We start from the raw sequence: 144,179 nt of genomic DNA, 5'->3' as shown, positions 1-144,179 counted from the left end.
TTAAAATGTTTTCTACAAAGATATTTTGGGAAATGGTTAAAATTTCAATGATTATATTCATAGACATACATGAGAAAGGTTCTCAAAGAGTAATATTTGTATATGAGCTTGTCCCAAGTACCAAGGCAGAGGATACCCTCCTGACCTCAAACCATCTCAGATTCATACCTTTTGTTATTAAAACTGGCTATAATTTTGGTTTAAAATGAAGAATTACAACAATCACTTAGTAATTTAATCTCAAAGGCTCTTTTTAAGGTATTATGCTCCAGTTAGTTGGCAAGCAACCTGGGATTATATGTAAGTGGCAGTTTGCTATGTAGAAGAGAGAAAGGCCTAGGAAAGTCTCCACTGAAAAATCTCTGTGATCATGGCATGATCAAAACACCATTATATTCTGTTAAACAAAATGGTGGAGAATTTCACTAGGACTAAAAGTTATAGAAAGGAAAAATACAAAAAAAATGGTAAAAACTAAATAGAATGGCCTAACCTATTGGGCACAATTGAAGAGAAAATTGCTAAATTTAAAGATAGATTGCTACAAAATGTCCATACTGAGGCATGGAAAGAAAAAATAATTAGAAAACTGAGAAAGACATACAAGAAATATATGGAAAATTATATAAATATTAATGTATGAGCAATTGGAATCCCAGAAGGAGAAAAAGAGGAGGAAAAACAATCTTTAAAGAGGTAATAGTCAATAATTTTCAAAAGCTGATGAAAGTTATGAAGACACATATTTAGGAAGCCCTATTACCCCTAAACTGGATAAATAAAAAGATTAAAAACAGCTTATTACAAAGTAAAGTTGCGAGCAAGTAGAAAATCTTAAAGGTAATTTGAGGTAAAGACATCCTTAAAGAAATTGCAATAATGGGGTATCTGGATGGCTCAGTCGGTAGTGTCCAACTGTTGATAATGGCTCTGATAGTGATCTCTTGGTCTGTGAGATGGAGCCACCTCCTCAGGCGCTGTGCTGAGCATGGAACCTGCTTGGGATTTCCTCCCTCCGTCTCTCTCTGCCCTTCCCCACCATCTCTCTCTCAAAATAAACTTCAAAAAAGTAAAATAAAGAACCTGCAGTAAGACTTATTGCTGATACCTCAACCCAACAACAGAAACTAGAAAACTACAGAACAACAAATGTAGATTGCTGAAAGCAGCTGTTGGAGTGATTGCTGTGGTACACTGTCCAGATGGATGACCTTATCCAAGTTTATCCTACCTTACCAGGAACAGCCCATATCCAGTAACTGGTTGGTAGGGGTAAGCAAATACTAATTTCACTTGCTTCAATTAGGGATGGCTATAATCACCATTTCAGGGCCAGAGCCCCTGTTGGATTTACTGAGGTAATTCTAACCACTGTAATGCCGGTTAACTTCTTCCTCTGCCAGTCTTTTTATTTGTTCCTTCTCAAGTGTTCTTTCTGAGAACACTTCCTAGCAAAAGTCTTATAAGCAAATTACTTTCAGGAGAATACAACCTTCCCTTTCAGGGGAGGCAACTCCCAAACTAGAATTCAGAAGTGAAGGTGATATAAAGATATTTATTCTTTTTTTTCCCCCTCTGCCAGTTTGTCATAGCATTATCTCGGTACAAAAAACAAATGGAGGGGGGCACCCATGTGGTTCAGTCGGTTAAGTGTCTGACTCTTGATTTCAGCTCAGGTCATGATATCATGGTTTGTGGGATCGAGCCCGTATCAGGCTCTGCACTGATAGTGCGGAGCCTGCTTTCTCTCTTTCCCTCACTCTCTGCCCTTTCTCTGTGCTCTCTCTCTCTCTCTCTCTCAAAATAAATAAACTTTAAAAAAAAAAGGATTTTTCTTGAGAGAAGGAAAATTATTTCCAACAACAAAACAAAAATGTACGGCATGATAAAGAGTACTGGAATATGTATTTAGGTAAATCTAAATGGGTCTTAAGTTTATATAATATATACCTATATATAGTAAAAATGACAACTGCATACAAAAAGGGGTAAATAGAGTTAAAGTGTTCTAATATGTTAGATTAGAATATGTATTTCTATGAGTTGTTAAAAATACTAATGTGTATTTAACTGCAACAATTCAAATATGCTTATTGTAAATTCTTGGGTATATACTAAAATAATAATAAAATTATGTACAACCGATGAAGGTAAATGTAATAATAAAAAGCATTTGATTATTTAAAAAGAAGACAAAGTAGAACATAATTAACAGAAAACAGGTAAATAGGAAACATTATAATGTGGTCATTATAAACCCAAATATCGGTAATTAATTTAAATGTAAATGAGCTAACTATTCCAATTGTGAGACAAAGATTTTTCAGACTAGATTGAAACACATTTTTTTCTTTAAATCTCTAAGGGGCGCCTGGGTGGCACAGTCGGTTGGGCGTCCGACTTCAGCCAGGTCACGATCTCGCGGTCCGTGAGTTCGAGCCCCGCGTCGGGCTCTGGGCTGATCGCTCAGAGCCTGGAGCCTATTTCCGATTCTGTGTCTCCCTCTCTCTCTGCCCCTCCCCCGTTCATGCTCTGTCTCTCTCTGTCCCAAAAATAAATAAACGTTGAAAAAAAAAAATATTGCTTATAAAAGAAACATCTGAAATGTAGGGCCAAAGAACTGTGGAAAATTAGAAGTTGTAGTTTTGGAAATAGTTATGTTATACAAACTCAAAACCAAAAGCAAGCTGGTGTGAATACACATATCAGAAAAGGTGAATTTTAATGCAAGAAATAAAGAAGGATATAGTTAATGATAAATGGGTGATCATCTGGAATTATTTAACAAGAATGTGTTTGTCTAATAATATATCTTCAAAATATAAAAAGAAACTGACATAACTAAAAAGAAATTAGACTTCATGTATAGTCACTCAAGATACGAGTACATAGTCTCTTGTACTCAGAAGATCTGGATTTAACAATCTGGCAGACATGTAGGCATGAATAAATTAAAAGCTTGACAGGTGATTCTATATTTGTCCCTTCCTTTTTTCATACCTACCATAGAATTACCACCGTGAAAGAATCACTGGAATAAAAAATCTTATTAGTTATTAAAGTGATAACAAAATTCCTTAGTCTCTTATCTCTTACCTTTACAAAGAATTGATAAAGTAAGGTTCCGCCTCATCTTCCTCATACCTCATCTTTTCTATCAATAGATAGCAGCAGATAATAGATAGCAGCAGATAATAGCACTGGAAGGCAATCAGAGGCTAACTTCTGGACAACTTGGAAACTGAAGTAGGACTGAATACGGGAATATAATTCTGTTATTGCTTTTCGTTTTTATGATTTACTGAGGTGAGTCAATGCCATATATTGAGTTATTAAATGTGGGATAACAGAATTTCCTTGTAGAAAAGTAACAGTGGTGAAATTGAGAACAAGAAGTGTTTTCTAATGCTATCAATCTTACAGATTTGTAATCATTAAAAACTGTGGAGTTTTTTTGTTTGTTTGTTTTGTTTTTTTTTTTTTTAGGTTCAAAGAACCTCACCAGGGGACACCATTCTTTTCTTTGTTTCTGATAATAACTGTACTTAAACCTCAAATTTGATGTTAGATTGTCTATAATTCCATCTTTGTTATATCATATAATGTACTTATTTTTTATAGCCATGGGGATAATATAGCTTAATATTATTTTAGTTATCAAAGTTAAAGTTTCAAACTAACTTGACTTCTTATGTTAATGAAATATGCTGTGTAAGTATCTCTGACCCCACCCTGACAAGGAAATTTGCTTTGTTTCCCTACAAACCAATTATATGATCATAGATATTTATATATTCATGGATATTTAAAAAATGGTACCTTCTGTAAATAAGTTAATCTATATGCTGATAGCTACATGGTCTTACTTTTAAATAAATTCGCTTGCATGTATTCTTTTAATTTAAAATCAATTATTTGACTCAAAAGAAAGTTATACTAGAAGTGAGGTACTGGCAGTGGACATAGAAGTTGCATGAGAAAAGTAAGGCAATATGGTAGTAGAAATTGTGAACACTTTTGTAAACTATAAAAGCTTATGATTCATTTTTGCTTCTCTAATTTTCAAATATATATCCATAATATTTTCTGTAGGTGACTGATAATTGCCTAAAGTGACAAGTTTATATTTCTGAGAAATTTCCCAGGAACTGAAGGCAATAGAATTATGTCTATATGCATTTTCATTGTAATAAGAACAAAATATATGATAGAAAGGCTATAGGAAATTGGACTTTATAGGTATTCTGAGGAAGACCTAATCTTCAGTAGTACGGTGGACAGAAGACACTACAAATGATTTTTGTCCGATGCTTAGCAAAACCAATTATTTTTCTGGATGCCAAGGATTAACAATAATTTATCTTATAAACTCCTTTACCCACACACATTGCCACAATTTAGCATCCATGTGTGGACAAAGCATGGGCTATGTGAATGGAGACATTATCCAAGCATAACATGCAGTATAATTGTGGATTTAGCTTTTCTATTGAATTGCTTTAAGCAATGTTAAAAAAAGATATTATTCTCTAACAAAGGAGTAATTTGCATTAGCAATATGTTTGGTTTTTGGTGTTTCTATGATTTTTACAGGTTTATTTCATTTAATAGAGATTCATGCAATTATGAAAATGTTATTTTTCAAGTACTTATCAGTACCAGACAGTATGGCTAGTTTCAGCCTAGGGCAATTATCAGCTAATTTGGCATCTATCTAGTAGATTGGTTCCCAAATCACAAGGCTTTTCAGACTAAATAGCATTTATTTTGTGAGTTGTTCACAAGTGCTCATCTGCATGTATGAAATTTCTCCTCTGATTCTGGTTTCTGAATGTGCATGTTAAGCAAAATTGTAGGATTGAATCTATTTAATATGTTTCAGATCCTGACTAACTTATTGTCTCCTGAAGTTATTTTTAAAGTTTTTAACTCCCTCAGTTAGGACTTAATTATTTTAGTAACGATTCATATCAGTGACTTACTACACTGTGCCTCAGTTGGGAAGCCTGCACTATGAACGGAAATATGGAGAGATTCTGCAAGAAATTATACTTTATTTACACATAAACTTCTATGTTAGAAAATGAAAAACAAAAACAAAAACAGGGGGCGCCTGGGTGGCGCAGTCGGTTAAGCGTCCGACTTCAGCCAGGTCACGATCTCGCGGTCCGTGAGTTCGAGCCCCGCGTCAGGCTCTGGGCTGATGGCTCAGAGCCTGGAGCCTGTTTCCGATTCTGTGTCTCCCTCTCTCTCTGCCCCTCCCCCGTTCATGCTCTGTCTCTCTCTGTCCCAAAAATAAATAAACGTTGAAAAAAAAAAAATTAAAAAAAAAAAAAAAAACAAAAACAGAACAACAAAATATACAGTTGATTTTCACAGGTGGAGAACATAACATAGTTTTGCTGTCATACTTAATATGATATACCAAGTCTTATAGGGCAGAATAATCTAAAAACAGAAACACCACATATACATTTTTTGTATACTATTCATCTCAAATTGTAAGGTTAACAACTGAATTCTCCTTTTAGCTTTTATGTAATTTTTTTGTCCTTTAGCATACCATGACAAAGCACATTAATAATTTATGATAATCTGAACAAAATATAATGCTTATCGCCTTTAATTATAATATAGCAATTTGTTATGTGTATGCATTTCTATAGGTCTCAATATTTAAAGACAAATAAAAGTTGAGGTGTTTGTATTGGTTTTCTACTTTTTGGTTTATTTAATATAAATTGTATAATCTGTAAGAGTGCTTTCTTTCTATCAGTTTTACTCAAAGCATGAAACACCTACTTAATCAATGTTGCCAACACCTTCATATATTGTTCATTTGTGTAATATACACAAATACAGTTTTAACAAAATACAGTTTTCATATTTTTATTTTGTGAAAGGTCAGAGTGACTAATGTATTTTTAATCATAATGCACTAAAGCAACACAAACATTCTCTCACTTTATCAGTAATCATGAGAATAATGAATTTGAATTAGGTTCATTCTTTTATTCAGATTTTTAATTGATTTAAGGTAATTCATTCATTAACTTCTGCTTACTGACCCCTGTGGTCAAATGTGAGCATTTTTATTTTATTTTATTTTTTTAGAGAGAGACAGGCAGAGCACATGCCCGTGTGAAAAGCGGGGGAGGGCAGAGGGAAAGGAGGAGAGAGAATCTTTGTTTTTCAGTGTGTGTGTGTGTGTGTGTGTGTGTGTGTTTGTAAATATGTCCTTATCAGCTTATTGCCTCAAGTCTCTCAACCCATCCTTGTTTGCCCAGCTTGTAATACTAGAACTGAATTTTTTCCAGATACATTTTATTTATTTATTTATTTATTTATTTATTTATTTATTTATTTAAAAATTTTAATCCAAGTTGGTTAACATATAGTGTAATAATGATTTCAGGAATAGAATTTAGTGATTCATCACTTACATATTAAAACCAGTACTCATCCCAAGAAATGCCCTCCTTAATGCCCTCTGCCCATTTAGTCCATCCCCCCACCCAACACTCCTCCTGCAATCTTCTAATCTATCAGTTGTGTTTTAATTTTGCTGATTGTTTCCTTTGCGGTGCAAAAGCTTTTTATCTTAATGAGGCCCCAATAGTTCATTTTTGCTTGTATATCCCTTGCCTCTCAAGACAATTTAGTAAGAAGTTGCTGCATCTGAGGTTGAAGAGGTTGTTGCCTGTTTTCTTCTCTAGGATTTTGATGACTTCTGATCTTAGATTTACATCTTTCATCTATTTTGAGTTTATTTTTGTGTATGGTGTAAGAAAGTTCTTCTGCATGTTGCTGTCCAGTTTTCCCAACACCATTTGCTGAAGGGATGGTCTTTTTCCATTGGATATTCTTTCCAGGTTGTCAAAGATTAGTTGGCTATAGGTTCATGGGTCCATTTCTAGGTTCTCTATTCTGTTCCATTGATCTTTGTGATCAGTTTGTCGCATCTATATGTCTGTTTTCATGCCAGTACCATACTGTCTTGATGGTTACAGCTTGAAGTCCAGAATTGTGATGCCTCCAGCTTTGGTGTTCTTTTTCAGGATTGTCTTGGTTCTTTGGGGTTCCATACAAATTTTAGGATTGTTTGTTCCAGTTCTGTGAAGAATGCTGGTGTTATTTTGATAGGGATTGCAATGAATATGTAGATTGCTTTGGGTAGTATCAACATTTTAACAACATTTGTTCTTCCAATCCAGGAGCATGACATGTTTTTCCATTTTTTTGTGTCTTCTTCAATTTCTTTCATAAGCTTTCTATAGTTTTCAGTGTATAGATTTTTCACCTCTTTGATTTATTCCTGGTATTTTACGGGTTTTTGGTACAATTATAAATGGGATTGATTCCTTAATTTCTCTTTCTGCTGCTTCATTATTGATGTATAGGAATGCAACCGATTTCTGTACACTGGTTTTATATCCTGAGACTTTGCTGAATTCATGGATCAATCTTACAGGTTTTTTGGTGGCGTCTTTTGGGTTTTCCACATAGAGTATCATGTCATCTGTGAAGAGTGAAAGTTTGACTTCTTCCTTGCCTATTTGGATGCCTTTTATTTCTTTGTGTTGTCTGATTGCTGAGGCTGGAACTTCCTACACTGTTGAATAACAGTGGTGAAAGTGGACATCCTTGTCATGTTCCTGACCTTAGGGCAAAAACTCTCAGTTTTTCCCCATTGAGGATGATGTTACCTGGGTCTTTCATATATGGCTTTTATGATCTTGAGGTATGATCCTTCTATACCTACTTTCTTGAGGGTTTTTTTCAAGAAAGTATACTGTATTTTGTCAAATGCTTTCCATGCATGTATTGAGAGGATTATGTGGTTCTTTTCCTTTCTTTATTAATGTGATGTATCACATTGGTTGGTTTGCAGATATTGAACCAACCCTGCCTCCAGGTATATAATCCCACTTGGTCGTGGTAAATATTTTTTTTAAGGAATTGTTGGATCTGGTTGGCTAGTATCTTGTTGAGAATTTATGCCGATGCATTTGCAGATGACATGATACTCTATGTGGAAAACCCAAAAGATGCCACCACAAAACCTGTTAGAATTGATCCATGAATTCAATTCTTTTGAGAATTCCCTGAGACTGTCTGTAATTGGGAAATTGGTCTGTAGCTCTTCTTTTTAGTGGGGTCTTTTTTCTGGTTTTGGAATCAAGGTGATGCTGGCCTCATAGAATTGGTTTGGAATTTTCCTTCCATTTCTAGCTTTTGGAACATTTTCAGAAGAATAGGTGTTAACTCTTCTTTAAATGCTCCAAAATTCCCTGGAAAGCTACTGGCCCTGGACTCTTGCTTGTTGGGAGATTTTTGATTACTGATTCAATTTCTTCACTGGTTATGGGTATGTTCAAATTTTCTATTTTTTCCTGTTTCAGTTTTGGTACTGTATATGTTTCTAGGAATTTGTCCATTTCTTCCAGATTGTCTATTTGATTAGCATATAATTGCTCATAATATAATCTTATTATTGTTTGTATTATGCTGTGTTGGTTGTAATCTCTCCCCTTTTATTCGTGATTTTATTTATTTGGGTCTTTTCCTTGTTCTTTTTGATCAATCTGGCTAGGGGCTTATCAATTTTCTTAATTCTTTCAAAGAACCAGCTCCTGGTTTCATTGATCTGTTCTACTGTTTTTATTTCGATACCATTGATTTCTTCTCTAATCTTTATTATTTCCCTTATTCTGCTGGTTTGGGGCTTTATTTGCTGTTCTTTTTCCAGCTCTTTTAGGTATTAGGTTAGGTTGCATATTTGAGAACTTCCTTCCCTTTTTAGGAATGCCTAGATTGCTATATACTTTCCTTTTATAACCGCCTTTGCTGCATCCCAGAGGTTTGGGTCTGTTGTGTTTTCATTTTAATTGGCTCCCATGTGTTTTTTAATTTCCTCTTTAATTTCTTGGTTAACCCATTCTCTAGTAGGATGTTCTTAAATCTCAAAGTATTCATGGTTTTTCCAAATGGCTACTTCAGCTTTCTTTTAACAACCATTAGCATGGTAGATGGTCCTCCATCCCCTTACTTTCAGTGTGCAGATGTCTTTAAGTCTAAAATGGGTCTCTTGTAAGCAGCATATAGATGGCTCTTGTTATGCATTCTGATACCCTATGTCTTTTGACTGGAGCATTCAGTTCGTTGACATTTAGAGTGAGTACTGACAGTTATGAATTTGGTGCCATTGTGTTGCCTGTAGAGTGGTGTTTCTGGTTATATTCTCTGGTCATTTCTAGTCTGTTGCTTTTGGTCTTTTTTGTTTTGTTTCATCTTTTCTCCACTCAGAGGGTCCCCCTTAAAATTTCTTGCAGCAGTGGTTTAGTGGTCATGAACACCTTTAGTTTTTATTTGTATGGGAAACTATCTCTACTTATATTTTGAATGACAGCCTTACTGGATAAAGAGTTCTTGTCTGCATATTTTTCCAATTCAGCACATTGAATATATCCTGCCTCTCCTTTCTAGCCTGCCAACTTTCTATAAATAAGACTGCTGTGAACCTGATCTGTCTTCCCTTATAGGTTAAGGACATCCCCCGTCCCTTGCTGATTTCATAATTCTTTCCTTCTCTGTGTATTTTGTGAATTTGATTATGATATGCCTTGTTGATGGTTGGTTTTTGTTGAATCTAATGGGAGTTCTCTGTGCTTCTTGGATTTTGATGTCTGTATCCTTTCCCAGATTAGGAACGTTTTCCACTATAATTTGCACACAGAAAACTTCTGCCCCTTTTTTTCTCTCTTCATCTTCTGTGACTCCTATGATTCAGATATTCCTTTTTAATAGGTCACTGAGTTCTCTAAGTCTTATATCATGCACTTTTGCTTTTTTTCCCTCTTTTTATTTCCTGCTGATTATTCTGCATAATTTTGTCTTCTATATCACTGATTTGCTGCTCTGCTTTGTCCATCCTTGCCATCATGGCATCCATTTGAGATTGCATCTGCATATAGCATTTTATATTTTGTCCTGACTATATTTTATTTCTTTTATCTCTGCAGAAAGGACTTCTATGCTTTTTTCAACCCCAACTAATATTTATATTATCGTGGTTCTAAATTCTAGTTCAAACATCTTGCTTATATCTCACTGATTATTGATTAATTCTCTGGCTGTCATTTCTTCCTGTTACTTCTTTTGGGGTGAATTCTTTCATTTTGTCACTTTGGAGAAAGAAAAAAATGAATAAAATTAAAAATTGAAATTAAATAATTAAAAACAAAACAAAAAAAGGTGTGTTGTGTTGCTTCTTGAAAGAAGCTTGATAGAACAGAGAAAAAAGGGAAAGAAAAGAAAGACAAGGAAAAAAGGTAAGAAAAAAATTAAAAATTAAAAAATCTATAGAATAAAATAAAATAAAGAAAATGAAATGGAATAAATGATTTTGAAAATAAAAAATAAAGTAAAAAATAATTTAAAATTTTTAAAAATTAAAAAAATAAGTGAAAATATATTTTTCTCTTTCTGTATTCTTTAAAAAGAATCAAAAGGAAATAAAAAGCAACAAAAACAATTGAAAAAAAAAAAACAGAAGCACAACAACAGCAACAACAACAACAACAAACAAAATAAATGCACCAGCATACAGAATGAAACCCAAATGAAGTTACATCCAGTTTCCCCTAGAACTCAAACTATGAATTCCTCTATAATCCATACACTAAGCAGGTGGAGTGACTTGTGTTGGTCTTCTAGGGGATGTGCTTGGAGGGTGCAATTGGGCACGGCTTGGTGTACTGGCTCCATTTTCCATTGAGTGGAGGTGATTAACTCACTGGGTGGATCAGTGTGTGCATATGCTTGTGCAAGAGAGGTGGAAATGGCTTTCACCCACCTCCCTAGTCCCTGGCATAGGAAATTTGCATTCTCACCGACCTGCGATCAAGCACCTCTCCTTTATCTCAGGCCTCCATCCATTCCCCACCTTCCATCCTGTCCATGTCTAAGTTGTTCACCTGCCAGTTGGCACCTCCTTTCAGGGTTTTATCTTAGATGGGGTTATGTTTCAAAACTCCACACTTTAGAGAGCACTGTGGTTTAGACCCGCACCAACTCTCTGGGAGAGGGTCTGGTTGAGAAATGGCTGGTGCCAGCTTGCCCCAGAAAATGTTCACATGATTGTGCAGTGGCAGAGGTTCAGATTATGCAAAACCATAACACACATCCAGCACCAGGTTTCCCTGTACTCTTGTGTCTTTGTCCCAATACCAGCAAATGTGGCTGCTCTCCAGAGTCTGCTGGGACCCTTGCCTGTTGGGAGGTCATATGGCTTCTACCAAATGCTCTCCAAGCAGGGGAACTGCTGGAAGAGAGAGAATGTAAAACAGGCTCCATGTCCTGTGTGGAGCCAACGCACGGCTCATCTCATGACTGTGAGGTCATGACCTGAGCTGATATCAAGAGTCCTCGGCTTAACCCCTTAACTAATTGGGTCACCCAGGCACCCTAAAAGTGAGTATTTTTAGAGTATAAACAAATGAATAGAGAAACTTAGTCTGGAATAGTGGAGCTTAATAGAACTAATTTAACTGCCTTGGAGTTTAACCATTTGCTCTGGCATTATTAGCTCAAGGCTCCAAATATACTAATCCATATAACTAATAATTCTGTGAAAAGTTTATTTTGAATTTTGGCACACAATGAGAGTACAAACATGTCCTTGCTGAATCCAGCCAAACTGATAATCTGCTGGTACACACAAGTAGTCATTCTGGTGGTTGAGTTGTTTATAGTTAGCATCATTTCAGATTGGTGGGTTCCTATGCCATAGTGATTGTAGATCCACTATTCACGCAGTCTAGCATTCTGATTAAAAAGTTTTTCCCTGGGTGCCTTGGTGACTCAGTCAGTTAAGCAGATGACTCGATTTCAGCTTAGGTCTGGATCTCAGGGTCATGAGTTCAAGCTCTGCATTGGGCTCCACCCTGGGTGTGAAGCCTACTTGAAAAAAGGACAGAGAGAAAGAGAGAGAGAGAGAGAAAGAAAAAAGTTTCTTCCAAAATAGTATTTCAATTGACATGTGTTTCAAGGTTATTACTCCTGGGTTTTGTGCTATCTTGAAGAATATGGTGCATACTATACAATGTTTGAGTGTTTGATCATTTTTATATCCGTTGATTTACCACACTTTTAGTGAGAAGCTATTACACTGGACACTAGACACTTAAAGACTAGTGGAAGAGCGAGGCATGATAATATATGTGATAATAAGATATACACAGTGTTCTTTTAGCATATTATGGGGTTGTGGGGTTTTTTTGTACTAATGTAACTACAAACTTTGAGTGAACTATTGCATCTTCAAGGTTACATAACTCCTTTGCAGTTAAAGATTTCCATAAGTTTGCTGCCTATTTCGTGTAGTATCTCTTCCTTTTATTTGTATTATATTTATTATTCATTTTTTTAAATTTTTTTTAATGTTTATTTCTGAGACAGAGAGAGACAGAGCATGAGTGCGGGAGGGGCAGAGAGAGGGGGACAAAGAATCCGAAGCAGGCCCCAGGCTCCGATCCGTCAGCACAGAGCCCGACGCGGGGCTCGAATTCACAGACTGTGAGATCATGACCTTAGCCGAAGCTGGATGCTCAACCGACTGAGCCACCCAGGCGCCCCTATTATTCATTATTTTAAACAGGTTCACAGTTCAACATTTAAATAAATTATTTATCTATTCAGTAATTCTTTTCTAGGTATAATGACAATAACAATCTAGTTTATATCAATGCATTATTGTTAACTGCTTGTTTTGAAGTTGATTTGCTTTATTCCCTTATATTTATGGATTGTCTCAAGATCTCTTTATAGCTTATTATTATTCATCTGGTAGTGCACTGACCCCAAAACCTGAGGATCATCAGCAACTTAAAAATATCATCTCTGCAGTTCTTTTTCAGTGTCATGAGTATAGAGTTTTGTGTGTGAATGTGCATGTTTGTATTCAATTGTATAATCTTCCCTGGAGGGGTGGGAAACATCAATTTATGTTGAGGTAGTTTCTTTTGTTTCTTAAGTGAAAGAAGATCCTGGGGCGCCTGGGTGGCGCAGTCGGTTAAGCGTCCGACTTCAGCCAGGTCACGATCTCGCGGTCCGTGAGTTCGAGCCCCGCGTCGGGCTCTGGGCTGATGGCTCAGAGCCTGGAGCCTGTTTCCGATTCTGTGTCTCCCTCTCTCTCTGCCCCTCCCCCGTTCATGCTCTGTCTCTCTCTGTCCCAAAAATAAATAAACGTTGAAAAAAAAAAAAAAAAAGAAAGAAAGAAGATCCTTTGCTTTATTATTATTATTATTATTATTATTATTACTATAATTATTATTCTCTAGCCTGTCTTCTGTTAATAATAATCCCCTCTCCATTCCCTACTTCACCCACCTCAACCTGGTGATTTGTTACTAAACTAGTTAACCTTGCTGTAGAAGACTTTTCCATTTATCTAGCCCTCTTGAGTCTAGTGGATTAGTTATTCAGTCCTATTTCCCTTTCCAGAAGCTAAGTTTCCTTTCACAGATGTGCAGATCAGTACAGTACTGCAACATATAGGTGGCTTGTATAAAACAATCTCTTTACATCATTTAATATACACAAATTCAGTGGACAGCTAACACACAAAGGCCTAATATGTATAAGAAGTTATGGAGGCTGCTGCTGAATCACAAAAAGGGGTACCAACAAATTGTTAGTGCATTTTAGAAGATTAAAAAGTCATAATTTATCCTACTAGGAACATATTAAAAAAATTAAACTAGAAAGCACTATTAATGATGGATTTTGAAGGTTGACTATTTGGATGCAGAGTGCCTCAAATACCAGATAAAAGAGAATACCACAAACAAAGACTGAAGCAGACATGCAGAGTAGGGCTCTCAGGTATGAGGAAAGTTCGTTTTGGTTGTAGTGTAGAGTAGAACTGAATTTTCCATTGAAAACCAGCTAGAAGGTTAGTTTGGGGCATATTGTAGAAAACCTTTTATGCAAGGCTGGCAAGATTTTAATTTTTATCTGGTCAATTGGAAGCCAATTCAAATTTTGAATCACATTAATAAAACATTGTACAATGATATGTATTTTTGTAAGTTTATATTAAAACATGATTTCATGAAATTAGATAAAATATCAAGTATTTAATACATAATTACGCGTATGAAGTCAAATCTAAATAAACATGAAGCAGTATTCTAAGACAAAACAAATATCAGAGACAATGGGTATGTATGTGCATGGCCAGGAATTAATAGTAAAAGAAAAAAATGTATTGTCATAAAATATTATTAAAAAAACAGGAAACCAGCAACTGTTTGACCATTTTAAACATTGTGGTGAGGAACCACAGAGCACAGGGGAGAAATAGACAATTCTAAATATGTAAGAGATAAAAAGATAGAAAGATAGATGTCGGAGATTTCATGAAATGGATTTTGAAGTGTTAAACAATAGTGACTATAGTTAGGTTTTTGAAGGTATAACAGGAGACTGAATTTCATTTCTTATTTTGACTTGCTCATTGGGTGAATTCAACTAGTTCTGACTTAGAATGAAGACTGCAAGTTGAAAACCTTCCAAGCTGTCTGTGGCTTCCTGGCTCTGGATTCACTTGGAAATAATGTGTACTATTTCATTGTGAGAGAAAATGAAAGGAGATAGAAAGATGGTACCAAGATAATAAGAGCTTCTTCATTATTCACTGAAGTTTGTAGTAATTATGCTTGAAGAGACTTGCTTTTATACTACGAACTCACCTTTCTTGGCAAAGCCCTGTTCTTTTCTTGGATCTAAGGCACTTGAGGCTAACAGAGATGAATGTGTTCCCATTTTGAAACTTCACTGATGTGCATTCTGCTTAGAAATTTTATAGTCTGACAAATCTCACTTCTTACAATCTGATTTACTTTACCATATATCATTTTATTTTATCTCCATTTGACAGAAGTTTTTTTTTTTTACGTATTCATTCTTTAATTGGCATATGGCCCAAATAAGTTTTATGAAAAAATAATAGACAGGATCTTGAGAGTTTTTAATTAGGTCAAGTCAATTTTCTCTTCTTCTTAAGCCAAGGGCGTCATTATTAGAAAGTGCCTAATGTGATACAGGATTTCAAAAGCAGCACAATCGATGGCTTTTCCATTGTCAGGGAATAATAGGGCTGAAGCTTAATTACATTTCAAAAATGAACAGCAAAAAAAAGTCTCAAGGTACAGTAGCCTTTTATCTCAGGTTTTCTGAGGTCAAAATTTATAAAAGTAGAGATAAAAATCAGTCGATTTTCTCTGAATGTTTAGTGTATACTGTAGACTCATCAGTCCTTTGCAGTGAAGGGCTATCATGTTGTGATAGCTCAATGCTGGGAAGTCATTATGACTTCAAATAGGTAGATGTTATTTGATTTTAAATAACATTTTTTGTCCCTTTATACTCATAGAAAGCTTAATTCACCTAAAATGGTTTTGCCATAGTCATTTCAGCATTGCACTTTGTTACATTTCTTTTACTGAAGAAAATTTGAAACAATGTACTATAAAATCTCCTATGTACACTAAACTGGATTCAACCACCACTTAAAAAAAAAGTTACACTTGGCCAAAATTCAGTCCATTTAAGACAATTTCCTAAATTAATGTAATTGAAAGCTATAGTGATAAGCTGCTATCTTTTAATATTTGTAGTATTACTATTAGTAAAATCCTATATAGAAATCCTCTAATCACTTAAATGTACTTTCATCAAAATACCTCATGTGCTGTATTAGAGATTTTAAAGGCAATGTAGTTACTCCTACTACATAGATAAGGAAATTGAGGCTAACAATGTTAAATTCCTTGCCCAAGTTAATACAACAGGATTAGTAAACCTGTATCTTTGTGTGTGTGTGTGTGTGTGTGTGTGTGTGTGTGTAATAGACATGAGAGAAAGTCTGCTTTAAAACTTGGACTCCATCCTGTGATATTTGCCTGTGAACATTGTAATCCAAATAGAAATCAACAGCACTTTGGGGGAAATGAGAAAACAAATCGAGAATCTGTCTCTGATATGAAGGGAGAGTCCTGGTTAGAATTTTCCATGAAGAACAAAGACAAGCCTATCTCCTAAGTAGCACTGGAGCTGGAGCTGATTCTTCCAAACAATGGTAGCATTTTTCAAAGGATACAGATAAACCAGGGGTTTTAATTTCTGCTTTATTGCAAAGATTTAATTTTAACTCCTTTATAAAAACAAAACAAAACAAAACAAAACAAAACGGCACTTGAATAAGCATCAAACTTGCCTCACTTTGCCACCCCAACCTACTTCTCCCGTTGCTTCCTTCTGACCCTTGTCAATTTCTCTAGCTTCTCTAGATACACAGGCAGCAGACAGCCTCCTCATTGCTAGAATCAAAAGTACCATCTCAAAGGTGGATTATACTTTGCCAAAGGAAAGCTGTTAACAATTAAAATAGTTTTCCTGGGGCACTTGGGTGGCTAGGTGATTAAGCCTCAGAGTCTTGATTTTGGCTCAAGTGATAATCTCAGGATTCATGAGATCAAGCCCCCTGTTGATATCTGTACTGGTGGTTTAGAGCCTACTTGGAATTCTGTCTCTCCCTCACTCCTCTCTCTCTGTGCCTCCCCCCATTCACGTGCACTCTCCCTATCAAAAACATTTAAAAGGTTTTTTTTCTAAAGATTTAGATAAAATACATGAAAGAAACCATAAATGTTCATAATATTGGTAAATGTTAGTGATTCAAGTTCAGAAAAATAGGTATATATACACATTAGGCATACAAATACAAGAATCTAAAATAAGATTAAATATTTAAAATTGCTTATTTATTTTTTATTTTTACTTTTTTTAAGTTTATTTATTTATTTTGAGAAAGAGAGAGAGAGCACAAGCAGGGGAGGGGCTGAGGCAGGGAGAGAGAGAATCCAGAGCAGGCTCTGCACTGTCAACACAGAGCCCAATGTGGGGCTTGAACTCATGGACCATGAGATCATGACCTGAGCTGAAACCAAGGGTTGGATGCTTAACTGACTAAGCCACCTGGGTGCTCCTATTTTTTTAAACATGTCTTTAAAAAATTGTCCTACATGTATAATTATTTGAAAATCAGGTACAAAAAATTCAGAGAAATAAACAAAAATATCTCCATAAAAATTGTCATCTTTATCATATGTTTATGAAAAAGACTTGTTGAATGAACCAAGAATCATAAGATGCAACAATTGAAAATTGGAGTCTCATGTGACCCTTTAAAATGTTAAATTCTCAGGGTTTCCTTCATCTTAAATGATAACATGCGTGAGCCTCTTGATTGTTTTGTCACTCTATCTAAGATAACATAAATTTCTATGGTCACTTTAAGAGGTAAAATTGTCCCAATTCAAGAAAAATGCCTGGCATGATGTAATAATCAAAATTTGAAACTAATTCCATGTTAAATTATCTTGTTTTTCCCTGATGAGGCTAAATATTTGCCAAAATCTCTCTGGCAGAATCTTCTTGATCAGAATCACTTTGCTTTTAAATGATCCCAGGCCAAAAGTCCTTCTATGATTTCAATGTCTTGTCCCACAAGTCATACAGTCTTGTCACATTAGCATTGAGGTATGCAGCCATCTTCTAAATGAACCTCTCTTTTTATGCTGCCCTGATGTTTTTAGCCAGTGTATCCTGTCTTAGTTTCCTTAAATGTGTTCACACGTCAGAATACTGTGTCCACTAACTGCAGCAGACATATAGAAGTTTCCATAAAACCCCACTAAGATAACTTCCTTCTACCCTCCAGAAAAATTCACAAGACTTTCCAAACAATTTTTCCTCAAAACCCAAAAGCTTTCCAGTCTCTCAAAAATCCTATCCTTATATTCTCTCCCTGTTAATGAGTTCTTCAGTAGGCTTATGACCACTTTGCATGACGTCTGTCATTGTGGACTATGTTGCTACCCACTTTGTAATGTAGTAGCATGTATTGTCCCCATGACTCAACTGAAATTGGGGTGGAAGAATTCCAAGTTCAGTTGTTGTGTGCATGTATACAGCTAGAATTATAGGAAAACTTTATTTTAAATAGAGTGCAGCATCTATTGACATTTAAATAAAACATATTAAAGTGCCTCATTTAAATGTTGAAAAGGAAAGGAAATCTTATAGATTGACCTTGTATATTTCCTATATTTTCAAGAAATCCTTTATTTTAATTCTTATTTTTGTGGATTGGAACATTCCAGAACTTCTTATTCCCTCTTCTTAGGCGTTGGCTCTTGCTATGTTTCCTGAACAAAACAGCCTTGGCAAAGGCTCATGCCATTCCCACAGTTGTAAAGTTGTGGACACTGATTCTACCATAGACCTAAGAGCCCCATGCCTCAGTGCCTGAGACCACAGCCTGTTCCCTGGCTAGACTGGCCACAAAGATTCTGGCCTAACCATATCCTGCCTGGTAGTCAGGTGGTACAACCTGAAAATGATTCAGAGTTAAGATTCATGTAATTCATTTTGATAATGAGACACAGGAACAAGGAGGAAGAAGCAACCAATAAATTTATTTTCTTTTCCCTCTTCTCCACTCACAGACTACTTCAAGATGCAGGAGATTTGTACAGTCTCTCCGGAGGTGGCCTATAGAGCCAAACAACCAAGTTGTGAAACTGGCCAGTTCAAGTATACAGTCCCTTGTCATTGCTGTCGCTCTTTCCTTGCCTCACTTCCCCATTGTTCTCATGCTTGTTTCTCTGAAATCATACCTCCCCATTGATTGTTAGCACACACACATTTTTTTGAGGCTCTGTTTTCTAGGGAGTTGGTATAATTGGTGACAGGAATGGCACTAGTAACTGGAACTTTGGGGCTAGGTTTTGGTGTTGGGTTGTTTTCCATTCTGAAAGTAATAGAAACCATATTGCTGTCGGTAAAGGGATGATAACAATCCCTGATATTTGGTGACATCATGATGGCATAGGTGTCAAAAACACGTAATGGGAGATCAGTGGCTGCTACGAGTGACTGACCAGTTTGATGCAATATTAGTGTAATTTGTGTCTGATAGCAGTAAAAGTCTGGAAAAGACTGACAGGTGAATGACAACAGATTGTTAACTTAAAGGCAGATAGTGAAAGCCAGAGGGCTTTTATGACAGCATTAAAGGAGACTCTCATCTTCCTGTAGTCTTAGACTATACACTTGGTGCACTGCTAGACCCTAACAGAGACTAAGCAACTGAACGTGAGGCACCAAGTGGCTTTGGGCAAGAGAACCCACTGATGATCTGATTGATATCAAATTAACTGAGTCACATGTTTTGCAGTAGTAGAAGAAGAAAACTCTGTTGAAAAATAAAAATGGTAAATGAGAGTCAGGTTCAAGTCTTTCCAGATGGCATAAAAAAATGAGATGGGTCAGTGTTATGGATTCCCCTGTCCCCTACTTCTCTTGCTCCCTGAACACACAGTGACCCCTAGGACATTCTTAATGCTCAGCCTCAGGGGAGGAAAGGGATTAGGGCTGGTTTACAAATGAATAGAAGTGATAATATCAGTATTAGTCAGAGAGACTGTGGCTACATCACAGCTCCACTCATGGATTGCTGTGAAGGGCAACATTGAGAGAAAATTGTTCAGGGTGCAGAGCTGTGAGTGGTACACTTGATTGGCCATTTATGAAAGAGAGATAGGTGGTCCAAGGTAGAAATAAGGACTGACTCCTCAGCTGTGATAAATGATTGGGAAACTGGTGAAGAGACTGGGAAAAAAAACCCATAAAGTCAGAAAATGTCCTTTGGTATATATATGTATTTGGACAGACTTGTAATAGGAAATACGTGTATAGATATTTTTGTCTAACTTCAATGACCACCAGGTAACATTTACTTGAGGAGGACTTTACAACTAGATGGACAGGATGGCCTGTCCTATGGATGTCAAGCATCCTTCCCGACTCAAAGAAAAGAGCATGCATTGACACCAATATAGGCCTCTCTTACCAAGCTGGAGATACTGCTTCCACTGCTAAATATCTAAATTTCTAGCATCAGAAGCTGATTTTATGTACTTGATGTTTTCTCAACAAAGACAGCTAATCCTCTTGGGGCAGGACAGTTACTTTGAACCCCTTCCACTCTCAGGGGAGCAGCAATGCATCCTTATTGAAGTCAGTATTATACTCCAAATTTGGCCTTTCCTTCTCTGACTTTGAAACCTTGAGCATAACCACTGTTCAAGGACTTATGGAATGACAGACATATCCATGTTTTATCGCTTGAGATCAAAGGACTTGTTCATGGCAAAAGAGAGATAACAATTGACTTATGATTTTGGAATTTGTTGATTTTACCATATTATTCCCAAACCCAGAAACTGCTTGTCTGAAAAAGTGGTGAAAAGCCTGTTGGTGGTAAAGCTAAGGTATCAATCTCTGGCAATACCTTTTGCATTTGGGGGTATAGTCTTACAAGCTATGACATATGATCTTGATCAATAAAAATGCAAAATGATGCATCCTTAAGAGCAAGAGTACACTAGTTTAAGAATCAAGAAGTAAAAGTAGGAATGTTCCTTTTTTTAATCACTCCCTTCATTTGATGCTTCTGCTCCTTGAAAAGTAGGCTCTGCTGGGTTAGAAGTTGTGGCTCACAGGTGAGGAAGTGTGCTTCTTCCAAGAGACACAGTAAGAATTGCACTATTTGGAAACTTTCACCACTAACTAACCACTTATGAATTTTTCATCCTATTGAATTGTCACACAATGACAAGAGTACAAATACTGCCTAGGAAAATCAACCTTGAGGGATTTCTGGGTGGCTTCAGTGGGTTAAGCATCCAACTCCTTATCTTGGCTCAGGTGATGGTCTCATGGTTTGTGAGTTCGAGCCCCTCCTTAGGCTCTGCACTGGCAGTACAGAGCCTGCTTGGGGTTCTCTCTCTCCCTCTGTCTGCCCTTCCCCCCCTTCTCTTTCTCTCTCCCTGTCCTTCTCTCTCTCACAATAAATAAATACACTTAAAAGAAAAGGAAAATCAAACTTGATTAGCTTAAAAACCTGGTTGTCACTGAAAAAGCCATCAGTAAGGAGCAAAGACCCAATGGATTCACTTGGAAATATGGTCAATGATAGATGTAAATGGGATATCACAAAATCTGAGGATGAACCAAGATGAAGAAATTAAGGTTTAGAATATTTGAGGGAGAAATTCTGGAACATTTTACAGGTAAACAATCCAGAATATCTAAATTTCTGATCAAGTATGATGAAAACCTAGAATGGGAGATGGAGATGGAAAATAAAAAAATAACAATTTCCAGAACCATCTGAAACATTAGAACAATAACTTGGTTTGCTAACATTCCTATCCAATCTAATTTTCAGAGATTGCAACAATTCCTCACTTTGAAAGTATGGGGATGTGTCTCGATTCTCAGAAGTGAGAAGGTTTTGATCTCATATGAGATATGGATGTGGTAAAATGATGTAAGAGGCCAGTGAACCATACATTGCCCAAATTTTGTAGCATTCCCGATCTCCCTGGGTTCTCCCACTACCCCCGCCTCCAACCTGACTGCCTGCCTTGCTTCCTGGCCAGAGTAGAGCTTACACGTTTCAGAACTAGTTAAATGATATTAAAGTACTGGTCTATATTGCTGACATTACTTCTATCACAGACTAAAAAATCACATGTCTGTAACCTACTGACTGGAGAAACCCATGACCAGGCCCTGGTTGGACTGTACCTACAGAGAATGTTGCTTTATCAGAGGCTCTTGGTGGAGCCAAAAGACATGACCTGATAGATCAAGACAGTCAACTTTCCATTGGGTGGATGTTGACCACTAAACCATAAGAGATGGGAAGAACTAATGGATTAGTAGCTTGCCATCTCAGGCCTACAGGTACTGTAGCTTCATACAGTCTTTCTAAGAGATGCCCTATAAGACAGATCAACCAGCTTTAGTTTTCTGCAAAGCTATGTCTCAAATATTTAATACATTCCCTTGAATTTGATTGTCCTCCCTGAGTCACTCATTTCCTCTCATGCTTCCTATCCTGCCCTCAATAAAACGTTACCCCATCTACTTTTGTCTCAGCCCCTAAGGAGCTGTTTCCTAGGGAACATGAGCTAAAATAAGACATCATGATTCCTTAGCAGGCACCTCTAAGAAATAAAGATATTCTGTATACCCACAATACCATTATCACAGCAAAGGAAATTAATATGTCTTTAAGTGCATATCTCCTAGAATATCTTTCCTAGCTATTCATTTTTAATATCTGTGTACAACTAATATTCACACACTAAATTTATTTATTACGCCTATTTTAGTTTCTCTTTTTTTTTTTTTTAACGTTTATTTATTTTTGAGACAGAGAGAGACAGAGCATGAACAGGGGAGGGGCAGAGAGAGAAGGAGACACAGAATCGGAAACAGGCTCCAGGCTCTGAGCCATCAGCCCAGAGCCCGACGCGGGGCTCGAACTCACGGACGGCGAGATCGTGACCTGAGCTGAAGTCGGACGCTTAACCGACTGCGCCACCCAGGTGCCCCTATTTTAGTTTCTCTTAATCTAAAATGCCCCTTCCCTTTTTATGGCATTTATTTTTGAAGTATTCCGGCTAGTATTTTTGAATGCTTCTTCATGGTGACATTTCTTTTGTGCCTCTCTTCTTGTGAATAAGGCAAGCTGAGTATACAATGGGCTTCAAAAATACCAAAATATGCAGACCTTCATTCTGCAATAACACCACCCACACTATCTTAGGTCATTTTCCACAAACCACTCAGTAAATTTGTTTAGAGAGGAACTCTTTCATTTTTGCTTCTTGTTATTAGGGTCACTTTTAGATATTTGACAGTTCTTTATCAGGTCATTATTTCTCCGATATCCTGTCACATTTGTCACTCCTGCCTTTTATAAAGATCTTCAAATTTGGAGAATTTCCTAGCCTTTGGGAAAAATTTGCTGTCTTTTTCACAGTACTAAATTCAGGCTATGTTCTAGAGAGTAGCTTTTTAAATTGTGCTCTATTTATTGGTTAACATACTTTTTTCCTGTTTTTCATATTGCAGAATTTAACTGAAAACTTTTTTGTGTTGATGGAGAAATTTCTATTTTTTCTATTGTTGTGGGTTAATACTTTAGTTGTAATTAATTTACCGCTGTCTAATGAGCTTTCAAAAAGGAAAGGTTAAAAATATCATTTATAAAAATGTGACCTGAAAGTTGTACTTATCACATCTGCTTGCATCATTTGGCACAAACTTAATCAATGGCCTTACATAGCTACAATGGAGCCTGAGAAGGGCATTCTCCAGCTGGATAACACTGTGCAAGAAAAGCCAGATTGTTCTATTGTAAGAAGGAAAAATGAATCATGGAATGATTAGCACTTTTAGTAACACAGTTTCTCCTACATTTCCGAGAACTTTAGAGCATGATTAAGGATCTGAAAGGGGGTTACATTTGTTTACCATCTTGGTTTGTGCATTCCAATTTGCCCTCTTTATTATATTCTTTCTAATTATCTAAATCATACCATCTTTTGTTCCTGACTTCACATTGAATATTTTGAAGTTTTCTTTAATGTCACTGCTATAAACAGAATGTGTGTGTTCCTCAAAAATTCATACACTAAATCCTAATGTCCAATGTTATAATATTAGGATGCGGGGCCTTTGGGATGTGATTAGGTCATGAAGGTGCAACCCTCATGAATGGAATTAGTGCTCTTATAAAACAGACTCCAGTGAGCTCTCTTGTCCCTTCCACCATGTAAGGACATGGTGGGAAGATGTTTGTCTATGAACCAGATACCCTTATCAGACACCAGTTGGCTGCCATGTTGATATTAGGCTTCCAGCTTCCAGAACTGTGACAAATAAGTTTCTGTTGTATACAAGACACCCAGTAGTTGTTATTCTGTTATAGAAGCCCTACTGGACTAAGACTGTCAGTAACTAGATTTTCAGAAATAGAAACTCTGTAATTTGGTTTAATATATTTCTTAATCCTCTAATTTGTTCCTCTGGGATTTTATTATTTTTTTCTTAATCCAACCTCATCCTTTTATCTCATTTTTTTTTAATTTTATCATCTTACTTTGACTTTTGGCTTTAGTGAACTTATTTCTTATTGTTTCTCTTCAGTGTTTCATCTGTGGAAATTTACTTTTTTCTTTTTTTTCCTCCATCATTGTGTACAGTAAAACCTTGGTTTGAGAGCATAATTCATTCAGGAAACATGATTGTAATCCAAAGCACTTGCATATCAAAGCGAATTTCCCCATAAGTAATAATGGAAACTCAGATTCACAGCCTAAATATTTCCACAACCTAAAAATTCCACAACCTAAAAATATTCATATAAAAAGTTATAATACTATAACACAAAATAATAAGGAAAATACAAAATATAAAGAAAAGTAAACAAATTAACCTGCACTTACCTTTGAAAACCTTCGTGGCTGGTATGAGGGAGACGAGAGAGGAAGGTTATTGTGTAGGATGACTTTCACTATCACTAACAGAATCACTGCTATCTATTTGCTCAATGGAATCTTCTGCCTTGGGGATCATTGTATATGTTCGCATGGATGTTGACTACAGTACAGTATTAATAAACTCTTGTCATATACTGTATTTAATATACTGGCAATAAAGTAGTAGAGGGAAGGATCTCTACCTGCAGGCAGCCTGACCTAGAATGAAGCAAAGCATTCCTAAGCTTACTTTTATATGGAAAAGCAAAGGACTGTCTGTAGGTGCTGTGAAGTATACTAGTGCCAGTGGTGGACACCTTCCAGCATTCTTAAAAATCACTGATTTCTGCCAAACACCACGGCCTGATACCAAGCATCTGAGCATGGGAGATAATCACCCACAAGCCCACAGTGAGAGAGAGGGGGAGAGAGAGAGAAGAACCCTTGGCTCAGTTGTGATCATATGATGTTTGGCATCACATACTACCTGTATTGCAAGATATTGCTCATTTATCAACTTAAAATTTATTAGAAATGTTTGCTTGTTTTGCAGAACACTTGGCAGGACAAGTTTCTCCCAATCCAAGGCTTTACCATATTTTCTTTTGCACTTGGTCTGTCTTCTAATTTTTAAAACAGAAATTACTTAATTTAAAAATTTTATTTTCCCTTTAAAAATATTAACTCTCATATTTCCATTATGCTACATATTTTCTTTTCAATATTTTCAAAATTAATATGGTAAGCTTTGTTCAGGTATTCAAATTAGTCTGATGTAATATGTATATATCCCATGTGATACACTTCTCAGTATAATTGACAACTCCTTACTCTCTGAATAACAGTTTAGGTACTGGGTGCTGTGTTATGTATATTCTTCCACTGTGAAGAAGCAAGACTAAAAAGAGGGAAAAAGATTGGCAGGTGTTGTGTGCAGCTCTTTCTTGCAGAACTGAATAATGCTGTAGTGGGCTGAATTATTCCCTTTCAAAACGTTCATGTTGAAGTCTGAACCCCGTTGCTCAGAATGAGCAAGATGTGGAGGTAGGGTCTTTAAAGAGGGAATTAGGTAAAAATGAAGTCACGGGGGTGTGTGCCCTAACCCAAAATGACTGTTGTCCTTATAAGAAGAGAAGATTATGACACAGGCATGCAGAGAGGAAAGACTATGTGAAGACAGGAAAGATGGCCATCTACAGGCCAAGGAGTGAGGTCTTGGAAGAAACCAACCCTGAGACACCTGGATTTCAGACTTCTAGCCTACAGAACTGTAAGAAAATTTTCCATTGTTGAAGCCACCAGTCTGCGGCACTTTGTTTTGCCAGGCCCAGCAAACAAATACAAATGGTTTCTGCATTTTCCTCTGAGGTTGTATATGTGAAATATCCTGTGCATTGTTCAGTCAGCCACACTGGGTGTATTATCTTCCTGTAAATGTGTATATTCTTGTGCTTTAGAAATCGATTCGATTCACTATGGACAAATTAGAAGTGATTTTTTTCTTGCCTCTGATAAAAGGCTCATATCTTGTCATAGGAACATCTGATACAAACAATTTTTTTAATCTTTCTTGGCCTGCCAAATCTTCCATTCTGCATGCTTATCATTAAATTCCACAGTATTTGTTTTAATTTTCAGAATTTTGTGAATTACATTCTGTCTGATGTAGCTCTTTCCAGAATTAAATGTGTAGCCAAGCTGGAATTCTCTATTCTCTCTCACATACATACTCTCTCTCTCTTTTTCTTCTTAAATTTCAAATTTAAACCACATTTCATTATTCATTGATTGCTGCCTTTAAATCTCTCTTCAAGTTGCTATAACAAAATACTATACACTAGATAGCTCATAAACAACAAAAGTTTATTTCTCACAGCCTGGAGGCTGGGAAGTCTAAAATTGAGGAGCCAACGCAGTCATGTTTTGGTGAGCATTCTCTTCCTTGTTCATAGCTGGCACCTTCTTGCTTTTGTACTCACATGGAGGAAGGGTCTAAGGAGCTCTGTGGAACTTCATTTTTTTTAATTTTTATTTTTTAGAGAGCGAGAGAGGGAGCAAGCACATGAATGGGGCAGTGGTGGAAGGAGAGGGAGAGGGAGGGAGCAAGAGAGAAAATATCTTTTTTGTTAATTTCATATTTTATGTTTTTAAATTTATATCCAAATTAGCATATAGTGAAACAATGATTTCAGGAGTAGATTCCTTAATGCCCCTTACCCATTTAGCCCATCCCCTTTCCCACAACCCCTCCAGCAACCGTCAGTTTGTTCTCCATATTTATGAGTCTCTTCTGTTTTGTCCCCCTCCCTGTTTTTATATTATTTTTGTTTCCCTTCCCTTATGTTCATCTGTTTTGTCTCTTAAAGTCCTCATATGAGTGAAGTCATATGATTTTTGTCTTTCTCTGACTGAATAATTTCACTTAGTTTAATACCCTCCAGTTCCACTCACGTAGTTGCAAATGGCAAGATTTAATTCTTTTTCATTGCCGAGTAATACTCCATTGTATATGTACACCACTTCTTCTTTATCCATTCATCCATCGATGGACATTTGGGCTTTTTCCATACTTTGGCTATTGTTGATAGTACTGCTATAAACATGGAGATTCATGTGTCCCTTCGAAACAGCACACCTGTATCACATGGATAAATGCCTAGTAGTGCAATTGCTGGGTCATAGGGTAGTTCTATTTTTAGTTTTTTTGGGGAACCTCCATACTGTTTTCCAGGGTGGCTACACCAGCTTGCATTCCCACCAACAATGCAAAAGAGATCCTCTTTCTCCACATCCTCGCCAACATCTGTTGTTGCCTACATTGTTAATGTTAGCCATTCTGACAGGTGTAAGGTGGTATGTCATTGTGGTTTTGATTTGTATTCCCTGACGATGAGTGATATTGAGCATTTTTTCATTTATCGATTGGCCATCTGGATGTCTTCCTTGGAGAAGTGTCTATTCATGTGTTTTTCCATTTCTTCACTGGGTTATTTGTTTTTTGGGTATTGAGTTTGATAAGTTCTTTATAGATTTTAGATACTAACCCTTTATCTGATATGTCATTTGCAAATATCTTCTCCCATTCTGTCAGTTGCCTTTTAGTTTTGCTGATTGTTTCCTTCGCTGTGCAGAGCTTTTTATTTTGATGAGGTCCCAGTAGTTCATTTTTGCTTTTGTTTCCCTTGCTTCTGGAGATGTGTTGAGTAAGAAGTTGCTGCAGGCAAGATCAAAGAGGTTTTTGCCTGCTTTCTCCTCGAGGATTTTGATAGCTTTCTGTCTTACATTGTGGTTGTTCATCCATTTTGAGTTTATTTCTGTGTATGGTGTAAGAAAGTGGTCCAGGTTCATTCTTCTGCATGTCGCTGTCCACTTTTCCCAGCACCACTTGCTGAAGAGACTTCTTTATTCTATTGGATATTCTTTCCTGCTTTGTCAAAGATTAGTTGGCCATACATTTGTGGGTCCATTTCTGGGTTCTGTATTCTGTTCCATTGATCTGAGTGTCTGTTCTTGTGCCAGCCCCATACTGTCTTGATGATTATAGCTTTGTAGTATAGCTTGAAGTCTGGGATTGTGATGCCTCCTGCTTTGGTTTTCTTTTTCAAGATTGCTTTTTCTATTCAGGATATTTTCTGTTTCCATACAAATTTTAGGATTGTTTGTTCTAGCTCTGTGAAGAATTCTGATGTTGTTTTGATAGGTATTGAATTGAATATGTAGATTACTTTGGGTAGTATTGATATTTTAACATTATTTTTTCTTTCTATACAGGAGCATGGAATCTTTTTCCTTTTTTTGTGTCTTCTTCAATTTCTTTCATAAGCTTTCTATAGTTTTCAGTGTATAGATTTTTCAACTCTTTGGTTATGTTTATTCCTAGGTATTTTATGGTTTTGGTGCAATTGGAAATGGGATCGATTCCTTGATTTCTTTTTCTGCTGCTTCATTCTTGGTGTATAGAAATGCAACCAATTTCTGTGCATTGATTTTATATTCTGCAATTTGCTGAATTCATGGATCAGTTCTTGTAGTTTTTTGGTGGAATCTTTTGGGTGTTCCTTATAGAGTATCATGTCATCAGCAAACAGTAAAGTTTGACCTCCTCCTGGCCAAAATGGATGCCTTTTATTTCTTTGTGTTGTCTGATATTGGAGGCTAAGATTTCCATTACTATGTTGAATAACATTGGCAGTGTGGACATGCCTGTCTTGTTCCTGACCTTAGGGAGAAATTTATCAGTCTTTCCCCATTGACAAGGATATTAGCAGTGGATCTTTCATATATGGCTTTTATGATCTCAAGGTATGATCCTTCTATCCTACTTTTTTGAGGGTTCTTATCAAGAAAGGATGCTGTATTTTGTCAAATGCTTTCTCTGCATCTGTTGAGAGGATCATGTGGTTCTTGTCCTTTCTTTTATTGATGTGATGAAACACATTGATTATTTTGCAGTTATTGAACCAACCCTTAAGCCCAGTATAAATCCCACTTGGTCGTGGTGAATAATGTTTTTAATGTACTGTTGGAGCCAGTTGCCTAATATCTTGCTGAGGATTTTTGCATTCATGTTCATCAGGGTTATTGGTCTATAGTTCTCCTTTTTAGTGGGGTATAACTGAGCTGCAATCATGGATGAATGCAGTGGCAGCAAGGATGGATGAAGCAGAACAGAGAATCAGGGATATAGAAGACAAACTTATAGAGAATAATGAAGCAGAAAAAAAGAGGGAGATTAAGGTAAAAGAACATGATGTAAGAATTAGAGAAATCAATAACTCATTAAAAAGGAAGAACATCAGAATCCAAGGGGTCCCAGAAGAGGAAAAGAGTGAAATAGGGGTAGAAAGGTTATGTGAGTAAATCATAGCAGGAAACTTTCCTAACCCGGGGACAGACACAGACATCAAAATCCAGGAAGCACAGAGGACCTCCCATTAGATTCAACAAAAACCGACCAACAAGGCATATCCTAGTCAAATTCACAAAATACTCAGGCAAGGAGAGAATCATGAAAGCAGCAATGAAAAAAAAGTCTCTAATCTACCAGGGAAGACAGATCAGGTTTGCAGCAGACCTATCCACAGAAACTTGGCAGGCCAGAAAGGAGTGGCAGGATATATTACATGTGCTGAATCAGAAAAATATGCAGCCAAGAATTCTTTATCCAGCAAGGCTGTCATTCAAAATAGAAGGAGAGATAAAAAGTTTTCCAGACAAACAAAACATAAAGGAGTTTCTGACCACTAAACCATCCCTGCAAGAAATTTTAAGGGGGACTCTCTGAGGAGAGAAAAGATGAAAATATATATACATAAATAAATAAATAAATACCAAAAACAAAAAAGACTAGAAAGGACCAGAGGACACCACCAGAAATTCCAACTGTACAAGCATCATAATGGCAATGAATTAATATCTTTTAGTACTCAATATAAACGTCAATGGACTCAATGCTCCATCAAAAGACATAGAGTAACAGAATGGATAAGAAAACAAGATCCATCTATATGCTGTTTACAAGAGACCTACTTTAGACCTAAAGACACCTTCAGAATGAAAATAAATGGATGGGGAACCATCTATCATGCTAATGGTCAACAAAAGAAAGCCATAGTAGCCATACTTATGTCAGACAATCTAGAATTTAAAATAAAGACTGTATCAAGAGATGCAGAGGAGCATTATATCATAATCAAGGGGTCTGTCCACCAAGAAGACTTAACAATTGTAAACATTTATGTGCCAAATGTGGGAAAACCCAAATATATAAATCAATTAATCACAAAGAAACTCATCAATAGTAATACCACAATAGTAGGAGACTTCAGCACCCTACTCAGAGCAGTGGACAGATCATCTAATCAAAAACTCAACAAGGAAGCAATGACTTTGAATGACACACTGGACCAGATGGACTTAACAGATACATTCAGAACATTTCATCCTAAAGCAGCAGAATATACATTCTTCTCCAGTGCACATGGAACATTCTCCAGAATAGACCATATACTGGGACACGAATCAGCTCTAAGTACAAAAAGATCGAGATGACACCATGCATATTTTCAGACCACAACTCTATGAAACTCAAAATCAACCACAAGGAAAAATTTGGAAGTAACAAATATTTGGAGACTGAAGAACATCCTACTAAAGAATGAATGGGCTGACCAAGCAGTTAAAGAGGAAATTAAAAAGTATATGGAAATCAATGAAAATGATAACATCACAACCCAAAACCTCTGGGATGCAGCAAAGGCGGTCCTAAGAGGAAACTATATAGCAATCCAGGCCTTTCTAAAGAAGGAAGAAAGACCTCAGATACACAACCCAACCTTATGCCTTAAGGAGCTGGAAAAAGAACAGCAAATAAAACCCTAAACCAGCAGAAGACAGGAAATAGTAAAGATTAGAAAAGAAATTAATGCTATCAAAACCAAAAAAAAAAAAAAACAACAACAAAAAGAAAAAAAACAGTAGAACAGATCAATGAAACCAGAAGCTGGTTCTTTGAAAGAATTAACAAAATTGATAAACCACTAGCCAGTTTGATCAAGAAGAAAAAGGAAAGGACCCAAAAAGAGAGAGAATATCTTAAGCAGGCTGCATGCTCAATGTGGAGTTGGATGTGGGGCTCAATCCCATGACCCTGGGATCATGACCTGAGCCAAAATCAAGAGTCAGGCACTCAACCTACTGAGTTACCCACATACCCCTGGAACTTCTTTTATGGGGACTAAAACCAACCCATGAGGTCTCCACCCTAATGGCCTAAGGCTTACCAAAAGCTCCACCTCCTGATATCATCATTAAGGATTATTAGGATTTCAACACATGAATTTGGAGTGGGGGGGGGGGGGGCACAGACATTCAGACCACAGTACTTATTATGCTTATATTTCAGATGGTAGAAGCAAGGATCATATTGTGGAATTCAACCAGAAATAAGTTACACATCACATTTAAAATATAACTTTATTGCATCAAAATATTTACATAAAATTATTAGTTATATTTGTTGCAGTTAATATCAAGTATTAGTTGACTTTAATCTTGCCCTCCAAGAAATTTGATGTGAATGGGATATGATGGAGTAGCTACTGTCTCTTGAGTGAACTGATACTTATTTTTTTCTTTCTTTCCAGAAAATAGACTGGTTCAAATTCATTTAGTAACTTTAGAATTATGATTAAACTTAAACTAGTGGATTTAATAAATATTTTTCTATTGTCACTACTGATGACAGTGTTTCTCCCTGGTGGAAGTCATTTTTTACAGTAAGGGCTGACCCAGTATCCTTTTTTCTGTATCACTTTCCACCTCCATAGCTTATTCAAAGTTACAGGCACTACTCTTAGTTTCAGGCCAAAGCAGCTCCACCAAAATAGAGTATAGCCTGTTAAATTACTCTTTCTCAGTCATTGCTTCTGCAGGCTTCCTGCTTTCCAAGTGTTTGCAATTTCACTGAAATGACTAGAAAACCCAGCCATGTGATCAGCATGGAATCTTTATAAAAGGAGCTTCAAACACCTCTCACATGGTCATCTTAACTATTAACAGGCAATGTCCTCACTACATATCTTGCCACAGGTGGTACTCAGATGTTGGTAAAACATCCTCTGAAAGAGAGTTCTGGAGTTGTGATGAAAGCAGGAAGTTTTGACCCTGTTTGTGTGACCAGGTAATTTTCTTTTTATTATTACTTAGAGGTAGAGTATTTGGAAGTATTTCAGTCAATAGAGTAAGTCTAGAATACTTGGGAGAAATTGTTCACACTTTTTCACAGATTATGTAGGAAATAAATGCATGCACTCATACTTTACTCAGTTCACATGATTTTATACTGGTACTCAAAGCATAGAAACAGCTGTCATCAAAATTAATGACCACATTTTGTTGGTAACTTTGAACGTTGCAAAATTTGAAATGGGAATATTGGTAGAAACAATGATCATGATTCTTGGCAGTAATTCTAATTGCTGAAATTTAAAATGGACAAGTATCTGAACAGTGAGAGATCTTCATTGTAAAATTTATAATAAAATTTTTCCTTATTAAGTAAATACAGTAATAGTAATATGAAAAGAAAAATGGAAAAAGGGAAATGTTTTTACTATGTTGTTTACTATAGACACTATGTTTATAAGTGTCTATAAATTAAAAAATTAACTTAATTGACAAAATGTTTTGTAAATAAACTAGAAATTTTGGTTAAAATACTTTTACCATTAATGGGAAGCAAAATGGCCTTAAAGTCAAACTGGAAAGATCAAAATATCCACTGCATTGAAGTAAAATATAAAAGTATCTTTTATCTTCAGCTTTGTATTTGTAAGTACAATTAGAAGTTAGTGAATAATTATCTGAATGAGGGTGCATGTGAATTGGCTTTTTTATGGTCAAAGAGAGAAACTGAAACTCCTGATTCTTCTACCTGATTTGCTTTTAATTAATTAGTTGTGTAGTTTGTGGCAAATCACATTGCTATCTTGGTCACAGGTTACTAATCTTTAAAATGAATTTTTTTACCGTCTTTCAGTAAGCTTTATTTCAATTCTGTCATGAATTTCATTTACTGTTCTCTTTGGTTTACTTGTCCCCTGTCTTTAGCTGTATCATTCATGTATTCTGTACAATTAAAGGAACTTAGATAATACCTTTCCATGAGGAAGGATACTGCCTCGGGTAATGTAAAGAACTGGAGGATTTAAATCTCAGAGATGGAGGGGGGAAGAAAGTAGAAATAACTGAGCTTTGGGGATGCTCTTAGGACGTAAGTGCCTTTTAGTAGGGGTCATCCTAGGTAAAATTTTTATTCTATTGTAAAATAAAAAGCCTTTAAATTTTAGTTCCTTTTATTTATTTATTTTTGAGAGAGGGAGAGAGAGACAGAGTGTTAGTGGGGGAGGAGCAGAGAGGGGGAGACACAGAATCTGAGGCAAGCTCCAGGCTCTGAGCTGACTCAAACCCATGAACTGTGAGATCATGACCTGAGTGGAAGTTGGATGCTTAACTAACTGAGCTACACAGGCACCCCAATAAAAAGCCTTTTAAAATACCATCTTTGTGTTCCTGGTGAAAAACTAATACCTATTCATTATAAGTCATTAAGTGAGGAAAAACTGAATACATATACTTTTATGTCTACTGAAAAAATAAGGCAGTTACCATTTTTAGTCCTTTCTATGTGCCAAGAAATATATTGAATGTTTTCATATAAATAATACAACTAAGGAAAGAACATTTTCCTTCTTTTGGCCATTTTTTTTCAAATTGATGACTTAGAAAATATTCAAAGAAAATTTTAAAATTGTAATTGTTGTAAAATACACCATAACATAAAATTTACCATCTTAATTATGTTAACTCTACAGTTCAGCAGTGCAAAGTATATTCACATTGTTGTGCAACCAATCTCCAGAACTCTTTTCCTCTTGTAAAACTAAAGCTTTATAACCATTAAACAACACTCTTCCCATTTCCCCCTAGCTACTGGAAATCAAAATTCATCTTTCTGTTTCTATACATTTGACTGCTCTAGGTAGCTACATCTAGGTATCAAGGATACCTAGACTGAGATATCAAGGGGAATCATACAGTATTTTTTTGTGGGGCAATGGGCTTATTTTCATTTAGCATAATGTCTTCAAGGTTCATCCCTGTTGTAACATGTGTCAGAAAACCTATGGAAAATTTGTTTTCTTTTCTAATCTGATTAACATTCAATTGTATGTATTTACCACATTTTGTTTATCCATTAATTCATAAATGGATACTTCAGTAGCTTCTACATTTTGGTGATTGTAAATAATACTGCTATGAGTATGGGTGCACAAATACCTCTTCAAGACCTGCTTTCAATTCTTTTGGGTGTCTGTCCAGAAATGGAATTCTGGGACCATATGGTAATTCTCTTTTAAGTTTTGGAGGGAAGCACCATACTGTTTTCCATAATAGCTGCACCATTTTTACATTCCCACCAACAGTGCATGGAGTTCTAATTTTCCCACATCCTTATCAACCCTTGTGATTTTCTGGGTTTTGTTGTTTGTTTCTGATGTTTAGCATAGTAAGTATCTTAATGGGATAAGGTAGCATCTCATTGTGGTTTTGATTTGCATTTTCCTAATGATTTCAGCATTTCCTAATGATGCTGAACAGCTTTTTGTGTGCTTGTTAGCCATTTTTATCTTCTTTGCAGAAAGGTCTATTCAAGTCTTTTACCCATGTTCAGTCAGGTTTTTTGCTTTTGTTCTTGAATTGTAGGGGTTCTTTATATATTCTTTATAGTAACCTTATCTGATTTTTGATTTGCAAATATTTTCTCCCATTCCATAGATAGCTTTTTCACTCTGTTGACTGTGTCCTTTGATGGAGAGAAATTTTCAGTTTTAATATAGCTTAATTTTATCTATTTTTACTAAGCTAAGTCACTTAGTTTGTTACTTATTTGAGTTGTGCTAGGAGCACTAGACTTAGTGTGTAGGATGCTTGGTAGCACTTTAAGAGCAAAGGCTGATTCCATGAGAGGTTTTGTGTTATAAATATAACAGCTAATTTAAACAAGATATATCTAACACAGAAACTCAAAGAAAGCTGGGGCCATTCTTAGATACAAATCATGAGTTTGCTGAATAAATTATTGAATAGCAGAAGGGTAAGACTATAAATAGGCAAAGATTACTTTGCCTGTTTATCTGGTTCACTCCTATGATATTTACTTGTCACTTAATAGCTTGTAAGCTGGATTTGATTTTCCCAGCTGTGCACCAGGGCAACAGGAAATCAGATCATTCAAATTTTCTTTTTTAGAGTAAATCTAAGTTTACACATTTACTCATTGAATCATTTGACTACTAAGAAATTTTGCTAACTTTGATTAATAAAAATTTAGTTGCTAAAAAATGATACACTAAATGCTAAATGATATAGTATCTTTTAAAATATCTTATTCGCTACATATTTAAATAAATTATAATTGCTTAAAGAACACCGATACCTTGTCTTTGTCAGAGTGGCTAGTCAACAGAGAGATCCTTGGGTTAAATGAAGACTAATATTCACATAAATGAAGTATAATGGGCAACAATTTTTCATCCTGCTAATTCCTTCCATAGCAATTTCAGATACTGAAATGTGACAATTTGGCTTTACAATGTTCAAGTTTTCTTTTAATATCTGTGACAATCACTAGTCTGACTTGTAATGACATCCTACAGACCTTTTAGTATGAGCTGTAAATCATTTTGTGAAGCTCATTTACTCAAATGACCTCCTTTATATAAGACTTTGATTTTGTTCTCTTCTAACTATAATAAAATGAAATTTTATACTAAATAATATTTTACTAGTCCAACAGCATTTTAATTCTTTTATAAATCCACCTAGGTAAAATGTGACAATGTTGGAGATTCAAAGCAAAATATCAACAAACTATTGTGATTTGCAGTTGAGGAGGGAGAAAATGATTGAAATGACAAGAGAACCATTAGTTAGATCTAGTGTTTTTTTCCCATTAGGCTAGTACTAACACTAAGTAAACTGCTGATGAAGTGTTATTGTTTAGAATATAATTAATAAAGAATAGTCCTGTTCTCTATATCAATAAATCATGTTAACTGGCATAGCTTTGGGAGATGGAAAACAAACAACTCTTAAAAACAAACATAGTTTTAATGAGCTGTGTTGAATAAGGGCAATCAAATTTTCTGTCACATCTAATCCAGCTCTACCTGTGTGTAAGGGATCTGAGCATAATTGATGAAAACTTGTAGTAAATCTTAAAACACAATTTCTTACAAATATGGAGATCTTTTTCCACTTACATATGCTTTATGTATATTACCAAATAGCTGAAAAATATTAAATGTGTTGGTCTGGGCCCTCTGAGGCCCTAAGATGAGAATTAATGTTCAAGAAATTAATTAGGACAAATTCTTCTGAGAGAAAATGGAAGAAGCCAGCTGAGGCTGAGAGAGTTGTCAGATGCCAAGTGTGACCTAAGGTGGAAGGAAGAGAAGGATAGGAAGATTATGTGGAACCATTGGAGACCCTAGTGCAAAGCTGAGAAATACTCAGCAAGACTGTCAAAGAGAACTCAAGCCAAAACTGCACATCAGAGGATTCCTATGTCCTTCAGAAATGGGCCTGAATTAGTATTCTTGCCACCCTCAGTCACTGTTTTGGAGCAGTCCACAGGAAGCATAATCTTGATAGAAATAAAGCAATGGATTTCTGAGTGCAGCAGCTGGGTCCTTGAGTTAATTATGTTTCCTGCAGCAGGAGATCTGAGAGGTATCTTCATAGTAAACATTTAAAAATGGGGTATTGAGGGCCTCCTGTGGGTGGCTCAGTTGGTTAAGCATCCTGATTTTGGCTCAGGTCATGACCCTAGGGTCATGGGATTGAGCCCCTCATTGAGCTTCACATTGAGCATGGAGCCTGCTTAGGATTTTGTCTCTCTCTCCCTCTGCGCCTCTCCACCACTTGCATATACTCCCTCTCTTTCTAAAATAAAATTAAATTAAAAAAAATTTTTAAATTAAAAATAGGGTATTGATTATATATGATCAATATCCATATGATAGACCAATTAGTAATATAAAAACTGGGTGAGTTGACATGTATTATGGATAAAAAAAAACAAACAGTGTTTTTATTGGTGAGAGGAACAGATTTGGGAACAAGTTTGGAATGTTACTTCCTTTGAATAAAAGGAACACTCCCTCAAAAATATCTGTGCTTACACTTGTATATACATGAATGGTATCTGCAGGAACAAATATAAAGTCAAGTACATTAGTATTTCTAGGAGAATGGGGGTGAAAATTGGGACATTTACATACTTGTGAGAATGCATGTTATTAGTCTAATCTGACTCCTTGCTGTCTTTAAAGAAGGCATAGTGCTCTTAGGATTTACAACAACTAAATATAATTGACTTTAGTCTTGTGATATTTCTTAGATTTATTACTTATATAATGCTATATCATCATTTCTTGTTGCTTTCTTTTGTTAGTGTGAACAAATGTCATTTTAGGACCTTAATCCTAAACTTTCCTATGGTCACTTATTTTATTTATGCATTTAGTTAATGATTTGTCTTCCTTTCTTCAGGACTCATGAGAAAAAAATGTATAAAAATGAGAAATATTTTATCTCAACTAAGTTGCTCTGGTCTACCTCTGTCTTTTATGTCTCTTAAATATAAGACATTTGGGTACTTAAAATCCTGGACAATTTTCTCTTCCACTATTAGCAAATGAAACGTTTGAAACTCTTTTCTTTTGCTTTTCCTTCATATATACATTTTCTTATGTTTTCTAATATAAATAAGTACTTTGCTTCCAACACATTATTAGAATTTTCCTTACATTATTACTTTCCTATTTCAAAAATCTTTATGAACTACTTAATATTATACATCCCCATACTATCTCATTATTTAACAGTATATTACATTTTATTGTATTATCAATTGTAAGACCCACCATTACTTTAAGTACTCATCATAAAATTACAACAAAATACTCCCATTCACTAGGTTTGTTTTAATTTTGTAAACACTGATAAAACATTTTATAACTATTTATATAAAGATATTTATCATCTATCACTTTATATATATATATATACACACATATATATCAGTTTTTGTAAATGTAGTTTAAGGTATCACTATAAATTCTTCATTTTCTAAGTCAATTGCTGTGAATACTTTTTTAAATGTGTATTTATTTTTGAGAGAAGGAGAGCAAGTGAGTGGGGAGGGGCAGCAGAGAGAGAGGGGGACAAAGAATCTGAAGCAGGCTCTGTGTTGACAGCAACAAATCCGAGGTGAGGTGGGGCTCAAACTCACAAACCGTGACATCATGACCTGAGCTGGAGTTGAATACTCAACTGACTGAGCCACCTAGCCACCCCTTCTGTGAATACTTTTACCACAGAGTCATGTACTGTTTAAGTTTTCCACACGCTGTCATCATCCCATGTGGAACTAAGAGTTCTATTGATGCAGATATCTCAGAGAGGGGCCCATTGTACTTTGTTGGATGGCACTTGACCGTCAGAGCAAAAGTCTGTTTCGCTTCAGCCCCTTCATATTTTTCTAGTTGGAAATTTGGAAAGGATTCAGTCAATCTCTCTGATTATACTTCAGCTGAGGGTGTTCAGAAGCCTTCATGTATTGTTATTGCACCCTTCTCCCAGAGAGTCCATGAATCTCATTGGGCCAGATATGACCCAGGGTCCACCTTATTCTGATTCTAAACACAGAAATGCCAGACGTGGGATCACAGACTCTCATGTAATGGAAGAAAAGAATACTGCATCAGCTTTCTTCTTCAGGTTTCCAGTAGAGTCTGAGTTTTCACTTATGTGTTAGACCCAGAAGCTGATTGGCTCTGAAAAGGTAACTCAGACTTTGGAAGTGAAAATGAACCAAATGTAATAAAGTTGTCATCCTCCTGGAATCCTTTTTTTTTTTTTTTGGTATATTTACATATTTATATTTTATATTTTATTCAGTTTATACATTTTTAGTTTACTTATATACCTTCTTTTTGTTGGTTAATTCTTTATTTCCTTCTCTAGCTTTTATTCTTCTCGTAAGCAAGATTATTTTCATATTTTTATGAAATATAATAGATCATAATAAAATCCTTTTCATTTATTCAACTTCAGTATGCCTTATAAATACTATAGAGATTCCACTGACATTTACTGTCATCAGTGAGCTACTTTGTATCCTGATTTTGATGAACCCATCATTTTACTGAAGAGAGCGAGCAGAACTCTGAGTGGAACTCACCCAAACTCCACCACTTTGATTGTTGTCTATGCTCTTGACAACACAAATTTAAAAATCCTTTAGAATAAATCTTTTAAAATGATACTTCACACTTCTATGTGTCTTTACCACCTACAAATCACAATAACGAAACACATGCTACTTTCCATCTCTTCTTTCATTCTTTCCCCAATCAAAAAACTTCAAACATTCATCCATGCTTGTCTAGCACACAATTGATATCCAGTTTAGAAAAACACTTTTATTTTTGCAAGTAATAGAAGTTCTCTCGGCCTATTTGGCAAGGTAACAATTGAGTCTGTTTTCTAAACTATACCTGCTACATGACTAACTTCTTTGAAATAAACCTCTTAGTTTCAACTCACTGATATTTTCCTTGCAGTGTATACATTTCTATGTAATTTCCTTCTCTCATTTCCAACTGTGCTATTGTGCTCCTAGTTACCAATGTCAGAGTAACTTGAAAGACTGGTTGATTGATTGATTGATTTATAAATTCTTGACATTGGTTGTCAGGACATTTTTTCCTTTTGATTTCCTGTTTTCTTTATTTATCAAGAAGATATTTTTTAATCATTTCATACAGAGATTTTCATACTTTCTCCTTTATTACTTTGGAACTTTAAACTATAAACACATTGTTATTTCAAACTTATTAACTCTAAATTTCTATGAAGAAAATCCCCTCTGCTTTTCTTTTTACCATGTGCTTTATAATCTCCTCATTTCTGTCTGTTTCATTATAATTTAAGTAAATTCAACCTCTGCCAAGTAAAAATATCTATTATATCCCCATCATAAAGTAAGATCTTGGAATGAGAAGTTCAATAAGTTATTTTTTATGCCCCTAGAGTAATCCCATCTATTAAAAGAGGAGATACATAAAACATTATAAAACTATATGATGTTCTTTAACTGGTACACTTACCAAATTTAGGGAGAACACCAAAGAAGATACAATAAATCTTTCAGGAGTGGATGGGGGAAACATCATAGGGAAGGAATTAAGAATACTGCAAACTTTGATATAGGCTGACAAAACAAAACAAAGGAACTATCTTCAAGTGTACAGCTGTTTTAGAGGCCTAATGACCCTTAAAGCCTTTAACTAAAAGGGAAGAGAAGGGAAAATGATAATAATAAAAAAGTCCAGAATGCCCATTCATGGGATACTTGCATTTCCTAGTCTCAGAGGAAACATTAGAGTGATAAAAACATAATAAACATACTAAGTGCTTTCCTTTGAAGAAGTAGGACACTATTTACTTTGCCCATTTATGTTATCATTTTTCAAAATGTTTTCTAAAAATTTTTGCAAAATTGTTATCAGAACTAATTTATGGACTCAAGGAGGAAACTGTTATCAATACTTGGTCTTATCTTTACCTCAATAGGTATTGTTTAAGTTGATATATTTATTTACTAAATACTGTTCCAAATAAAATATAGATATTTAAATAATTCATATCTAGAACAAAAAGATTTCTCTACTTAAAATAAGCCAAAATATTTTGAAAATTCTGAAGAAATTTTCCGAAGTGCAGTTTTAAAAAATGGGTAAGATTATCTGGTTTAAAATCATGTCAGACTGGCAGGATCTTGCACACATTTTGAAAGATTTTCTGTTTCTGGGCCGCCTGGGTGGCTCAGTCGGCTGAGCGTCCGACTTCGGCTCAGGTCATGATCTTATAGTTGACGAGTTCAAGCCCCGCGTCGGGCTCTGTGCTGACAGCTCAGAGCCTGGAGCCTGCTTCTGATTCTGTGTCTCCCTCTCTCTCTGCCTCTCCCCAGCTCATGCTCTGTCTCTCTCTGTCTCAAAAATAAAGATAAACATTTAAAAAAAAATACAATAAAATAAAAAGATTTGCTGTTTGCTAATATTATATACCCCATAATCTAGCATCTCTTTTTATTATTTTACAGCTCCTTTGCCATCACAATAGAAAGAGAATTTGATTAAAGAATTATTGATTGAGGCGCCTGGATGGCTCTAACTCAGGTAAGCATCTGACTCGTGAATTCAGCTTAGAGTATGACTCCAGGGTCATGGGATCAAGCCCCTGATTTATTCTCTCTCTCTCTCTCTCTCTCTTTCTGTCTCCCCCTCTGCTCCTCTTCTCCACTCATATCTCTCTCTCTCTCTAAAATAAAAAAATAAATATAAAAAAAGAATTATTGATACATGTGGAATCTTCCCAAAATCTATGGTATTTAAATTCTAGTAGATAGAAGAATCAGTAGGAGAGATTTTATGTTAATTTCTTAAATTTATCTCTGTGTACTCTTTGACTTGTACCCATTTGAATATCCTTCTAATGTTATCCTAGAAATATGTTTTTATTTATAATAATAAATAACAATTTTGTGTGCTTTAAATTATAGAAACACACTAGAGGTGAGTCTTTGCATTTCATTGACATTGATTGCCCTATACAGGTAAAACATCAGTCTGTTAGTAGCTTACTACCTTAAGTTGTTTGGTTGAGGTAACAACATATTCTAAATTACACTCTTTCCAAAAACATGCATTTTACTAATGATTCAGATTACTTCAAACCACACAAATTTAATTTTCTTTTATAATCCTAAGAAAATTAATATATTTACTGAAGATAAAGTATCCTGTACATATATACCGTTTCTTGAGTAGCTAGCAAAGATAGTGCTATTGTGTCTGTAATTTGAACAATTTGGCTCCTATATCTGCTGTAACTCTCTTCTAGGTATATGGTGATGTCAGGGTGTAAAAAAGTGAGTGCATCTTAATATCTCTTCATTTCTATATCCTCAACAAGCTACCTGCCACCCACACTCATGTCTGCCTTTGATCAGAAGAGGCTTTACCTTTCCCTCTTCTGGTTCCTGCCTTGACTATCATTTCCTACACATGAAGCATGCATGAAAACCTAAAAAAGAAGCTCTTTATATAAAGTGTTTGATAATTTTATCTACACCATATGGGAGAAGAAAAGTTGAAAGAAAGGCACACTGACCTATTTATATACAGACTCACACAAAACCGCACACTCACACATCCAACAGACTTTATTTTTCCCAATTTAGCTAATTTAGTTCTTCAGTGTCTTGTGAAAGTTTGAGACCTTTCTGGCCAAATTACCAAGGGTTCCCATATGTTCTGTATATAAGATTGGTTCACACCAAGACCAGTCCATCTGGCCCTGAATTACATGTCTTTATACTCTAAAGGGGAATCTAAAATTTTCCCTATTTTGGATTATATCCTTATCTTCTTCAATTAATTTGATATCCAATAATATTAGTGCTAATCACTCCTTTCCCTTTCCTAACCACATACTCCCTAGGATGAATGGGCAGAGGGTAGAGATGAGTAATGTCAGGGGTTAGTCCTTCCCCAAGAGATTTAGGCATCTGTTTCTTCTTAAAATACCAGTATGCTCTTTACTCTTTAGTAATGTAATGTAACAATAATGAATTAAATAATTTTGCAACATATTATGGTTTTATTTTTTAATTCTACTCTTTCCCATATGGAAAAATGAAAATTATAAGGAAATGACCAGGTTTCTGACTGTTTTGTGTTGGTTATTGTTTTTGCTTTCTGTTTCAACAGTAACCTCAATAACTACACTTAAATATGTTGCCTGATATTACAGTTCAGTTTTTCTTCTTGTCTGCACTTGATGTTTGCAAGCTCTAAGAACTGCTTTTATTAGTGTCTTACACTCTTTCTTTTTGGGCCTCATTATAAACTGGAATGTGACTGTTCACATTAAGGACCTTTGCTTAATTCTACCACAGCAGTGTTTTTGTTTGTTTTTAAGCTGTATCTCAACTTATTAATACATACTTTGATTAAGTAAAATTAACAGCATGATCAGTTGGTTTGCAATTCTCATACTGTCTTTATTCAATTTATTAAAACTAATACAAAAGAAAGCAAAACAAAAACATTTCACCAATTTGCCTAACCCCTACTGCCGGCCTCTGGTAACCACTAGTCCACCAGTCTGTTCTCTATGTTTATGAGCCTGGGATTTTTTTGCTTTTATTTTTGTTTTAGATTCCACATTTAAGACAGATCATATCTATCTTTCTGTGACTTATATCTCTTAGCATAATTCACTCAGGGTCCACCCAAATTGTCACAAATGACAAGTTTTCAGCTTTATTATGACCAAATAATATTCCAGCATGTGTGTGTGTGTGTGTGTGTGTATCTCCCGTTTCCTTTATTCATTCACCAGTCAGCAGACACTTATGTGGTTTCCATATCTTGGCTATTACAAATAATACTGAAATTAACATGGAGTGCACATATCTTTTCAAATTAGTGTTTTTGTTTGCATCTGATAAATACTCAGTAGTGGAATTGCTGTATTGTATGGTAGTTCCATTTTTAAAGTTTTAAGAATATTCCACTGTTTTCCATAGTGGCTGCACTAATTTACACTCCCACTAAAATGTAAAAGGATTATCTTTTCTCCACATCCTTGTTAGCATGTCTTTGTCTTTTTGATAATAGTTATTCTAATAGGTGTGAGGTGATACTTCACTGTGGTTTTGATTCTAATAGGTGTGAGGTGATACCTCACTGTGGTTTTGATTTGTATTTCCCTGACACACAATTATTTTTGAGAGAGACGGAGAGAGACAGAGCATGAGCAGGAGGGGGGCAGAGAGAGAGGGAGCACAGAATTCAAAGCAGGCCCCAGGCTCTGAGCTGTCAGCACAGAGCCCATCGTGGGGCTCAAACCCATGAGCTGTGAGATCATGACCTGAACTGAAGTTGGACACTTAACCAACTGAGCCATTCAGGTGCCCCTCATCTGCCCATTTTTAAAATCATATTGTTTGTTTTGTTTACCATTGAGTTGTATGAGTTCTTTGTATATATTTGATATATATTAGCCCCCAAGATAAATGATTTGAAATTATTTTCTCCCATTCAGTAAGCTGCCTTTTCCTTTTGTTGATGGTTTCCTTTGCTGTACAGAAGCTTTTTATTTTTATTTATTTTAATTTTTAAAGTATGTTTATTTATTTTGAGATAAAGCACACAAGTGAGGGGAAGGGCATAGAGAAGGAGAGACAATCCCAAGTAGGCTCCATGCCATCACCATCAGCATAGAGCCCGATGTGAGGCTTGACCCCATGAACTGTGAGATCATGACCTGAGCTAAGACCAAAAGTCATTTGCTTAACCAATTAAACCACCCAAATGCCCCCAGAAGCTTTTTAGATTGATATAGTACCATGTGGTTATTTTTGCTTTTGTTTCTTTTGCTTCTGGTGTCAGATTAAAAAAATCATTACCAAGACCAACATCAAGGAGATTACCACCTGTGTTTTCTTCTGGATGTTTTATGGCTAAGGTCTTAGGTTCAAATATTTAATACATTTGAGTTAATTTTTACTTGTGATGTAAGATAGTGGAACAGTGTTTGTTTGTTTGTTTGTTTTTTTGTTTATTGCATGTGGCACTCCAGTTTTCCCAATGCTATTTATTTAAAACACTGTCTTTTCCCCCATTGTATATTTTTCATGCCTTTGTCATAAATTAATTCATCATATATGTGTGGATTTACTGCTGGACTGTCTATTCTATTCCTTTGATCTATGTGTCTGTTTTTATGCCAATACCATACTGTTTTCACTACTACAGTTTTAGAATATAGTTTGAAATTAGGGATTTTGATGCCACCAGTTTTGCTCTTTCTCAAGATTGCTTTGACCATTGTGAGTCTTTGTATTTTGTGGATTCATACAAATTTTAAAATTGTTCTATTTCTGTGAAAAATATCATTGAAATTTTGATAGGGATTGCATTGAATCTTTATATTGGTTTGGATAGTATGGACATTTTCACCATACTAATTTTTCCAGTCCATGAGCATGGAGTATATTTTTATTTATTTCTGTCTTCAATGTCTCTTACTAATTTTTTTCTTTAGTTTTCAATATACAGATCTTTCATCTCCTTGGTTAAATTTATTGTTAGGTATTTTATTTTCATAGATGCAATTATAAATGGGGTTGTTTCCTTAATTTATTTTTCTGATATTTTCTTATTACTGTAAAAATGCAACAGATTTTTATGTACTGATTTTGTGTCTTTCAACTTTACTGAAATTGTTTGTTGGTGCTAGAGGTGTTTTTTGATGGAATCTTTACAGGTTTCTATATAATGTTATATTATCTGAAAATAAGGAAAGTTTTAGTTCTTCCCATTTGGACAACTTGTAATTCATTTTCTTGCAAGTTTCTCTGGCTAGACTTCCAGTACCATGTTGAATAAAAGTGGTATGAATGGATATTATTATCCTGTTCCTGATCTTAGAGGAAAAGCTTTACACTTTTCACCATTGAGTGTGATACCAGCTGTAGGCTTGTCATATATGGCCATTGTTATGTTAAGTTTCCACTACACCTTCTTTGTTGAGAGTTTAGATAATAAATGGATGTTGAATTTTTCTCAAATTCTTTTTCTGCATCTGTTCAAATGACCATATGATCTTTCCCCTTCATTTTGTTAATGTGGTGTGTCACATTAATTTGCAGCTACTGCATCGCTGGAATAAATACACTTGATCATGGTGTATGATGTTTGTAAAGTATTGTTGAATTTGGTTTGCTAATGCAGGACTTGTAAAATGTGCTTGAAAGAGTTTCTCTGTATTCTCTTTTTTGGAATGATTGATATTAATTCTTGGAATGTTTGGTAGAATTCACCAGGGAAGCCATCAGATCCTGGACTTTTATTTGGATGGAAAAAAATCTTTTTTAATCTTTATTTATTTTTGAGAAAGAGAGAAAGAGAGAAAAAAAAAGACAGAGAGAGAATGTGAGTGGGTTAGGGGCAGAGAGAGAGGGAGGCACAGAATCTGAAACAGGCTCCAAGCTCCACTCTGTCAGCACAGAGCCCAACACAGGGCTCAAATTCATGAGCTGTGACATCATGACACAAGCCTAAGTCAGTCACTCAATGGAATGAGCCACCTAGGTGCCCCTGAATGGAAAATTTTTGATTACTGATTTAATCTTCTTGATAGTAATCAATCTATTCAGATTTTATCATAATTTAGTCTTGATAGATTGTATATTTCTAGGAAGTTATCCATTTCTTCTAGTTGTCTAATTTATTAGCATATAAGTGTTCATAGTAATATCTTACAATCCTTTTTATTTCTGTGGTATCATTTGTAACATTTCCTCTTCCATTTTTTTTGTTTATTAATTTTTGAGAGAGAGAGTCAGAGTGTGAGGGGAGGGGCAGAGAGAGTGGGAAACACAGAATTCAAAGCAGGCTTCAGGCTCTGAGCTGTCAGCACAGAGCTCAACATGGGTCTCGAGCTCACAAACTGTGAGATCATAACCTGAGCTGAAGTCGGAGGCTTAACCAACTAAGTTAAGTGCCCCTGGTGCCCCACTCCTCTTCCATTTGTGATTCCATTTAGTTTTTTGTCCACAGTCTTTATTTTGGTGAAACTAGGTAAAGATTTGTCCATTTTGTTTGTCTTTTCAAAGAACCAGCTATTAGTTTATTGGTCTTTTCTCTCGTCTTTTTAATTTCTACTTCATTTATTTCTGCTTTAATATTTACTTACTTATTTATTTATTTATTTACTTATTTATTTTTAATTTTTACTAACTTTGGGCTTTGTTTGCTCTTCTTCTTCTAGTTCCTTGAGGTATAAAGTTAGGTTGTTTACTTGAGATTTCTCTTCTTTTGATATAGGCATTTATCATGATAAACTTTTCTCTTAGAACTGCTTTTGCTGTATCCCATAAATTTTGGTATGTTACATTTCTGTTTTGCTTGTCTCAAGGTATTTTTTTGTTTCTCTTTTGATTTCTATTTTGACCCATTGGTTATTCAGTATCATGTTATTTAATCTCCACATATTTTTTAATTATCCAGTTTTCCTTTTAAAATTAATTTCTAGTTTCATTGTGCTTATACAAGATGCTTGATATAATTTCAGTCCTCTTAAATTTATAGAACTTGCTTTATAGCCTGATATATGTTGGAAATGTTTCATGTTTCATGTAGCCTTGAGAAGAATGTGTATTATGTGCTTTTGGAATAATATTCTATATATATTTGTTAAGCCCATATGTTGTAACATGTAAGCCCATATGTTGTAACATGTAATTTAAGGCTGATGTTTTCTTACTGAATTTCTGTCTGGATGATCTTATCCATTGATATGATTAGGTATTATAATCCCCTACTATTGTATTGCCATCCCTTTCTTTAATAGGTCTGTTAATATTAGTTTTATTTATTTAGGTGCTTATACATTTGGTAAATAAATGTATATAAATCTTATGTCCTCTTGTTGGATTGACCTTTTATTACTATATAATGCCCTTGTTAGTCTCTTATTGCAGTTTTCCTTTAAAGCTTGTTTTGTCTGATATAGGTATAAGCTACTCCAGTTTTCATTTGGTTTCTGTTTGTATGAAACATTTTTTTTCCATCCCTTCACTTTTAGCCTGTGTATATTCTTGCATCTAAAGAGTGTGTTTTAAAGGCAGCATATAAATAAGTCTCATTTTTTTATCCATTCAACTACTCTATGTCTTTTCATCAGAGAACTTAGCCCATATACGTTTAAAGTGATTATCGATAGGTATGTGCTTATTGCCATTTTGCTAAATGTTTGCTAGCCATTTTTGTAATTCATCTATGTTCCTTTCTTCTTCTCTTCTTCTCTTATTCTTGTCCTTGGTGGTTTGATGACTTCCTTTAGTGTTAAGTTTATATTCCTTTCTTTTTATCTTTTGTATATTTACTATAGGTTTTGGTTTGTGGTTACCATGAGGCTCACATATAACAACTTACAACAGTCTATTTTAAGTTGATACCAGCTGTATAAGTAATAAAGCCACTACCTTTACTATATATTTGCTTTTCTCATGAGATTTATGCTTTTATACATGTTCTTGTTACTAATTAGCACCCTTTCATTCCAGCTTAAAGAAGTCCCTTTAATATTTCTTCTAAGGGCAGTTTCTTTAGCAGTGATGAACTCCTTTAGAATTTGTTTATCTAGAGAATTTTCTACATCTCCTTCTATCCCGAATGCTAAGAGTGCCAAGTAGAGATTCATGGTTGGAAATTTTTTTCTTTCAGCCCTGCCTATACTGTGCCACTCCCTTTAGGCTACAAAATTTGTGCTGACAAACTTTACATAGCAAGTTGGTTTTTATCTTGCTGCTTTTAATTTTTTCTCCTTGTCTTTAACTATTAACATTTTAATAATAATGTGTCTTGATGATGTCTGTCTCTTTGGACTCATCTTCCTTTGAACTTTCTTTAACTTATGGATCTAGATATCTGTTTCCTTCCCCAAGTTATGGAATCTTCAGCCATTATTTCTTCAAATAAGATTTATGTCCCTTTCTCTCTGTCTTCTTCTGGGAGTCCTATAATGTGAATGTTAGTCTGTTTGATGTCCTAAAAGCCCCTTAAGCTATCTTTATTATTTTTTCTTTTTACTGTCCTGATTGGATGAATTCTATTGTCTTGTCTTTCAGCTGACTGATCCTTTTTTTCTACTTTATTGAATCTGCTTTTGAACCCTTCTAGTGTTTTTTTTTTCCAGTTCAGTTATTGCATTCTATTCAGTACATTCTTGTATTTTACATTTCTTATTGAAGTCCTCAATGTGCACATCCATTCTTCTCCCTTCTTTAAAAATTTTTTATAGTTTATTTATTTTTTGAGAGACAGAGACAGAGTGTGAGTGGGGGGGAGGGGCAGAGAGAGAAAGGGAGACACAGAATCAGAAGCAGGCTCCAGGTTCTGAGCTGTCAGCACAGAGCCCGACACGGGGCTCGAACCCACAAGCTGTGAGATCATGATCTGAGCCGAAGCCAGACACTTAACTGACTGAGCCACCCAGGCACCCCTCTTCTCCCTACTTTACTGAGAGTCTCTATAACAATTACTTAGAACTCTTTATCAGGTATCTGTATCTTTATCTCTGTTTCATTAAGGTTCTTTTCTTGAGGTTTTATCTTATTCTTTCATTTTGAACATATTCCTCTGGTTTTATATTTTGCTTTACTCTCTGTGCTTGGTTTCTATTCTGAAGATAAATCAGCCACCACTCCCAGTCTCGAAGGAAATGAACCTTTTCATTCAGCCCTGCCCCAGCTCTTGGTTGTCTCTCAAACCTCTGTGCTTGTTCAGCAGCCTATTATATTTTCAGTGGCTTCAAGTATTTGAGGATGTGCCAAGATTTGTTAGTATTCCAGAGGAAAGGATCTCAGCATCTCAATTTGGGCTGACTGGAAGCCAGATATTCAGGCAACAATTTTTAAAAGTATGCTAATATGTACAGTCCTGTCTGACCACCTACATAAACCCTATTGGCCACCAGAACCAGGTGATCTGGAGATGTTCCCTTGTTGGTAATTACAAAAATCATGGCTCCAGACAAGTGTATAAGCTCCTTTCTCAGAGATAATGGCAAACTGGAACAAGGCAGAGCAAATGAGCCAAGATGATGTCTATTGCCTATGTTTTTTGAGAGCAGTTCCATTCGACTAAATATGTGCCAACCCTGAAACCTCCCCATCAGCTCAATCTCTAGGGCAATAAAGTGACCTTCTTCACAGAAAGACTAAGGGGCTGTGCCTCAGTCTGCTGTCTGTGTAGCACCCAGGAGGTAATATCCTACCAAGAACTGTCCCTCCTTTTCTTCTAGTCCTGTAGGACCCAGAAACACAAGCCCCTCTGACAACCAGAGCCAAGAAATCAAGGGGCACCCTCTGGGTATCAGCTGCAAAAACCAGGTACCAGACACATGTAGTGCTTCCCTCAAGGAGCATGACAGAAGATAAGCACAAAGCTAGCACTCACTCTCTGAGGTCTCTAGAAACGATTCCAGTCATTCCCTAGATGTGTGTTTAATGAGAAGTCTGCTCCTCGGGCCATAGCTATGATGGCCTAGCTAATAGGCTTCCTTCACAGAGAAACTGAGTTCTTGGAACTATTGTCCCTCAGAGCACCTTGAGGATGCTAGCTCTGTAACTTTCTTTTTGCATTTGCCAGTTATTCTTCATGTTTTAGAAAGGCTGCTATAAAATAGTCTTCATAAATACCATTAATGTCTTTTGTATAACTCAATCCATTTTGCATATGAAATTCTTCCCATGGTCTGAGAGTACTTTTATGCTTTCTATGATCAGTTTTGAAGGCCTTAAAATCCCTTTTGTCAGATTTCTTAAAGATTGTCCTTTGTTGTATGTTTGTTTGTTTGTTTGTTTAGCAAAATTGACCTATGCTTTCTTTTTCTGTAAATATATTAAGCTCTCGAGATGACTTCACTTTTATCCTATTGATAACTGTTAGCAAATCTGTATTTTAGAGAAACTTTATACATTTCTCTGCTTCTCTTTATTTCATGGAGAGAAAATTCCCAAATAATAAAAATATTTGATTTTATCAACTGTTAGTTTTCATCAATATTTTTCTTAGTAATTTCTTTCAACACGATTAGTATAATATACACATATTTTTAAAATCCCATATTAACTTAAAAAAAGGATAAATCCTATACATTTTTCTTATAAATGTGTATATTAATTTGTAACATAAAAGTAGGACATTCCTGAGTAGTCTTCTTAAGATAATTAACACCACTGCTTCTATTTAATACAAGAAAATGATACACATAACAGGTAAGATTTTGTAACCTACAAAGAAGTAAAACACTCTTTTCTCTTATTTTAAAATCATTTTATTTTTATTCATTTTATTTGAGAGAGAGAGAATGAACAGGGGAAGGAGGCAGAAGTGGGGAAAGAGAGAGAATCTTAAGCAGGCTCCACTCTCTCAGCATGCAGCTGGACGTGGGGCTTGAGCCCAAGACCCTGGGATCATGACCTGAGTGGAAATCAAGAGTTGGATGCTCAACCAACTGTGTCACCCAGGCGCCCCTAAAATCATCTTAAGAGTAGAAAACCATCAAACATTGCAATAATAATTTGGGGTAAATCAGATACATTTACATTATTATGTAGAATTCACGGGGGATGTGATATGGTTTTGAGTAAAATGTTATAGGATTCTTTTTTCTGCATGATGCCAATTAAATGCATTTGAAAATCATCAAAAAAAAAGGCTTTGTAAAACAGATTTGTACAAAAGAATGAAATACACTGAAAATATATACACCAGAAAATTATTTTATTTCTAAAGAATGAGATAGGATGATTACAGGACACGTCAACTTTATTTATAAAGTTATAGTTAATGGATATTCAGTTATTAATTATATAGTTTTTTGAAATTATATACTTGTTAAAAACTGAAATACACTAATAAATTTCTAGCATTTGATATGCTGTTATTATATTCTTTTCTTTGCATTTTTTAAATATCAAAAATAAATAAAAATAGCATAAATATAATATTTAAAAATGCATAATCCTTTTTGATGTACATAATCAATTAAAGTATTAATCTATGTGTAAACAAAAACAAAATTAAAGCTTATATTCATATTAAAATTTGAAGATCCATTGAAATGAACTTTAAAAGAAAATATGTAGGTATATAAAGTTTAAATTTGAAAGTATAAATAATACAAATTGACATGAATTATCTTCTACATTGAATAACATAAGCCTATGCTGCATGTAAGAGAACAGTTGATAGGAAAGTATGAGATGAGGTTTTCTTTTTTTAAGGAAGCCATATCCTTAAAATACATTTTTAGAAACCAATGAACTCAAAAGAAATAAAAAGAATCAAACAAAAAGGCAAATTACTGCAAATGAAACAACATCTTAGTGTATTCCTATGCAGTGTATGGGAGGAATGTTTATGCATATGTGTGTTTTATAATTCTGAAATTTAATCCTACTTTTTTTAAAATATGAAATTTATTGTCAAATTGGTTTCCATACAACACCCAGTGCTCATCCCAACAGGTGCCCTCCTCAAGGCCCACTTTCCCCTTCCTCCCACCCCCCCATCAACCTTCAGTTTATTCTCAGTCTTTAAGAGTCTCTTATGGTTTGCCTCCCTCCCTCTCTAACTTTTTTTTTCCTTCCCCTCCCCCATGGTCTTCTGTTAAGTTTCTCAGGATCAACATAAGAGTGAAAACATAGGGTATCTGTCTTTCTCTGTATGACTTATTTCACTTAGCATAACACTCTCCTCTTCCATCCACATTGCTACAAAAGGCCATATTTCATTCTTTCTCATTGCCAAATTGTATTCCATCGTATATATAAACCACAACTTCTTTATCCATTCATCAGTTGATGGATATTTAGGCTCTTTCCATAATTTGGCTATTGTTGAAGGTGCTGCTATAAACATTGGGATACAAGTGCCTCTATGCATCAGCTCTCCTGTATCCCTTGGGTAAATTCCTAGCAGTGCTACTGCTGGGTCATAGGGTAGGTCTATTTTTAATTTTTTGAGGAATCTCCACACTGTTTTCCAGAGCAGCTGCACCAGTTTGCATTCCCACCAACAGTGCAAGAGGGTTCCCATTTCTCCACATCGTCTCCAGCATCTATAGTCTCCTGATTTGTTCCTTTTAGCCACTCTGACTGGCGTGAGGTGGTATCTTGGTGTGGTTTTGATTTGTATTTACTTGATGAGGAGTGACGTTGAGCATCTTTTCATGTGCCTGTTGGCCATCTGGATGTCTTCTTTAGAGAAGTGTCTATTCATGTTTTCTCCCCATTTCTTCACTGGGTTATTTATTTTTCCGGTGTGGAGTTTGGTGAGCTCTTTATAGATTTGGGATACTAGCCCTTTGTCCGATATGTCATTTGCAAATATCTTTTCCCATTCCGTTGGTTGCCTTTTAGTTTTGTTGATTGTTCCCTTTGCAGTGCAGAAGCTTTTTATCTTCATGAAGTCCCAGTAGTTCATTTTTGCTTTTAATTCCCTTGCCTTTGGGGATGTGTCAACTACGAAATTGCTGCAGCTGAGGTCAGAGAGGTTTTTCCCTGCTTTCTCCTCTAGGGTTTTGATGGTTTCCTGTCTCACATTCAGGTCCTTTATCCATTTTGAGTTTATTTTTGTGAATGGTGTGAGCAAGTGGTCTAGTTTCAATCTTCTGCATGTTGCTGTCCAGTTCTCCCAGCACCATTTGTTAAAGAGACTGTCTTTTTTCCATTGGATATTATTTTCTGCTTTGTCAAAGATTAGTTGGCCATACTTTTGTGGGTCCAATTCTGGAGTCTTTATTCTATTCCATTGGTCTATGTGTCTGTTTTTCTGCCAATACAAAGATAAGAACCGTATGATCCTGTCAATCCTACTCTTACAAATTATCAATTTCCTTTTTTCATGTTGCTGCAAAATATTACTTAACTTTTATTAAAATACATGAAATTGTGAATAGCTATTTGGAAACTTATTTTTGTAGACAATTCTCCCTTTATATTTACTGGTATAATTGGGTTCTGTTTCCAGCATTGCATTTGTATATGGAAAATGCTGAATTACTGCTGCCATATTATATTGAAGTCCACAAATATATGTCTTCCTTTTGTAGAACCAGACAATAACAATGTTAGAGAAAAAAATCAGTGAAATTATCAACTTATTTATAGGTAGAAGACCATTAGTGGCTTTCAACAGATGGTATTTCAACTTCATATTTTTACCATGCCTCTGTCAAAAGGCTTTTAAGGAAGGTCTCACAATGAATAGTAAAAAGCCAAACAGTCCCAAGAGAAAAAGTGCTCTTGCATTATATGTTTCTAATTCATCAGTGAAACTAAATCTGAAAATTTCATTTATTTTTTCAAATTTCTTAGAAAACTGAATAAAGGAAATAAATAATGCAGCATCTAGAATTTTTCATAATTGTAAATATCATGACACAGGGACAAACCTGAAGACTACTGAAATAAAATTATCAAAATGTACACAAAAAAACTTTTCTTAAAGGATTAAATGGATATTCCACATCTTTGCCATTTTTCATGATGAGGCTAATGGCAGAGTCTTCTAAGATATAATTTGCTTTAATTTTATACAAATCTTTTTTTTTTTAATTTTTTTTTCAGCATTTATTTATTTTTTTTGGGACAGAGAGAGACAGAGCATGAACGGGGGAGGGGCAGAGAGAGAGGGAGACACAGAATCGGAAACAGGCTCCAGGCTCTGAGCCATCAGCCCAGAGTCTGACGCGGGGCTCGAACTCACAGACCGCGAGATCGTGACCTGGCTGAAGTCGGACGCTCAACCGACTGCGCCACCCAGGCGCCCCTATACAAATCTTTATAAAATTGGAAATAAATGAAATCTTTTATTTTGACAATAAAATACTTTTCTGCTAATTAAAGAAGCTAATGATTCAGCTTTGCAAATGCCTAACTTGTCAAAATGAGGAATGATTTGTTTTCAGAGTCATAAGCAATGCTAACGTTACCTTAGTGCATCTATAAGGTAAATAAATATACACTAAAAACATTCAGGAAACATTTAAAGTGCCCTACAGATATTAAAGCTATAAAGAAAACATAATATGTAAAGTACATAAATGTGTTTACCTTGATTTTCTTTCTAAACTCAATCTTAGCTTCTGCACAGGAAATTCTCCCCTTTAATATAACCTCAAGTAGGATTTAAGTTCTGTTCTTATGTCCTACCTGAGGAAGGATGCCACTCTAGGGAGTTCACAAGACTGGTTAGCATTTACCATACGTCCTGTTACTTTGAAATATTTTTTTCTGTCTGGTTTCAGTTTAAAGAAAGAATTTGGATAAACTATATAATTATGGTTTATTACCATTTACTTCTATAATCGAAAAATATGCATAACATGAGCAGAGTGTTTTAAACATATGTTTTATTATATTCAAATATAATCTCCAAGCTTCCCCATTTTACACATGGGAAAACAGACAGATTTCAGTGATTTGTCTAAGGTTGTGCAATAAATTGACAATGGTGTGCAAGTCAAAAATTATCCCTATGGTTGTGTAAAATGAGATACATTAGTAATGGAAGCAAAGGACACAGAAACAACTAAACGAGTATTTAACAGTGATAGTTGGGAGCTTGGAGGTTCTTATAAAGAAGAGGAATTTGAAACTTGTTTTAAATGTATTTAATGTGTAGTGTGAATGGCATCCCAGTAATAGAAACATTCCAGGAACTAATTAAAAAATAAGCATAGAGTTTTAGACCCTGACTAAAGAAAAATTGTGACTGGCATGGACTTTCCTGTCAAAAAGGAGGTATAGAGAAAACACTCTGAAGGATTAAAATGAACACAATATTGCAAAAATGTCTCAGAAAACATAGTCTAAAAGTCTTCTTTGGAACTTAATTTATCCTATTTGAAGATTTTTTTTCAATATATGAAGTTTATTGTCAAATTGGTTTCCATACAACACCCAGTGCTCATCCTAAAAGGTGCCCTCCTCAATACCCATCACCCACCCTCCCCTCCCTCCCAGCCCCCTCAACCCTCAGTTTGTTCTCAGTTTTTAAGAGTCTCTTATGCTTTGGCTCTCTTCCACTCTAACCTCTTTTTTTTTCCTTCCCCTCCCCCATGGGTTTCTGTTAAGTTTCTCAGGATCCACATAGGAGTGAAACCATATGTTATCTGTCTTTCTCTGTATGGCTTACTTCACTTAGCATCACACTCTCCAGTTCCATCCACGTTGCTACAAAGGGCCATATTTCATTCTTTCTCATTGCCACGTACTACTTCATTGTGTATATAAACCACATTTTTTTTCCCATTCATCAGTTGATGGATATTTAGGCTCTTTCCATAATTTGGCTATTATTGAGAGTGCTGCTAAAACATTGGGGTACAAATGCCCCTATGAATCAGTACTCCTGTATCCCTTGGGTAAATTCCTAGCAGTGCTATTGCTGGGTCATAGGGTAGGTCTATTTTTAATTTTTTGAGGAACCTCCACACTGTTTTCCAGAGCGGCTGCACCAATTTGCATTCCCACGAACAGTGCAAGAGGCTACCCGTTCCTCCACATTCTCTCCAGTATCTATAGTCCCCTGATTTGTTCCTTTTAGCCACTCTGACTGGTGTGAGGTGGTATCTGAGTGTGGTTTTGATTTGTATTTCCCTGATGAGGAGCGACGTTGAGCATCTTTTCATGTGCCTGTTGGCCATCTGTATGGCTTCTTAGGAGAAGTGTCCATTCATGTTTTCTGCCCATTTCTTCACTGGGTTATTTATTTTTCCGGTGTGGAGTTTGGTGAGCTCTTTATAGATTTGGGATACTAGCCCTTTGTCCGATATGTCATTTGCAAATATCTTTTCCCATTCCGTTGGTTGCCTTTTAGTTTTGTTGGTTGTTTCCTTTGCTGTGCAGAAGCTTTTTATCTTCATGAGGTCCCAATAGTTCATTTTTGCTTTTAATTCCCTTGCCTTTGGGGATATGTCAAGTAAGAAATTGCTACGGCTGAGGTCGGAGAGGTCTTTTCCTGCTTTCTCCTCTAGGGATTGATGGTTTCCTGTCTCACATTCAGGTCCTTTATCCATTTTGAGTTTGTTTTTGTGAATGGTGTGAGCAAGTGGTCTAGTTTCAATCTTCTGCATGTTGCTGTCCAGTTCTCCCAGCACCATTGGTTAAAGAGACTGTCTTTTTTCCATTGGATGTTCTTTCCTGTTTTGTCAAAGATGAGTTGGCCATATGTTTGTGGGTCTAGTTCTGGGGTTTCTATTCTATTCAATTGGTCTATGTGTCTGTTTTTGTGCCAATACCATGCTGTCTTGATGATGACAGCTTTGTAGTAGAGGCTAAAGTCTGGGATTGTGATGCCTCCTGCTTTGATGTTCTTCTTCACAATTACTTTGGCTATTCGGAGCCTTTTGTGGTTCCATATGAATTTTAGTGTTGCTTGTTCTAGTTTCAAGAAGAATGCTGGTGCAATTTTGATTGGGATTGCACTGAATGTATAGATAGCTTTAGGTAGTATTGACATTTTGACAATATTTATTCTTCCAATCGATGAGCGTAGAATGTTTTTCCATTCCTTTATATCTTCTTCAATTTCCTTCCCAAGCTTTCTATAGTTTTCAGCATACAGATCTTTTACATCTTTCATTAGATTTATTCCAAGGTATTTTATGCTTCTTGGTGCAGTTGTGAATGGGATCAGTTTACTTGTCTTTCTGTTGCTTCATTATTAGTGTATAAGAATGCAACTGATTTCTGTACATTAATTTTTTATCCTGTGACTTTGCTAAATTTATGTATCAGTTCTAGCAGACTTCTGGTGGAGTCTATCGGATTTTCCATGTATAATATCATGTCATCTGCAAAAATTGAAAGCTTACCTTCATCTTTGCCAATTTGGATGCCTTTGATTTCCTTTTGTTGTCTGATTGCTGATGCTAGCACTTCCAACACTATGTTAAACAACAGCAGTAAGAGTGGACTTCCCTGTCGTGTTCCTGATCTCAGGGAAAAAGCTCTCAGTTTTTCCCCATTGAGGATGATGTTAGCTGTGGGCTTTTCATAAATGGCTTTTATAATGTTTAAGTATGGTCCTTCTATCCCGACTTTCTCGAGGGCTTTTATTAAGAAACGTTGCTGAATTTTGTCAAAGGCCTTTTCTGCATCGATTGACAGGATCATATGGTTCTTATCTTTTCTTTTATTAATGTGATGTATCACGTTGATTGATTTGTGAATGTTGAACCAGCCCTGCATCCCAGGAATGAATCCCACTTGATCATGGTGAATAATTCTTTTTATATGCTGTTGAATTGAATTTGCTAGTATCTTACTGAGAATTTGTGCATCCATATTCATCAGCGATATTGGCCTGTAGTTCTCTTTTTTTACTGGGTCTCTGTCTGGTGTAGGAATCAAAGTAATACTGGCTTCATGGAATGAGTCTGGAAGTTTTCCTTCCCTTTCTATTTCTTGGAATAGCTTGAGAAGGATAGGTATTATCTCTGCCTTAAGTGTCTGGTAGAATTCCCCTGGGAAGCCATCTGATCCTGGACTCCTAGTTGTTGGTAGATTTTTGATAACTGATTCAATTTCTTTGCTGGTTATGGGTCTGTTCAAGTTTTCTATTTCTTCCTGTTTGAGTTTTGGAAGAGTGTGGGTGTTTAGGAATTTGTCCATTTATTTCCAGGTTGTCCAATTTGTTGGCATATAATTTTTCATAGTATTCCCTGATAATTGTATCTCTGAGGGATTGGTTGTAGTAATTCCATTTTCATTCATGATTTTATCTATTTGGGTCCTCTCCCTTTTCTTTTTGAGAAGTCTGGCTAGAGGTTTATCAATTTTGTTTATTTTTTCAAAAAACCAACTCTTGGTTTCGTTGATCTCTCTACAGTTTTTTTAGATTCTATATTGTTTATTTCTGCTCTGATCTTTATTATTTCTCTTCTTCTGCTGGGTGTAGGCTGTCTTTGCTGTTCTGCTTGTATTTTCTTTAGGTGTGCTGTTAGATTTTGTATTTGGGATTTTTCTTGTTTCTTGAGATAGGCCTGGATTGCAATGTATTTTCCTCTCAGGACTGCATTCGCTGCATCCCAAAGAATTTGGATTGTTGTATTTTCATTTTCGTTTATTTCCATATCTTTTTTAATTTCTTCTCAAATTGCCTTGTTGACCCATTCATTCTTTAGTAGGGTGTTCTTTAACGTCCATGCTTTTGGAGGTTTTCCAGACTTTTTCCTGTGGTTGATTTCAAGCTTCATAGCATTGTGGTCTGAAAGTATGCATGGTATAATTTCAATTCTGGTAAACTTATGGAGGGCTGTTTTGTGACCCAGTATGTGATCTATCTTGGAGAATGTTCCATGTGCACTCGAGAAGACAGTTTATTCTGTTGCTTTGGGATGCAGAGTTCTAAATATATCTGTCAAGTCCATCTGATCCAATGTCTCATTCAGGGCCCTTGTTTCTTTATTAACCATGTGTCTAGATGATCTATCCATTTCTATAAGTGGAGTGTCAAAGTCCCCTGCAATTACCACATTCTTATCAATAAGGTTGCTTATGTTTGTGAGTAATTGTTTTATATATTTGGGGACTCCTCTTTCGGCGCATAGACATTTATAATTGTTAGCTCTTCCTGATGGATAGACCCTGTGATTATTATATAATGCTCTTCTTCATCTCTTGTTACAGCCTTTAATTTAAAGTCTAACTTGTCTGATATAAGTATAGTTACTCCAGCTTTCTTTTGACTTCCAGTGGCATGATAAATAGTTCTCCATCCCCTCACTCTCAATCTGAAGGTGTCCTCAGGTCTAAAATGAGTCTCTTGTAGACAGCAAATAGATGGGTCTTGTTTTTTTATCCATTGTGATACCCTATGTCTTTTGGTTGGCGCGTTTAGTCCATTTACATTCAGTGTTATTATAGAAAGATATGGGTTTAGAGTCATTGTGATGTCTGTAGGTGTCATGCTTGTAGTGATGTCTCTGGTACTTTGTCTCACAGGATCCCTCTTGTAGGGCTGGTTTAGTGGTGACGAATTCCTTCAGTTTTTGTTTGTTTGGGAAGACCTTTATCTCTCCTTCTATTCTAAATGACAGACTTGCTGGATAAAGGATTCTGGCTGCATATTTTTTTTTCTGTTCCTCACAGTGAAGATCTCCTGCCATTCCTTTCTGGCCTGTCAAGTTTCAGTAGAGAGATCGGTCATGAGTCTCATAGTTCTCCCTTTATATGTTAGAGCACGTTTATCCCTAGCTGCTTTCAGAATTTTCTCTTTATTCTTGTATTTTGCCAGTTTCACTATGATATGTCGTGCAGATCGATTCAAGTTACGTCTGAAGGGAGTTCTCTGTGCCTCTTGGATTTCAATGCCTTTTTCCTTCCCCAGATCCGGGAAGTTCTCAGCTATGATTTCTTCAAGTACACCTTCAGCGTCTTTCCCTCTCTCTTCCTCCTCTGGAATAGCAATTATCCATAGATTATTTCTCTTTAGTGCATCACTTAGTTCTCTAATTTTCCCCTCATACTCCTGGATTTTTTTATCTCTCTTTTTCTCAGCTTCTTCTTTTTCCATAATTTTATCTTCTAGTTCACTTATTCTCTCCTCTGTCTCTTCAATCCAAGCTGTTGCCATCTCCATTTTATTTTGCATCTCATTAATAGCATTTTTTAGCTCCTCCTGGCTGTTCCTTAGTCCCTTGTTCTCTGTAGCAATAGATTCTCTGCTGTCCTTTATACTGTTTTCAAGCCCAACGATTAATTTTATGACTATTATTCTAAATTCACTCTCTGTTATATTGTTTAAATGATTTTTTTTAATGTTTTATTCATTTTTGAGACAGAGAGAGACAGAGCATGAACGGGGGAGGGGCAGAGAGAGAGGGAGACACAGAATCGGAAACAGGCTCCAGACTCTGAGCCATCACCCCAGAGCCCGACGCGGGGCTCGAACTCACGGACCGCGAGATCGTGACCTGGCTGAAGTCGGACGCTTAACCGACTGCGCCACCCAGGCGCCCCTGTTTAAATGATTTTTGATCAGTTCATCAGCTGTTGTTATTTCCTGGATGTTTTTCTGAGGGGAATTCTTCCATTTCGTCATTTTGGATAGTCCCTGGAGTGGTGCAGGACTGCGTGGCACTTCCCCTGTGCTGTCTTGAATAACTTGTGTTGGTGGACAGGGCCGCAGGCAGACCTGATGTCTGCCCCCAGCCCACTGCTGGGGCCACAGTCAGACTGATGTGTGCCTTCTCTTTCCCTGTTCTAGGGGCGGGATTCACTGTGGGGTGGCGTGGCCATCTGGGCTACTTTCACACTACCAGGCTTGTGGTGCTGGGATCTGGTGTATTACCTGAGGTGTATCGGCAAGGTGTATGCGGCGGGAGGGGCAGGCTCAGCTTGCTTTTCCTTTGGAGGTCTGCTTCGGGAGGGGCCCTGCGACACAGGAGGGAGTCAGACCCGTTGGAGGGATGGAATCCGCAGAAGCACAGCTTTGTGTGTTTTCGTGGTGCAAGCAAGTTCCCTGGCAGGAACTGGTTCCCTTTGGGATTTTGGCTGGGGGATGGGCAAGGGACATGGCGCTGGTGAGCACCTTTGTTCCCCGCCAAGCTGAGCTCTGTCTTACGGGGCTCAATAATTCTCCCTCCCGTTGTCCTCAAGCCCTCTGGTTCTCCGAGCAGAGCTGTTAGCTTATAACCTTCCAGATGTCAAGTCCCGCTTGCTGTCGGAAAACACTCCCTCAGGCCCCTCCGTTTTTGCAAGCCAGACTTGGGGGCTCTGCTTGGCTGGCGGGCCGCCCCTCCACCCGGCTCCCTCCCGCAAGTCCGTGGAGGGCGCACAGCCTCTCTGCCCTTTCTACCCTCTTCCATGGGTCTCTCGTCTGTGCTTGGCTCCAGAGACTCCATTCTGCTAGTTTTCTAGCTGTTTTCTGGGTTATTTAGGCAGGTGTAGGTGGAATCTAAGTGATCAGCAGGACACGCAGTGAGCCCAGTGTCCTCCGACGCCACCATCTTCCCGAAGATTATTTTTTAGAGCATTAGCTCATGAATAAGATTTTTGTGTCTAACCCAATAGTCAATTCTGAAACTGGAAACTTCTCAGAATACTTAATGATATATATTTTTTCTATAATGTATTTTATTTCATAGTAAAATATTTATGTGAAATAATACAGAGCTCTTATATTAGTAATTATCAGGAGGTAAATAAAAATTGACAGAAAAGTGATTCATAGTTTGGAACACACATTTTTGTCCAAAGAAAACCAAAAGTTTATTTGTGAATCTTTAATATTTAAATATATGGCTGCTATGCCATTGAAAAAAATGCAACCACTTTGCTTAATGAGTCAACCATTCAGCTTTCCCAATTACCATTAGAAGGAGAAAAATATATCCTGGCATACCAAATCTTAAGTCCTTAAATATCTTTCTATACTTTCTTAAGAAGTATTCAGCAATAACTGTTTTTCCATAGAATGGCCATACTTCATTTGCAAGAATGAAAGACTAAAAGGGAATTTTATTCCAACGTAGGTAAATGAATATGTGACACATTCGAAGTACATGCATTAGCATGTGGGCTTTATTAATTCCTAAGACAATTTGTTCCTTCTTAAATTATACATTTTTAGGGAATTATGAATTTTGTCATGCTGAAATACTGTTTCCTGAGACTAATACATATTACATTCTAGGTGGATTATGTGCATATTTTGAAAATATTATTTCCAAAATTAACTTTTGTGGACTAATATTCTACCCCAAAATGTACGCTCTGTTTTTGCTCATAATGTGGCAAAATTCTAATTGCCAAAACCAATGGTTAATCTGGTAAAAGCACAAACTGTTTAGAGATTAAGTCTTTTTAATGTTGTATTAGCAATGAAAAATAACATGGAAAACAAAAACGAATGAAGAAATAAGTAAATTGCTCTAATGATGCAAATAACTTCTCTGGGGAACTTATTTTTAGTGTTTTATTGTTTGTTTTTCTGTTGTTTAATTCTAAGGATACCTATTGGTAAATGCTTAAGTCTTCCATAGCACCTTTTTACTACTTTGACCCATTCATTATATTTTTTTGCAGAAAATTTCCTTTTGCTATTAAATTTAAGCTCTCTGTATAGTTTCATATTGGAATGCAAAACACATGCCGTTAGTAGTTTGTGTAAGAGTTTTATGATTGGGTAATGGATATGCTGACAATAAATATATATGATCATAGAGAGTCTTACAGAGCTGAACCTTCAAATATGGGATATTTTGTCTCTAGAATTGGACAACTCTTTTGTGGCTTGACTCCTTCTTGGATTCCCTGAGGTCTCAGTTTGAATACTGTCTTCTTAATTAAGGACTTTCTCAACTCTTGAGAATAAATCCAGTTCACCTGTTCTGTTACTATTTTACTCTGCTGTTATTTTCCTTCTTAGAACTTACAACATATATACTAACTGCATGCTGAATAGCTCCTTTAGTACCATTCACAAGATTGTTTTATCATTGGACACCCAATGCCTACTACAATTCTCAATATATATTTTAATGAAAAAAATTGATACATGAGCTTAAATTCTTCCTGACATTTATAGAAATATAATACTGTGTTTGAAAGGGATTTGTGCCAAAATCTATCTAACCACTTATGTGATAGTTGACTCTGCTCTAATACATCTCTAACAAGTACGCAGTCACCTAATCTCTGTTTGAACATTGCCTGTGATTGGACATGTATTGACCCTGGCTGCAGCCCAGTCCATTATTACACAGATTTCATAGTGCAGTCTTCCCTATTTCAAGCTTAATCTGTCTCCATTTAATGTCCACACATTTGCCTCAACTTTGTGGTTTTAGCTATAAAGGAAAAAGCATTCTGTGTTCCACATGAAAACTTTCAAATATTTGAAGACTTCTATCATATTTTCCCTGAGTATTATCATATCTAGGCATAAAATTTGCACTCTTCAACCATTTCTTTTCAGAATTTGGTCCATGATCTTCCATATCCAGAACACTTTTTAAAAATGAGTTCTACTTTGACCGAATTCCTATTTATGCTGTGGCCTCTTAAGATGACAATCACGTGTTGACTTAATAGTTGTAGAGTGTAGTGAGAAAAAAAGTGTTGTAGACACTAGCGATGTGCCAGACATATCCCGTCAGCGCACTTAATTTAGTGGACTGTGGTTGAAATTTAATTTAGAGCTCTGGTTGAAAATCTCTGGCATCCTTTTCAATATCCCACACTAAATTAACGTAGCAAAGTCTCTCTGCTCTGCTTTCTCAAAGGCTCAAGGCCACCGACCTGCATGCTAGTGCAACCCAGAAGTTCCGAGGAGACAACCAAAGGGGAGTGTGAGTTGATGGATAAATGGCCCATTCTCCTCTTTCTCTGGTGGAAGAATTATAAAGGTCCTCTAGTTCTCCATTATTATAACAAGTTCATTTTCAGAATTTGGTTGGTGGGTTTCCTATATCTTGTTCTCAATTTCCCTATTTTCTTACCCCTGGCTTCTTGGATGACCTGACAAATAAACAAGGGTGTTCAAATCTTTAATTCATTGTCTGCTTTCAAAAGTATCTGTACTAAGAGCTATGAAATTCTGAATAATTATACTTGTGCCATTACAGCTTGATATATTCTGATATTTTTTATGAAAGTAGAAAAATATTGAAATACCATTGACTTACTCTATCTAAAAATATTTATTTTACATGTGCTCTATTAAGTTCTCATCCACTAAGCTTTTTCTCTAAATTTACTTGTTTTTTTGCTTGCTTGCAAGAACTGAATATTTACATTTCTCTATTTCAAATATATTTTTGTTGGTTGAAGCCAGTGCCAATAACATGTCAAGATGTTTTTAGGCATCCTTCTGCTGGCAAATATATGATATATCGTTCTGCACTTGTGTGCACCTCAAGTGCTCTAAGCATTGCGACTGTGGATTTTACCAAGTGATTAAAGAAGACATTAAGTAAATAATGAAGAGCAGAAAATTGTTTTCATCCCTCAGTTATGAAGTTTTAAATTTAATCCACTCACCATGCTTCCAATGTCTTTCTGGAATAATTTTTGACATCTGTTTATTTTCTTTTCTGTCAAAAGTCAAATAAAAAGTAGGGTGCCTGGGTGGCTCAGTTGGATTAAGCTTTGGATTCTTGTTTTCAGTTCAGATAACAATCTTACAGTTTGTGAGATCAAGCCCCACATCTCTGTCTGACAGGGTGGAGCCTGCTTGGGATTCTCACTCTCTCTCTCTCTCCCTCTCTCCCTCTCTCTCTGTCCCCATGCCCCCTCATATGCATGCTCTCACTCAAAATAAACATTTAAAAAAATAAAAAGTATTAACATTATTACCTGATCTTTTATTTAAAATCAATATCATGATATAAAATTGGAAATTTTGTTATAGATCTTCGTTATATTTAAACTTACTTAAATTTTGCTGTAATTATTTCATTTATTCCTTATCAAACCATATGATACTTCATATTAGGATGAAAATGATTCTTTGATGGTCTAACCTAGTTAAGTATATATCCAAACCTATATACTAATCTACAGTAGAATGAAAATTGTTTCAAATCTTTCAAACCCCAAAACAATACTTTTATAATATACTTTTATCAGCATTATAATTATGCTCAGAATTATATTTTTATATTCAATGAATTTATTTTTTAGCATTCTATATTTGATTTTTCACTCTGATGATTTAGGGAAACTATGGATTACCTATTAAAACATACGGTTTAAAGGGGAAGGTATCACCAGGTAATAGCTTCCAACTTGGGGATTGTATAATCAAGATCCTCTCTGTAAAAAAATATATATATAATTTTTCAGCCACATACACAGAAAAAAATGACTTTGGGAAACAAATTTTAAAAGGAACTATTGTTTAAAAATACAATCCTTCCACTATTTGCTTAGGTCTAATTAAAAGGTCATTTATTCTATTCCATATTGTACCGATATAACAAGGGAAAAGAATGAATATATCTGCTAACCTCTTTTCTCAAATTATTCCTATCGCTGAGAGTTACACTAGGGACCCTTTAGTCCTCCAGCCTAATAGCATTATTTTAATGATATGTTATACATATAGTACAATTTTACCTTGAAATGTTTTAGAATTCTTAGGTAGCCCCTGGGATTTATTTAAAAATAGATTATCAGGGTTAGCATTTTAAAAATATTACAGTGTATGTACGTAAGTGTGTGTGTGTGTGTTTGGCTTTTGGTTTACAGTTTATTATTGTTGCTGTTGTTGCTGTTACTTGTTGGACTTCTGTTTCAAAACAGTTTGAAAAGAAAAAGTAGCTTTCCTCAGTTCTTTATTACTATGTAATGATATATATAAACCATTGTGTGAGCTCAGTTTTTACCTTCTCCTTTATATATTCTATCCTAGAGATACTTGATATATTATCTAATAGGTACTAGGTCAATTACCTAATATATTATCTAATAAGTAATTATCTAGTAGATCAAATCAACATCTCTCTTCAATTATAGACATAGAAAGAGACTACTTTCTTAAAATCCTAAACGGTGGGATTTCTCCTCAACTACAGACTTTTCTGTTGATTTCCAACTCAAGCCCAGAGAAGCTCCTACTGCCAGTTGGTGCATCCCATTACCACTCTTGTAAACAAACTATTTAGGCTTTGCTTCCTAATTTTTTTTTAGAAAGAAACAGAGAGTGTGAGTGGGGGAGGGGCAGAAGAAGAGAAGGAGAGAGAGAATCCCAAGCAGGCCCAGCACTTTCAGCACAGAGCCCCATGCAGGGCATGATCCCATGAAGCATGAAATCATGACCTGAGCGGAAATCAAGAGTGGGATGCTTAACCCACTGAACCACCCAGGTGCCCCTCCATTCCCATACTTTTGAAAGCCTCTCTTCATACCTTAAGTTTTTGTGTTTCCACTTGTTTTTAAGAGTTTTGTGGAAGACAGGGTTTGTATGTTTCTCATTCCCCTTGTTGTTTTCTATTGATTTCTGCAAGGGAATTATGTTCTGCTGCTGCTATGTTCAAACTGGCAGGCATGCTCTAGTGACTTATGCATGTAGTAGATAATCTTATATTTAATTTTAGTGGTGTTTGAAAATAAATAATGGAATCTGCATTATCCTAATGATGTAAATCTATGTAAGAAACTTCAAGTGAAACGTATCATATCAATCTTCTAATTTCAGTCTCCATATTTTCTAAAATTCTTTGATTTTTAAATCTAGTTTATTATTTTTCTATTTAAAAAAGATTTAATGTTTATTTATTTTTGAGAGACAGAGAGAGAGTGTGAGCCGGGGAAGGGAAGAGAGAGAGGGAGACACAAAATCTGAAGCAAGCTGCAGGCTCCACCCTGTCAGCACAGAGCTCAATGTTGGGCTCAAACTCATCAACTGTGAGATCATGACCTGAGCAGAAGTCAGACTCTCAACCAACTGAGCCACCCAGGTGCCGCTAGTTTACTATTTTTTTTTAATGATTTATCTACTATCATAAAAGTTTATGTTGACATTTCCCTTATGTTCTGCAGCCATACTGACAACAGCATCAGTTAGGTTCTATAGAATCTTTTGTTCCATGTCACTGAAGTTAAAAAGCCACTGCATAGTAAAGCCAACATTGATATTTCTTTTTTCATAATATGTGAAAAGCCCTTTTTTTGAATATTGAAGATTTTGTTTATTTTGGGGGAGTTTTCACTATTATTTAATCAATGAATGTCATTGATAATCAGAAAAAAAGGAGAAACCTAATAGCAGTAATAAAAACAACTAATCAATATTAAAATCCATAATCTGACAGCTCACAAACAAAAATCTTTAAAGTTTAAATTTTGTAAAGTGAAAAAAGGGTTTTAAGATAATCAAAGGGATAAATTACCCATTAATTTCCAAAATAAACTGAACTTTCTCATATCTGAATTACCATTTTGACAAAATCGTCTCTGCCTTCTCTCACGTTCAGCATTGCCTTACTTCTGCCTAACATGGTTTTTGCTAACAAAATTGGCATTGTGAACTTTTCCAGAGTCCTCTACCTATAAATATGCTGTTCTTATTCTAATTTTGTTGTTGTTGTTGTTGTTGCACTCTGTGTCAAATAATAAGACGTTGTTCTTTTCTACTCTTGGTTTTTGTTTGTTTTTAAGTGCTGTTGCATTATTCTTTAAAACCTAGCTTATACATCTCTTAAGACTTCACTGATACCTACCTTTATGCTATGCTTTTGTTATTTTCTTCCTCTCTTTGTGAAATCATCATACTGCAATATGATTTATTTTACTTGTGTATGATCTTAAAATGATGGCATGTTACATTTTTGCATTCACAGATCTGAGAACAGTTTAGAAAATAGAAGTCAATCAGTAAACATTTGGAAAATTGATCATGGGATGAAAATTCCACTAACTGCTTACTAATATGCTGTCTAAAACTGGCTTATCATCTATGATAAGCTATCTGTTGAGTATTCTTTAAGATGTTTCCAAAATAATTAATGTGCGTCCTCTTCCGATTTTTGGGACACACAACTATATAAATCAAACATTTATAGTTTATTTTGATCTCATCATTATTTCTCAATAACTGGAAATTTGAATATGATATATATTCTCCCCTCCCCAAATTTTGGCTGAAATAATGAAAACAGAATCTCCTTATGGTACTTTATACATAATAATATATTATACAAATATATTAAAAGTAAATTATAAGTCAAAGGGATTTAGTTGAGTACTTGAAGCACTGCCATACATGTATTTTATTTCACTTAATTCTGTCTTATCCTCATTTAATTTCTGTTATATTAAAATATTTAATCATAAAACCAACACATGATAATTCTAAAAGTATGAGACAGCTATGAAGTAGAAATGGAAATTAAATACCACAATAAATAACACTGTCCATGAGCAGTTACTCTTTGTGATTGGTGGACTTTCTACCAACTTTTCCTTGTTATATAAACAACAATTTAATATTTATAAAAGTAGGATCATATGATACTTAAAATGTTATAATGATTTTCCCTGTAATGTTACATAGGATGTATTTTTCATGCATTGTGGACTGAATGTTTAGGTACCCCCCCCCCAAAAAAAATTCATCTACTGAAGCTATAACCCCCAGTGTGGCTCTACTTAGAGAAGAAATCTCTAAGTAATTTTGGTTAAATGAGATCATAAGGATGGGACTCTGATCCCATAGGAATAGTATCCTTAACAGAAGACATACCAGAGAGGTTTCTCTCTCTCTCTCTCTCTTTCTCTCTCTCTCCCTCACTCTGTATGTATACATATATAGAGAGATATCTATCTATCTATCTATCTATCTATCTATCTATCTATCTAATCTATATCTGTATCTATATACAAATGAACAAAGAAGAGGTCATGTGAGCACAAAACAGTATTGTGAGTACCTCTACAATCCAAGAGAGGAGGCCTCAGCCAACCTGTCTTTCTAGCACCAGGATTTTGTATTTCTCAGACTTCAGAACTGTGAGAAATAAATTTCTGTTGTGGAAGCCACCCAGCCTCTCGTATTTTGTTATGGCAGCCTGAAGCAGACTAAGAATCAGTTTATACAATATACTGTGAAACCCAAGTTAGTTTTATGCTATTTCATTTAATAGTGTATTATATTTTAAATTATTATTACCTAGTACTAGATTTGTAGAATATTTTTGAATTTTCGGCATTTGAAAATTTTTACAGTTATGCCCTATATATAGCTGTTTCACCTCATCTTAAGATAGATTCCTAGAGAGGTAAATACTTGGTCAAAAAATATAAACATCTTAAAGAATTTGATACATACTGTGTTGGATGAAGATTCAAATCAAATATGGTTTCAAATATGACTTAATATTTTACTAGTTTAATACTCTGAGAACACCACTGGCTGCTGTTGTAAACACTGTACAAAACAGTCTTCTCCAAAACAGCTTTACATTTTGAGTTGGCCCAGGCATGCATACAGCCATACTGTGGTTTGGGGTTGTGGTTTTTCGCATTTAAACAGTGGTTGAGAATTTCTTCACTGTTCACTTTGGCTTTTAGCAATTTGCCAATTATTGTTTTCATCAAATACTTTCAGTGTAAAGATATCAAAAAAGAACCAAGAAAATGGTCAAGGAAATAATGCCCAAGATTTTATCCAACTCTGTTAAATAATTATCTGTGCCTCAGTCTTTCTCTTGGTTTTCTCAATATCCTTTGAACACATTAAAATTGTTTAGATGTCTGAAAGAGGCATTTTTAGGTCAGTCATTTGCTTCTCTTGGAACCAAAATGTATTTGAATTAAATAACTTTATATGTGGTTATAGTTATGTGTAAATTATATATGTAATATATATATTCGTGTATATGTTTATATGTAACTTATATATGTGACACATAAATGTAATGTATATATAAATCGTTACAGCTAACTATAATTATATATTTAGTTTCTAATTATATTTTTATTATATTGTTCTCAGCCCAGACTTATTGTATTAAGACACATAAAATATAAAACTTTGGTTAGTGACGTCTTGAGGGATATTTATTACTCAAGTTATTCTAAAAACTAACTTGTTTAGACTTAGTTACATATCTAAAACCCTAAAATTCATATTTAAAATACATATAAGTATGCTTTACAAGTTTTAGATTAATTGCTATTGTGTACTAGTCATTTTCTAGATCTAACTGGTGCTAAAGAAAGGTATGCAGGTCAGTGATATTAGAATAATTAACTTTCTCCACAGCAGGTAGTCCCTTCTGTATGATGAGAATGTCATATTATTATCGGTTTTCCTGCTTACACAGAGGAAGAAGCTTTTTAAATAATATATATCACAGAAAAAAATTCTCATGTTTGATAGTCTGGCATAAAAAAATCAAGGTTTAAGATATTTTCTTAAATCTTTAAGTAAAATTGAGACCTGGAAAAAGCACTATATTTTCCCTATGCCTTCATTGTGCCTAAAATCTTAATGATTCTTATCAGGGCAATGGGGATGGGGTGCTGTGGTTATGTATCTGAGTTGGAGAAGCAGACCTGGATATAACACTGTCTCCTAGTTCACACTTGATTGAATATTTCCATTGTTATAATTTCTCACTAAATTGCAGCAACCATTGACATTGTTAGCTGGGCACTCTGCAATGTTTATAAATTACAACATTATTATGAATTAATTTTTTGTGGAAGTTTAATTTTATGTCACAAAAAATTTGGTTTAAATGAGACTTTTAACATGAAGTTATTTAAGTTTTATTTTATATTTTATTTAAAGAAAGAGTAAAGTACTTTAAAAATTTTGTGGTTTTGAATTTATATTTAGAGTTTGGGGAGCTTACACACCCTGAAGCTAGGAAGGTTGGTACTACAGACCCAGAACATTTATCCAGCACATATACATTGAAGGATGAGGGCATGTGTGGGATACATTTCATTCATTACCTCAGATCACACCTCTTGCCTGCTTTCTGAGACTGCCATCACAACAACTTACATGTGTTTCCATTGTGGTCATGAAGCCAGGTTACTACTGCTGGCTCTGCTACTGACACGGAGGTTACCTATGATGACAGTTCCTAGCCATTACCTCACTTGTAAGCTTATATTGATAGTGCCTTGTTTCAGTTCTGTGTTCAGGGCACTCCTCTTCTAATCTAAGGCTTCCTGTTTGCCATTATTTTCCTAAAACATATGAGATCTGCTCAGACCCCAAGTATGTACCACCAGGAAAGTGGAAGGATTTGAAGTTCTTGAGGCAAACTATGGCCAATGGAAAAGAAATTCTATCAATAAATAATTTTCCCTCTTGTTACTTCCTCTATGATTTTAGTATATTCCATAATAACTTCATAAACTCTCCATAAAAGTTTCCACTGACACCTTAAGAGTCAGCCTGCCATGATGCTCTAGCCAGCTTGGTAAAATATACTTCCTTATACTTGTTCTTCCTCCCTCCCCACTCACTTTTCTTTTCCTATACTCTGCTTCCCTGGAAATTTACTTCCTAATAAACTGTTCTGACATAAGCATTTCCTCAGGCACTGCTTTTTACTTTCTAAGAAACTTAAGCTAAGATAGGGAGATGAGAGGCAGAATGAAAAAAAAATGTAGGTACGATTTCTGATCAAACATATTAAAGGACAAGTTGTAGACCCTAGAAGCTTTTATGTATAGAAAATATATGAGATATTGGTGAGCTTTATACAGATAAAACAATTCTGCCAATTTTAAGAATGTGTTTCTTATTTGTAGGTGTTGAGGGAAGGGAGAGTAAGTAATAGACTTTGCTACCAAAGCTACCAGATGTACCCTTTCCTATGAAATGTTACATGGATAGGTATTGAAAATTTACGTTAATAGGTTTGTAAAATTTTCCAGTCATTCACCTCCAATTATGAATTAATTCATTCACTTAACAAATATTTAATGAGTACCTGAGGTGGGCCTCATATGTACTGTATGTGTTCTAGCATGTATTCTAACTGTAACAAGAGAAGTAACTCTGTTTTCATTCAGTAAGTATCATAACAAAAGAATAAAACAAAACACGGAATCTGTAGATGGTGATAACTGACAAGAATAAAAATAAAGCAGGATAAGGGTGTTGAGAAGAAAAGAGAAAAGGTAGGCAGGGCCTTCGTAGTGAGATAATATTTGAGCAAAGAGACCTCAGGATGTCTCTGAGAGAATCTGACTGTTGGTAGCCTAATAGGTCTGTCATTAGTGAAGACAATGATATAGGTGGATAAAGAAGTTATATAATTATAATAAGTTATAATAAAAATGAGGGGAAACTAGATAGAGGAGAGACTCTTCTCTACCTCTGACTATAATACTAATGTAGTTATTTGTAGTTAATATTATTCTTGATAACCTTGAATAAAGACAGAAAATGAAAATTTATTGAGTGCTTATAAAACATGCCAGGCCCTCTTCTAAGCATTTGACATGCTTGGTCATTTAATCTGCACTGGAGCACTGTGTGTGGTAGGTGCTATTTTATCACCATTGTGCAAGTGAGAAAAATGAGGTTTTGAAACCTTAAGAAACTATTCTAAAACCATAGAGATAGCTGTTACAAAACAGAGCCAGAATTCCTGTTATGAAATAATTAAGTCACAGGGGCAAAAAATACAGCATAGTGACTAGAGTCAATGCTATTGTAATAATGTATGGTGACAGATGGTAACTACACTTATCCTGGTAAGCCTTGCATAATATATAGAATTGTCAATTCACTATGTTGTACATCTGAAACTAATATAACACTGTATAACAGCTATCCTTCAAAAGAAAAAATTCTGAGCAGACACTCCCTGGGCACAGAGCCCAAAACCTAACCACTGTCTTATGTTGTGTGTGTGTGTGTGTGTGTGTGTGTGTACATATATATATATATATATATATATATATATATACACACATACACGTACATGTACATACATATATATGTATATATGCATATATATACACACACACAACATATATATATATATATATATATATATATATATATATATATATATGTATTTGGGAAACCTCTGGTTGAAGTCCTGTTGTGATTTCAAAGGCAAAGAAAATAAGTAGTGAGAAAGAAATAATTGTCTCAATTTTCTTCTCGGGCTTTTTTCTCAAGGCATAGGTAGAAGAGAAAACAAAATAAGTTCATATGTTATAGATTCAATAATACCAACGTTGACTGATCACCTGAATCAAAACCGGTGAGTTTTAAAAGTGTTGTGTTGGCTGCTTCAGATACTATGTCTCCCTCTCTCTTTGATCCTCCCTCTCTTTCTCTCTCTCTCTCTCTCTCTCTCTCTCTCTCTCTCTCAAAAATATGAATAAACATTAATTTTTTTTTAAAAAAAGGGGACACCTGGGTGGCTCAGTTGGTTAAGCATTCAACTTCGGCTAAAGTCATGATCTTGCAGTTTATGAATTCCAGCCCCTTGTTGGGCTCTGTGCTGACAGCTCAGAGCCTGGAGCTTGCTTCAGATTCTGGGTCTCCTTCTCTCTCTGCCCCTCCCCCACTCAAGGTCTGTCTTTCTGTGTCTCTCTCTCTCAAAGAATGGGTAAACATTAAAAAAATGTTAAATGTTGTGTTGGGTATTTAAATTTTAATTAGTGTATATAGTCCCTTTGCATTTCTGTTTTTGCATTAGCAGTCATCTTAAGGTGAGAGATATCTGGAAATGTTTTTCAGCCATCATTAAATAAAGCAAAATTTCATGAAGCAAACATTATCCAAGAAGTTTGATTAATATTCATGTTTATTTTGTTTAATTACAGAATACAAATTTCACAGTTTAGAATAATAATAGTTTGACAGCTAATTGTTCTAAATAAAAAATTTACATGGTTTTTAAAACCTTAATTCTCAAAAACAAAAATTTTTATATTTCAAAACCTGCCAGAATTATATCTTGGTGAATGTTAAGGACAACCTGTTTTTAGGTTTACATGAAATTTTGTGAAGTGAGCACATTCTTAAATTTTCTGAAAACATAATTGATTTGAATACTTAAAAGAGAACACTTATTTTGCCGATTGTTAAACTGAATTGAGGCAGATATGCCTTGATTAACCTTCATGTGGCAGTTTCTTTTAGTTAGCAGGTCAACTACTTTTCTCATTAATGACATTTTAATTCAAATGAAATTTGAATTGAAAGCACTATTGAACATATATTTTGCATTAGGGAGAGAAAAAAAGAGTCCCTCTCTGATATTCTCTTAATAATATTTTCTCTAGGCAAAGGGAGAATTTTTTTAGTTACTATTCTCTCTCTCACTCTCTTCCTCCCTCACCTCCCACAATCCTGCTTCCCAGAGTTGCGTGAGATTTCTTTAAATGAAATTGCAAAAATTGTATCTTATGATTAGGTAAGACAATGCTGATTTTTTTAAAAATTTGTTAAGTCTATAGGGTATAGAGAAAGGCAATAAGAACGAACTGGCAGTATTTCAGTGTTTCTGTTTTGTTTTGTTTTGTTTTTTTTTTCCTAAAGACTTAAATATGTTACTCCCCAGAAATTTGAAGGAAGTTTATTTATTTGTTCTAAAAGTGAAGACTTTATCTAAATTGAAAGTCTTGGGGCGCCTGGGTGGCGCAGTCGGTTAAGCCTCCGACTTCAGCCAGGTCACGATCTCACGGTCCGTGAGTTCGAGCCCCACGTCAGGCTCTGGGCTGATGGCTCAGAGCCTGGAGCCTGTTTCCGATTCTGTGTCTCCCTCTCTCTCTACCCCTCCCCCGTTCATGCTCTGTCTCTCTCTGTCCCAAAAATAAATAAACGTTGAAAAAAAAAAAAAAGAAAGTCTTAATTCAAGTGAGCCTACAAATTATTGTAACTGAAAATCTTTAAAAATCTCTCTATCCATCTGGTAAAGTAATATCCCCGTTATTCAAGGGGCAGATTCTCAGCAACTAAAATATTTTCAAATCTAATTTTTGTTCTATTTTAGGACAATAGCCAGAAATACACAAAAACTCCTAGTGAAGCAAATTTATCTTCAGGTTTCCTTAGGAACCCTATGTAAAATGGGGCAGCCATTTTACAGACATTTGACATTCTTCATCCATTGGTAAATAAGTCCACGTCACTAAAGTGAACTTGGTGAAATGAAACACTGCCGTTTATAATCCTAAACTGTAGTCAACCATAGAAATTTAAATTATGTGTAGAATACTAAATATTAATGTTTAGAAATGTTTACCAAAAAGTCATTTAAAATACAAATGTCCATGGTCTTGAAAAATCAGTATTTTTTTCAGATGATGTTAGAAAGGTAAATACGTGTACATATTAGAGGCTATATTCTAGATGGAATACTTACTAATGTTTGTGAGTTCATGTAATTTATATGGAATTTAGTGATATGAGTTGAGTTTTCAATGTTCCATGAGTTACATGAAGAACAACTCTAGTTGTTAGTTTTTAACCAAAGCCTTCTTAAACTTGGTGAACATGCATTAATTTTTAGAATTCCCCCTTAGATATTAGGATATTTTATTTGGCTGACTAGAATATTGTATCTCAATTCAACCTGATAATATACCTGGCCTTATAATACTTTGTTTAATTAAAATATTACTCTGGGACTGTTATGGTTTTACCATAAATGAAATTATGGACATGTAGTAATATGCAGGATTGTGTGTTTTAAAGTTTAGTCATTTGTGATGTAGAGACAAACAAGTTGTCAGTAAGTTTCGTGTGTATTTTCCTTTCCCAGAATCATGTGTGATTTATAATTCATAAAAATTGTTTTAAGGGGGAATAAGAATGCCTACGATGTGATCTCCATGTCTCTCTGGGATAGTTATAGGAGTACTGTACATTTTATTTACTAGGGCTGTATAGTAAGAAGGTACTTAGAAATCTCATCTCTCCTTGAAGCTGAAGGAATAATGTATGTGCATAAAACGATATTTACTACAGTGCTAGGAGGTATATAAATATTACTGCTAGGGTAGCTGATTAGGTTGTCTCAGTGCACTTTCTCTGCTTCTAGGTATTTGTGTTTGTTGCTATTTTTTACTTGCTTTATTTTGGCTTTTGATTCCATCTACTTCACAGGCTTTCCAAAATATGACCACTGTGCACTCAAGGTTAACTCAGTGATATGAAAGAGTTAAGCTGTTTGCTTCCATGTTTAAATTACTTCCAGAAAATAACTTCAGCTTTGGAGAGACTAAACCCAAATTTGGAGATACCAGAACCCAGGGTTGAGTTTTGAAGTCTTAAAAAGTAATGGGCAATTGGATATGACCTTGATAAAAATGAACAAAGAAGATTTCCCATTTCCAGTTCCCTTCACAGTGTCCTATTACTCTAGTTTGAAATGATAACTATTATAGAACTCATTCACCATGAATGGAAGAATTATCCCCTATTAAAATGTAAATGCCCCGGAAAAGACAGTACAAGAATCAATCAATCATTTATACCTTAATGAGAAGTAGTCACTCAAACTCTCCCAACATTATACTTATCTGAAATTGAACATTGATAGGGTGGAGATGAGACATAAGCACTTTGGGAACCAAAAGTAGGGAGGAAATAAAATAAAAGGAAAAGGAGAGAGTGCCCAAAATAACAGCACTATTTACACTGTTATAAAAAGGTTGACTCACAGGTGACAAACAATTATTGGCAGTAGTGTGTTTAGCTCAAGAAAAGACTGCTATTGTAAAGCCTTCATGTGGCACACTGCCCATAAGGGGAAAAAAATAGTCTCTTTGCTCTCTTCCTTACCTGAAGACTACCATTCATGCTGAAGTGTGCTGACATATCACCCCACTATGGATAGGGATTTGTATCTATTCAGTCAGTTTGAGTGTACTTGATTTAAGACTACAAATATAAACACATGTGTCCTGTATTTATCAGAGATGCACGGGAAACAATTTATAAAAATGGTCTTCACTTTTTAAAATTGTCCTGTGTATGATTTAAATAAAAAATATTTTTTAGATCATGTAAAATGTCTGTGATTAACAACTATTTAGTTTAAATATATATTTTTTTGAAAAAAATGTCTATTTAGCAAGGCTACATAACTTCCAATTCTTTTGTACTGATACTCTCGGTGCAAATTGAATACAGTAGTATGTTTTGCACAGCAATTAAATAGTTCATTAATCTATCATTGCCATCTTCATGACCAGCTGTGTGTGTGTGTGTGTGTGTGTGTGTGTGTGTGTGTGTGTGTATTCGTTTAGAATTAAACATGAGAGAGTCACACATGAGCAAGAAAGTGGTTGGCTTCAAGGACAATTCTTGAAGGCCCTTTAAGAATAATTCTCTCTTGGGGCGCCTGGGTGGCGCAGTCGGTTAAGCATCCAACTTCAGCCAGGTCACGATCTCGCGGTCCGTGAGTTCGAGCCCCGCGTCGGGCTCTGGCCTGATGGCTCAGAGCCTGGAGCCTGTTTCCGATTCTGTGTCTCCCTCTCTGCCCCTCCCCCGTTCATGCTCTGTCTCTCTCTGTCCCAAAAATAAATAAACGTTGAAAAAAATTTAATAAAAAAAAAAGAATAATTCTCTCTCCTCTTTCATGATAATTTGTTGAAAGGCAGACAAAGATGTCTATATTTTGTTTATTTAGCAGATATATCATGCATATAATATATGATATATTGTATCATACAATATATTATACACTGTATGTATTATGTTATTATATGTGAACTTATATATATTATACAAAGATGTCTATATTTTGTTTATTAAGCAGATATATCATGCATATAATATATGATATATTGTATCATACAATATATTATACACTGTATGTATTATGTTATTATATGTGAACTTATATATATTATACAAGAACACTTATATTATTGAATTGACACTAGCCATAACAAATTATAATAAAATGAGTATGTGTTATATTAGAATAGTTTAATCAGTTGAGAAATCTCTTTTAGGTCTGAGGGTCTAACATGAATTTGATGTTATAAAAATAAAGTTCATAATAAAATTCATCTAATAATTTAATTAAAGAGAATTCAGTTTGTTTGCTTTTACCCAAAAATACTTTAAAAAATTTATAACTAGTATGACACACTGTACCATGATGTATAATATTTGGCTTGTGTACCTGAACAATCAGGAATAAGATCTTATCTCTGTTATTAAGGTATTTTTTAAATTAAATTAAATTTAATTTTATATAATTTAAATTCATTTAATTTTAATTTTTTTAATTTAATTTTTTAATATGAAATAAATTGGTTTCCATACAACACCCAGTTCTCATCCCAAAAGGTGCCCTCCTCAATATGTATCACCCAACCTCCCCTCACTCCCACCCCCCATCAACCCTCAGTTTGTTGTCAGTTTTTAAGAGTCTCTTATGCTTTGGCTCTCTCCCACTCGAACCTTTTTTTTTTTTTTCTTTTTTCCTCCCCCTCCCCCATGGGTTCCTGTTACGTTTCTCAGGATCCACATAAGAGTGAAACCATATGGTATCTGTCTTTCTCTGTATGGCTTATTTCACTCAGCATCACACTCTCCAGTTCCATCCACGTTGCTACAAAGGGCCATATTTCATTCTTTCTCATTGCCACGTAGTACTCCATTGTGTATATAAACCACAATTTCTTTATCCATTCATCAGCTGATGGACATTTAGGCTCTTTCCATAATTTGGCTATTGTTGAGAGTGCTGCTATAAACATTGGGGTACAAGTGCCCCTCTGCATCAGTACTCCTGTATTCCTTGGGTAAATTCCTAGCAGTGCTATTGCTGGGTCGTAGGGTAGGTCTATTTTTAATTTTTTGAGGAACCTCCACACTGTTTTCCAGAGCGGCTGCACCAGTTTGCATTCCCACCAACAGTGCAAGAGGGTTCCCGTTTCTCCACGTCCTTGCCAGCATCTATAGTCTCCTGATTTGTTCCTTTTAGCCACTCTGACTGGCATGAGGTGACATCTGAGTGTGGTTTTGTATTCAATTTCCCTGATGAGGAACAGCATTGAGCATCTTTTCATGTGCCTGTTGGCCATCGTGATGTCTTCTTTAGAGAAATGTCTATTCATGTTTTCTGCCCATTTCTTCACTGGGTTATTTGTTTTCCGGGTGTGGAGTTTGGTGAGCTCTTTATAGATTTTGGATACTAGCCTTTTGTCCAATATGTCATTTGCAAATATCTTTTCCCATTCCGTTGGTTGCCTTCTAGTTTTGTTGACTGTTCCCTTTGCAGTGCAGTAGCTTTTTATCTTCATGAAGTCCCAATAGTTCATTTTTGCTTTTAATTCCCTTGCCTTTGGGGATGTGTCAAGTAAGAAATTGCTGCGGCTGAGGTCAGAAAGCTTTTTTCCTGCTTTCTGCTCTAGGGTTTTGATGGTTTCCTGTCTCACATTCAGGCCCTTTATCCATTTTGAGTTTGTTTTTGTGAAAGTGTGAGAAAAGTGGTCTAGTTTCATCCTTCTGCATGTTGCTGTCCAGTTCTCCCAGCACCATTGGTTAAAGAGACTTTTTTCCATTGGATATTCTTTCCTGCTTTGTCAAAGATGAGTTGGCCATACGTTTGTGGGTCTAGTTCTGGGGTTTCTATTCTATTCCATTGGTCTATGTGTCTGTTTTTGTGCCAATACCATGCTGTCCTGATGATTACAGCTTTGTAGTAGAGGCTAAAGTCTGGGTTGTGATGCCTCCTGCTTTGGTCTTCTTCAAAATTACTTTGGCTATTCGGGGCCTTTTGTGGTTCCATACAAATTATAGGGTTGCTTGTTCTAGTTTCAAGAAGAATGCTGGTGCAATTTTGATTGGGATTGCATTGAATATGTAGATAGCTTTGGGTATTATTGACATTTTCACAGTATTTATTCTTCCAATCCATGAGCATGGAGTGTTTTTCCATTTCTTTATATCTTCTTCAATATCCTTCATAAGCTTTCTAAAGTTTTCAGCATACAGATCTTTTACATCTTTGGTTAGATTTATCCCTAGGTATTTTATGCTTCCTTGTGCAATTGTGAATGGGATCAGTTTCTTTATTTGTCTTTCTGTTGCTTCATTTTAGTGTATACGAATGCAACTGATTTCTGTACATTGATTTTGTATCCTGCGACTTTGCTGAATTCATGTATCAGTTCTAGCAGACTTCTGGTGGAGTCTATTGGGTTTTCCATGTATAATATCATGTCATCTGCAAAAAGTGAAAGCTTACCTTCATCTTTGCCAATTTTGATGCCTTTGATTTCCTTTTGTTGTCTGATTGCTGATGCTAGCACTTCCAACTCTATGTTAAACAACAGCGGTGAGAGTGGGCATCCCTGTCGTGTTCCTGATCTCAGGGAAAAAGCTCTCAGTTTTTCCCCATTGAGGATGATATTAACTGTGGGCTTTTCATAAATGGCTTTTATGATGTTTAAGTATGTTCATTCTATCCCGACTTTCTTGAGGGCTTTTATTAAGAAAGCATGCTGAATTTTGTCAAATGCTTTTTCTGCATCAATTGACAGGATCATATGGTTCTTATCTTTTCTTTTATTAATGTGATGTCTCATATTGATTGATTTGCGAATGTGGAACCAGCCCTGTAGCCCAGGAATGAATCCCACTTGATCATGGTGAATAATTATTTTTATATGCTGTTGAATTCGATTTGCTAGTATCTTATTGAGAATTTTTGCATCCATATTCATCAGGGATATTGGCCTGTCGTTCTGTTTTTTTTACTGGGTCTCTGTCTGGTTTAGGAATCAAAGTAATGCTGACTTTATAGAATGAGTCTGGAAGTTTTCCTTCCCTTTCTATTTTTTGGAATAGCTTAAGAAGGATAGGTATTATCTCTGCTTTAAATGTCTGGTAGAATTCCCCAGGGAAACCATCTGGTCCTGGACTCTTATTTGTTGGGAGATTTTTGATTACTGATTCAATTTCTTCACTGGTTGTGGATCTGTTCAAGCTTTCTATTTCTTCCTGTTTGAGTTTTGGAGTGTGTGGGTGTTTAGGAATTTGTCCATTTCTTTCAGTTTGTCCAGTTTGTTGCCATATAATTTTTCATAGTATTCCCTGATAATTGCTTGTATCTTTGAGGGATTGGTTGTAATAATTCCATTTTCATTCCTGATTTTATCTATTTGGGTCATCTCCTTTTTCTTTTTGTGAAGCCTGGCTAGAGGTTTATCAATTTTGTTTATTAAAAAAAAAAAACTCTGGGTTTCCTTGATCTGTTCTACAGTTGTTTTAGAATCTATATTGTTTATTTCTGATCTGATCTTTATTATTTCTCTTCTTCTGCTGGGTTTGGGGTGTCTTTGCTGTTCTGCTTCTATTTCCTTTAGGTGTGCTGTTAGATTTTGTATTTGGGATTTTTCTTGTTTCTTGAGATAGGCCTGGATTGCAATGTATTTTACTCTCAGGACTGCCTTCGCTGCATCCCAAAGAGTTTGAATTGTCATATTTTCATTTTCGTTTGTTTCCATATATTTTTTAATTTCTTCTCGAATTTCCTGGTTGACCCATTCATTCTTTAGTAGGGTGTTCTTTAACCTCCATGCTTTTGGAGGTTTTCCAGACTTTTTCCTGTGGTTGTTTTCAAGCTTCATAGCATTGTGGTCTGAAAGTATGCATGGTATGATCTCAATTCTTGTATACTTATGAAGGGCTGTTTTGTGACCCAGTATGTGATCTATCTTGGAGAATGTTCCATGTGCAGTTGAGAAGAAAGTATATTCTGTTGCTTTGGGATGCAGAGTTCTAAATATATCTGTCAAGTCCATCTGATCCAATGTCTCATTCAGGGCTGTTGTTTCTTTATTGATCCTGTGTCTAGATGATCTATCCATTGTTGTAAGTGGAGTGTCAAAATCCCCTGCAATTACCACATTTTATCAATAAGGTTGCTTATGTTTGTAATTGTTTTATATATTTGGGGGCTCCCGTATTTAGTTCATAGACATTTACAATTGTTAGTTCTTCCTGATGGATGGACCCTGTAATTATTATATAATGCCCTTCTTCATCTCTTGTTACAGCCATTAAATTAAAGTCTAGTTTGTCTAAGTATGGCTACTCCAGCTTTCTTTTGACTTCCAGTAGCATGATAGATAGTTCTCCATCCCCTTACTCTCAATCTGAAGGTGTCCTCAGGTCTAAAATGAGTCTCCTGTGGACAGCAAATAGATGGGTCTTGTTTTTTTATCCATTATTATACTCTGTGTCTTTTGATTGGAGCATTTAGTCCATTTACATTCAGTGTTATTATTGAAAAATATGGGTTTAGAATCATTGTGACGTCTATAGGTTTCATGCTTATAGTGATGTCTCTGGTACTTTGTCTCAAAGGATCCCCCTTAGGATCTCTTGTAGGGCCGGTTTAGTGGTGATGAATTGCTTCAGTTTTTGTTTGTTTGGGAAGACCTTTATCTCTCCCTGTATTCTGAATTACAGACTTGCTGGATAAAGGATTCTCGGCTGCATATTTTTTCTGTTCATCACATTGAAGATTTCCTGCCAATCCTTTCTGGCCTGCCAAGTTTCAGTAGATAGGTCTGCTAACACCCTTATGCATCTATCTTTGTATGTTAAGACCTGTTTATCCCTAGCTGCTTTCATAATTCTTTCTTTATCCTTGTATTTTGCCAGTTTCACTATGATATGGTGTGCAGAAAATCAATTCAAGTTACGTCTGAAGGGAGTTCTCTGTGCCTCTTGGATTTCAATGCCTGTTTCCTTCCCCAGATCAGGGAAGTTATCAACTACGATTTGTTCAAGTACACCTTCAGCCCCTTTTTCTCTCTCTCTTCCTCCTCTGGAATCCCTATTATACGGATATTATTGTGTTTCATCACATCACTTAGTTCTCTAAATCTCCCCTCATACTCCTGGACTTTTTTATCTCTCTTTTTCTCAGCTTCCTCTTTTTCCATAATTTTATCTTCTAATTCACCTATTCTCTCCTCTGCCTCTTCAACCCGAGCTGTGGTTGCCTCCATTTTATTTTGCACCTCATTTATCGCATTTTTTAGCTCCTCCTGACTGTTTCTTAGTCCCTTGATCTCTGTAGCAATAGATTCTCTGCTGTCCTCTATACTTTTTTCAAGCCCAGAGATTAATTTTATGACTATTAATTTAAATTCATTTTCTGTTATATTGTTAAATCGTTTTTGATCAATATGTTAGCTGTTGCTATTTCCTGGAGTTTCTTTTGAGGAGAAATCTTCCGTTTCATCATTTTGGGTAGTCTCTGAGGTGACTCCAAACTGCAGGCACTTCCTCTGTGCTGTCTAGAGTAACTTGTGTTGGTGGGTGGGGCCACAGTCAGACCTGATGTCTGCCCCAAGCCCACTGCTGGGGCCACAGTCAGACTGATGTATACCTTCTCTTCCCCTCCTCCAGGGGCAGGACTCACTGTGGAGTGTTGTGGCCCCTGTCTGGGCTACTTGCACACTGCCAGGCTTGTGGTGCTGCTTCTATGGGATCTGGCGTATTAGCTGGTGTGGATCCGCAAGGTGCACAGGGGCAGGAGGGGCAGGCTCAGCTAGCTATGCCTTGGGTGGTCCACTGCAGGAAGGGCCCTGTGGCTCTGGGAGGGAGGCAGACCCCTCAGAGGGATGGATCCACAGAAGCACAGCATTGGGTGCTTGCGTGGTGCAAGCAAGTTCCCTGATGGGAACTGGTTTCCTTTGGGATTTTGACTGGGGGATGGGTGAGGGAGATGGCGCTTCCCAGTGCCTTTGTTCCCCGCCAAGCTTAGTTCTGTCCTCTGGGGCTCAACAACTCTCCCTCCCATTTTCCTCTAGCCCTCCCGCTCTCTGAGCATAGCTGTTGACTTACAATATTCCAGATGTTAAGTCCTGCAGGCTGTCAGAACACACTCTATCTGGGCCCTCTGCTTTTGCAAGCCAGACTCAGGGGCTCTGCCTTGCTGGGCAGGCTGTCTCTCCACCGCCCTGGCTCCCTCCCGCCAGTCCGTGTAGCTCGCACCACCTCTCTGCCCTTCCTACCATCTTCTGTGGACCTCTAATTTATGCTTGGCTTGGAGAGTCCATTCTGCTAGTCTTCTGGCGTTTTTCTGGGTTATTTAGGCCGATGTGGGTGGAATCTAAGTGATCAGCAGGACGCGGTGAGCCCAGTGTCCTCCTATGCCACCATCTTCCCCGCTCCACCTATTAAGGTATTTTCAAATACATTTTTTGATTAGATATACTCATTTAGCTCTACTAAGCAACATTCTTAAAGATATTTTTATGTTATGATTTTCTGACTAGCTGTTTGTTTACATTTTACATTACATTTACATTACATTACATTACTTACATTTTGTTTTTGACTTTTTTTCAAAAAAATTTTTTTAACGTTTATTTATTTTTGAGACAGAGAGAGACAGAGCGTGAACAGGGGAGGGGCAGAGGGAGAGGGTGACACAGAATCTGAAACAGGCTCCAGGCTCTGAGCTGTCAGCACAGAGCCTGACGCGGGGCTTGAACTCACAGACCGTGAGATCATGACCTGAGCCAAAGTCGGACGCTTAACCGACTGAGCCACCCAGGCGCCCCTTGTTATTGACTTTTTAATTTATTTTTATTTAGCTCTTTCTTGGGTAAAATTATAAGAAAAAAATATAAAATAAAAAAAGTATAATAAGACTTGTGGGTAAGTTAATTATATTTATCTCTTGGTGAAAAGTCTCTTATTATCTTCATGTTATATTTTCAATAAGCAAGACACTTAAAAAAATTATTGGTTAGTTCTGTAATGTCAGATGCAATTTAAACTGAGAACATAGAAAAAGTAATATGCTAATTGTAAGTTCATATTTTCCATTTCTATTTTAATATGCCATCTGTTGTTTTACTTGTTTACTCAAGAACACATAAACAATATCATGCATTTATACTTATTAAAGATGATATTTTATTTAGTTGGATATCTGAAGGATTTCACTCTAAGAAGTTCTTACTGATATAGTTTGGAGCTTTAATCTTCAGTAAAAATTGTCATTTTTTTCATTACTAAAAAGAAAAATCAAAAGAAAACCTAAAGACAAATCACAACTGTCTAAATTTTATAGTATTTTTCTCTTTTCAACAGTCAGCATCAAAATTGTGAAGTAAATTGCTTTTGCATACTTCTGTACCAGATGTCAGCCATCTTGCTTATCACTGAACAAGCCACATTTGAACTAAACAGCTCAGTATCGCATTGAGGGATGTGGTTGCTGATTGAACACAGGTGTAATGGTTGATATACTGTCACACAGTCTGACGTTAACCTAAGATCTCTGTTGAAATAGTTATTACTGATGGCACGAAATGTAATTGCTAATTTTCTGCCTGAGTGGTTACATATTTTCTCTAAATCTTAAGAGTTATTCATCCTTTTCCCACTGCCCATTCCTCAGAGTTTAAGGCAGATGTGTCAGTGGTCCATGGACCAGTAATTGAACCTGTCACTTGCAATCTACTGATTTCATTCTTCAGAAATGTGACTACTGGTTTATTCACTCTCCTGCTTATTTTTCTCTAGGTATCAAATGTCTTACTTGAACCTAAGCTAACCAATATTCATTGTTTACCTTTAAGAGCCTCTTTGGTCACTGAGCAAAGGAATTGTGGGTGACTCAAATCTGATTACTTTTTAGTATTTCTGGTTTTAGATTCTTGGCTTTCAAATGAATTGATTCTTTATAAGCCTAATTATAATAAATCAATCAACTGTACTGTGAGCATAAAAAGTGTAGAGGTATAGTGGAGAAAGGAGTGGGAGACTGGGATAGATTAGCTAATCCTATGTGAATGAATAGCTTCTTAGAATGACTTAGCATAACTCAAGCTGCTGTGTGCTAGAATTTTCCAGAACTTTACTGAGTGCTAATGCTTAGTGCCTGATGATCAGCCAGTGATTAGTGGTTTTAACAATAAATATTCTGTCATAAATTCAGTTCCAATAAATTTTCTACTTTCATTTTGGTTTCTACTAAAACAATTCAGTTACATCATGGTCCATAGTAAAAGAAAAAGAGAGACAGTATATGTTGAATTTGTGCTTAGAGAATTTTCCATAAAGATTATTTGATGCCACAACTAAAGGAGAAATGGCATATTTTAAGTTATATTCCATTTTAGCTTTTCAAAGTTGCATATTTATAAGATTTCTAAGTCAAAAACCATAATTAATTTGTGTGACTTAAGTTTTCTTTATATGTGACTTCTGAGGCATTTTAACCTGGCCTCCAAATATCCATTTTCAGGTTATAGAAACAAAGCATGTACAATGAATGGGTAAACTTTGAAAAAGGATGGGCATTATGGAATTGAGTCTGAGGAATGGAATTTGGTTAAAATGGAAATTAACAAGTAGAAGTCATGAAGAGCTGAAAAAGATAAGTCACAGAGCAAGCAGGGATGAAATATAGTTTGGGGGAAATGTTGTCTTGACCCAGTTTTTTGACCCTGGCTAGAGGCTAGTCAGTTCCCATTCTTGAGTAAGTAAGTCCTTACCCCAGCCCCTTTCCTTATCAGACACATACTCCAGGACCACTGTGTTAACCATAATTGCCCTTAAGACCAAGTATCAGACAAAGAGGTAAAGTGCCTTCTTAAACCCCAGACATTTAAACTAGCCATTCCACAGGAAACCTCCCCAAACCCATTAATCCCACCTGATTTGCCCCCAACAGCTCTAGCTTCCTTTTACTCTGTCCTCAAGTACAACCCTCTGTGTGATCCTGCCTGGCACCATCTCTGTTTTGGAGTTTTACCTTTCATCTATCTGAATGTCATTGTGTTGTGCCCTGTCATCAAAAGAATCTTTAAATCTTATAAACTAAGGGATGTCTAGGAATAATATGAGAGATAATAGATATTAAAGGTCAAGATGTCAAGAATCCATCAGTTAGAAAAAGAGCAAAGGAACATAGTTTCCAAAGTTTGATTTCAAGTGGAAGGTTACGGTCTTACTTAGGTAGGCCATGCCGCAAGATGTTATTTCTATGCCTAGTAAAGTACCTTGTGATTTTCATTGCCAAACATTTTTCTATCTCAATTTAGAAACTGCCAACATAATCTACTCATTTGCTGAAGGCCAAATATAGGTATTGTTTCTTTTTCTTTTTTTTTTAAATTTTTTTTTCAACGTTTATTTATTTTTGGGACAGAGAGAGACAGAGCATGAACGGGGGAGGGGCAGAGAGAGAGGGAGACACAGAATCGGAAACAGGCTCCAGGCTCTGAGCCATCAGCCCAGAGCCTGACGCGGGGCTCGAACTCACGGACCGTGAGATCGTGACCTGGCTGAAGTCGGACGCTTAACCGACTGCGCCACCCAGGCGCCCCTGTATTGTTTCTTTTTCTTAAGCGCATACTTAATATACAATAAAGTCAGCATGTACAAAGTGTATAATTTGACTAGTTTTCACATTTGAATATATCTTCAAAAGCATCATCACAAACAAGATCATAAACACATATATCACTCAAAAGACTCCTCACTGCCCTTCATAATCTCTCTTTCTCATCCCTTCCAACCATCTCTCCCAGCTCTCATCCCTGTCTCAAGGCAACTGATCTGCATCTGTCACTACAAACTGCTTTGCATTTTCTAGAATTTTATGTAAATGGAATCATACAGTATAAGCTCCTTTATGTCAGACTTCTCTCACACATTATTATTTCATAATTCACCCACATTGCACACATCAATGATTTGTATATTGCTTTAATGAGTCTTATCACACTATGTGAACATAGCACAATTTGTTTATCCATTCATCTGCTGGTGAATATTTGAGTTATTTAACGTTTTGGATTATTACAAAAAAAAAGCTGCTGTGAACACCTGTGTATCCATCTTTGTATGAACATAAATTTTCATTTTTTCATTTTCTTGGGTAAATAGCTGAGAGTGAGAAAGTTAGATCATATGGAAGCTGCATGTTTTTCAATGTTTATTTATTTTTGAGAGACAGAGAGACAGAACATGGCGGGGAGCGGAGGAAGGGGCAGAGAAAAAGGGAGACACAGAATCTGAAGCAGGCTCCAGGCTCTGAGCTGTCAGCACAGAGCCCGACGTGGGGCTCAAACTCATGAGTCGTGAGACCTTGACCTGAGATGAAGTCAGACGCTTACCCGACTGAGCTGCCCAGGCACCCCTGAAAGCACCCCTGAATTTTTTTTTGTATTTTTAAGAAGCTATCAAACTGTTTTCCAGAATGGCTCTAATATTTTGCATTCCTACCATGAGTCTTATGAAAGGTCCTGTTCCTCCACATCCTTGCAAGCACTTGATATGGTCAGGCTTTGTAATATAAGCCAATTTTATAGGTAATTGGTGGTATCTCATCATAGTTTTATTCTGCATTTTTCTAATGGCTACTGATGTTTAAATTTTTCATGTCCAGATTTGTCATCCATACATATTCTTTGAAGTTATTAAATTATTTAACAACTGAATTAAATTATGCCCAATTTTGGTTGTTGAGTTGTTTGTTTTGTTATTATTGAATTTTGATTGTGTTGTATTTCAATATAAGTTCCTTATCAAGTATATCATTTTCAAGTAGTTTGTCCTTTCATTCTCTCAATAATGTCTACTGAAGAGCAGCAATTTTAAATATTAATAAAGTCTATGGCAATGTTCTTGATTCCCCTAATATTTCTACTTACAAGTTTATCTCAAAAATATTTACTTTTTACATTGGATAACTACTATCCCTCTCCTAGAAGCTCTCATCTCTTTTCTTTACAATCACAATAATCTCTTAAATCTATGCTTTCAAGTTCTACCCACCACCCTATCCACAGTACTTTATCCGGCACCTTTAAAAATATAATACAGATATTGACACTTTAGCTGATTAAAACTTTTCTGTAGTTTCCCACTGGGTTTGTTAAAGCAACAAGTCTTTTACATTGTCTGTAATGAATGTCCTTCATGGTCTGGCCCCTGTGTGATTCTCATATCTCACATTATATACCACATTCTCTCCTGATCATTATATTTCATCAATAACATTTTCCTTTCTATTCATCTTAGAAGTCATTTTCTACATTAGGGCCTTTGCCCATGCATTTTTTCTCTGCCTGGGTTGTTTGTTTGACTAGTTGACTTGTCTGCTATCCGTGACTATAGAATGGAACCTTCCAGGTGGCTTATGTTTAAATCCTATGCCTTGTTATTCCTCCCTTCCTAATTTCAGGACTAGGATAAACATACCTAAACAGTTGCTGAATAAATATATAAATGAGTAAATACATTTTAATTCTATACATTCATTAATCCTGACTTGAATTTAATATAATTTAATTTTCTTTTTATTATCAGTAATCACCTAGGATGAGGTTATCATTACCACCAATAATGGGTACTTATGGAATAGATGAGACAGTGAGAATTATCACAGTTTAAACTAGCAAAGATTGATGTAGAATATAGATGTCTAGACACATAAAGACTAGCGATAATGCAACTAAAATATGAATCAGATTCTGATCCAAATTCTGTCTTCACTCTAGGCTATTTAGAGATTTCCTAAGACTTAACACTGATTTAAGCAAAAGGTGAGTAGCCTAGTCAGTGTTCCTAGAGCAAACAGAAACACAAAAGCATCAAAAGAAAACTCTAAAATGGTTGTTGAAGGAATGCCCTAACATGTAGTTTATGCCTGAATGCTGTAATGTGGTTAGATACATGCGCAGCAGCTTGTAGCCTTGTGTCTAAATTTTCTGATAGGTATTTGTCAATTCTTACCCTTGATTATCGAGTTGAAAATTTCTACGATAAGCTATGGAAAAACCAAGTTTTAAGATCTGAAAGAGTCCTTTATACCCTTTTACTATGCTTTGTTCATTCTTTAGTTTTAATGAGATATGCCACTAGCTGAAGACAAAGAAACACCCTGTTTCTATGTAATAGAGGTTCTCAATATATTGTTTTCCTGCTAAATCATTTTTTTCAGAATGTTAATTAAGCTACAGGGTAAATTTTCCTCTTAAAGTGTATTTTTGCTAACTTTGCAACACACACTCTTATATTCATTAGTGTGATTATCCAGCATCCTCAGGGGTCCAGGTGATGCTATTCTAGGACAAAGCATGGAGCTGATTAGGCATCAAGAGATCCTTTTCTTCCCCCTACTCTCCTAAAATATCTCAATGATAGTAATGATCTGCTTACATTATTTTGGAATCCTGCTTTGAATTTACTACTCTGACTAAAGTAACAGTAAATATTCTAATGATATTAAAATTGTCTTATTAAAATGATAGGAGTTGCTAGGATATTTAGAGGCTCCTTCTATTCTACAAGGTACCTTGTTTCTTATGATCAACCTGAATATTTCTTGTTGTAGCAAGAATCCGTATTTTATATGGATTTCAAAGCTTATATGAAAGGAAAAAGACAAGTATCAGTAATTGCTTATTTTATTTTGTCATTGTAAATTATTATTTTCCTGTTCACAGTGATGATGGGAAATGAACAACTATCCTTGGATATCACTTTCTATCCTATACTTTGAGTCCAAATATTAATAGGTCTTAAATGTACATGTGTGCATGCATAAAAGCATACATTTCTCAATGTTAATTCAAAATTCATCCTTAATCGTAGTTGCTTCAACCAATATTGTGGTCTTTTTCATTGTAATTTAACAAACACACTATCAGATATTACAAAATGCTTGGGTGCTTTTCTTGAATTATCATTATATTAGTTTTAATTTATATGATAATTTTTGTATGTTCAAAACTTATACAATAATATATGCTGTTTACAACAATTCCAAACAGTGCAATGTGTATGAAGAAAAATATTCTTCCCTCCTTCATTAATTTTTCCAGCCATAGTGTTTAAATAATGCTATAAAGAATATGAGTTTTCATTCTTTTCCTAATGTTGTATAAATGTACAACCAGTTAATTTAGCTTTCTATCTTCCTCTCTTTTAATTTTTCATAAAAATAGAGATTACTTGCTACTTATCTTTCAATACTTCATCTTGGATAATTTTTCAGCCAGTACATATAAATCTCACTTTTCTTTATTTCACATAGTTTAGGAATCATGATTTAGTGAATCATTTCTTCACTTGTGGACTTTCAGGATGTTGTTAGTATTTTAATTTTGCAAATAATGCTGCAATAAACTGACTTGTGAAAGAAATTACCTAGTTAAAATGTTACAAAAATGTATTATGTTCTTCTGAATTACACTTTTGCTATTGTCCTGAGACAGGTTTTCTGAAGTCTAATGTAAAAACAAAAGCAACTCTAGCACTGATTAGTCTTTCAAAATAAATCATAATTACACATAACTAAACTACTAAACTAACTTCATCAGGAATACACACCACTTTTTAGACAGTCATCTTTTTTTGCATGGCTTTTGTTGAGAGAAAATGAAAGCCAGGGAAAAAAGTTTTTAAGACACAGATATTAGAAATATAAAATATCCCATCAATTAGTTGGCAGTTCTCTTCTATAATAGAAATAAATCCTGCGGAAGTAAGTTGGTTTTATCCACGACAACTTTAAATATCTCTGAAATTGGGGCACCTGGGTGGCGCAGTCGGTTAAGCGTCAGACTTCAGCCAGGTCACGATCTCGCGGTCCGTGAGTTCGAGCCCCGCGTCAGGCTCTGGGCTGATGGCTCAGAGCCTGGAGCCTGTTTCCGATTCTGTGTCTCCCTCTCTCTCTGCCCCTCCCCCGTTCATGCTCTGTCTCTCTCTGTCCTAAAAATAAATAAACGTTGAAAAAATAAATAAATAAATAAATATCTCTGAAAAATTAAATTCCTGTAGAAAATTGTTTTATAGTTGAATTGTTCATTTTATTATTTCTCATGTATCAGTCATCAGAGCTTATTTTAGATTAGTTTTGATTTAAGACTTTAGTTAATTTAATAATAATTCTATACAGAAACAATGTTTATTAACTAGGTAGTAGAGATGGTAAGTTCTCATTTTACCAGATGAGGGAAATTGAGGCTGTACAGGATGAAATGAGTGTGCACGTATCAAGATTAGTTAGTCATAGAGCTCTACCTTTAAAACAGGATTTTGGATTCCTTGCTCTTTCCACAAAGTCATTTGGCTTTCAATGTTCTTTATCATAAGAAATGGTTGCTTAAATAACATTTTCTTTCATATGTGACATGCACATGGAAAACAAATCATCTAACCAACTAATTCTATCTTCCAATAAATACAGAAGCTATCCAAATGAGAGAGGTCAATATATTGTTTGAAACCAGAAGTTCATACAAGCTTATTCCTACCAAAAAACATACACCAAGATTACCTATTTAACCATCCACCATACTGAGTTCAGATTTGGGGGCCTTCACACTTCTGCATAATATTGACTCACTAAATAAATTAGGCAGTTCAGTGAAATGGATTATGCAACATATTCTCCATTTGTACTTTTAATCTCCAATCCCCATTCTTGACAATATTCTGTTCTCTCAACTTGCATTAATTGGATTTCCTTGATCTTGGGCATTAAGGTTTTCAGGAAAATAGGAATTGGAAAGAAAGTTGTTTGGATTCTTGTTTCTCCCTTTAGCTCCATCTCTCCATGTTTCCTCCCCAAATGCCTCACGCCTAAAATTAGTAATGGTTTGCTATTCCTGGCTCCATACCTTATTGGTTTCTCTTAATCCTGACTAGAACTCTAAATAGTCCCTTCATTAAACTCTCTCAGATTCTCCTTTTGAATGTATCATCTATTTTCTTTCAAACCTTGGCTGACATAAGATTATTAAGTTACTAGAAATACAGTGATTCTTCATTTTAGTTCCATGTATGTAAAAGGCTAATTTTTAGACCACTCAATCAATACAAATCAGGGATTGAAAGAGCTATGCTAAATATTTCCATAGTTTTTAAAAGCATCCTTATATTTCTTTTACCACTTTTGCTTTATATATTATTCCAAATATATGACAGGAATTATAGACTACAAGGAAATAGTGAAACACATTTCACTAGTTACCTACTTTAGAAGGTGGGTCTGTATGTATGCTGTTTAAACTAAACTCATGATTTATACAAGATTAAATTACTCAGAATACTACTGAAGTTTCTGTGTGCTTGTTAGGAGTTATTGCTGACATAATGATGACTGAAGAAGACATAAAAGTATCCTACTAACTATCTAGGACATATTTTTATCCAAGATAAGAAAACTAAAATCGAAACGAAGGTGAAGAAAAAGATTATAGAATCTGTGAGAAATGTTCTAACCTGGCATATCTAAGCTTTCACGGCTACTACTTCATATATCTTTAGAACATCCTTTTCATAATAACTCGGAAAGAATGAAGGTAACACATCCAAATGGAACAATCTACATTAAAAGATGATTAATAGGCAAAAGTGATCCAAACAAGATGCACAGAGATTATAAATCCCCTTCCACACACAAATACACAGAAAATAACAAAGTATGGGGAAGGATCAGAAGAAAATACATAATATATACAACCATGACCAAAGATGTTTCAAAATATATCTGTGTTCTAAACACGTTAAACACAAATGGACTCTAAATAGTCAATAATTCACAAGAAATCAAGAATTGAAGAACAGTAAGGTAAAGAGTTTAAAAGTTAAATTGAATATTATAATAAGCCCTTTTGTTTGGAAGCACGGGTATGTAAAATAAATCCTGTTGAAAATGAAATTAGTGACAAGCAGGCAGCTTGAGAAAAAAAATCAAGCAAATCAAGTATGAAGAAGCAAAGACAAGTAATTCTTTTTTTTTTTAATCTTTATTTATTTTTGAGGGAGAGAGAGAGAGAGACAGAGTGTGAGCAGGGGAGGGACAGAGAGAGAGGGAAACAGAGAATCTGAAGCAGGCTCCAGGCTCTGAGCTGTCAGCACAGAGCCTGACGCAGGACTCGAACTCACAAAGGGTGATATCATACTTTTTAACTGTATAAAACTCTGAGTGGTTTAAATATTTTAAAATAATTATATGTAACTGTCATTAATTTGAAAATTGGGTCTCTGCCTGTGACCATGTTAAAGCAAATGATATCATATTTGTCCTCCCATTGGAAACAACTGTAAAAAATGGACAGAATATATAAGGGACCTTTATCTTTGGCATCATTCAAGTCCTCTGTCACCTGTAACAAAAAGCATCTTTCCTCCAGTTTTAATCACATTGTTCGTCATCTGCCTTAGATCTCACCAGCAACACTTTTAATATTTATATTTCTAGTGATCTTATATTCATTATGGTGTATCTGTTAGAAGCATCCTCTTTTTTTCTTTCTGAGACTTCACTATTAACATCTTATTAACATCCATATTTCTATAAACAGTCTTTTCAAGGCAATGTAGGCCTTTTCTATAATGCGCCTCAAAACTCTTCCAGTCACCACCATTACATAAATCCAATACCACTTCCCATCTCTAGGTATTTGTTGTAGTACCCTACTTCCCACTACCAAAACCTGTATTACTTTCTTAGGGATGCCATTACAAAGTACCATAAACAGAGTGGCCTAATAAAACAGGAGTATATTCTCTAACCCAATTCTAGAAACTAGAAGATATCAAGGAATTGTCAGGGCCATGCTCTCTTGAAGTCTCTAGGAAAAAATATGTTACATATCTTTCTCATAGCTTCTGCTGTTGCCAGAAATCCTTGACATTTCTTGGCTTGTAACTGCCTAACTTCAGTCTGTGCCTCTGTTGTCACATGGCATTCTCTCTCTATGACTTCACATTGTCTGCTATAAAGGCCATCAATGATATTGGGCTAAGGGTCCACCCTACTCCAGTATAACCTTATTTTAACTGAATACATGTGCAATGACCCTATTTCAAATAAAGCCACTTCCTGATATACTAGACATGAAGATTTCAACATATCTTGTTTGAGAATACAACGAAACCCTTAAAAAGTATTGATACACGTGACAACATGGATGGATTCCAAAACATGATATTAAGTGAAGAAAACCAGAATAAAAGTCATACGTATTTTATATTATGTTAAATATCCAAAACAGATAAGTCTGTAGAGATAGCAGACTGGTGATTGGCACAGACTGGGAAGAGCGAGTAATGGATTAATGGGTATCAGTGCTTTTTTTAGGGTGTTGTAAATATTTTGGAACTTGTATTAGTCTGTTCAGGATGCTGTAAAAGATGCCATAAACTGGGTGACTTAAACAACGGGACTGTATTTCTCACAATTCTGGAGGCTACACATCCAAGATCAATTTGTCCACAGAGTTGGTCTAGTAAGAACATTCTCTTTGGCTTGCAGATGACGGCCTTATAGGTGTGCCCTCATATGACCTTTCTTTCTGTGCATGCACACACCTGGTGTCTCTTCCTTTTCTTATAAGGACACCAGTCCTACTGGATTACTAAGCTATACCCTTATGACCACATTTAACCTTGATTACTTCCTTAAGCACTCTATCTCCAAATATAGTTACAATGATATTAGAGCTCCAACATTTGAATTTGGGGAGCAATTCAGTCCATGACAAAAGTAGATAGAGGTGGTGGTTGCACACGTTGTGAATATATTATATGCCATTTTGTTGTTCACTGTAACATGCTCCATTTTAAAAATTAAAAAGCACATTTAAAACATGTCCTCTTCCATGAAGAGTGAATATCTATAACTGTATTCACAAATGATGTTCCAAGTATAACAAGGATCTTCTTGTATACCTTCAACTTCATTAAAGTTAAATATAATGAATTTTATTCCTTAAAGTATTTAATAATAGCATGTAAATTGAATTTTATGTATCATATGAAGTTTCATTGTATTTTTTAAGTATTTTTAAAGTTTATTTGTTGTATGAGAGAGAGAGAATTAGTAGGGAGGGAGAGAGAGAATCCCAAGTAGGCTGTGCACTGTCAGCACAGAGACCAATGTGCAGCTTGAACTCATGAACTGGGAGATCATGACCTGAGGCAAAACCAAAAGTTGGACTTAACTGAGACACCAGGCGCCTCAGTGAAATTTTGTTTTAGAGACAATAGGAAAGATTAACCTCAAATTAAAATATTGATATATATTTGCTAAATCTAATGTTTTCTTGTTTCAAAAACCATTTGAATTATTTGAATGTAATTAGATCCTAATTATATAGGTAGCAAACTACCATTACCACCTTGATTTCATCAATTATTTATATTTAAATATGCATCAATTGTTTATGTTACAGTAGGGTAAATTATAAAATTTCACACAACCCAAGTTGCTAGTTGTCTCTTAATATTTGGTGAAGTTTATGATCACTATTGGAAAATGAATCCCAATTTTAAATAGCAATCATTTTTTACTCAGCCTTTAACTATTATTAAGTAGGGAGTGACAAATATAATTGATATCATGTAGGTAATTAACCATCTCTATCATTCAGGTGTGTTCCCTCTACCCTCTCTTATTTTCTATAAGAGTGGATCACGCATAGTTATTGTTCATAACTATTCTTATATTTGAATACTTATAGAACTCAAATACTATATAACTCAAAGGTAAAATAGGGCTAATATTCTTTCTGTTTAAATGAATTTTTTTCCTAAATTTATAGTCTAATGGTGATGAACATAATAAACTCTTTCCAAAATTGACAATCAAGCAAAATTGTTGAATTTATTAACAGCACTACTTAAAAAAACTGTTATTGTTCCATTCCTAGAAATATTGAGGGTATGGCAAATTTCAGCCTCCTTTCTTTGCCCAGAACATTAATTCAAACTTATGAGAAGATATGTAATTAACTGATTAACATTATAGAAAGCATCAAGTTTCTGGGTCATTGATGGGCACTGGACATTCCCATGGGAATTTTCAGTCTTCAAAAACAATTCTGGTTCATTCATAACAGCCAAAGATAAAATCAAGAGACACAGTCCCTGGATTCTAACCAGAGGCCTTTCTGTATGTGCTAAATCCCAGATGAGATGTGCAGCAGTTGGTCTGCCTTGAATGTGCCATTTCTAATACTTCCTTAAATGCCTGCAAGATACAATCTCACTGTCAGTGCCCCAAACCAGTTCTGGCATACAGGAAACATGTAGTCTTAACGTGTGTAAAGGCATAAAAGACAGGAAAGAAGGAGGGGAAAGAAGGAGGGAAACAAGGGGGAAGCAAAAAAGGGAAGAAGGAGGGAGAGGACAAGAAAAACAAAGGCAGGAAAGGTGACAACTGTCAGACCAGTCTGTTAGATTTACTCCTGGAGTTTCTGACTGGTCCTTTGTTATCTTTTAGTCTGTTTTCTCCCATACCTCAGCTGCTGAACTATGAAAACTGTTTCCATAATTAGGGTAGTACTCGCAGCAACAGAGAACAAATTAATCCTGCAACACTTATCTGATGTTTAAGGAAGTTTAGTTGGGGTAAGAAAAGAGGATAATAACCAAATCACTTTGACTCACATCACTACATATTTTGATTTAAAAAGTGGTAATTATCTGTTCAGTTCTTTTGCATGCATACACTCATTTTTTTTCACATTTCTTTATAATCTTAGCTAGGACATTTGTTTTAGTTTGTATTTTTGAGATTCTCAAAGTCCCACATGACTGGATCACAACCAAGATGAAGATCCATCCTCCATATGTGAGACCTCTAGACTCAACCTTAAGTAATACACACGGGTCTGGGTACCTGAGTCCATTTTCATAATTTTCCACTGAAGCAAAGAGCAAAGTACTTATCTGAAACAAGCAGAACTTCATCAACAAAAAAGGCAGAGCAGTGTTGGGCAGCTACTCTGGGATTCACCCTGGACAGCATGTTTTACCTTGGCCTCCCTGCTTAATTTCATCCTTTTTGAATTTTCTAATAAAAAAATATTTCACTGTACTTACAAAGAGAAGATCTGTGGTCACAGATCTTCCATGCTTTAAGAAATCATGGGGATTATCTGCTCCATAGTTTCACAAATCAAGTACTATGAAATTGTATTATTTGATATTGTTAAATTATATGAATCACAAACACAACTGTCAGACAATATCATAAGTGAGTATGTCTGGAGAAATACCATATAATTAAGATTACTGAGAAGTCTGGACATGAAAGTTTATTCTCCTTATTCTCTGTATTCTCTTTCTAAAATAAGTGGCTAGTATTCAACCCTATGTGATTGTTGTCATAATGGATTTGTACTGAATATTGCCAGTCAACATTTTTTAAGGAAAAATGAATATTTTAAAAGTTTGTGGAATTTCATAATTCTCAAATAATAGCAAATCATTAGAAAGCACATCTCTGAGGCAGATCCCACCGATTGATTATCACGTTGTGATCTCTATTTATTAAATGCCCAAACAAAAAAATGATCCCACGATTAAATATACTCTGGAAATTTTAGGATAGATAATATAAAAATGATTTATTTGTTCTAAGACTTCTGAGTCTATAATATTTAAATGGAATTGTGAATGCTATAGGAGAATAAGATTTGTGGAAGAATTCAGGAGGCTAACATTTGTGAGCTTATTTTAGAACCACCAAGTTTTGTTCAACATTTATTGTTTGGCTACTATATTAAAACCATTCATATTTTCCAATTTGACAGACATATTTTTAAAAGTTCCTGAGGAGCCTGCAGTCAAATAGAGGGAACATATTGTCTAACGGGAGACTTTTAATCTAATGTAACAAATGTTACAAAAGAGGTATGTACCTTTCTAGGAAAATAGCGTATTATTTTTTTGAGTTTATTTTTTATTTTGAGAGAGAGAGAGAGAGAGAAAATCCTAAACAGGCTCTGCACCATGAGTGCATAGCCTGACATGGGGCTTGATCTCATGAACTGTAAATTAATGACTTAAGCAGAAATCAAGAGGTGGATGCTTAACCAGCTGAGCCACTCAGGCAATCCATAAAATAACATATTATTTTCTGTAGCTGGCTACCTTCTTGTAAGTATTAATCTATAAGTACCTAATGGCCTAATCCTATTGAACATTCAACTTATATAAAGAATTCTCCATATTTTGTTTTCAAGCTCATCAAGTATTATTTTCATGAAGTTTCTTTTCCAAGAGAGATAACCAGGTTAGCCAGTTTACTTAGCAGTTATAAATTATAAACTAATAAGTGGTTAAGCTGATTTTAAACATTAGTTTTTTGTGACTGTGGTAGCATATGTTAGCATAGCTAATTCTAATCAAATCTGTAATAATGACAAAATTAAATTTATGGGGAAATTCTGGGAACCAAAGCCTAAATTTAACACTAATAATTGATCACAGTAAATACCACTTTATAGGAAGCTACCTGTCTACCTTGACACTCAGCAATACCCAGATTTTTATGAGCTACTTGTATTAGTCACTTTTGAAATGCACTTTACAACAATGTACTAGGAAAAAGTACAAATAGGAATTTAGGATAGTCTGAATTCATAATAGTTATTTATCATCAGCATATATGAAAATGTATAAATTTTTGTAAGATTTGCAGTGATACCAAATGTTGGAACTTACAAATAATAAATTGAAAATGATTGGAAAGTGAAAAAAACACATAACACATTTTGTTTTATTTTTAAAGTTTATTTATTTATTTTAAAAGAGAGAGAGAGCGAGAGAGAGCAAGGGAGAGGCAGAAAGAAGGAGATGGAAATCCCAAGCAGGCTACACATTATCAGCCTCAGCAGAACCCCAGCAGGGCTCAAACACAAACCATGAGATCATGACCTATGCTGATATCAAGAGTTGGATTTTTTTTATTTTATTTATTTTTTATTTTATTTTATTTATTTATTTTTCAATATATGAAATTTATTGTCAAATTGGTTTCCATACAACACCCAGTGCTCATCCCAAAAGGTGCCCACCTCAATACCCATCACCCACCCTCCCTTCCCTCCTACCCCCCATCAACCCTCAGGTTGTTCTCAGTTTTTAAGAGTCTTTTATGCTTTGGCTCTCTCCCACTCTAACCTCTTTTTTTTTTTTCTTTCCCCTCCCCCATGGGTTTCTGTTAAGTTTCTCAGGATCCACATAAGAGTGAAACCATATGGTATCTGTCTTTCTCTGTATGGCTTATTTCACTTAGCATCACACTCTCCAGTTTCATCCACGTTGCTACAAAGGGCCATATTTCATTCTTTCTCATTGCCACGTAGTACTCCATTGTGTATATAAACCACAATTTCTTTATCCATTCATCAGTTGATGGACATTTAGGCTCTTTCCATAATTTGGCTATTATTGAGAGTGCTGCTAAAACATTGGGGTACAATTGCCCCTATGCATCAAGTACTCCTGTAACCCTTGGGTAAATTCCTAGCAGTGCTACTGCTGGGTCATAGGGTAGGTCTATTTTTAATTTTCTGAGGAACCTCCACACTGTTTTCCAGAGTGGCTGCACCAATTTGCATTCCCACCAACAGTGCAAGAGGGTTCCCATTTCCTTACATCCTCTCCAGCGTCTATAGTCTCCTGATTTGTTCATTTTGGCCACTCTGACTGGCGTGAGGTGGTATCTGAGTGTGGTTTTGATTTGTATTTCCATGATGAGGAGCAATGTTGAACATCTTTTCATGTGCCTGTTGGCCATCGTGATGTCTTCTTTAGAGAAGTGTCTATTCATGTTTTCTGCCCATTTCTTCACTGGGTTATTTGTTTTTCGGGTGTGGAGTTTGGTGAGCTCTTTATAGATTTGGGATACTAGCCTTTTGTCCAATATGTCATTTGCAAATATCTTTTCCCATTCTGTTGGTTGCCTTTTAGTTTTGTTGGTTGTTTCCTTTGCTGTGCAGAAGCTTTTTATCTTCATGAGGTCCCAGTAGTTCATTTTTGCTTTTAATTCCCTTGCCTGTGGGGATGTGTCAAGTAAGAAATTGCTACAGCTGAGGTCAGACAGGTCTTTTCCTGCTTTCTGCTCTAGGGTTTTGATGGTTTCCTGTCTCACATTCAGGTCCTTTATCCATTTTGAGTTTGTTTTTGTGAATGGTATGAGAAAGTCGTCTAGTTTCAACCTTCTGCATGTTGCTGTCCAGTTCTCCCAGCACCATTGGTTAAAGAGACTGTCTTTTTTCCATTGGATGTTCTTTCCTGCTTTGTCAAAGATGAGTTGGCCATATGTTTGTGGGTCTAGTTCTGGGGTTTCTATTCTATTCCATTGGTCTATGTGTCTGTTTTTGTGCCAATACCATGCTGTCTTGATGATGACAGCTTTGTAGTAGAGGCTAAAGTCTGGGATTGTGATGCCTCCTGCTTTGGTCTTCTTCAAAATTACTTTGGCTATTCGGGGCCCTTTGTGGTTCCATAGGAATTTTAGGATTGCTGGTTCTAGTTTCGAGAAAAATGCTGGTGCAATTTTGATTGGGATTGCATTGAATGTGTAGATAGCTTTGAGTAGTATTGACATTTTGACAATATTTATTCTTCCAACCCATGAGCATGGAATGTTTTTACATTTCTTTATATCTTCTTCTATTTCCTTCCTAAGCTTTCTATAGTTTTCAGCATACAGATCTTTTACATCTTTGGTTAGATTTATCCCTAGGTATTTTATGCTTCCTTGTGCAATTGTGAATGGGATCAGTTTCTTTATTTGTCTTTCTGTTGCTTCATTTTTATTGTATAAGAATGCAACTGATTTCTGTACATTGATTTTGTATCCTGCAGCTTTGCTGAATTCATGTATCAGTTCTAGCAGACTTTTGGTGGAGTCTATGGGATTTTCCATGTATAGTATCATGTCATCTGCAAAAAGTGAAAGCTTACCTTCATCTTTGCCAATTTTGAAGCCTCTGATTTCCTTTTGTTGTCTGATTGCTGATGCTAGCACTTCCAACTCTATGTTAAACAACAGCGGTGAGAGTGGACATCCCTGTCATGTTCCTGATCTCAGGGAAAAAGCTCTCAGTTTTTCCCCATTGAGGATGATGTTAGCTGTGGGCTTTTCATAAATGGCTTTTATGATGTTTAAGTATGTTCCTTCTATCCCGACTTTCTCGAGGGCTTTTATTAAGAAAGGATGCTGAATTTTGTTAAATACTTTTTCTGCATCAATTGACAGGATCATATGGTTCTTATCTTTTCTTTTATTAATGTGATGTATCATGTTGAGTGATTTGCGAATGTGGAACCAGCCCTGCATCCCAGGAATGAATCCCGCTTGATCATGGTGAATAATTCTTTTTATATGCTGTTGAATTCGATTTGCTAGTATCTTATTGAGAATTTTTGCATCCATATTCATCAGGGATATTGGTCTGTAAGTCTCTTTTTTGGCTGGGCCTCTGTCTGGTTTAGGAATCAAAGTAATGCTGGCTTCATAGAATGAGTCTGGAAGTTTTCCTTCCCTTTCTATTTTTGGGAACAGCTTGAGGAGGATAGGTATTATCTCTGCTTTAAATGTCTGATAGAATTCCCCAGGGAAGCCATCTGGTCCTGCACTCTTATTTGTTGGGAGATTTTTGATGACTGATTCAATTTCTTTGCTGGTAATGGGTCTGTTCAAGCTTTCTATTTCTTCCTGTTTGAGTTTGGAAGCGTGTGTGTGCTTAGGAATTTGTCCATTTCTTCCAGGTTGTCCAATTTGTTGGCATATAATTTTTCATAGTATTCCCTGATAATTGCTCGTATCTCTGAGGGATTGGTTGTAATCATTCCATTTTCATTCATGATTTTATCTATTTGGGCCATCTCCCTTTTCTTTTTGAGAAGCCTGGCTAGAGGTTTATCAATTTTGTTTATTTTTTCAAAAAACCAACTCTTGGTTTCATTGATCTGCTCTACAGTTTTTTTAGATTCTATATTGTGTATTTCTGCTCTGATCTTTATTATTTCTCTTAGGCTGCCTTTGCTGTTCTGCTTCTATTTCCTTTAGGTGTGCTGTTAGATTTTGTATTTGGGATTTTTCTTGTTTCTTGAGATAGGCCTGGATTGCAATGTATTTTCCTCTCAGGACTGCCTTTGCTGCGTCCCAAAGCGTTTGGATTGTTGTATTTTCATTTTCGTTTGTTTCCATATATTTTTTAATTTCTTCTCTAATTGCCTGGTTGACCCACTCATTCTTTAGTAGGGTGTTCTTTAACATCCATGCTTTTGGAGGTTTTCTGGACTTTTCCTGTGGTTGATTTCAAGCTTCATAGCATTGTGGTCTGAAAGTATGCATGGTATGATCTCAATTCTTGTATACTTATGAAGGGCTGTTTTGTGACCCAGTATGTGATCTATCTTGGAGAATGTTACATGTGCACTTGAGAAGAAAGTATATTCTGTTGCTTTGGGATGCAGAGTTCTAAATATGTCTGTGAAGTCCATCTGGTCCAATGTATCATTCAGGGCTCTTGTTCTTTATTGACCATGTGTCTAGATGATGTATCCATTTCTGTAAGTGGAGTGTTAAAGTCCCCTGCAATTACCACATTCTTATCAATAGGGTTGCTTATGTTTGTGACTAATTGTTTTATATATTTGGGGGCTCCCATATTCAGTTCATAGACATTTATAACTGTAAGTTCTTCCTGATGGATAGACCCTGTGATTATTATATAATGCCGTTCTACATCTCTTGTTACAGCCTTTCTTTTAAAGTCTAGTTTGTCTAATATAAATGTGGCTACTCCAGCTTTCTTTTGACTTCCAGTGCCATGATAAATAGTTCTCCATCCCCTCACTCTCAATCTGAAGGTGTCCTCAGGTCTAAAATGAGTCTCTTGTAGACAGCAAATAGATGGGTCTTGTTTTTTTATCCATTGTGATACCCTATGTCTTTTGGTTGGTGCATTTAATCCATTTACATTCAGTGTTATTATAGAAAGATACGGGTTTAGAATCATTGTGATGTCTGTAGGTTTCATGCTTGTAGCGATGTCTCTGGTAGTTTGTCTCACAGGATCCCCCTTAGGATCTCTTGTAGGGCTGGTTTAGTGGTGACGAATTCCTTCAGTTTTTGTTTGTTTGGGAAGACCTTTATCTCTCCTTCTATTCTAAACGACAGACATGCTGTATAAAGGATTCTCAGCCACATATTTTTTTTCTGTTCCTCACTTTGAAGATCTCCTGCCATTCCTTTTTGGCCTGCCAAGTTTCAGTAGAGAGATTAGTCACTAGTCTTATCAGTCTCCCTTTATATATTAGAGCACGTTTATCTATAGCTGCTTTCAGAATTTTCTCTTTATCCTTGTATTTTGCCAGTTTCACTATGAGATGTCGTGCAGAAGATTGATTCAAGTTACGTCTGACGGGAGTTCTCTGTGCCTCTTGGATTTCAATGCCTTTTTCCTTCCCCAGATCCGGGAAGTTCTCAGCTATGATTTCTTCAAGTACACCTTCAGCACCTTTCACTCTCTCTTCCTCCTCTGGAATACCAATTATGCGTATATTATTTCTCTTTAGTGCATCACTTAGTTCTCTAATTTTCCCCTCATACTCGTGGATTTTTTTTTATCTCTCTTTTTCTCAGCTTCTTCTTTTTCCATAATTTTATCTTCTACTTCACCTATTCTCTCCTCTGCCTCTTCAATCCGAGCTGTGGTTGTCTCCATTTTTTTTTGCAGCTCATTGATAGCATTTTTTAGCTCCTCCTGGCTGTTCCTTAGTCCCTTGATCTCTGTAGCAATAGATTCTCTGCTGTCCTTTATACTGTTTTCAAGCCCAGTGATTAATTTTATGACTTTTATTCTAAATTCACTTTCTGTTATATTGTTTAAACCATTTTTTGATCAGTTCGTTAGTTGTCGTTATTTCCTGGACATTTTTTTGAAGGAAATTCTTCCGTTTCATCATTTTGGATAGTCCCTGGAGTGGTGCAGGACTGCAGGGCACTTCCCCTGTGCTGTCTTGAATAACTTGTGTTGGTGGGCAGGGCCGCAGTCAGACCTGATGTCTGCCCCCAGCCCACTGCTGGGGCCACAGTCAGACTGATGTGTGCCTTCTCTTCCCCTCTCCTAGGGGCAGGATTCACTGTGGGGTGATGTGGCCCATCTGGGCTACTTCCACACTGCCAGGCTTGTGGTGTTGGGGATCTGGCATATTACCTGGGGTGGATCGGCCAGGTGCACAGGGGTCCGAAGGGCAGGCTCAGCTTGCTTTTCCTTCTGCTATCCGCTTCAGGAGGGGCTCTGCAGCACTGAAAAGGAGTCAGACCCCCCCCCCGGAGGGATGGATCTGCAGAAGCACAGCGTTTGGTGTTTGCACAGTGCAAGCCAGTTCCCTGGCAGGAACAGGTTCCCTTTGGGATTTTGGCTGGGGGATGAGCGAGGGAGACAGCGCTGGTGAGCGCCTTTGTTCCCCGCCAAGCTGTGCTCTGTCGTCTGGGGCTCAACAACTCTCCCTGCTGTTGTCCTCCAGCCCTCCCGCTCTCTGAGCAGAGCTGTTAATTCATAACCTTCCAGATGTTATGTCCCGGTTGCTGTCTGAACACACTCCGTCTGGCCCCTCCGCTTTTGTCAGCCAGACTTGGGGGCTCTGCTTTGCTGTGGGCCACCACTCCGCCCTGGCTCCCTCCCCCAGCCTATGTAGGGGGCACTGCCTCTCAGCCCTTCGTACCCTCTTCCATGGGCCTCTCACCTGCACTTGGCTCCAGAGAATCCGCTCTGCTAGTCTTCTGGCGATTTTCTCAAGAGGTGGATTTTTAACCAACTGAGCACCCAGGTGCCCCCCCCCCATTTTTTTTTAAGTTTATTTAACACATTTTATTTTATTGATCATTTAAGTAACTGTTTTTACACAAGACTAAGATGTTCTCAACAGAAATAAAAAAGAAAAATGTTTAACAGAAAATGCTATATTGGCTTTCCAGGTTGGCTGCATGAAAGTGGAAATAATTTTATTTAAATATAAATATATTATATTACATAAATGTATTACAAATTATATATAATATACATATAATTTATATATAATTTATATATTAAATGTATAATATATATATGCCAAATTTCTTTTAACTATATTTTCCCAGGAAAAATTTCAGAAGTATTTAAGATGGGGGGTGCCTGAGTGGCTCAGTCAATTAAGTGTCCAACTGTTGATTTCAGCTCAGTTCAAGATCACGGTTTGTGGGCTTGAGCCCCACATCGGGCTCCATGCTGACAGTGCAGAGCCTGCTTGGGATTCTGTGTCTTCCTCTCTCTGCCCCTCCTCTGTGGGCTTGCTCTCTCTCTCTCTTTCTCTCTGTCTCTCCACCTCAAAAATAAGTAAATAAAGCTTTAAAAAAGAAATATTGCAAATGGTTTTAAATATTATGACTGAATTAACAATGACTTTAAATGTTATGACTGAACATATTTTTGCATAAAGAGGTGTAGTGTGATTGATATAGAGAAATGAAAAATTACATATGTGTCTCCTGCAAGTCCACCTTTCAGTGTCATCCTTAATGAATTGCAAGTATTGCAGCTTAATCTTAATGTGTTTTGTGTGAGGTTATTAGATTTTATGGACTTCTAAATTTTCATTAATTTGGTCAAATATATAACTAAAATATATTCATTTGCAAATAACTTGTTAAAATGGGTATTATATGGCAAGGTGGATATTAGAAATTAAGAAAGCAAAACAAAAAAATAATTTAAGAGTAACAAATAAAGAAAAAAATAATAAAAATTAAAAAAAAAATAAAACTGATGCTTCTTCAATGAAAAGACACAGAAATTCGATGAATAGTCTGTGGACCAGAAAGTTTTCCACTATTATTCTAGAGTATATTAAAATATAAAAGTGGCAACAGGTTAGGTCTAAGGGAAGCAGTGACTCCTAGTTAAGGATCTTGTGAACCATGTTCAATGTTTGAGCAAATTGGGAGCTCTGGAAGTCTTTTAAGCAGGAAGAACTAAGAAGATCCCTACTTTCAGTGCATTGAATGAAATTGAAGATGCCAACTTGAGCCACATTGATCATATATTCAATTAGTTCACTAATTCAGTTCTGAAGCTCAGGAATTTTGTGAAGTACAATGTTATATTGCACTGATGTGCAAACTACTACCTGTAAGGAAAATTTGGTCTGGCAATTGTTTTGTAAATAAACTTTCATTTGAACACAGCTCAGCCATTTGTTTATGTATTGTCCATGGCTGCTTTCATACTACAAGAGTAAAGCTGAGTAAGTGAGACAGAGATCAGATGGCTCACAAATGTAAAATATTTACTATCTGGCTCTTTATATAAGATGTTTGTTGACTCTTGCTATGGTTGATAACTACAGCCATATATATAATTGATGAGGTTAATAGGGAGAATGTGTGAGATCTAAAAAGCACTTAGAATTGGTCTACAAATGTTTCTAATTTAGTAGCAAAGAAAAAGGAAACTAGAAGATAGAATGAAAAAGGGGTCAGATATCTAGTAAGAAAATTAGGAGCATGTGGTATTATAGAAGCCAAGGTTCTATAGTGACTTATGGAAGAAGATTGGTCAATGATGCCAAACTCTGACAGAATTCAAATAAGGCGTAAACTGAGAACTAGTATAAAGTGCCTGGTGTCTTGGATAAGAGTAATTTCTATGGACTAAGAACCTAAGAAGAGAGTAGTGTATGAAGAATAAAAGAAGGGTTGGAAAACAAAAGATAAAGCCTGTAAAAATATCTTTATTTGAGGACTATGTAGGATGAGAGAAAGTTTTTGTAGAATTTCTTTTTATGCCAGAAACTAATGACAAAAAAAAAAATACTATGAAAGAGAAGAGAGAGAGGAATTGAAGATTTAATAAAGTTTGATAAAGCCTTTCAAATATGTGAAGGAATAGTATCCAGACAAAGTAAAGAAACACTACTTCTATTATAACAGAAAGGAAAGAAATATTGGGTGGAAATGTAGGCTATGGTTTGTGCAAGGCATTTGATAGTATCTTCTCTGACACTTTTTTTCTCAGTATTAGAAGGAAGTGTTAAGAAGGAAATTTATCATTAAGATTGAGGAATGAGGTGGAAGGATTGAAATCTACAAGTGTGAGAAAATGTTTTCATATACTGATGCATAGAATGTGAACAAGAACAAACCATGAAAATAAAGACAAATTAATTAGCAGCCCTGAATACTCATTTAGAGTTGAAGATCCTGGATTCATAAAGACTTTGGTATACTTGCTTCTACAATTCCTTCATTAGTTTTCCACAACCTGGTTATAGGCATGGTTATAGCAGAGTTGGATTAATCTATTGTCATTTAGCCATGACTCAGATTAAATCTCCAATGTCACATGGTCTGGTTTGAAATAGATATAATTGGGGAAAATCTCAAACTTTTAAGTTAAAAGTCAAAAAGAAAGAAACAAGGCATATTTCTCCTGATCATCCCATCAACCCAAATGTTCTGGGACTAGTAACCAGACAGACTGAGCAGGAGTCACTCCCAAGTTTTCTCTCATAATGATTTTACCACAAGCAATCCTGACTATAACATTTGTTGGGGCTTGACCAAGAGTACTAACGGAGGCCTATATATATGTCAGATATTTAAAACTTTTAACTCAATCTAATAATTTTTTAGTGAAATACATGCTATTCTATTACTGTGGCAAAATACTTTTTTAATAGCAAATTAAAAATTATGTGCAAAATATTGTATGTTTGACTCAAGTCCCCAGGATGTCAAAGCTGTCTGATAAAGTCAATGAATATGAAAAAAATATATATTTTCTGATAAAATCCACAACTCAAGAGGGTCAAGATAAATCCTGTTTTCATCAGTAATTTTTCCTGATCTTAAATGATTTTTAAACATATTAACAAATTTTATTAGGGAAATCTTTCAAAGATACTTGAGATTATTTCCAGTTTTTAAAAATGAAATCATACTATCTCCATGAAGAGTTATCTCTATTTTCTTCAGTTTTTATCTAGAATTCCATGTCTGCATATTTAATTTTATTTATTTCTATATTCCATTTCTATATATTTATTTCTGTCATTTCAATGTGTAATTGTTTTCACTTATCATAAGGATTAGAAAATAAAATGTAGCCAAATTAAATGTGCACAACCTTTGAGTATATTTTTGATAATGCAAATTATGTAAATGTAAAAATAAAAAAATAAAATCACTTTCACATATTTTCATGTAGTTCTTTTTTTCTAAATTATTCAAAATTATTTTGCTAAAAAGTGAGGCAGTTTTTTTAACAAATATAAAAAAAATTCAAATAAAGATGATTAGATGTAGTTGAACTATTTAATTTTTGAAAATTGAATTACATTTTATTTCATATTTTTATTAAAATATAGCTGTTCACAATATGCAATTTTTTTATTCTTCTGGTTGATAATATAAAGAATCAGTATCATGCTTCATACATGTTTGACTAGACCTACACATAAACAAATCTTAGAAAAATATGAATTGCTTAACATTGCAAAATATTTATCACCTGTCATGTACAAGTGTTGCATATACTATACAATTCATAAGTAACTGGAATCAAGAGAAGCAAGCAAATGAATATTCAACTGCAAAATAGTATTTTACTATACAAGAATCTTTTGTTCTCAGGCTATCTGAAAGGAGGATTTGACAATGTAATTGACATATCTTTTATCTCAACTAAGCAATCCTGCTTCTCAAATATTCTCTATACTCTGGAAGAATACCCTGAATCAGCCTCCAACATTAGCATCACAATCACATTTAGGCACTGTCTCCTTTTGTTCTGAAGATATAAAAAAGGAAATGAGAGAGATGTTTCCCTGGGCCTTGATGGTGAAAGAAGGTGTGATTTCTGTTCTGGGCTAAACACTGGAACCAGGATCCAAAGTGGAAGAGACACAAGTATGTTCTTTAATAAACTCAGTGTGTGCGCACCTGCGTGCCATGCTTATAAGCAGAAGAAAGAGAGGAGGCAGACAATTGAAGGCTATGCTTAAACCATGAAGATAACCTTGGGCTTATGGGCCAGGCAGTAGATGACAGAAAATTAGCCTCTCAGCACTTAGGATCTTGAGCCCAGTGAGAGGTTCTAGTTACTTCCTCTTGATGGCACAGCAGAAGGCAGCAGATATGCTGTGGCCAACAGAGCAAACTGGCTTGCTCTCAGCGAGTAAGTGCTGCAGGATGTGAGCCAGGTGAGCCAGGGTTCAGGACAACTAGAAATCAAGAGGGCAGGGAACCCACAATGTTGATAGACTCGAGCTTGGCGGGTCTGGCATAGGCCTTAAGGTGCAAGTCCTATGCCCAGCACTGATTGCTCTTGCCCACATGCACAAAGTCCATGGCCTTCCACCTCCACAGGGGTGAAAGAGGTTGAGAGAGGAGCTGGAAGTCTTGGGAGCCACTCCAACGCCATTATATTCTGCCTGCAGTTGATGAGAAAATCAGTGAAGAAATGAAAATGATGATGAAAAAAGCAGAGACAGAAACCGTGGACTTTGACCTTCATGTCGGGAGAAGGAGAATCCCCAGCAAAAGCCATCTCCTTGTCCAAGTATTAAAAAGCAAGTTTCCTGGTCACTTTCAGACAGTCTTGCTCTTCCCACAACAGCCAAGTAGGACTTTATCCTGTAAGGGGCACAAGAAGAAACAAGAAGAGAACACATGTTAAAAGGCAAAGGAGACAAGAAGTTGAGTGTGATGGTGAGAGATTCAAAGAACTGTGGAGGGAGCTGATGGTAGGGTGAGTGGAGGCAGACCCAAAGCTTCAATAAAGTAGGTGGAGAAATGCATTTGGGGTTCCTGTGAGAGAGTTGAAGGACTAATGAACATGCAGGGTGAGAAATCTTGAGTATGTCAGCCGAAGAGCATGCTCTTTGTTTCTGTCAGCCCCTTTCTATCTTGAGTTCTTTCTTGACTCAAGTTATGGATAAGGCTAAGAGTTGGAGAGAGAAATGGATCAGGAGGCTGAAGATGTAAAGCAGTAACTTGTAACCGAATGGAAATGAATCCAGAGTAGGAGAGTGAAGCTGGAGGGTCTACATCCTGGGTAGTGACCAAGGATAGCAAGCTTATGATCTATGCTGACTTTAACTGACTACAAGTCTTTGGTAGTTTATGCTCAGTAGAACTTACATCTCAAAGACCAAAGGCAGAGGACTCAGGGCAAGGAAATATAGACTGGGAGATACACAGGTTACATTGGAACCATCAATTCATTAATTAAAAATGCTCTTTGTAGGCCTCATTTGCAACATTGAGACGAGAAAATGCAAATTAAAAAAAAATCTCTATGGACACTACACCCTTGATAGCAAAGTACTCTCTTATACATTGAGATTTGAAATTTTTTTCCTCTAGATTCTCTGTGCTTTAGGCCAAGATACTCCAACCAGACTTGAGACCCAAATTAGAGAAAATTACCAGGAGACACTGACTTATTTACATTTAGTTTCCTAGACAAATGCATTTTAATTCTACAACACTCAGATGTAACCAGGATTTATTCTGTTCTGTGTGCTTCTGGTGCTTTGAGGCAAAATGAAGCATTAAAAAAACAAAGTTTGCTAAATTTTTTTTTCTGGTTAAGGCCATTAGATCATTGCCATGATTACTGAAGGATAGTAAAATTGAAGCTATGTTGTTTTGAGCCACATTATTTTAGTATAAATTTTGTATGCAACCTACTTATAGGCTTTAGATATATAGAATCTTTAAGAAAATTATATCTCTATGGTATTAATTTCAGCCTGATTTGCTCTCTCAAATGATGTTTTTAATGAAAATGAATCAAAGGGTCAGGTTGCCTAGAGTTTTTCTTAATCAGTGGCCATAGGGTCAGTAGTTACTTTTGTAATTGGTCATCAGCAACAAAATAAAATTCTATGAATATATTTAGAACAGCAAAAGAAAAGAGTAGTAAAACATGCTAACAGGAGAATGGTTTATTATAATGCAAACCATTTATTTTAGATTCAAACATATAGCCTGTGTTCTTCCCAGTTTTGACCTGGGTGGGTAACTGCAATTTATGTTTATTTTAAGATCATCTTTTCTATGAAATTCTGATATTAATTGTATTATATATTTGGTGATGTATCTATATAATATTAACTCTTGTATTATTCATCATACTGGTGCCATATTAAGAAACAATGAGCTAATTGACAGCGCAGAACCAAGATAAAAAAATATTAGTAGAACTAATATTTATGATCCTGTTCTATTATCCTATATTACACATCACTCTCTAGATCCTCTGTGGATCAACAGACATTATGTCCAATCACTTGAAATCATTCCATTTTGCAGGTCAGAGATGCAGAAGTACCCACAGACATCTTATCACTCATCTGAACAACACAAGCACTGAAGAATAAGCAATCAAATAATGTTTTAAAACATTCTGATTTTTAAAAACTTGATATTAGGACACAAAATGAATATTTAAAAATATGTGTTTTAAAAATAATTGTATGTTTGTATTTTAGACTATATCTGTAATTCAGTGGTAAAATCCAGAAAAACTGTGAGTGGAAACACATTTTTTTCAAATGAACATAGACCTTCAGTCAAGAGGGCACCTGGATGGCTCAGTCTATTAAGTGTTTGACTTCAGCTCAGGTCATTATCTCACCGTTTGTGGGTTTAAGCCCCGTGTCAGTGTCTGTACTGACAGCTCAGACCCTGGAGCCTGCTTTGGGTTCTGTGTTTCCCTCTCTTTCTGCCCTTCCCCCATTCATGCTCTGTCTTTTGCTCTCTCTCTCAAAAATAAACATTAAAAAGACAGGAAGTTATTATAAATGATATCTAAGTTAAAGTTTAAAAAAACTTTTTGTAAAACAAATGTGTAACACAGTAGGATAATATGATTCTTAAACACACACACACACACACACACACACACACACACACACACAACTAACTGATATGGTTTTGCTCTTTACTGCAATGGTTGGTTGTACTTTTCAGACTCATTCAGAGGAATTGAGTTTCTTAGTCCAAGATAGATGGATGGACAGAATTGATCTTCAAGAAATACCATGGCTAGTGGGTATTGCATTCTGGAAGTATTTCCATGAGTATTGTTAATAGTCACTACTCCAAATGCCCTGCGTGTCTCTCTCTTGCCGAGTTTTCCCAAGACTCACTGGAACTCCCCATATTCCATCAAATAGAGGAGTCTTACAGAGCTCTGGCATGGTGGACTACACAGGTTATGTGTCATATTGTGGTCTGCATTCCTCTGGTCAGTCTCAATTTCCTATTGTTATAAACATCCCCACTGTGAGATTGGGGACTGAATGGTAAGTGGTATGGTGTGTGTTGAAAAGGGATAAAGTGAATCTCTGGTTGGGAAATAATAGTTTAACTTTTCTGAGACTAAGATGAGAAGTTTGGATTTGGGAAATTTGAACCTTATTCTCATGGTACAACTGTGTTTTGTTTAAGAAGTTTGGATATATGGCAAAATACTTCCCAGTCCAAACTTAGTTTGAGGGAATGGAGCTATGTTTCTTCAAAAGGGACCATGGAATCTTAGACAAGGAATCACAGTAGTTAACAAGAAAAACTATATACCAGAACGACATTCCCTATATTTTTTTTAGTCTTGACAAGTCTTTGGAATTCAAATATTAACTGATATTGAACATATTTCCACTGTGTGAGTGAGAAACCAGGGTAGATTTAATTTTATATGGGAAATACTATCCATTTTTTACATCAAGTGCTATTGGACAAATTTATATTTATTGGATTGTTCTGATTTAAAAAGTAGCATGTTTTTCACTAAAAATTTGTAAAACACCATAATTATGACTAGAACAACAACAACAAAATAGACTGCTGTGTTACTTTCTTGCAAGGAGTAAAGTGTTATTATTAACCCTTATTAGAATTCCCAGTTGTGCCCCCAATAAGACATGTGATTAGTTATTTAGTACACACCCACATCTGCCATTTAATTTTTCTAAATCTTCATTTTGATTCTTGGAGTGATCACATTTTTCTTTTCTTTGATGTTTTACTTATAAGTAGAAGGTGATACTGACTCATGTGTAATCAGTTGGCATTTCAATGTGAAGTGAATGTATACATGTGTGTATGTATATATTGTATATATGTATACATATATATGTATATATATGTGTGCATATATATAATGTATATACATATATTGTATGAATTGATACATTCAAATTTCTGATACCTTGTTTTATGATTTCTCCTGTTCATATTTCCATTTTTTTCTCTATTTTTCTGTCTCATTCTCTCATATGTTTCCTCTCAACATTTTTAGGGATTAGGAAGTATAAATCCTGTGGATTTTTTTGTGTGAAATAATGCCTTAGCATATCTTTAGTTGTCAATATCAACGATAAAAGTTTGTCAAACTACATGTATGCAAAGCCACCTTTATATTTTATTCCCTACCAATCTTATCTACTCAGTTTCTCAGTTTTATTTATATCATTAAATAAAATAAATAATATGTTATCACTAAAATTGTTTAAATACATTCCCTTTGTAATTGTATTTATAAAACATATTTTTTTGTGTTTTTTGTACTTTATTAAAATTAACAGACTTTAATATTCATGATTATTTCACTGTTTCCATAACTGTTATATATCATTAATTTCATTAACTTTTCTACACTTTTATATACTAAACTACATAAATACTTGTCCTTGTAAATTCAATAAATATAAAAACAAAATGTTCTATAAATTAAAATCACTCACAATGTTTTCACTGGAAAAGCAAGGCTATTTTTTTGAGGGCTTACTAAATGTCAGGCACTGTTTTATTTACTTTTATTAACATTCATTACCATACATAGTTGCAGATTTTTTCTTCTTATGATGAGAACTTTCCAGATCTACTCTCTTAGCTACTTTCATATATACAATACAGTGTTATTAACTATAACCACTATGCTGCACAATATAGTCACATGACTTATTTATTTTATAATTGGAAGTTTGTACTTTTTGATCCCTTTCATCCATTGACCCAATCCCCGCACTCTGCCTCTGGCAGTCACCAATCTTCTGTTTGAAGTTTTATTTATTTTATTTTATTTTTTTAAAATTTATTGTTTTATTTTGAAAGAGAGAGCATGAGCGGGGAGGGGCAGAGAGAGAGGGAAAGAGAGGATTCCAAGCAGTCTCTGTGCTGTCAGCATAGAGCCTGATACAGGGCTGATCATAAGATCATGACCTGAGCCAAAACCAAGAATCGGATGCTAAACTGACTGAGCCACCCAGGAGCCCTCTTCTTTTTTCTTAAAGTTTTGTGTTTCCTTTCTGTTTGTATCTATGAGTTTGTTTTGTTTTTAAGATTCCACATGTAAGTGAGATTATATGGCATTTGTCTTTCTTTGTCTGAGTTATTTCACTTACTACAAGGCCCTCAAGGTCCATCCATGTTGTCACAGATGACAAGACATTATTTTTCTCTATGGCTGAATAATATTCCATTATACACACACGCAAACATAAACATACACATATTCTTTATCCATCCATCCATCAATGGAAACTTAGGCTGTTTCCATATCTTGGCAATTATAAGTAATGCTGCAGTAAACAAAGGGCATTATTTTCAAAATAATGTATTTTTTCTTCAGATAAATACTCTGAAGTGCAAACTGCCGGATCACATGATAATCTTATTTTTAATTTTTTGAGGAAACTTTATACTGTTTTCCTTAGTGGTTACACCGATTTACATTCCCACCAACAATGCACAAGGGTCCCTTTTCTCCACATCTTCTCCTATACTCGTTCTTTCTTGTCTTTTTGACAATAGCCATTCTAACAGGTGATATCTCATTGTGGTTTTGCATTTCCCTGGAAGTTAGTGATATTCAGCACTTTTTCTTATATCTGTTGGCCATCTGTATGTCTTCTTTTGGAAAATGTCTGTTCAGATCTTCTATTTGTAATCAGATTGTTTTTGTTTGTTTGTTAGTTTGTTTTGCTATCCAGTTGTATGAATTCTTTATATATTTTTGATACATATTAACCCCTTATCAGATATATGATTTGCAAATATTTTCTTCCATTCAGTAGGTTGCCTTCTCATTTTGTTGATGGTTTAACTTTTTGGCTTGATGTAGCCTCACTTGTTTAATTTTGCTTTTGCTGCCTTGGCTTTTGGTGTCAGATTGAAAAAATCGCCACCAAAACTGATGTCAAGGAGATTATCCCCTAAGGTTTGTTTTGTTTGTTTGCTTGTGTGTTTTTCTTAGGAGTTTATGCTTTCAGGTCTTACATTCAAGTCTTTAATCCATTTTGAGTTCATTGTTGTGTATGACATAAGACAGTGGTCCAGTTTCCTTATTTTACAAGTAGCTGTCCGGTTTTCCCCACATATTTCATTGAAGAGAGTGTCTTTCCCTATTCTTGGTTCCATACATAATGTGGCCATATATGTGTAGGTTTACTTCTGGGCTTTCTCTTCTGTTTTGTTGATCTATGTGTCTGTTTTACTGCCAATACCATACTTTTTTTGAGCAATGTTATCATTCTTGTGCTTAAATATTTTATTCAAAGGTTTGCATTTTAAAGAATTTAGTATCCCAACTGAAATACTGTTGTCTCTCTTCCTCCTCTTGTCCACACTGGAATTTATTGAACCAAGAAAAGTATACCTAGATCAAGATTCTTAATATATCATTTCCGATTCCTTTTTAGAAGCTTATAATAGGTTAGAATCCTAGCATCCACATATAAGAGTATGTGTTTCATCATGCCTTCTCCAACAAAGAGTATTTTCCTAAGAACTACAACAGAGCATCCGTAAAAATATTTATCTTCATATTGTTTTATTTCTAAATGATTCTTATACTAGCAGGTTGAATATTTCATGTTTGTTAGCAATTTACATTTCTGTTCAGATTATCATCTAACCATGATCTTTGTCTGTTTTTCTATGTCAAAATCTTTTATTATTTTTAGTTTAAAAATAGTAGTTAATGGGGTGCCTGGGTGGCTCAGTCAGTTAAGCATCCGACTTCGGCTCAGGTCATGATCTCACAGTTCGTGGGTTCGAGACCCACGTTGGGCTCTGTTCTGACAGCTGAGAGCCTGGAGCCTGCTTTGAATTCTGTGTCTCCCTCTCTCTGTTCCTCCCCCACTCATGCTCTGTCTCTCTCATATTCAAAAATAAATAAAAACATTAAAAAAATACTAGTTAAGAATACACTTTGTTCTATTTTTTAAAAAAATTTTAAGTGTTTATTTATTCTTGAGAGAGTGTGTGAGCAGGGGAGGGTCAGAGAGAGAGAGAGCGGGAGACACAGAATCTGAAGCAGGCTGATCTCAGCTGTAGTCAAAGTCGGGCACTTAACGACTGAACCTACCAGGCCCCCCTATTTTTTTAAGTTTATTTATTTTGAGAAAGAGAGAGAGAGCAAGAGAGAGTATATGCATGAGTGGAGAAGGGGCAGAGAGAGAGGGAGAAAGAGAGAGAAAGAATCTCCAGCAAATTCCACACTATCAGTGCAAAGCTGTATGTGGGGCTTGAGGTGGGGCTCGAACCCAGGAACTACATACAGACTATGACCCAACACGGGGTTTGATGTGGGGCTCAAACCAGCAAACTGTGAGATTATGACCCCAGGCAAAATCAAGAGTGGGTTTCTCAACCAACTGAGTCTTCCAGGAAACTCTAAAACACTTTGTTCTATTTAAGACAAGTACATATGACTTTTAAAATTCAATCTCTTGCACATTATGGGAGATGATGCACTTTCTTACATTCTATGAAGAATTTAAAATATAGATGGAAACAAAAATCCTTCTTTCTCCTTCTCCCTCCTTTCTTTAGAAGGTAGAAAGTCCACAAAAAATCAGGAAGGTATGTATTGAAATTCGTGGCTTTCAAAGGTATCTGAATTTCCATCACTTTATGTCCTGTAATAAGCATCTCATTAGGAAGTGAAAGAATCTATAACACACAATCTTACTTAAAATTTGATTTACTTAAACATGTGGGAAAGATATGTGAAAGGAAAACTCTGAACTATATTAGAGGTTAAATATGATATCAAATGATGGAAAACTAAAAAAAATTTAATGTATTTTCATCATTTAATTATTTTTCTGATGATTCAAACTGGATATATTTTAAAAACTTAAATCTTAATTACTAAGAAGTTTAATTAAAATATGAAGCTATACTGTGAATTATTATTTTAAATAAAATGACTATAACAAAATACATTTAACTGCTCTTATTTCTGTAAAGCCAAAATTATTCAGTTCCACAAGTTACATGTATCTGTACATTGATGCACTTTAAAATAATCAGTTAAATTAAATTAATTTACTGGGTTTATAAGTTTGTAATTTAACTTGTAATAATACATTTATAACAAATATAAAGTTTTTCCCAAAACCATAAGTTTTTTTTTAATTTTGTGAAGATACTACTTTGTGTTAAAATATGATGCTATCACATTTATTTTTAATTCACTTTTTATGAATCTTAATATGTTTCCAAATTTCTCCATATATTGCATATAGCACTACTGAGAGGCAGTGATACACAGTGACTTCATTCATTTAATAAATATTTATTAGAAAGCTTTTATTGTATGTGATAGTATCTTTTTTTCAATTCTATGTATTGAAATAATGGTGGATCTTAAAATTCAATGTCAAATTTAAAATTTATGGTGTTAATGTACATTATCTATACGTATACATGTATACTAATTTCATTTATTATGAAAATTAGTCTATGGCATTATGTTCATATTATAAGTAACTAAGATCCACTGAGGAAAATAGAACATTTATTATTTAAAACTCAGGAGACCCATCTCCAGACTTCCCACTCAGTTACTGTGAGCCCAGTTTCTTACTTATCATATAGACACTGTAGTTACTTAATCTTTGGAGCTACATTTTTTTCTCATTTAAAATATGGAAGTTCATGGGTGACTCAGTCAGTTAAGCATTCAATTCTTGGTTTCAGCTCAGGTCATGATCTCACAGTTCATAGGATTGAGCCCTACAACAGGCTCGATCAACATAATATCCCTCTCCCTCTCTCTCTCTCCCTCTCTCTCTCTCTCTCTCTGTCTCTCTCAAAATAAAGAAGTAAATGTTTAAAAAAAATAGAATATGGAAGTTCAGATTAAGTGATCTCCGTATTATCTGAACTTGATAGTTTTTGTCTGCATGAATCATTTGGAGTCATAGTCAGCAGAGCCACTGAAGGAGGAGAAAGAGGAGAGACAGTAGGAATCTGGTGAATATCTTATTCTTTTTTAGTGTATTTGATCATATAAAGGGTACATTTTTTAGTTTTAGTTTGAGATGAAAATCAATGTCTTCCACCTCTGCAGATGTTTACAGACACAAAAATCACAGAGCATAGATAAAATATGATTCTCTACCTGCCTTCTGAAGTAGGAAAGAGCAAAAAGGAGAAAAACAGGGATTCTTGGAGAAGGAAAAGCAAAGGCTATGTTGCCATTTCAAGCAGGACTATTTCTTCAGTGATTCAGAGAAATTCACCAGGAGTGTCTAAAAAAATGGACCTTCTGGCTTTTCATTAGGTAATAGTCCACTTCTGCAGTTCACCACAGCTACTCATAATATACACACAATTTTACATGCTACATTTTAAAATGATTACTCAAGCTTTCTTCCTTTTATGTTAGGCTGAGGTCTTTAAGGCAATGAATTAGTTGCAAAAGTTTACACTCTTGTTTTTCCCTGTGAAGCTAGCAAATCATCTGAGGACTTTGGCTGGGTTGATGATTTTAAGCATTAAAAAGATGAGACAGAAAAAGTAAAGTGACTTGGACAATATTGCAGAAATAATATCAGAACTTTATTCAAACCTAGGCCTTTCTAACCAAAGAACCTATATTCTTAACCCTGTATTCACCTGGGTTCAGTGACAGGTATCCATCATAACAGCAATTAATTTTATCATTATTTTCATGATCATGATGATTATTAGACATGCCAGAAATGCCTAAGGTTGCATGAATCCCTGAGTCGTAGTAGTCTCTAACTCCTAGACCCCGTTCCCCACCTATCTCTATGCATTTATCTCTTACTTTAGGATTTTCATTAATTGAATTACAGAAGAAAATATTCTTTTCATCCTTTGACTTATTCCCTGGAATTTCTATTTTTATTACTTTTTATTCTTAACATGGTAAATGTATTGTTGCCCAACTAGTGACTTATCAAAAGCTTTACCCTTAGTACTTTCATTAAGACGTAGCCATAGGTTTATTTCTTGCTTTTTTGAGAAGTGAAATTTTATGTGTTTTCAGTCTTGTTAGTTTTTCTACTTAACGGAATTCTATAGCACTTATTGAGTAACAATTTGGTTTTTCTTTTAGATACATCACATCCTTACATGATTAAAACATGACCGTTTGTTAAGTTCTCATACTATTTTCTGGATCATATATATGTTATTATTTTAAAAAATTTGTTTTTACATTTATTTATTTTTGAGAGACAGAGAGCGCGTGCGAAGGGCAGAGAGAGAAGGAGACACAGAATTCGAAGCAGGCCCCAGGCTCTGAGCTGTCAGCACAGAGCCTGATGCAGGGCTCTAACTCACAAACTGTGAGATCATGACCTGAGCCGAAGTCAGATGCTTAACCGACTGAGCCACCCAGGCACCCCATTATATATATATGTTATTCTGAATAATTTAATTGACAGGTAAAATCACCTCCACCATGAACTCAAATTGTCTAAATTTGAATTTTTACTCTGGTTACGTATCAGGAAACTTACATCATCTGCTAACCATGTTTAAGGCCCTAATTACCTCATCTATAAAATGGTGATAATAACAGGGTGCCTGGGTGGCTCCATCAGTTAAGCGTCTGACTTCTGCTGAGGTCATGATCTCACAGTTTGTGAGTTCTAGCCCTGTGTTGGCTGCCCTGGAGCCTGCTTCAGATTGTGTGTCTCCCTCTCTTTCTCTGTGTCCCTCTCCTGCTCGCCTCTGTCTCTCTCTTTCAAAAATAAACATATAAATAAATAAATAAATAAATAAATAAATAAATAAATAAATAAATAAAATGATAATATTGATAATAGTGATACCTCTCTTAACAGTGGCCTAAAGATAAACATAATAATGTCAAAAATGAATTTGGGGTCATTTTTGGCCGACGCATAATGTTTGGTAAATTTTGGCTTTTTATTAATAAATGATTAAAAAAATGGAGACATTTTATAATTAAATGAATGTTTATTTAAGCTGTCATATGTGAGGGCAATTTCATAAAGTATTATTTAGTAGTGGGAAAATAAAGAATATCCTTTAGCTTTTATATGTGCCATGATGGCAGTGAGATATCTTTATAAGTGACTTTTTTCTTGCAGCAGTTTGGGTGAAGCTTTTCTTGACTCTAATTTGCTGTGAAAGATTCATGTGGTTTTTTAAAGTTCCTGTGAGCAACTTCGCAACTGAAATTGAAAATTCGACTGACCATATGTTATTTCAGATTTAGTTCCAGAGGACGATAAGATAATCAGGATGAATAAGGGGTTGGCTACTGAAATGACAATAAACAAATGTGAAAATGTAACAAAAGTAAAGAGCTGCATTAAAGTGCATGATTAGACTTTGCATCAAAATTTGAGCCTCTCCTGAAAAGAACACTAATTTCATTAGTTCACTTAGTTAACCTAAAGATATTTTTAGAGATAAAAATTTCAGGCTCCAAATTGACCTAAACATTTGTGGCAAAAAAGAGAACTCTGGCTCAAGGCAAGATTGTACCTTTAACCTCACCAACTTTTTTTGTATAGGGTACCATTGGTCTCAAACTATACATTGAAAAAATACTGATACAGTTTTTACTGCATCTAACACATTCTGCCTTGTATTATCAGTTATTTTTTGTATGTGCATTATTTTTCCAGTTACCTAACATAGTATTTTAACTATATTAATTTTTATGTTGTAAATATTTTATATTTTCCTGATGTGTATAAAATTGTGAAAATAGGAGTGAAATAATAAATAAGCTCTACTTTTGGAGGAAAAAGAGTATGACTCATAATAAATGTTATCATTGTTTGATAGAATATCTCTATCTGCAAATTCCTATCTAAAACATTAGACTATTTAACCTATTTATATTTGTGTTTACATTGATCATTTCATAATACATTTTTCACGTAACATACATGTCCCAAAATTATGTTTTTTTCCCTTTCTTTGGAATCACTCAATTAGTTTCTGTTTCTGTTTCCCTCTATGTTTTTCAATTTGTTTTAGCAGTTAACTTAGAGATTATATATGCATACTTGCAATATGACAGTAATACAAATTTTGAGAGTAATAAAAATGTATTAATCTGTGTTTTTATTTGCTGAAGAAAGTACTTTATATTTTCTTTCAACATTTTAAAAATACCAAGCCACTGCAGTCTCTTCAGCAAGTGGTGCTGGGAAAACTGGACAGCGACATGCAGAAGAATGAACCTGGACCGCTTTCTTACACCATACACAAAAATAAACTCAAAATGGATGAAAGATCTCAATGTAAGACAGGAAGCCATCAAAATCCTTGAGTAGAAAGCAGGCAAAAACCTCTATGATCCTGGCCTCAGCAACTGCTTTCTCAACACATCTCTAGAGGCAAGGGAAACAAAAGCAAAAATGAACTACTGGGACCTCATCAAAATAAAAATCTTCACAGCGAAGGAAACAATCAGCAAAACTAAAAGGCAACTGACAGAATGGGAGAAGGTATTTGAAAACAACATATCAGATAAAGGGTTAGTTTCCAAAATCTATAAGGAACTTACCAAACTCAACACCCAAAAAACAAATAATCCAGTGAAGAAATGGGACAAAAGACATGAATAGACACTTCTCCAAAGAAGACATCCAGATGGCCAACCGACACATGAAAAATGCTCAACATCACTCATCATCAGGGAAATACAAATCAAAACCACAATGAGATACCACCTTATACCTGTCAGAATGCTAACATTAACAAGTCAGGCAACAACAGATGTTGGCAAGGATGTGGAGAAAGAGCATTTCTTTTGCATTGTTGGTGGGAATGAAAGCTGGTGCAGCCACTCTGGAAAACAGTATGGAGGTTCCTCAGAAAATTAAAACTAGAACTATCCTATGACCCAACAATTGCACTACTAGGTATTTATCCAACGGATGCAGGTATGCTGTTTCAAAGGGGCACATGCAGTCCAATGTTTATAGCAGCACTATCAACAATAGCTAAAGTATGGAAAGAGCCCAAATGTCCACCGATGGATGATTGGATAAAGAAGATGTGGTATATATATACAATAGAGTATTACTCGTCAATCAAAAAGAATGAAATCTTGCTATTTGCAACTATGGGGATGGAACTGGAGGACATCATGCTAAGTGAAATTAGAGAAAGACAAGTATCATATGACTTCACTCATATGAGGACTTTAAGAGACTAAACAGATGAACATAAAGGAAGGGAAACAAAAATAATATAAAAACATGGAGGGGGACAAAACATAAGAGACTCTTAAATATGTAGAACAAACTGAGGGTTACTGGAGGGGTTGTGGGAGGGGGGATGGGCTAAATGGGTAAGGGGCATTAAGAATATACTCCTGAAGTCATTGTTGCACTATATGCTAACTAACTTGGTTGTAAATTAAAAAATAAAATAAAATTAGAGACTTTGTCTTAAAAAAAATACCAAGCCACTGTTTTTTGGTTTCTTCCATAGTGCTTCTCCAATGAATCCCTTTTCTGACTGCTTTCAAGACTTTCTGTTTGTCTTTGTTTTTTGGTAATTATTCAAAAGTGACAATGAATGATGTTACAAAGATGAATACATCCATTCCAAATGAAATTTGAAAAAAAAACAAAATTCAAGTTGAGTCCATGAATTTGAATGTAAAGGAATACAAAATGTTTGGTGATGTTCTTTCATATCCCATATTGTGACTATCTTTATAAAACTACCTGCATGTCCATCCTTTTGTGTCTACTAACAAAAAATACCCCCAGTTATCTAAAAGGATTATCCTTATCCAATTCTCCTCCAATTCTCATTACATAATGTTTGGAGCCAAAGTTTTCTATACTTCTATACTTCTAACAAAACAATATATTATAACAGATTGATTTTAGAAGTAGATATAATAATCTACCTATCTTCTAGTAAATCAAGTATGAAAGGAATTTACAAAAATGTGAAGCAATTAATTATAGCATGAATTATATTTCATTTTGGAAAAGATAATTATTTTTTTTGTAAATATATGTATGTTACACTAACAAAATGGATATATTATTGGTATTTTAAATATGAATTAAATGCATATTGAGAATATTTTTGTCTTATTTTCTAATACATTAAACACAAAGAAAGCATTTTGATGACTTCAGTATTTTAATAATGTAAAACATTCTTGTAAAAAAATATGCTTTGGATGTGCCTACATGTGGTTGTCTTTATATTTATCTTGTTTGGGATCTAGAATTTCTTGAATATTGGATCCACACAGCTTCTTGGTATTGGGAAACTCCTCATACATTAACTCTTTTGGTATTGTGCTGAATTCCCTTTCATCTTTTTCTGTGATTCCAGTTAAACAAATGTTAGACCTTTAACTCTTTTCTACACATCTCCTGTTTCTTTTCTATATATTTTACTCCTTTCTGTCTCCGTGCTTCAGCTTGTATTTGTCTATTGACTTTCCTTCCATTTCAGTAATCCTATTATTGGTGGTCTATTCAATTTTTATATCACTCTATTGAGTTCTTAGTCGTAGGCATTGCATTGTCCACTTTTTGAACTTCCATTTGAATTATTTTATATGCAGACTTTCCTCATTTTAGACAGTATTGGTAACTAGAAACTCTTGCATATTGGAACTGTGTCTTTGCTTTGCACGGCTCTCTGGTGGCTGGAACCATGCAAAGCAAGAACATGGTCTCAACGTGCACATGTTTTAGCATCTACAGTGCCATGCCAAGTGAGGACTTCAAGTATTCAAATTATCTACTAATACTTCTTTACACTTCTTTATTTTCTTGAAGTATTAATTATGTTTATTTAGAATTCCTTCCTTATTAACTCTACTAATTACAAGAGTAATACTCAGAATGCTAGCATGTGATTAGATAAGGAGTTGTTTCATAATGTAAATTTACTACATCCCTCCTTAATTCAATTGATTTTATAAACATCATTTATATTTATATAAATGTATTTATATTATTCTAGGTGTCTAAAGAAGGAAAAAATACAGAATTAATAGCTATAATTTCCTCTGGGATAATTTTTAATAGAATAATTTAAATAATGTTAATTATGGAAAGGCTAAAGAGAACCTTCACTTTTAATTCAATGTACTTCTTTTTTTAAATTACAGAATACAGTTTGCCTCAGCAAAAATTATGTTCCTGAAAGGGGAAGATGTATGAAAGCATTAAAAAAAAACCTTAAGTATAATACAAAGCTTGAGAAATGAGTATATATATATTATGAGGGTGAAGGGAAAAAAATATGGATTCCAACAGGTGTGATTCAAACATATAGTAATCATTAGAGTAGGCCTTGAAGATATTGGATTCTGTATCACCCCTTCATTTTTCATATCCTACTTTCTATCCCCTTTCTAATTCAATTTTGTACCACTTCATATGATCATCAAAGCCCTGTTCTGAGTGAAGGTGGAAAGAAAATAGGAACACTCAGACCACACAATGTTAGAACAATTGACATCTCAATCTCTGATTGAGATCATTCTCAAATAAGCCAATGTTACTTCTTCCAGTGAACGAATTATTCTATCTCCTACAGAATATAGAATTCAGCTACAAATCCTATTTTTCCTGAAAATAGTAAAGCTTTTAATGGTCTCTTTTCTGAAAATGGTGTTATTTGGCATCCTCATCCTAGCAAATTTATAGTCTAAGTTTGGTTTGTCATTCTGACTACTTTAAAATATTTTTTAATGTTTATTTATTTTTGAAAGAGAGAGACAGAGACAGAGCATGAGCAGGGGAGGAGCAGAGAGAGGGAGACACAGAAGCAGGCTCCTGGCTCTTAGCACCCCTTTCAATCTGACTACTTTAGATGCAACATGGTAAAAATATATAAACATACACTGATGTTCAAGTACTTAATTCTCAAACTATTTTCTTTATCATAGAAGCAGAATAGTAAGAGATAGAATAATACACAATAATGAACAGAAAGAGAGCAAATTTTGTGTTACTTTAATTTCTTTTCTGACATTTTTAATTTGAGTCAATTATAACTTCATATGAAGTTTCCAGGAACTGTATTCCCTGGCTGAAAATCAGTACTCCAAAGAAACTCTTTCTTTTTAAAAAATTCTTACCATTAAAGAGCAATTGTGTATGATTGGTATCAACATGGGTTTTTTTTCCACATCTACAAAGCAACTACTGTCAACCTTTCAACATTTACTGAAAATAACCCTTCATCAGAGCTCCTAGATTCATACACAATACTATTTCACCATTAAGTTTGAAGACTTGATTCATGTGCCTGTGAAACTCTGAAATTTCCTACTATTTTCCAACCTTTTAGTGATTTAGGAGAAAGTGAAGAAAGTAGACTAGCAACTAAAAAGTCACACTCAAAATGAAAACTTTTCTCTCTTTTTCTTTTAAGAGGTGAGGAGAATTCCACATTTAAAAAAAAAGTGAGAAGCCTTTCTCCTTAGCTTCATAAAGGTAGCAGACAACCCATAGATTCTCCAATAAAAGCATTTTATAGGATTTCCAGGAAAAAGGATATTGCTGGGATGATTTTAAAATGATTTTAAGAAAATGAAACTTTACAAGTATGTGTAGTTTTTCCTTCCCAGCTCTGTCTAGAATATTGCTCTTTAAAATATATTAAAGTGTGTTTGAAGATAGACTCATCTTTACCTTATGGTACATGCTTTTTGCATTTGCCCAACAAAGTTTGAACTCAGTCTTGATAAACCCTATTAAAATAGGTTGCATATATGTTCAACTGTGTGGAAAATAATATTGGGAAGAGGAGAGAAAAGTATATACAGCAAACAAGTCTCAACATTTAAGTCTTTAAAATTAAAAGACCTTTTTTTTTTAAAAATGTGTATTTATTTTTGAGACAGAGAGAGACAGAGCATGAGCAGGGGAGGGGCAGAGACAGAGGAAGACATAGAATCTGAAACAGGCTCCAGGCTCTGAGCTGTCAGCATGGAGCCCTATGTGGGGCTTGAACTCATGAACCTGCGAGATCGTGGCCTGAGCTGAAATCAGACGCATAACCTACTGAGCCACCCGGGCGCCCCAAAAGATCTTTAAATGTAAAGGTCTACAAAGAAAAAAAAAATCTTAATTCAAGTCTAACATCATTATTCACTAGCCTCTCTTAGTAAATTAAATTAAGATACTCTAAACTTATTTTCTAGAAATGGGAATTAATATAATACATTTATTCTAGGGATCTTTAATTAAATGGATCTACTTAGTGATAAAGCCATATGAGAAATCACAGGTTTATATTTGAATTTGGCAAGTTAAAATCATATTCTTTGTTTCTGAGGAATTAATTTCTTAGATTGCAAAGACAATAGTATAGAATTCTCAAGTAATACGCCTGTTATATTATCAGTTGTAAGAGGTAAAATACCCATGATAGCTTTGGAGGAAACCCATGTTTTGCCCTGATCCCTCTACTGTCTCTATTCTAAGTTTGAAGAGCATGATTTCTTCTTGGTGACCTAATGTGATCTTTATTTTGTTCTATTTCTACAGCTCTGGTGTAGTTAACTACTATTGTGATATACAATGAATTATACTGATGTGAATACTTTTTTAAAAGATATAACACAATGGATATTATGCAAACATTAGTAAGTGAATTGTAAATTATGTTGTTAGAACCTACAGCCCTTCCTGAAGTCAAGGCTGCTCCCTTCCTGAGAAGCGAGGTTTCTTTACCAAGTTTTATTTTTTATTGGTCTCTGTTGTTCTTGATGAAGCAAAGCATTTGACCCCCTTGGAAAAATTCATTATGTTTGCAAGTAAGCACAATGTCAAGTAAACATTTACCATATCAAGTATTTGACTTTCTCTAAATCTTGTGATTTTCGCATAGAAATGTTTATAAATTTTCCTCAGGACTCCCCATACATTTTTCTCGTGTCATTACTCAGCTTAATTTTTAGTTTAAAATTGGTTTAAATTTGTTCTCCCTTGGGGCGCCTGGGTGGCTCGGCCGGTTGAGTGACCAACTTCGGCTCAGGTCATGATCTCACGGTTTGTGAGTTCAAGCCCCACCTTAGGCTCTGTGCTGATGGCTCAGAGCCTGGAGCCTGCTTCTGATTCTGTGTCTCCCTCCCTTTCTGCCCCTCCCCCACTCATGCTCTGTCTCTCTGTGTCTCAGAAACAAATAAACATTAAAAAAAATTTCTTCTCCCTCATAAGTGTCTGAGACAAAGACTTCCATTTGTTTAATAGCTGTCTCACAATATTTCTTCGGTTTGATCACGTGTGCATGTGTACAAGATCTTTGGATATATATAGAATAACATTTTGGCAAGACAGAATATGGAAAATACAATTTCCATTTTGTCACAAGATGTGGTTTCATCACATGGTATTACATTAAAAAACATAAAACATAATCTTTTCGATCTCAAAATGTATATATTTCAAATTGATAAACAAATTCAGTTCCTTTTTCATGTTCAGAAATGGTTTACAGGAAAGACACTTATTTTGTTAATACTGTATATTTCATGACCAAAATTTTATTCTATACATTTAAGACATACACCCAGAACTTTATACTCCCAACAAATCTGGACCAAAAAATAGAAACACTTGATGCTAATTAACTATGTAAAGAGGATTAAAGTGCTAAGAAATAACCTTTGCCTTAATCAGTGGTAAATTTATTTAAAATGTTAAGAAAATGGAAGGAAGATGATAAAATCATTTTTGCTAAAAGGAGTATTAAGAAAAATGTTTTTGATTCTCTAAATTCTATAGGCAATACTCTCACTGGTGGTCATTTAATTATCGGAGAGGAAGCTGTGAAAATGGCCCCCAGCAGGAGTGCAGATTTATCATTATGCATATAGAGTAGAAAACGGAGCTTAGGCTTTTAAGATATACTCCTGCATGGGGAAAAAAAAAAAAAAAAAAAAAAAACCCTAATAAGCTGTGTGAGTGTGGTTTAGATTGCTCTGGTACATGGTCAAAAGCTAAGCAGAAACATTACTTATTGCCAGCACTAGAAACATGTGTTGTCCAGAGGAGAAGGAGGCAAACAGCTGTAGATACTGCCACGTGAAAGGAAATTTCTTGAGTATTTTTTTAAGTGATAAAAATCACATTGGATAATTCCCCATATTTATTGTTGAGAAGTCCAAAAGATTCATCGGTAAACACTCTTCATTTCCACAGTAACCTTACATTGCCACAGGGCATGTCACACTGACATATTGTTTCTGTGGAAGCCAGCCGCATAGACTGAGCTGACTACAGAAACAGCAAGTATTCGAGTATAACCTTAGTCCATCTGGACTTACGAGATAGTTTTAAGTTTCATTCCGCTGTTATTAGTATGATGACAACCATCCCAGTCTATTTTCAGAAGCTTGTCTGTCCAGTTTCTCATGAATTTTATCAGGGAAAAAGTGCTGATAGTGTTCGAAATTACCAAAGGATATTATTATGGAGAAGATTGTGGCTACCAAAGGTGACAACTTTTACCATGCCTGTTGAGCTAAACTTCATTATCTTCTACCAGTGGAATGCAATGTGCTCCACCATGCACTGCAGCTCATTTACACATATTTATATATTTTTCAAAAATATTCGTATTGCTCTAAGGATACTGCCACCTCCCCAAACCTCACAATGATTTAGTTTTCCGTACTTTCCCTATAATCTATCGTGATTTTGACCACGAGTTTGATTAACACCAAAATCCTTGAACCTGATAATATCTCATGATCTAAGCATCACAAAAAATATTTCTGCACAGCAAAAAGAAAGAGTGGTTTTGTCTTAATCACTAAGCAATAGTTTAGAATTTATTCTTTGACATAGATTCAATAACTGAGTTTGAATTTCGAAAAAGTAATTGAATATTAACGAGCTAGTTTTTTTCACATGTAAAATCAGAAATCTTTCTGTGTCGGTTAAAAGACTTTAACTGGTAGGACACCTGGGAGGCTCAGTCAATGGAGCATCCAACTCTTTTTTTTTTTTTTTTTTTTTTATTTAAAATTTTTTTTTTCAACGTTTATTTATTTTTGGGACAGAGAGAGAGCATGAACGGGGGAGGGGCAGAGAGAGAGGGAGACACAGAATCGGAAACAGGCTCCAGGCTCTGAGCCAGCAGCCCAGAGCCCGACGCGGGGCTCGAACTCACGGACCGCGAGATCGTGACCTGGCTGAAGTCGGACGCCCAACAGACTGCGCCACCCAGGCGCCCCATCCAACTCTTGACTTAGGCTCAGGTCATGATCGCACAGTTTGTGAGTTCAAGCCCCATACTAGGCTCTGTGCTGACAGATGGGAGCCTGTTTAGTATTCTCTGTATACCTCTGTCTCTGCCCCTCCCTGCTTGTGTTTCTCTCTCTCTCTCTCTCTCCACTCCCCTCTCTCAAAATAAATAAATAAATAAATAAATAAATAAATAAATAAATAAATAAATAAACATTTAAAAAAGACTTTAACTGATGTTGAACTGGATGAAACTAAAGGAAACTTTCCTGGTAATAGGATAAATAACTTGTTTCCAGAGAGAAATTGTCATGACCATGTAAATTAATAGCATCACTTTCTGACAATATTGCTCTACTTCACTTATTAACAATACAACCAACATTGATGCTCTGTTTTAACATATTTTGAAATAATTTAACAAAATTTTCTAACGTTTAATACTTAGTCCTTAGAATGTCAAGATGTGCATTTAAAATTTTTTACGGTTTGAAAATCATGCAGAAGTATCAAGCCACTTCTAGAATAGGGAAAAAATTCACTTTAGTATGATAAGTGCAATACTGTGATTTGAGGCTAAACTTGGATTATATGGATAGGAAACATAATTACCTTAGTAATATTACTGTCTAAACTGTAAAACAAAAGCAAACACTGCAATGTTATAACATTCTACCAGCATTATATAAAACTTTGGTACTCATTTGTGATATTTTAGTAGACATTCTAATGTTCTGTTATTGAATTGCTTTAATAGCATCACAGTCTGTGTCCTATTACTGACTTCCATGAACAGCATGAAACAATTGGGTTTTTGTAATACAGTTGTAGAAGAAAGTGGTTTATCATATAAATTGGTATCCATAGGAGTAAATAATTCTGATGAGATTTGCCTCATTTATTTTAAGAAATAAAAAAGTATCACTAGATTTCACAAAGCATAATTAAAATCCTAATTGAAAATGCTGTGTGCTACATGTGTACCGTCATCTCCCTTTTTTGAGTTCTGCCAGTATTTTAAATACATCTTGAAGCACACAATAAGAGTAAGACAATGCCTTTGTGATTTATACCTAGTGTTATAGATTAAATGTTTGGAAAATTTCCCTCTTTGTATTATAAAAATGATTGATTGTCAGTGAATTTAGAGTTGGTTTATTATGAAAATTGATAAAGACATTAGCAAAAAAATTGACAGAGATATTAGAGTACATAATTAAGCTTTTCTACATGGTTTTATAGGTAGAATTAACTCTACCTATTAACTCTTTTTGGAACTATTCATCTTGTTAATCTTACAATACACACACTAGTTTCTGATTGTCTGAATTAATGCAACTTCATATGAACCAAAGATTAGCTTAAACAGTGAAATCATCATGCTTATTAAAGTTTTTGTTTTTAAACCTTAGTGTTCTGTCAGAAAAAATAAAGAAAATAAATCTAAGCTATAATGATTTTAGGCAAAGAGACTAAAACCAGTCAAAAGTGGTAAACTCTTTTAAAGTATATAAAATTACTCGGCACTTAATAAAAAAACATAATACTGCTAGTCCCTTTTTATAACCATATTCAATAATGTGACTTTAGACTCTACTTATTATAATGCTAGAGCAGAGCATTGCAATTTAATATTAGAATTATAAATCAAATGGAAATGTTTTGCCTATAGCCCAAAAAGAAAAATGGATTTGTTTGGCTTGTAAAAGAATCTCTTCAATTGGCTATCTACCAAATATGTGATATTTTATTACAAATGCCATCACAATACAGGGAACAGAAAGTTATCAGTCCAATAACTAAGGAGATATTTTATCCTTATTTTAAAAAATTACATTAATCAGGACATACTTTACAAAATGTGTATTCATCTTTCAGGTTAAAAATAAGGAATAGAAAAAAAACTCAGAATATAAAGTACGTAAGTATTGTTTTTCACCATATTTTATTTGTTTTACTTTGTTTTCATAACAAGATATGAAATGGTCATACATTTGTATTCTCTAAGCTGATGCTAAATCATATTTTTACCCTGAAAAACTTCATCACAAAACAATGGTTTTTATTAGACCAGTTGTGGACTTGAAGTTTTGAGAAAACCTAGATGAATTTTTATGTGTGTATGTATATATGTACATATATATATATATATATATATATATATATATATATATCTTTTGTAATTTATAAATGAACCTTTGTACGTATCACGTAGAGACCTAACATAAACCATATTACCAGTTGTTAGTATTTTAACATTCTGATATATTACTAAAATGGCAAAAATACAGACAGAAATCTTAATGTTTTATCTTCAAAATGTTTCACTTTACCATTTGAATTCATTCTAAGATGGCTTATTTGAAAGCAAATATTAAAGCTCACTGGAGTATGGCTATTATCTTCAGCTGCTCTTCATTCCTTCCTTGCGTCCCCTGAAAGTAGGGATGTGGGAAATGAGCTGAATCTGATATAGTCCAGCTGAACCTGAATTTTCCTTTTCCAAGTCTTATGGAGAACAACAGCAGAGACGTTTTTTTTTCTTTAAACTTAAGGACTTAAGACAACTTTGAAAAGCTAATAAATGATCAGGTAAAATGGGTTATTTTGAATAAACATGAAAGAAAGTACATCAAGACGACTCATCATAATTGATAGTTGAATAAATAACATTCAAGACATTGTTTTTATTTATTTTTAAAAATTTTTTTTACTGTTCTTATTTATTTTTGAGACAGAGAAACAGAGCATGAGCAGGGGAGGGGCGGAGAGAGAGGGAGACACAGAATCTGAAGCAGGCTCCAGGCTCTGAGCTGTCAGCACAGAGCCTGATGTGGGGCTCAGACTCACAGAGTGTGAGATCATGACCTGAGCTGAAGTCGGACACTCAACGAACTGCGCCACCTAGGTGCCCCACAAGACATTGTTTTTAAGTGTTTATTTATTTTTCAAAGGGAGGGAGGGATGGAAGAAGGAAGGGGGGGGAGAGAGAGAGAGAGAGAGAGAGAGAGAGAATCCCAAGCAGGCTCCTGTCAGCACAGAGCCTGACGTGGGGCTCAAACTCATGATCTCAGACCGTGAGATCGTGACCTGAACAGAAACCGAGGGTCAGATGCTCAACTGACTGAGCCCCCCAGGTGCCCCTCAAGACATTTTTGTTAAAATCTTTTGTCAAATATCTCATTTTAAGATCTGATGAAAGATACCTCCAAGCCTCTTGAAGGTTTAACTTTCACTTTTTTAGTGAATAACCTTATATCTCTCCCTTTATACCATTCAAAATAAAATGCATTAAGTATACAGGGCACTATTTTTTACTTTATTTATTATAATATTTCTTTGAAATGTGATGATTGGTCTTATTCAAAGAAGAGAAATGGAGCTGTTTTTTGTGGTGCCTTGGAGGTGGGTTGAGTGCTTCAATGATAAAGCTGAATAACTTTTTTCCAGATACTTGCTGCCAGAAACTCATTGAAGTGTATGATAAGTGCAGACTTTGTGCCTTTTATGAGAAGTGTGTGGCCATGGAAGTTGCTGATGATACTCTAGGAGAAGAATGGACAGGTTATATGGTCAGAATCAGCAGTGCGAATGACAGATAAGCCTTCCCCATGAAGTAGGGTGTCTTCATCCATAGTTGTGTGCCTGGTGTTAGACAGGGACATTCCTGTTACAGACCAAGGACCAGAGAACAAAACTCAGTAGTGTTTGGGTTTGCATTGTGGATGCTGTCTGAAAGTTCTGATGTGAAAAAAGGGGAGAAGGATATGATACTTACTGATACTCCTGTTGATTCCTCTCCTGTGGCCCAAAAGAGCTAGCACAATCCACAAGATTTTAAATCTTGTAAAGATTATGTTCACCAGTATGTTATGAAAAAGCCTATAAGCAAAGAAGGTAAGAAACCTATGACCAAAGTGCTTGTTAGTCCATGTGTCTTTCAATAAATATGGACATGTTACTCTGAAGAAATAGCATACTAAGGAAAATAAGAAAAAATCTGTAGAATATGATAAACTTGTGGCCAGGAAAATGAAAGGATCACAGAAAAACGCCAAGAATAGATTGCTGAAAGACAGAGGCTGCCTTCTCTGGGAATTTTTACCTTTAAGACTGAATCTAGTCAAAAATGAGATTTTCTATGAGTAACAAATAAGATGAAAGAGCAAAAAATAAAGTAAGGTAAAATAAGGTAAATGGCAATTAAAGCTATTCTATATATGGTAAACAGAATAATATCCCTTATCCCAAAGATCTCTCCAGGACCTGTGAATATATTTAGTTTCATGACAAAAGGGACTTAAGATTGCAGATAGAATTAAAGTTGCTACCCAGCTGACCTTAATATAGGTAGATTACCCAGGGTCATCCAATGAATCTAATTGAATTGCAAGAGTACCCATAAGTAGGAGCAGGAGGGAGAAGGGGGAGACAAAGGAAGACGTGATTACTTTAGAGGAGCGTAGAGAGGTGTGACATTGCTGTTACTGAAGATGGGGGGAAGGCGGCTGTGAATGTGGGCATCATCTAGAAGCTAGAAAGGGCAAGGTAACAGATGATGTCCTGGAGAGCCCAGAGACAAGTGCACCACTGCTGACATCTCTACTTTCTTTTGGTTGAGTGAGACCCCAGTTGGACTTCTGAACTACAGACTGTAAGTTCAATACTTTTTTGTTGTTTTAAACTACTAAGTTTGGGGAAATTTGTTAAAGCATCAATAGGTAAGTAGTGAAACATATCCTACTTTTTTATATCCTAAAAAAAATGGACAAAACACTGTAAAACTATATATATATATATACATATATATGTAGTTATATATAATGTGAATTGACAAAAACCTTAGTTGAGTCAATGTGACAATACTGTTGACAATTTAAAATATGCCCTTTGTGTCCCTCATTCAGTTTCTGAGGGTTTATCCCAAAGTTACATTTACACATACAGAAAATGATATATATATACAAAAATACTAATTTGAGAATTTTTTAACTAAAAATATTTGAAAGAAGTAAATATAAATCAAGAGAAAATAGCTTTATGTGCCTTGGTGTTTGTGAGCATAGTGCTTTTATAGACTCTCCAATAGTTACAGTTTCAAAGAAAGTATCTTGGCACTTGAAAATAGGTGAGGGTTAATTACTTTGAAAAGCATACATTTTTGAAAACTTGTGTATTGTAACATGTGTATTAACTTATTAGAAAAGCGTTTTTAAAAATAATAGTGTAAATTTCAGGGCTAATGGATGGTGATTGTTTTTCAAGGGATACAGAAGTATGGGTGACAGTCAAAAACTTCATAGTTGGCCTTCCAACTGTGGCCTATGTTTTGTTGAAGATAAAGTTAGGTTTTGCCTACATACTTAAATCATTAAATTTTACTTAAATCATAAGAGATGAAATTGTAACAACAGCTTTCTTTGTCACCAGATTACTGGGAAGACAAACAAACATGAGAAATGGAGTAAATAGCAAATAGATTTTGCAGAACAGCTGATGATGATCTTGTTTGAAGCATAAGAAACCACTGGCACTCTGATTGCCCTTCCAATGGGCAAGTCTACAGGTGTATCAGGATAAACAATAATTAGAACAAAAGTCCCATCCTAGAAAAAGGGCTTGTACTGAAAGTGAATTTGAATTTTTCACTTGGGAATTCCAAAGTCACTAGATTAGTGGGGTGGGGCATGAGAAGTTAGTAAATAGCAAATAGACTTTGCAGAACAGCTGATGATGATGTTGTTTGAAACATACAGAGACCACTGGTACTCTTCCCTTAAAATGGACAAGTCCCAGGTGTATCGGGATAAGCAATGATTAGAACAGAAGTCCCATCCTAGAAAGGGCTTGTTCTGAATGTAAATTTCAGTAAATTTGCATTTTTCACTTGGGAGTTCCAAAGGAAATGACTATATGGGTAGATCTCTTTGACTTGTGCTGTAAGTATGGTGAGAAAAATCCTCTATTTTGGGAATGGAATCTCTCCCAACAAAATAGTTATGATGTTAACAGAGCTACATTAGACTACTTTGGCACTTAGCCCAATGAAGAAAGTTGTAACAAAGAACCTCAAGTAATGCCTAAGTCAGCAATCATTTAACTCAGCTATTTATCAGGGTGAAAACTTCAAACAGCCAAGTTAATCTTGGTTCCAAATTGCCCACAAAAATATTGTGGTGGGTAGCTGTATGCGCCTCCTAAAAGAAGAAATCTAAGGGTCCTATACCTGTGTCTATACACAGAGTAGACAGGGACTGGTGGGTCTAGACAAATTGATAATATACAGTGGCTGGGCACTTGGTGGGGTAGACCTTGGAGGAACAGCTTTATTTTCTCTAAAATGAAAATGAGTCTAAGTTTGAGAGGCCCAGGAAACAGAAAATAAATCACAGTAGTGAGTAGGGTGCAAGACGGTGAATCATCTCCTAAAGATCAAAAATATGTTCTTAGTTATACTTGGAAATTCTATGTAATTTTATATGAAATTTTATTTAATACTAATGAACATACCCACTAAGTTAATAAAATGAAGATACTCACCTGTTAAAAGATTCTGTGAATTATGAAATGTGTCGGTTTAAATGTAGTTTATTTTTTTTAAGGTGTAATACACAATAAAGTGCTTCAAAATGTTTAGAAAATGCATAAACATTTCTTTACACTCCAATTAGGAAGGATTGAGACTCATGAATATAAATAAATCTATGTTAAAATAGTTTTAAAGCCTTTAAAATTCTTGCCATATGATTACAAATGCTGTGATTAAATACTGTTCTGAAAAAAATACAACAATCTATATAAAATTTGATGTATTATATATGAACTTATCTATAAGCTTGATTCTAGTAAAATTTAGCTCTTAAAAATTAAAGGGGAAATTTGTTAAAGCACTAAAATTTCCGCATAAAGAGTTAGAGTTATGAGAGCTGACCCCCTTCAGCCTCTATGCTTTCAGAGAAAGCAATTTTAAGTGTGTCACAAGGTCAACTGTGGACTATGAAGTAGTAAATCCACATTTTTTCCAGTTTAGTTTCATTGCAGAATTACATGCTTTCATTGGAGAAAAGGAGATGAAAAGGAGAAATAGCATCTGCTCAGCTTTAGGCCCTGATAAAGGGAAATTAGTTCCATCAATATATGTAAATGCCAGTTTCCTACCCCTAGACCTAAATCTTTGAGCAAGAAGGAGGTATAAATATCAACTGGGACAAACTTGTTTTTGCGTTATAGGTTTTGCATCATTCTTAATGGTTTACTCACAACCAACCAACTACAGACAAAACTGGAACTTGAATACATGTTTTTTTTTTATTTCCTAATAGACTAAGCATCTCCTTTTTGCGTCTGAGCATCAAATTTGCTTGAATATGTTGATATTCTATTGCACGTTTCTGATTGTCTACCAATTTCAGAACCTCAGATACAAAGAATGGACGTCTAACCTAAGTCCTCACTGGAGAAATTTTCTTTGGCGAAATTTTACCTCTGTGTTGACTTAGTGAATTAGTAGTCTATTTGAACTTAATTATGTTAACAGTATCTTGAAGGAACTTCTCATGAGTACAGGTTCTGAAATTGCTATACTTTCTTGCTAGTACTGAAGTAACTAACCAAGTTTATTTTGCCTGAGGTCACCCAAAAACATGAGGCCTCTGAGAAGGTAATTTTGGGAAGTAAGGAATAGTTCTTAGGAATCATTTAAAAGGAAAATCATAAAATTATGAGGTAGGGTGGTGGTTGGGGGCAGTACTATGATAGATGAGCAGTGAGTGGATAAACAAATGGGAAATGAGTGAATGAAAAGATTGACAGAATGTTGCTGGCACTTACCTCAACTTGAACCACAAATTATTAAGAAAATATGAGGAATTTTCTTTTATCATAGATTAAATATTCTTGTATCATAATAAATGATAAACTCCAAAGATTGACTCTACAAACCACAACCATTTTTAATATTTGAGATGACCTTAAAATTTTGATCAGGACAGACAATAATTGGAATACCTTATGGAACCTTCTAAAAGAGACCTTATTTTATCTGCTTGAAGGTCTGTCTTTTCTAGAGGAAAAGCAATAATCTTCTTGTAAGAATGTACTCTTCCTCTGCTGATATTAAAGACGAGGCAAAATGCAGAATCAGGAGAATGCTAACATAAGGAATTACAGGAATTTGATTTTTATCAAATATAAGGGAATATGTGTATATATGCTCTTAAGGTTGCTCACAGAAAACTAACATATCTTTAGTTCGAGCTGGTGGTTTTGTTGTTTTGTTTTTAAGGTTCTTGCACTGATTTCTTGGTTAAACTTGGAAGCACAGTATCAGATGTTATCCTGGTAGTTTGTTGGGTTGGCAAGAACAAAGGTAGTCTAGAATTGGTCCATTTAATAAAAAATGAATTGATGTAAAGCATTTTGCTCAATGTGGAATGTGGAAGTCAGTAAGTTTGGGGAACAGAAATTACTATAGCCTTTGAAATGGCCTGGAAGAAATTCTCCTCAACTTTGCTGTAAGAAATAGATGAGTGTGATAAAGGCCTAAATAATGTAATGTAAATATAACAACTGAAATTGAAATACACAGTATTCAAGTCAATACAACATAGATGATTGTAGAGTCTCAATTTAGTATGTTTAATATTGTACATATATAATAGGCCGGTTATCTTGTACACAAATCAATTTATCCACCCCTTTCTATTTTCAGGAAATGTCTGTATCATTCATATGGTTATCATTTATATATATTTTTATAATTTCTATTTTTCTGACCTAACTATATATACCTCAATACTACAGGATAGTTGGTATGTGTGTAAGCTTTGAATAAGTGGAATTGCACAGCATGTATTATTTTGCGTCTAGCTTCTTTAACTCAAATTTAGATTATTGATACCTGTTTTTAACATGTAACTTGAAAACTTCCCTTAGTGCATGATATTCTATTGTAAGAGTGGATACAATATTACTGTTGACTATTCGGGTTGTTTCGATGTTTGGGTTAATATAAATGATGTGACTACAGCGATAATTTAGACAGTTCTTCTATTCCTCGCCAGCACCGAGTATCCTCAGACTTTGGAATTTCAGCATTCTTAATAGATGGGAAGCTGTATTTCATTTGTAAATGAACTAGCATTTCCCCATTTACTGAGGGATAGGTTTATTTGGACATGTTATTACAACGTTAACTGACTTTGTTATTGCAGTAAGTGTTATGGATACCAGCATGGTTTCACATCTGTTGGTTGCAAATATCTTCCCCTACTCCAAGGTGAATATTTTTAGTCAGTTAGTCTGACTTGGTGGTGAATGGAATTTCTTAATTTGAATAATGTCACATTTCTTCTCTTTTTCCCTAACCTGATAGGAATTGTGATATGAAGCCTGATAGCCTGTTTAACAATCTCTTTCTATTCCAAGTTCATGAACAGAATCTCATCTAACTTCTAGAAGTTTGATAGATAAGTTTATCTCACAAATTTAGTTCTATGTTCTATTTGGGATTGGACTTTTGTGCATGGTGTAGGTAGTAGATGATATATAGTATATAGGTAGTACACTTTTCTCCCCCCCATATGAACCTCTGAATGATTAGCATTTATTTAAATGACAATGGAGAAGGCCACTTTGACCCCCCCCCCCCCCCAGTGAAGGCCAGTATATGCAGAAACATACTTTGGTGATTTTAGTTTGTTCCGTTGGTCTACGTGTCAGTGTCCATATCTATGTTAATATCCTGCCTCCTTGACTTAATTTCTGTAGATATAATGATCTATACTGTTGGGTTTAAAAAAATACACCCATGTTTCTATTCAAGAGTGTTTTGGCTATTTTTGGTTCTTTGTTAATTTATATAATTGGAAAGGATGAGCTTGTCAGTGTACATGCAAATACACATGTACAAAACAATGAATTTGGATTTTCAATAAATTGTATCGGATCTATATTAAATGTATAATGCTTCCCATCTCTTTATTCCTGACTTTCCTAATACAGGAAAATGTTGAGCCTCTTAAGTTAGTTGTGTCTTTCTCAGTTTACCACAGTAGTGTTATAGATGTTGTTAAAAGCAATATAAAGTTTGTGTATATTTATTCCTAAGTATTGGACATTTTTATACAGGTTTTTGTAAGTTATATTCAGTGACTATATATTTCCAGTGTACATTTGGTGTTTTTTAGATTATGACCATTTTATTTTAAGATTTTATGGAAACTTAAGCACATGTAATGAAATGACGTATTACACACATTGAGTTTTCCTGAAAGACTGCATGATAAATCTTTCCATTGATTTTAGGTATTTAAAAATATTCTTAGCAATGTCTTAGATATTTTAGGGACTAGGTTACCCATATTGTCTAACAAATTTATTGTGTACTATATCATATTTACCGATGCTATTTTAAATCCTTTTTTAATTTTCAGCTTTTAACTTTTGAACATGTAAAATGGAATTAGCCTTTCTTTAATTTTTTTTAATGTTTACTTATTTGTGAGAGAGAGCACATGAGCAGGGGAGGGGCAGAGAGAGAGGGAGACACAGAATCTGAAGCAAGCTCCAGGCTCTGAGCTGTCAGCACAGAGCCCAACACTGGGCTTGAACTCAAAAACCGCCAGACCATGACCTGAGCTGAAGTCAGACACTTAACCAACTGAGCCACACAGGTGCCCTTGGAATTAGCATTTCTACATTGATTTTATCCTGCAATATTGTTGAATCAACTCTTTTAAAATTTGGTAGATTCTTTAGAATTATCTATGTAGGTAATTATGTTTTCCGATAAAAAAAAAAGACAGTGTTACTTCTTCTTTTGTAATTTGTACTTATTTTTCTCCCCAAATTGCACTATTTGAGACCTCTGGTTGATATGGTGAGTAGAAGAAATGAAAGTGGATGCTTTTGCGTTTTTCAAGGTCTTTGGGTGAAAGCAGTGATTTATCATTAAGTTTGATATCAGGTACTATAGATTTTTGCAAAGCCTAGTATGTTTACTCTCAGACCCCTTTACAGAAAGAAGTTTGAGTCCTAGTTTATACGATAATCTATAGATTTCATAAGTAATATGGACAAGTTATGTATATATTATCACACGTATTGTTATACTAGAAAATACCATTTGTTTGCTAAGAGGTCAATATTCTTACAAGGATATTTGAGTGGGTTACCTTCTTTTTTTTTTTTAATTTATTTTGCATGAGAGAGCACTAAAAGGGAGGGGCAGAGAGAAAGGCAAAGAGAGAGAATCCCAAGAACCTCTGCATTGTTAGTGTGGAGACCGAGGTAGGGTTCGAACTCTTCAACTGTGAGAGCATGATCCGAGCTGAAACTGAGTCTGAAGCTCAACTGATTGAGACACCCAGGCACCCCTGAGTAGCTTACCTTCTTTATTTCTTGGGAACAGAATCTCTGGACCATAATCAGAGGCAATGGATAGATTACAAACTTGTGTAGTAACTACATCTTTTCTGTAAACGTGACTATACTAATTAATTAGAATAATCTATTTATGGATTATATTAACTTACATAAGCATACAAATGATGAGTATTTCTAACTCCTGTATTTTGTTTCCATTTCTCACCTTATTGTACTGCTTAGGACCTCCAGTAGAGTATTGAATAGAAGTGTAGTAAAAGAAAAATTTTATTCGCCAAAACACAGCCCAAAGAGTTCATTAATTTTTAGTCAAAGAAACAAAATTTTGTGTTGTCTCATAAATCTAGAAAATCGGACTGGGAATGTCTTATATTTATCATATTTGGTTTAATTTGTCATTCTGCATTTAAAATACTAGGAGGGAAAATTAGGACATGCTTTTCAGCCTTTCTCTTTTTAATGAGTTATTATTGAGTTATTATGTATAATATTAGAGTTAAGAAAGTCAACTTAAATACTGTTAGCATTTTACAAAATTCATTAGGATTCTATTTAAATGATTGTTCTCTGCAAATAAAAATGGTCTGACATGAGGCACCTGGGTGACTCAGTCGGTTAAGCATCTGACTTCAGCTCAGGTCATGATTTCACAGCTGGTGAGTTCGAGCCCTGTGTTGGTCTCTGTGGTGACAGCTCAGTGCCTGGAGCCTGCTTTGGATTCTGTGTCTCCCTTTCTCTCGCCCCTCCCCTGCTCACATTCTGTCTCTCTCTCTTTCTCTCAAAAATAAACATTTAAAAATGGTCTGACTTTATAGATTACAAAATTTATACTTTTTGCCCATTTCTTTTTTCTCCTTTCCTCTTACTTTTTGGCTTTATTGCATTCCTTAGAATCGTCAGAAAAATACTAGATAGAAGTGATAGGGGTTGAAACCTTTGTTCCCAATTTCAGTGGTATGGAAATGTAGTTACAATTTTAATAATAAGATTGGGTTTTAGTTCTTTATTAATATTGGTAATTTCTGCTGCATTGGTTTTTCTTACCCTTGGCTTTTTTTCCCACATTCTTTTACTCTGTACATATTCATGACTTTATAGTTGAGGGTTGATAATACTGTACACTGGGTATCACTTTATATTCATATTTGGGCGCTATGTCTCTAACTGAAATGTTTATACCTCTTAATTTTCATGCAGTTTATAAAAGTTATGTTTATATCACTCTTCATTTTCTATTTGTCTCATTGCGTTATGAAATACACCTTTGTGTATATGTGTATACATGTGGTTGCTCTAGGGTTCTCATGATACAACTTCAAATTTTAATAATCTACCTTAAAATATTGTTCCACCTCATATATACATTAGTAAATTACAACTAAATCATTACTTCATTTCTTCATGTGTTGGTGCAGATGCCATATTTTCACTTCATATTTGCATACTTAGGAATCCCACCTTTCAAGTAGATTGTATAAAAACCAGCTTGATCATTTCAGTTTATTTTAATGCTCTTTTTGTGTGGTTCTATGCTTACCTTTATTCTAGAGCTAATTGAATTATAATTATAAAGCAGAATATTTAGTTTTCCGCTCATTATATTCATTCATCACTTGGGCAGGTAAAAACTAATAAGTCCCAGCCCTATTTTAACTCTTGTAATTATTAAACCTAAAATTACCAAGTAATGACTTCGTTTTCTCAACTTTGTCTTATCTACCCTTGGTTGGTTTCACCCTATGTTGCAGATTCGTATTCAGCTAAAGACTATTTCTTTATGTAGTTCCCTCAACTTGGTTATTTTGCCATGAGTTCTACCCATTTTGACTTTTTTTCCCTGAAATCCATTTTCTGTATTTTCTTTCAAGACAGATGTGTGATCTGTTGTGGACTTCCTTCTATTGGGCACTGAGAATTGTTTCATGTTTAAAAAGTCCATATGATGCTAGGACTCAACAAATCTCTTTTCTCAGGCATCAGTTGTATGTTACCTATTGTCATACAATGCCATACAATGCCATACAATGCCATACAATGCCATACAATGTCATACAATGTATGTTACCTACTTGTAATACAAGTAAAAAATTATTTTATGTTCTATATTTTCTCCATATTTCTATTGTTTATGGTGGGAGGGTAATAGTAATAGTAATCTTCATTGCTAGAAATGTAAATCTCATGCACTGCTGAAAAATGCGTTACATAGGGTCCAAGATGTCTCAGTCTCCTCAGGCTGCCATAACAAAACACCACAGAATAGGTAGCTTTAAAAAATTTTGACGATTGCCAGGGAAGATGATGGAGTGGGAGGATCCTAAAC

Source organism: Leopardus geoffroyi, chromosome A1 (assembly GCF_018350155.1).
Source record: "Leopardus geoffroyi isolate Oge1 chromosome A1, O.geoffroyi_Oge1_pat1.0, whole genome shotgun sequence".
NCBI classification, from domain to species: Eukaryota; Metazoa; Chordata; class Mammalia; order Carnivora; family Felidae; genus Leopardus; species Leopardus geoffroyi.
The sequence above is the reverse complement of the archived record's forward strand: the minus strand, read 5'-3'. Positions refer to the sequence as shown.